The sequence below is a fragment of the Tachypleus tridentatus genome, chromosome 2, assembly GCF_004210375.1.
Source record: "Tachypleus tridentatus isolate NWPU-2018 chromosome 2, ASM421037v1, whole genome shotgun sequence".
Classification (NCBI taxonomy): domain Eukaryota; kingdom Metazoa; phylum Arthropoda; class Merostomata; order Xiphosura; family Limulidae; genus Tachypleus; species Tachypleus tridentatus.
This window is the reverse complement of record NC_134826.1, coordinates 38,776,752-38,920,930: the sequence shown is the minus strand read 5'-3', so window position 1 is coordinate 38,920,930 and position 144,179 is coordinate 38,776,752. Positions and strand designations below refer to the sequence as shown.

The 144,179-nt window shown below is 32.7% G+C and overlaps 3 protein-coding genes and 1 long non-coding RNA gene across 6 annotated transcripts; 3 read left to right on the top strand and 1 right to left on the bottom strand.

Annotated features, from left to right (window-relative positions):
- Positions 1-32,340: 32,340 nt before the first annotated feature.
- On the top strand, positions 32,341-42,616 carry LOC143241185 (transcription elongation factor 1 homolog). Of its 2 annotated transcripts, none has more exons than XM_076484754.1 (4): positions 32,341-32,613; positions 34,580-34,739; positions 38,220-38,290; positions 40,155-42,616. In XM_076484754.1, exons 2-4 carry the CDS (start codon positions 34,624-34,626, stop codon positions 40,217-40,219), a joined length of 252 nt encoding a protein of 83 aa, XP_076340869.1. In that variant the 5' UTR covers positions 32,341-32,613; positions 34,580-34,623; the 3' UTR covers positions 40,220-42,616. The 2 variants fall into 2 exon arrangements, with proteins under 2 accessions (XP_076340869.1, XP_076340870.1); XM_076484755.1 differs by having other exon boundaries at positions 32,445-32,816.
- A 5,006-nt stretch (positions 42,617-47,622) lies between these two features.
- On the bottom strand, positions 47,623-98,381 carry Plap (phospholipase A2 activator protein). The gene is made up of 10 exons (XM_076484753.1): positions 98,136-98,381; positions 80,941-81,134; positions 75,781-76,002; positions 75,211-75,514; positions 71,015-71,178; positions 63,902-64,059; positions 61,125-61,341; positions 60,087-60,218; positions 53,540-53,809; positions 47,623-48,671 (listed from the first exon to the last, which is right to left on the bottom strand). Exons 1-10 carry the CDS (start codon positions 98,276-98,278, stop codon positions 48,106-48,108), a joined length of 2,370 nt encoding a protein of 789 aa, XP_076340868.1. The 5' UTR covers positions 98,279-98,381; the 3' UTR covers positions 47,623-48,105.
- LOC143241211 (uncharacterized) lies at positions 60,096-70,858 on the top strand. The gene is made up of 2 exons (XR_013022228.1): positions 60,096-60,226; positions 69,768-70,858. It is a non-coding gene; the product is annotated as an uncharacterized LOC143241211 (long non-coding RNA).
- Positions 98,382-99,913: 1,532 nt separating the features above from the next.
- Positions 99,914-143,573, top strand: LOC143241142 (uncharacterized). 2 transcript variants are annotated; one of them, XM_076484752.1, is made up of 8 exons: positions 99,914-100,092; positions 103,638-104,067; positions 116,321-116,463; positions 118,523-118,825; positions 127,240-127,324; positions 139,049-139,113; positions 139,508-139,786; positions 141,349-143,573. In XM_076484752.1, exons 2-8 carry the CDS (start codon positions 103,662-103,664, stop codon positions 141,514-141,516), a joined length of 1,449 nt encoding a protein of 482 aa, XP_076340867.1. In that variant the 5' UTR covers positions 99,914-100,092; positions 103,638-103,661; the 3' UTR covers positions 141,517-143,573. The 2 variants fall into 2 exon arrangements, with proteins under 2 accessions (XP_076340867.1, XP_076340866.1); XM_076484751.1 differs by having other exon boundaries at positions 99,962-100,096.
- Positions 143,574-144,179: the final 606 nt, after the last annotated feature.

The window sequence follows — 144,179 nt, the reverse complement described above, 5'->3', positions numbered from 1 at the left end:
ACTTTGCCATACCGGGCCTACTTTATTTGAACTTGAGCTTTTACCATTTTCATACAAGAGACAAATATTGAACAAAAAAACAAAACAAAACAAACTTTTGTAAACTAAACTGGCTTATGACTAGATAATTCTTAGAGAATATACAGGGTGGCCCATAAGTCCCTACCCGTCCATATATTTTTTGTATCCAGTGTTTCTGTGTGCTGTCCCTCATTTTCGCTGCATAATATTATGCGACGCCATGTATTCAAGTGTAAATGGGCTTACATCGGCCATATTTCTCTGAAACAAAAGAAACAAATTTATGATACATGCGTAATTGAATATAACATATTAACATACGGATGGGTAGGGACTTACGGACCACCCTGTAGTTGTTACGCCTATTTTTGCAGCACGTAGAGCAAAATATTTGTATAGCCATTTAATAAATACTTGTTTGATCCAAAGCAACATTCAATTTCCAATATTTACTAGTTTGGTTTTTCTTTTCTAAGTTTTACAGTTGGTTCTCTTATCAATAACACAGACGTGTATTAGATGAGCCACGATACTTTGTTTTAATTGCGTGTGTTTGTCGATTTAAGTGCAGTTAACAGGAGCCGCGTGAAATTGAATTTGAAGAGAGGATGTTGTTTCAGAACACGCTAGATCTGAACGAGAACTGTGATCCTTAACATCGCTTAAATAAACATATACTTCGTTTTCCCTGTTAACAAAGTCTTGTGCATGTCTCAACGTTTTAAAGGTGACACTTCAATGATAAACTTCGTTTCAGTATATTAACATGTGTACAGTTGTAGTCAGACTAAGTTTCCTAGTTCCAGTATTATCTCAATAAGCCATTAATGTAACGTTTCTGTTTTGTTTGTTCTTATTGTTTTTTTATGCAAATTTCTTTCTGAATCTTTATATTTGTTACTTATTAGAATCAATGAATGAATTAAAATCATGTTATATTTATATCTCAGTACTATTATAATGTGCCCTTCTTTTGTTGCTTAACGAAATTTCCCCGATTAAATAGTTACAATTTGAACACTGATCGAAATATTACTTAATCTAAGATCCAGAGTTCAATTCCACACCATAGACAGAACGCGGATAGCTTTGTGGTAAAACTAAAAAGAAAAAACAAATTTTTTTTTAGTTGTCAGCAACGTAATTTTTTATGAAACAGTATATGTTAGCATAATACAGCTTGCAGTCTTAGTGTTATAAATGTTGTTGAATGATTCTTCCAATTACATATATAATTAATCACTTTTGATGTAAACTTGGTTTACAGTCAGGGTGTGCAAAATGAAATTATGATATAAAAAATAGAACATCTAGTTTAACTACTAACCCCCCTCGACGACTTGGCGATAAATATGAGGTTTTACCCCGCTAAAATTCTAAATTTGACCTCTGCGTTTGACACAGAGCATGTGGCTCATCATAGAGATTTTCAGTTAAATAAGTTCCTTTGTTTTTTGGAATTAAGCACAAAACTACACAATGGGCTATCTGTGCTCTGCCCATCAAGGGTATCAAAACCCGGTTTTTCGTGGTGTGAGGCGGCAGAAATACCATCGTGCCACTGAGGGCTTCAATTAAACAAATGAATGTTGTTAACTGTGCTATTGCAAATCGAAACACGATCACATGTAGGAACATTAAAAAGCATTCCCTACCACTGCAGTCTCTTTTACCTAGCACTAGCTTACCCTTAAATAACATTCAATGGATTTCTGCACATAAATTCTGATGTATTTTACTTCATTGATCATGTTGGGTTGATTTAGTGCTCATAAATCAAAAGGATAAATTGGATCGCTTCTTCTCATATCACTGAAACAGTAGATACACCTTAGCTCTGTTTACATAACTTAACCTAATCGACCGGAAGTTTAACATGACTATTCAAGTGTGTGTATGTGTTGTTGTTTTCGCTTTTATTACGAGGAAAGCTTTTAAAATACGGTTTGAAAATTACGAGAAATGAACTTAATGCATGGCCGTCAAAGATGTGATAACAGATTTTCCATTATTCATTTCACAAAATATAACACCTAATTTTTTCTGATTAACTTTTTTGTTTTATAAGACTGGGAAAATGGAATATTATTAATAGGCAATTTTAACAGGCATAATCATTTTATGTATTTTCTGTTCGTATCTAAATTAAGCTCACTCAAGAACAAATTCTGCACGAGAATCAGTTGACATAAAACTGCTAAGTAACCACCAAAGATAGCCACGTCACCCGCTGCATTTATTTTATTCTCTTTGGAAAAGGTAAAAAAAATAGTCTCACTATTTAAAATCAGTTTACGAAGTTCTGATTGGAGTAATTTATGATGAAAAAACTCCTGCATACTCTAGAAAAAGGTTTTATTTTCCACTCAGCGTTTTGCTTTTACAAATGAATCATGATATATTAAGATCTTAGATCTTTGGTTGTTTTTCTGCCTCTAGTTAAATTAAGTTTTCAAATAAGTTTTCAATTATTTTCAATAAATATTTTACCTTTGGTTATTTTATGCTCACTGTCACTTTTTACGTCAATATTAAAATTATTTTCACAACAATTTCAGGCTGCACTACTACATTCTAGCCAATAGACGTCGATGCTATTATGAATTTTTGTTTTATTTTAATGTGAACTGTATGTTCCGAGTGACCTGTTCCATACTTTCCATTGATCTACAAAACAAACTTAAAAGTGTGTAGTCTGTTAGTCATTGTGAGTCTAATAGCATAAATAACAGGTCATTCCTGAAGAAGATATAAAAACGAAACGTTGAGTAAAATAATCATAACTTCTTCTGGAGTTTATGGTCATTTCTTTCAACATACAAAAAAGTCTCACTATATAGAGACTGGAAGTTTTAAAGACATTTTGGGTACCTTATTTTTATATTTTTCAATATTTCATTTTTTCTGTTTGTTTTTTGAGTTTTGCACAAAGCTGCACGAGGGCTATTTATGCCAGCTGTCCCTAATTTATCAGTGATATAGACTAGAGGGAAGGCAGCTAGTCATAACCACTCACCGCCAACTGTGGGATTACTCTTTTACCAACGAATATTGGAATTGACCATAAAATTATAACGCTTCCACGGCTGAAATGGTGAGCATGTTTGGTGGAACGGGGATTTGAACCCACAACTCTCAGGTTGCGAGTCGAGCGCCCTAGCCACCAGACCATATCGTGCCCAATTTTTTTCTTATGAGACGTTACCAATTTATCTAAAAGAAATTTAATGTTTTTTTTTAAATAGGTACTAGAACAGTATCATAGTATCAGAGAAAAAATTTAAATGCTAATTGAACGCGTAAAAAAACAGAAAATTGACAGATTGAGGAGAGCGTTTTTGTGGCAACGAAAAGCAAACCATGAACTTTCGGATCTAGCACTTTAATTCTTGAGGGACGTCTAGCCCTAATGGCAATCGTATTGTGGAAAGCAGGTTGAAAATTGAAATGTCTAAAGAACTTGTATAAAAAAATGAGTAAAGATAGGGTATATTTATCATTCCTTTGGAGCACACTCAAGAACACCTGAACACTTCATGGTAAGACGAGTTCGGGAAGATGAAACTTTTCGTTACGGACAGCTAAACAGGCAGGCACGATCTACTTCATTGTATGCATGTATACAAACAGATATATTCAGGCATACTATTACGATACTTCACTCTAACTCAAATCTTCAATCTCAAAATGGCGAAGTTTTCTGCTCCGGTACTTTCCCATAAAAAACTTCTTCATATGTAAATACGTTTGTTGTTTTTTTTTGTATGATTATGTCTTAAGTCGTTTCCATGCTGTAGAATACGTCGTTTTATACGTGTATACATACACACACATGCTATCTATGATTTATTTTTCATCTTTAATAATTTCATCAAAGTGCTTCCATTTTCGTCCTTTCAAACCCTATAGCTTCAGAGGTTTACATTTAGTTTAAGCTAGACTCTTCAGGTTTGTTTTTTTTATTTTGTCTCTTCTTTCACAATACAAAGAATAATAAAAGTTATAGTAGCTTTATGATATCTTTTTCCTACTTTATTTAGAAAACAGTGAATGATATCCTGCATCTAAAGTATGGTAAATATGAAATTAAAATAATGCAAATGAAAATCGTTAATTAATTTTTAAATGCTTTTTCATGAGTTTATTAAATAATATACTCCTGTCAGCTAAAACAGAGATCTTAGAACTGTTTGTATTTAGTTATCAGAAAGAAAAATATTCAACACATAATAGATATTTTTAACAAACCTTTAATAGTAAATTCTACAATTTTTCTAACAAAATGTGATATTTCACATTCTCTGTAAAATATTCTAGTTTACGACAAATTATTTATGATGTGAACTGTTTGGTATGGATATGAAAACAAAAATATCAATGATTCCTAAGGCTATCCTCCATCAAAATATCTATATTGTATATAAAATTTTATTTATGCAACAAGTGCCCAGTATCCAGTTTATTAAATTGAAAATTCCGACATTATTCAGAAACTTTTAATTTGTATTGACGCAAACCACTTCCAGGAGAGCAGGGTGTTATCTAGTGATTAACAGGCCCGACATGGTTAGGTGATTAAAGACTCTTGACTCATAGTCAGTGGATCATGTATTCGAATCCCCGTCACACCAGGCATGCTCGAGCTTTCAGTCGTCGGGGTGCTCTAATGTTACGGTCAATCTCACTAGTTGTTGATAAAAGAGTAACCCAAAAATTGGCGATGGATGATGATGATTAACTGCCTTCCCTTTAGTTTTACACTGCTAAATTAGGGACGGCTAGCGCAGATAGCCCTCGTATTGCTTTGCGTGAAATTCAAACAAACCAAGTACGATTCAGCGCGCACAGTAGATTTAAACATATTACAGTAACTGCAAACACGTAACACTCTAAATATCAAGTACTTTCATAAGTCGTCGCTCAAGTGCACTTGCAAAATGACGTGCTTATAAAGTGTATTTTAGCCTCATGAGCTCTATACTTCCATCTATCTATCTATTTAAGCTTCATTCTTCTCTCGTGGGATGTAGCTTTCCGCCAGATCTATCCAGTATATTTTTTATTCTTAGCATACCGTATCCACCTGATTCCTGCTCCGGTCACTATCATCCCTCTATCTTCTCTTTTGTCTCCTATTAGGTATTTTTCCTATCCTCACCTACTATTCCATTGTTCTTAATGTCTACCTATTATCGGAATCTCTTGCCACATGCTCATCGCATTTACGTTTAATTCTTAGAATGAACCTTACTCCGTTTGCTGTTTTTGTTAATCTGCCATTTCTACATCTGTCTCGTGATGTTACATGAAGTACTTTTCCTTTCATAGCTCTTTGTGTGGTTTCTATCTTTTTTCTTAGTGCTGATGTTTGGCTGCGAATGTTAAGGTTAGCACACAATAATCCATGGTCTTTTTCTTCAATGTAATAGGAGCATTTTGACCTTGTCTGTATACGTTACAGGCCTTGTTGTCTGTGTTCTTACCGTAATCTCTTCCATTGTTATGTTTTCCATTTTGAAGGTTTGTCATTAATATTTGTACTTTGACAGTTTCTCTATTTCTTCATTCTGAGTGTTAATGGTATCTATGTTGTGATAATTGATCATGTATTTGGATTCTCCCTTTTTTATTTCTATCCTTGATTTCTTACTACTGGCATTGAAACGGTGTAATAGGATTGTGTATTGAATTTGTAAAGAGAGCTACATCATCTGGAAACCTTAGACCTGTTGACGTCTCACCATCTATTTTTACACCCTCAATCTCTGACTAAGTTTGTTTGAATATTTTTTGCAAAGTTCTTACAAACAGTTTTGGAGATATTAGAGCACCCTGTTTCACCCATATTAAAGCACCCTGTTTCACCCTCTCTCTTCTTTATCTTTGATGATACTTCTTCATCAAGATTTTTTTCTGTTGCGTCTGTATATACCTCTTTTAAGATTTGGATATACGTTAGATTGACACCTATTGTAGCTAAAACATTTAATATTGTGCTGTGTTCTACAGAGTCAGATACGTTTCATAATCTATAAATCCTATACATGAAGATAAGTTATATTTATTAGATTTTTCTGTTACTTGCTTAGTTGCATGTAAATGGTCTGTTGTTGAATTTTTTTCCTAAAGCCTCCTTGTTCTCTTGATTGGTGTTTGTCCAAAATTCTTTCTAATATTTTTTGTAGCACTCTTGTGAATATATTATATAAGTGAGATAACAGACTTATGTGGTGGTAATTCTTTATGTATTCCTTCTTATATAAAATTATACTCTTGGTCTCATTCCATTTCTTTGATATATTTTAACTCCAATAATTATATAACTATATAATTATATAACTGGTGATCACTTCGTTTCCTGAAGACTTACTACTCTTCATCTTACTTAACACATTCTCCATTTCTGAGACTAAAATAATAGGTACTCCTGTTTCATCTGTTTGTTGTTCTTCTTTCGTCTTTAATAGAGCAGGTATATAAATCTAATCTGCACATATTTCAACTATTTTTTGTTCTTTTTTGTTCTATCATTTGTAGTGATTCCTTCTTTGATTTTTATTATATTTTCCTCTTTGCAATGTCTGTATTGATGCTCTTAGGTTCTCTACCAGCTCTTAACAGCTTCTCAATTTTTTCTGTCCTTTTTTCTTGCTGTGTTTCTTCTTTTATATCTTGCTATCTTTGTTAACTCAACATATTCAATTTTTCTTGTACTGTTTTCCTCTCTCTTGTCATCCATTTTCTTTATAAGCTTAAATTCCCCATCTTTGTTTAAAGTTTGTTTTAAGAAACTTGTTGAAAATTTTCTCTTTCGTCGATCTGGCTCTCCTAAAGTGAATAAGTAATTAGTTTGTAGCTTAAACACTAAAAATTGGGTTTCGGTACCTTCCGTTGGCAGAGCACAGATAGTCCATTGTGTAGCTTAACATCAGCTACACCATTTTAAATTTTCGTGTGTGCTTATGTATTGGTTTTTATAAATGACTTCATTTTGCCAGTTAACCAGCTTTCTCACCTACTTTATTTGCTACTGGACCTCGTGTCCAGAGTTTGAAGTTTGTTATGTTATGGGATTTGAAGTTTAATTTGTGGAACCTGACAGGACTTGGTTGTTAGGGGCACTCGATTCGAAATCTGTGGATAGCGAGTTCTAAACCTGTAGGAACACTACAAAGTTCTGGTCAAACCCATTTTTAGTTGGTAAAATATTAGCCAAAACGTTGGATGTAGATGTTATTGAATTTTCTCTAGTCTATCACTTCTAAATTATGGATGGCTAGAGCCGAGTGCCCACGTGTAGTTTTGCGAGAACTTCAAAATTAAACAAACAGTTTCACTTGTAAATGAACATGGTAATATTAAAAGTAGAGTACTTTTATTCAAGGTATTTATTGCACAAGATAAGGTACGAATTAAGTTAATTTCTTACTTATTATTTTGTATCTTCATAAAATTCTTTGTACAGTCCTCTTACTGTACACTCAAAATTAACATTTGTCGTAGCAGTTTATTTCGGATGTCGGACTCCACTAAATTTACACTGTCGGAGCTATTCAATGTATTTTCGTTTTTAAGGAAGTTTTGTGGATAGTTTTCTTATCTGTCGTAACGATATTATTTTGTTTAACAAGCATTGACTTCATTGCCTGTCTAAATGTTCCTTAAAGTTTTGATCTATTTAAACTATATTTTAAGAATAATGAACAACTCATAATACTTATTGCACAATATTTTGTATAATTATGAGATAGTAATATTAAATAATCATTTTGATGTATCCAAATTTATTGGGAACAATTTTCGAATAGACTTGTCTGCGACAAGATAAGGTAATAGGTTAAACCTTTGACAGTATTTAAAGCTAATAACTATGTTTGTTCCGTAAGTGAGGTAAACCAATGTTTCATTAACAGTTATAATGTTTAGCATATCCACTTTATTATTTTTATTTTTCATTATTATATCTTCAGTACAAGAACTTTCCGATTGAAAGACTGTAGAGATTATTTTCCATTGGTAGCTGCTTAGTATATGGAATTTGTACTAACCTAAATCTCCTAATCTAGCCAAATCTCGTGAGATATTATTAGGTTTACGACCAAACATATCGTTAGAAGCGAAGGTACCCAACTGTTGAAACTAGGAAAAGTATATTTAACTAGATATACTCATCAGCGTGATGATTTTTGTTTCATGCAGGTAGCTTGCTCTGTTCGGAAGTTCATATTAAATGAAATATATAAATGTGTGTGTTTTTTTTTAGAAAAAACAACAACTAAAAACTTTGTTTATTACTCTATTTAAGTTCAAGCTCTCCAGTGATAAATAGGAACAAAGTCAAATGACGGATAGCGCTGGTGTGACGTTTGAAAAGATATTTTTTTGAAAATATAATAATTTTTAGCCTGCAGTGAAAACAGAATAACTCTCAGAATGTCTATTCATAGACATTCTTAAACCATCACTTAATAACGTTCATTTTGCTTCTGGTATTAAGGTAATATGCCACGGATATGCTTAACATGTTCTTTGGTTCCAAATACGAATATTTTAGATGTAAACATCACAAATGAGTGCAAGCAGTACGGGGAAGGACTCGAAAGATAATATCAATAACAACAATGAAGTAGAATGCCCTTAAATCATACGGACTAAGTGCGTTTAACTCACAATGTGCAGGTCGCGAGATTGAAACCCATTGTCGAAGTAGCTCGTTTTTTTCAGCAATGAGAAAATGATAATGTAATAGGAGCTCCCACTGTTCTTTATTAAATAATAGGCCAAGGGTTAATGATTGATGTTGTTTGCTAACTGTCTTCTATCTAGGTTTCCACTTCCAAATTATTGACTGTTAGCGCAGATGGCTCTCGAACAGCCGTACTCGAAAATTCAACAAATTCGTCTTTCTTAAACCACGTAATTGAAGTGACTTACAAGACATACTTATATAGACTCCGTAGCTTCAATGTAAAATCGACATTCATTTTTATTTGTAGTTTTTTAAATAGAATATCTTAGTTTTCAGACTTTAATTCTGCCTCAACTGAACTTATAGATGTTTTTAATACATAACGAAACGATTGCCTCCTGCAAAAAAAAATGAAATTAATTTTGTTAGATACTTTTACAAACACTGTTTTATAAGTTTTAATTTAGCCAAGACAGCTGTCTGTCATCTCAACATTAAAAAAAAAAAACTGAGAGCATCGTATGTATTTTATAAACAAGTTTTATATTTTATCGTACGTGTTTTTTAGTAAGTAATGGACTTATGAATTTTATTCATCCACATTTCTATGTGGACATCCTTTATTGATGATAAGTTTATGAAATTTGTACAAAAAAGTAAATTATACATATACATTAACTTTTGATATTCAACTGTCGTAAGGACCTTATTTTACATATTTTTTTAATCAGAGTGTTTCAGGATTCAAAAATGGCTAATATATACATTTATGTATAAACGAAACAAATCCGGATTCATAAAGGTATCTAACTTTTAAACTCAGGTAATTAGTTGATGGATCATAAGGATAGTATTTTTACCATATCTTGAAAAACGAAACGTTATTTTTTACCACTATTCTTTTCGAGTATAACGTAAAGCTTCAGTAGCTTAAAAATACAAAAAAAATGAGCGTGTCATTTTCAGCTGTATTTAACTGTTTTTATGTATAAAAAAAGTCCTGAAAATTCCTAATGACTTTGCTTAATGTCCCACAACTGAAACTGTTCTTATTCTTACATGATATTTGTCTTCGATTCTTGTCTCTGTTCCACATCATTAACTGATTGTTTTGTTCCAGTCAGACCTAAACTATTCTTTCTGTCTTCCTATATCTTCTGACAACTTAGATTTTGGTAGTTTATAATAAGAGGTCTAAGACTAAAAATGATTTCAACTATGTACTATTTATGAGCATAAATCAAGGAAGAAAAGGAAAGGATAAGTAGCTAAAGGACATAATAGACGAATGTAAGTTCATTCAGTTTTTACAATAATGCTTTTTTCTTTTAACACTGTGTATGGACAGTTTAGTGACTTAAACTTTCTTACTCATAACTGTATTGTTTTTGTGGGTTTTTATGACTTATCTTTTCAAAGTTTCATCAGTGTTACCACAACACAAAGGCGACTTCTTGGGAGTATTGTTAACCATGTGCGTAGTTATGTAAATAGTTTTTCGCTAGATGTAAGTTTCTTTTGTTTTTGTTCTCTGCTGGGACATCGGTAGTTCTTCGGGTTTACAACGTTAAAATCAGGGATTCGATTCTCTTCGGTGGACACAGCAGATAGCACGATGTGGCTTTGCTAGAAGAAAACACACATACTTTTTTTTTGCTTTTGAATTTTGCGCAAAACTAAAAGAGGGCTGTATACGCTAGCTGTCCCTAATTTAACACTGAAAGACTAGAGGAAAAGCATCTAGTCATCACCACTCACCGCCAGTTCTTGGGCTACTCTTTTACCAACACATAATGGGGCTGATAGTCACGTTATAAACCTTCTACAGCTGAAAGCATGTTTGGTGTGACGGAGATTCGAACTCGCGACCCTCAGATTGCAAGTCGAGTGCCCTAACCAGATCGTAAGTGTTGAACGGCGTGTTATGAAAATATTAGGCAACATCAACCTCAGTTTCTTTTGATAATGGTGTCTAAAAATCAGTTGTTTTTTCTCAAAGACAAAAACACTACAATGTTCTGAGTGATAAACAAGCAGACTCTGTTAACCACGTGACCACGTAATTCCTACATTGTACACCATCCTAGGTTTGGTTCTTGTGTGCTACAATGGTATGTAATTACATATGTATTAAGTAAAATAATATATATATATATATACATAATTGTACGTATCATCCCTTAGTAAAGTTTCTTTTGTACATAAAAATGTTTTCTGTGTGTTTCGAAAATGCATTTATACTGGTATCGTATTGAAAATGAAATAACATTTTTATTCTACACTGTAGCTTTAATCACTGTGTATCGTGTGATTATATTACCACTTTTATACAACCTCTATTTGTTGATTGTTTGTTTTTTTTAATTTCGCACAAAGCTACTCGAGGGCTATCTGTGCTAGTCGTCTCTGATTTTGCAGTGTAAGACTAGAAGACCAGAGGAAAGGCAGCTAGTCATCACCACCCACCGCCAACTCTTGAGCTACTCTTTTACCAACGAATAGTGGGATTGACCCTCACATTATAACGCCCCCTCGGCTGAAAGGTTGAGCATGTTTGGCACAACGGGAATGCAAACCTGTGACCTTTAGATTACGAGTCGCACGCCTTAACACGCTTGGCCATGCCGGGCCAAAATAACTATTGAATTTACATGTTTCAAAACTCAGTGTTCAAATTTTCGACTAAAAACGTGTGAAGTTTGGAAGTTACATTTTCTGGAAGTGAAACAATTAAGAAACGTCGTCCTCATTTGAAATCATTATAAAAACCTCTTCTGAATGCGCTTAATATATTGTTATATCTATGTAATTTACTTCTAATTCTTGGTTAATTAAATTCGTTTTAGACATTTTCCTGGTTTCAGAACCTCTGCGAGTTATAAATTTCATACTGTATCTACTAGGCTATCAAAGGATTGTCGTTCAAACAAACATTTGAAATTGCTTTAAGCGTTTGAATTTTTACATAATGATTTTAAATTAGTGGTTCTCAAGGTGTGGTCTCAAACCACTGATCATGGCCAGATGGTCTGGGCGTTCGACGCGCAGTTTGAGGATCGCGAGTTCGAACTGTTGTCACACCAATCATGCTCGTCTTTTCAGCTGTGGGGACGTTATAAGTCAAGGTTAATCCCTCTATTTTTTGGTAAAAGAGTAGCCTAAGAGTTGGCAGTGGGTGGTGATGACTACCCGCCTTCCCTCTAGTCTTACATTGCTATATTAGGGAAAACTAGTGCAGATAGCCTTCGTGTAGCTTTGCGCGAAATTCCAAACAAGCAAACATTCGAACCACCGAGAGATCGCAAAAGTCTTCAAGGTGGTCCGCAGACTGGTCCACTAGTCACATCCAAAGTAGCTCTAAGCTTCTCATTAATTCTGATCTTTGTTGTTGTTGTTGTTTTTTTTTGCGGTGGCAAACGAAAGCAGGTGGGATAGAACCGTGTGTTCTGTAGCTTTTTTTTCTACGCTGAAGTGTTCCACAGACAAAAAGTTTGAAAACCTGTGTTTTAGATAGAAATGCTCTAAGGTGTTGCATACTTGTTGTTCCTTGGCCACAATCGGATTTAAAAACTCTCTAAAGTTTCTACATTTTCCATTGTTCAAATATGTTTGCAATAAGTACTCAGAACTTGAAACGCTTAAATAATGTTCAAATCAAATATAACATAATATTATTACTCAGAAGCACGTGGAAAAAAGTATTCATGGTTTCAAACATAATGTTATACATTTGCTTATAAACTTATTCCGCTGATTTTAACTTCTAATCTCTGAGAAGTCAAAATAAATTATACTTCAACTTGCTTTAAAATTTCAGATCACCTTCTAGAAATGTTTTTAATAACTCACTCATGTAACAGAAGTCTGCGATGGTTTTCATTGTGTTGAAAGTTTTAAATGTTCTACTGCAATTCTTGTAATCCAAAAATGACATCTATTTTCTCCATCACGTACAATTTTTTAACAAAACGTCATACGTATTTTTATATAATTGAATAATTTTCATTGAAATCGAGCCGCATTTTCTGATGCTTAAAAATACTGACAACCACTCGCTATAGATTTCTCAAGACCAATCATGACGTGAGGGTCTTATTGATGTCCTAGAACCCAAATATAAAAAAAAGCATGATAATAAATATTCGTTGTGGTAAATTAATTAATAATTTAATTTAAGTAAGAGTTTTTTTTCTTCCTGATTTGTAAAAAATATTTAGGTATCAAACTAAAAAAGCTTATGAAACCATGGAATAAACTCAAAAATATTAGGTATTGAAATAATAATAATCTATCTTATAAACCTTAAAATAATGACGATTACAAAGATGAATCTGTTGTTAAACAGTGAATACCGAAAATCTATATATCCTGGTGAAACTAGTAAACAAATCAAAGAAAAAAGTTTAATACAACGGTAAATGAAAACACAAGAACTGAACCATAAAATAAATAAGGAAAACATAAAGATATCTGGTAAAATTAAGAACGTAATAAAAAAATAATTAATACACATATGTATAAATATATATTCCCATTATGTTTTTATGAACGCCCTCTATGTGCATGACTTTGTTTTTTTTTAACAATATAAAAGCCAACCTACATTGTAATATTTTTTCTTTTTTACGAACTGAGGAATCTTTGCTGAGAAAGTAAAACGTCTTGGTTTAGGATTTCTTTCAACTTACTCGAAAAAGCTAAATTTTTTGTTTCTCTAAAAAGTTTAGTGAAATTCTTGGGTTTCCTCGTCAAATATAATGTATTTAAAATTCCGAAATATTCCAACAACCTGAAAGATGATCCTACGAAGTATCTGCACTGACATTTCAGAACAATATATATACTTTGTTGTTGTTTTCAACGCTCACATCACTGAAGAAACTTGAATATTAAAACTAATATTCCTATCTACAGTTTGAATATATTTGACAATAGACTGTGACCAAAGTTAAATCTCGTATTAAAACTTGAATATTAAAACTGAAATATGTATCAATGGTTTGGAAATACGTGACACTAGTCTTTGACCAGTATTAAAGCTCTTATCAAAAGTATAATACAAGTAAAATGTGTTGTTAATTTTGTCAACATAACAATAACAAATCACTTTGATAGCTGTAGGAGAACTTAGTTTTATTTGGTTTTTCGTGCGGACTGTGTTTATTATTTTTCCTGTCAATTAATTTTCGAGAGACAACATAAGAGTATCATAATTTAGATTGATTTCTGCCTGTTTAGACTTTCTTTATAATTCTTCGTCATAAAAGTTTCGTAAGCGTTAAGAATAAACTATAAAAACCTGTAAAACCTGAGTGCAAGTTTAAGCAATTGTAATTCTTGGAATTGTTAGCGATTACACCTTGTGTATGTTTTATTTCTGTTGGGGTAAAGTTTCTTGGATTGTTTATGAATAAAAATAGAATGTCAAAACTAGCAAGTAAATGTTTACCAGAATTATTAATTTTCTAATTTTTTCGTAGAAAGGAAAAGGAATATTTAACTGTACACTCGTTAGAAATTAGTGAATTTATAATAGGAAGAAAGAATTTAACCAACTTACAAGTATAGAAACTGATGCTGGATAAAATAGATCTTAAAGGAATGTTGTTTTCGTGAATTTTAGGTAACTACTACATAAGACCTGAGTGAGAGCCTGAGTGGTAAATATCTTCAAAAACATTTCCTGAGATGTAATTTTGGTGTTTGTAGCTTCTTAAGATTCGTTGTTGATGGTGTTGTTGTTTGTTTGTTTTTGCTTTTTGCAAAGAGCTTTAACAGGTCAACGTTAAGAGCTTTGAATTTTGTTTCATCACTGATTATGGACTGCATTTTGTTGAGATTATCCAAACTTGTATTATATTGCTTGTTTCGCGCTCAAAGATTTGGTTTACGGACAGAAACTTTAAATTGTTATTGCTTTCTGACCGCAACGACAAGCGCTTGAACAAAACCAAACTTAGCTGCACTCTCCTCAGAAAAGAAAAATCTCTGAGTGGGTCAATAGTAAGTTTATACACTTACATTGTTAAAATCCTGGGTTCGATTAATTGAAATTAAAATAATGTGTCCCCCAAAGACACAGTAGTACATCTACGGAATTACATCGATAGAAACCGTGCTCGATACCCATGGTAAGCAGAGCATAGATAGCTTATTGTGTAGCTTTGTATTTAATTTCAAAACAATTGACAGAATGCAGACAATCTATTATGTAACTTTGCACTAAAACAAATAAACGGAAAGAAATTTTAAAAAATAACGATTGCGAAAAACTAGAAAACAATGTTACCTCACACGCAGAGGGCAAAATTTTCAAATTGTGCATTTGAAATATGTTTACCAAATACCTAAAGATGAAACAAGCGACTTAAGTTATTAGATTTAACAAAGAAAAAAGTTTTATTTCATTGTTTCTTTTGCAAATTCTATTTGTACTATGGACTTTTTCAATCACAAATCAACTTTTCATAATTTTATTATTTAAAGCCTTTAACTATTCCTTGTGGATTTATTAACTATCAAATACACTGGTAAATATCAGAAACAGAAACAATATATTCTGTACATTTAACAATTCCTTGTAAATTTTGTTAATTATAAATTATATTGGTAAATGTCACAAATAAAAACAATATATATTGCAGATTTAACAATTCTTTGTATATTTTATTAATTGTAAACTAAATTAGTAATAGTAAATGTTAGAAACAAAAACAATATATTCTGCAGGTGTAACGATTCTTCGTATATCTCACAAATTATCAAATAAACTGGAAAATGTTAGAAAGAAAAACAATATATTTTAAAGAATTAACGATTCTTTGTAGATTTTATTAAATATAAACTACATTGCTAAATGTCAGAAACAAAAGCAATATATTCTGTAGATTTAAGAGTTCTTTGTATATTTTATTATTATAAACTACATTGGTAAATTTCAAAAACAAAAACAATATATTCTGTAGATTTAACAATACTTAGTATATTTCATTAATTATAAACTATATTGGTAAATGTTAGAAACAAAATCAATATATTCTGCAGATATAAAGATTCTTGGTAGATTATATTCATTATAAACTACCTTGATAAATATCAGAAACAAAAACAATATATTCTGCAGATTTAACGATTCTTTGTATATTTTCTTAATTATAAAATACATTGGTAAAAATCAGAAAAAAAATTATATTCTGTACATTTAACAATTCCTGGTAAATTTTATTAATTATAAACTACATTGGTAAATGTCAGAAACAAAAAAAAAAATATATTTCGCAGATTTAACGAGTCTTTGCAGATTTTATTATTTATAAAGTACATTGAAAAATATCAGAAAAAAAATATTCTTTAGATTTAGCGATTCTTTGTATATTTATTTAATTATAAACTACATTAGTAAATGTCAGAAACAAAGAGAATATATTCTATACATTTAACAATTTCTGGTGAATTTTATTAATTATAAACTACATTGGTGAAGGTTAGAAACACAAACGATATATTCTACAGGCGTAACAATTCTTTGTAGATCTAATAAATTATCAAATACATTTGCAAATGATAGAAACAAAAACAATATATTTTGCAGATTTAACGATTATCTGTAGATTTTATTAATTATAAACTGAATTGATAAATATTAGAAACAAAAAAATATAGTCTGTAGATATAACAATTTTTTTAGATTTTATTAACTTTAAACTAAACTGGTAAATGTAAAAAACAAAAACAATAGATTAAGTAGATTTAAAAATTATTTGTATATTTTATTAATTAAAAACTACATTGGTGAATGTCAGAAACAAAAGCAATATATTCTGTAGATTTAACAATTCTTTGTATACTTTACTAATTATAAACTACATTGGTAAATGTTAGAAGCAAAAACAATATATTCTACAGATTTCACGATTCTTTGTATATTTTATTAATTATAAACTACATTAATAAATATCACAAAAAAACAATATACTCTGGAGATTTAACAAATCTTTGTATATTTATTTAATTATAAACTACATTAGTAAATGTCAGAAACAAAGAGAATACATTCGGTACATATAACAATTCCTTGCAAATTTTATTAATTATAAACTACTTTGGTAAATGTCACAAACAAAAATAATATATTCTGAAGATTTAACAATTCTTTGTAGATTTTATTAATTATAAAATGCAATGGTGAAGGTCAGAAACAAAAACAATATATTCTGAAAATTTAACGATTCATTGTAGATTTTATTAATTATAAAATACTTTGGTAAATAACAAAAAAAATATTCTGTTGAGTTAACAATTTTTTGATGATTTTATTAATTATAAATTTCTTTGTTAAATGTCAGAAAAAAATATTATGTGGATTTAACAATTCTTTCTAGATTTTATTAATTATAAACTACATTGGTAAATGTCAGCAACAAAAACAATACATTCTGCAAATTTAACAATTCTTTGTATATATTATTAATTATAAACTACATTGGTAAATGTCAGAAACAAAAACAATATATTCTGTAGATTTAATAATTCTTTGTAGATTTTATTAATTATAAGATACATTGGTAAGTGTGAGAAACAAAAACAATATATTCTGCAGATGTAACTATTCTTTGTAGATCTCATTAATTATCAAACCCAATTACAAATGTTAGAAACAAAAACAATATCTTTTGCAGATTTAACAATTCTTTGTATATTTTATTAATTATAAAATACACTGGCATATATCAGAAACAAAATCGATATATTATGCACATTTAACGATTCTTTTTAGATCTCATTAATTATCAAATACATTGGTAAATGTCAGAAATAAAAACAATATATTCTGTAGATTTAACAGTTCTTTGTAGATGTTATTTATTATAAACTACATTGGTATATGTCAGAAACAAGAACAATATATCTAGTAGATTTAACAATTCTTTGTAGATGTTATTTATTATAAACTACATTGGTATATGCCAGAAACAAGAACAATATATCAAATAGATTTAACAATTCTTTGTATATTTTTTAATTATAAATTATATTGGTAGACATCAGAAACACAAACAATATATTCTGTGGATTTAACAATTTTTTGTAGATTTTATTAACTATAAAATACGTTGGTTTGGTTTTGGAATTTGCACAAAGCTACTCGAGGGCTATCTGTGCTAGCCGTCCCTAATTTAGCAGTGTAAGACTAGAGGGAAGGGAGCTAGTCATCACCACCCACCGCCAACTCTTGGGCTACTCTTTTACCAACGAATAGTGGGATTGACCGTCACATTATACGCCCCAACGGCTGGGAGGGCGAGCATGTTTAGCGCGACGCGGGCGCGAACTCGCGACCCTCGGATTACGAGTCGTACGCCTTACGCGCTTGGCGATGCCAGGCCCAAATACGTTGGTAAATATCAGAAACAAAAACAATACATTCTGCAGATTTAACGATTCTTTGTATATTTTATTAATTATAAAATACACTGACATATGACAAAAACAAAAACGATGCATTCTGCACATTTAACGATACTTTTTAGATCTCATTAATAATCATATACATTGGTAAATATCAGAAACAAAAACAATATATTGTGTAGTTTTGACAATTCTTTGTAGATTTTATTAATTATAAAATACAATTGTCAAGGTCAGAAACAAAAACAATATATTCTGTAGATTTAACGATTCTTTGTAGATTTTATTAATTATAAACTACATTGTTAAATGTCAGAAACAAAAACATAAATATTCTGTAGATTTAACAATTTTGTCAGAAATATCAGAAACAAAAACAATATATTCTGCAGATGTAACCATTCTTTGTATATCTCATTAATTATCAAACCCAATTACAAATGTTAGAAAAAAAACAATATATTTTGCAGATTTAACAATTCTTTGTATATTTTATTAATTATAAAATACATTGGTAAATGTCAAAAAGAAAATGTATATATTCTGTAGATTTAACGATTCTTTGTAGATTTTATTAATTATAAAATACACTGGCATATGTCAGAAACAAAAACGATATATTATGCAAATTTAACGATTCTTTTTAGATCTCATTAATTATCAAATACATTGGTAAATGTTGGAAACAAAAACAGTATATTTTGCAGATTTAACGATTCTTTGTATATTTTATTAATTATAAAATACATTGGTAAATGTCAGAAACAAAAACGATATATTCTGCAGTTTTAACAATTTTTTGTATATTTTATTAATTATAAAATACATTGGTAAATGTCAGAAAGAAAAAGAATATATTCTGTAGATTTAACGATTCTTTGTAGGTTTTATTAATTATAAACTACATTGGTAAATATCAGAAACAAAAACAATATATTCTGCATATTTAACGATACTTTGTAGGTCTCATTAATTATCTAATGCAATTGTAAATGTTAGAAACAAAAACAGTATATTTTGCAGATTTACCGATTCTTTGTAGATTTTATTAATTATAAACTACATTGATAAACATCAGAAACAAAAACAATATAGTCTGTTGATATAACGATTTTGTGTAGGTTTTATTATTTTTAAACAACATTGGTAAATGTCAGAAGCAAAAACAATATTCTGCATATTTCAGGAAGGAGATGATCTAAAAGATCGCCTCTGGTTTTGAATTATTTGCAGTGGAAGTTTGGATGTCAGAGGATAATGATGCAATTAACGGCTAGTAATAGTCAAACTGTACCGTAATATTTTTCAAAGTTCGCAGTTTACGATATTAAAACCTATTTTTGGGAAGCATATAGCCCTGTAATTATACTTACTGTGTAAATGACAAAAGTCTTCGCTTTCATCAGATTAGATTAGACGCAATTTGCTCTCAAACTTGTACTACAGGGGAAGTTGCTTGTACGGCTCAATGAGACGTAATTCGCTTTCAGTATTATAAATGATATTTAGCGAAATTAATTCTTCGATAACTGATTTTAGCTGGACTTTCAGTAACATGAGGAAGAACTCAGATAAACAACATCACTATGAAAACATAGTTCTAAATCATTTTCAAACCATTATCGTGTGTGTGTTTTGTGTTTTTCTTATAACAAAGCCACATCGGGGTATCTGCTCAGCCCACCGAGGGGAATCGAACCCCTGATTTTAGCGTTGTAAATCCGGAGACATACCGCTGGACTAGCGTGAGCCAAAACCATTAACAATAAAATAAAATATACTGAAGAAAATATCAACTGAATCATTTAAATGTTTGTGAAAATTTTCTAAAGTGACCAAAACTCTGAACTTATTAACCAACTTGACGAACCTTGAATAAATCGACTCGAAATAATAAACTCGCTACTAATTCTCCCATAATCTGAGTTAAGTATTATGTATTGGAGACTTTCTAATTTAACCTGTTCTTCATCTAGATCTTGAAATGTATTATCTTAAAACTTATCTCAGTATTAATTTTTTTCCATTAATATGGATCAATTACTCTATCCTTACCCTATTAGTAAGCACTCTCTTTGATGGCCCGACATGGCCAAGCGCGTTAAGGGCGTGCGACTCCTAATCTGAGGGTCGCGGGTTCGCATCCCTGTCGCACTAAACATGCTCGCCCTTTCAGCCGTTATAATGTTACGGTCAATCCCAGTATTTATTGGTAAAAGAGTAGCCCACGAGTTGGCGGTGGGTGGTGATGACTAGCTGCCTTCCCTCTAGTCTTACACTGCTAAATTAGGGACGGCTAGCACAGATAGCCCTCGAGTAGCTTTGTTCAAAATTCAAAACAAACAAACAACTCTCTTTGATTTAGCCATGACTTTGTTTAAATATACATTATCAAGACAGAATTAATTCAACAGATTTTTGTTTATGTTTTCTCCTCTATTTTACTTATTATTTTAGCCATATACTGCGTTCCTGCTAAATTATGCAAACAAAATAGTGCCAACTACGAAAAGAGATAATTGTAAAATATTTGTAATAACTGTTTTAAATGAGAAGGGTAAATATGATGGTTTAACTAAGTATTATTTGTTAACTGCGCATTAAGGTTTACAGTATGTCAGCTCTGGATAAACTGTTATCACGGAGTTAAAATTCTTTTTAAAATTTAGGAAAATAGAACTCACGGTAGCTCTAAACTAATCCCGAAAAAAAGACAAAAGCAGTTACATTGTCATGATTTAAAACAAGAAGGAAGGCTCAATAGTCGCAACACTTTAACAATAAATTAGAGAAAATTAATCTTAAACCTTTTCTCCTCCCTTCTCTTTTTTTAGCTGTGTTTTTTTACGTCAGCAGTGGAGTGCGCATATACTCGATTCGATTTTATTACTCATCAAGACTTCTACCAACTTCACCAGGTGGTTAAGGCACTCGATTCGTAATCCAAGGATCGCGGGTTCGAATCTCCCTCACACCAAACATACTCGCCCTTTCAGCCGTGGGGGCATTATAATATGACGGTTAATCTCACTATTCATTGGTAAAGGAGTATACCAAGACTTGGCGGTGGGTAGTAAAATCTAGCTGCCTTCCCTCTTGTATATAAGTAGTATGGTTAATCTGGTGTTAATAAATCACAAATCTAATTATTATGTGTCGTGAATGAAATAATACTGGCAAAATTAGGATTCACCAACTTAAATAGTTCACTCTAAAAGAGTTGTCGTTTAAGCAACTGATGATATAAATAGAATCTGGACAGCTATTATGTCTGTCATATTTCAGCTGAACTGATGAGCCTTGGTATTGACCGGAAAGTCTGATCGATATCGGATGTGGCAAATATAGTATGGTTAACATATTATTAAATTCTGCTTCTTTCAATCGTATGTACAGGGTGGCCCGTAAGTACCTACCCATTCATATATCTTATGTATCCAGTGTATCTGTGTGGTATCACCGGTATTCTTGCGCTCATGTACCCACGTGCTTGTCACAATACGCTCTTCAAGTGTAAATGGGCTTACATTGGCCATATTTCTCTGAAAGAAAAAAGAAACAAATTTATAATTCATGCGTAATTGAATATAACATGATAACATATGGATGGGTAGGGACTTACGGGCCACCCCTTATATTCATGTTAAACAATAGTTAAATTTTGAATGAAATAAACATTTTACCCCTTAATACCATTTCTTTACAAATATAACTGTTTCAATTTATGGTGGAGAGTTTTGACTGTGTAACCTGTGAAAACAAGCAACACTCTAAGATACACGAGATGAGCACCTATAGAAGTTTGTGTTACTGGTGACCGAGAAGGAAAAAACGTGGATCTTAAACTAGCTTATAAAAGAACTTTCGAACACTTTTTTTTTTTTCACATTGAAATTTTATATAAAACATTACACTACATTTTTAGGAATAGTTCATTAGTTGTCGCAGCTATATTAAGCCAAAACTGAATAACTGTAACAAATGTAAAAAAAAAAACATTAATATGTTTCTGTGAATTGAAATAACACAAAACAAGCGTAAGCGAAACAAATTTCCATTGAATTATTAATGTCACAAAAATACAACAACTAAACAATAATGTTAACCATACTACTAAACTTGGAGTGTAATTAACGCTGTGTATAGTAACTTACTTTATACAGTTTATTGTATTTTAAATATCTTACATTGTTGTATTTCATTACTTTCTTTTGGATAATTTACAAGGGCAGTCTGCACTATTTAAAATTTACCGTTCCTTGATGGTTCCGCAGTAAATATATGGGCTTTTGGCGCTAAAATCTGTGTTTCATTTTTCTGCGATGAACAGAACTCAGATAATACACTGTGTATCGTTCAACTAGAAAATATAATAATAACAAGTTTAACTCACTCTTTAATTACGTTATTAATTCATACATAGACCTGAACCGGAATGTGCGTGTCATAAGTGAAAATAAAGACCCGAGATGCACAACAACAGACTAGTATTAAAAATTGCTCACTAACCGGAGACACAACAGACTGTTTCTATTTTTAATTTCGCGTTAAACTACAAAGGGCTATCTGCAATAGTTGAATAATAACCAATATTTAAAGAAATTGGAATTTGCTTACAATTTACGATTTTTCTCTCAGTGTTAGACAAGGATTATTTACGCATAGCCACTCCCTAATTTTGAGATGATAAACTAGAAAGCAAGCAACTTATTAACAGTACCCATGGTCAGCCTTTGGGCTACTCTTTTTTTGACCAAAAATGTGGAACAGCATTTTGTATCGATAGGACGTAATCCGTGAACCTTTGGGCATTTAAACCAACAGCACACTCTGGGTCACCAGTATAATAGAAGAAACTAGAGGACAAACAAAACACAAAACAGTTTTATAGCTGTTTAGAAAATTATCATAAAAGTCAAGAGTTGAGAGGTTCTGATATCAACTGGATGTTTACATAAAACTACATATATACGCTTCTCTCCACTTCGTAATGTTATTATTTAAGCATTAACTTTGAGAGTTTATCACATTAGACAAACAACTGTTACACAGTACAAATATTCCATTGTGTAGCTTTGTGATGAGCAAAAGAAAAGAATGTTTTAGGTAATTTTCATATTGAATGTTAAAATGACCAAAGTAAATAATTCAGCTTTCTTGAAGACGCTAAAGCCCCCCAGTGGCTCAGCGGTATGTCTGCGGACTTACATACTAAAATCCGGGTTTCGATACCCGTGGTGGGCAGCAGCACATATAGCCCATTGTGTAGCTTTGTGCTTAATTCAAAAACAAAAAAACATCAAGACGCTAAATATTTCTCCAATTAGGCTTGACGATGCTTTATTGTATCACAACGCACTGATTTATTACAAACTGACATGGAGATTAGATTTTAATGAGATAGAGTATTTGAATGGTCTTTTTCAGAGGGAATAAAACATATTACACTGTCAGTACGCTATTTTATAATTAAATTTTAAAAACTAATATTAAAATTAGATTTATGTCGATTTATTAAAATGTGATTGACCGTGACATTATAACGTCCCCACGGCTGAAATAGCGAGCATGTTTGGTGCGTCGGGGATTTAAATCCGCGACCCTCAGATTACTAGTTGAACGCCTTAACCCACTTGGCCATGCCAGACCCAAGAATGATGTAAAACTAAATTCAAGAATGGTTTTACCCATTCGCAAAAGGTTTTGTGATATTGTATAGTTTATAGTGATCTAGGTTCACTTAATTTTATTTTCGTAATATTAATATTTAAACTAAAATATTATTCACAATAACAACTGTTTTATGATGTATTGATTTTTTGGTTTACTTGAACTTCCACTTTGATCATTCAGCAACTAGTGACATCTATTGACGATACCTAATATTGGATTAGTGAAAAATATTAGAGTAAAAGATATATATAAATTTAATGACAAATATGATAATAATATTAAGTGTTACGTTTTTAATTTTAAAAATGGCTTAATTTCCCACAGTTATGTATTTAAAATACTTAATTTTGATATTATAATAGTCTTGCAGTGGGTCAGCAGTAAGTTTAGGAATGTATATCAGGGTTCGATTCTCTGAGACCAACAGAGCTCATATATCCTGGTGTGTGGCCTAAAGCTAAAATAGACTTCAGTATTTTCGGTTGGCAGAATGCATACAACCCATTGTGAAGCTTTGCTTTTAATAACAGTCAACTTTTATGCATGCAATCCGTTTATGTAAATATATGTTTAATCACCTTTATATTTTGATGGGTATAAGTGATAGTTTTGTTCAGTGAATGTAGTGTTAAAACCAACATTCTAAAGTAAAAGCTGTTTTATCAGTAAGCCAACTTATTATTTCATATCTACTTTTGAAATAGATTAGTTATCTTTAAAATATTTTTGGATAAAAACATGTGTTTTCTATCCGACTCTATCTGCGGAAATAAAAGCAAAAACGAAAATAAAAGCAAAATTAGTTTCATTCATACACTGTCTTAAGCCAAGTCAGAAGTTAAGCTACACAATGCTTATCAAAAGTAGCAAAACCAGATTTCAAGAGTTTAGAGTCCGCAGACTGTGCCACTGGTTGGAAGGAATTTGAACTAATCTTTATTAGTTATCAAGAAATAACAGTTTAATGAATAATGAATCAAACTTTACTTACAAATTCAAATACATTTGAAACACTTTATAATTTCTAACAAACCCTAATCTGAGAACTAAGTGCTAATAATTAAAGTTTACTTAGCTCAACTTTTTTAACTCTAAAAATCAACTTTGACATTCTGTTATGTCTCATACCTTATATATTACAAGTTAATATTTTAACTTCTGAAAACGTTCCAATCTGTAGAAATAACTCTTCCTTCATCTCCATTTATCATACAAAAAATTCTGATTTTGAGAATACTCACACGCGTAAGAGATCATTCGAGAGAAAGCATAATTTTCAATCTGTCACAACATTAGAAAACACACGCTAATTAGTTCATCTCTCGACTGTTTCCTCATCTTGCGTGGTCGAGTTCATTGTACACTTGAAAGTCAATGAATCATTGATGTTCTTTCTCCAATGCTGGATTCTAAATGCGTGTTAGGCAATTTGATGGGTGAAGTGGTGTGAGTTTTCTTTCTAGAAATTGTATAGATGGCAGTTGGTGGGAGCTTAGTGTGGTAATAGTGATGTGATACTAATATTTGCACTCCGTGTTATCTTCCTCTATTCTCCTACTTAACTATTCTGTCTCACATGCATAGGTAAAAAAAAAAATTTCTGACTCTGAATTCACTAAAATGTATTGTTACTTTTCTCTTACTCTCCAAGTTATATAATACGTATCATGAAAAAATACATGAAAAAAAAATCATTAAATAACAACTGTTTCGCTTATGAGTCGCCTTCAGTTTAACATATGTCTTTTTTTATGGATTGCAACTGAACTTAAGCTTTCTCCACCACTAATACCTCTTTGAACCCAAGGTAGGTTTCAAAGTTACAACTTTTCCAGCTTTGCTGACCTGGTAGTTGAGTTGTACATGATATTAACTTTAAAATTAAGAGAACTTGTATACATCCACCTGAGATCCACATTACCTTCTTGTCTACCCCCCAGAACATGTATACATCTACCTGAGATCCACATTACCTTCTTGTCTACCCCCCAGAACATGTATACATCTACCTGAGATCCACATTACCTTCTTGTCTACCCCCAGAACATGTATACATTCACTTGAGATCCACATTACCTTCTTGTCTACCCCCCGGAACATGTATACATTCACTTGAGATCCACATTATCTTCTTGTCTACCCACCTTACCCTCTGTTTTCTTTATGCTGTATATTTCTTTTCACAATTTCCTATTCTTTTCTACGCTATAATGTAATTGCCCTGATTAAACTTTTAGCCCTTCTTTTCTCCACAATATTACATAAATACGCAAAATATAGCTTTTTTTACGTAATTACTCTGTTTTCCACAATCGAAAGCATTATTTCAAGTTTGTTTGTTTCTCATCTCGACTGGTCTTTAACAACAAACAGATAATCCATCTTCCTTTCAGTTAACCCTCAAAACATAGTTTCTAATCTCTATCCTAAACTGTAAATTCAAATAGCATATTTTCAACTTTCAACACTTTTGGAAAGCTAAAGATGTAACTTCATTAAAATACAACAAATATTAATTAATGTTAATTATCATCGAGAGTCCACTTTTCTAATTACGTGCTAAAAATTACTTGAATTTTTTTTCTGGTCAAATTTTATTGTGCAACTATAACTTTTATTGCTGAAAATTCTAAACATTATATAATAACCGTTTAAAAAAGGGAGGTTTGGTTCACACTCTACAGCACTGCTAACTATGATTAACATAATATGGATCACATATTCCAACTGTGCAAAGCTTCTTGGACATACAATGCTCAGGCTATTTCCTGATGGATAGCGTTCTCTCCTCTAAACAGTTAAGTAATTGTATAATTTGATTACTAGAGTCAAACTTGCATATTGTTTTTTTAGGAATTTAAATAAAATGCATGCAACACTCAATATATGTTAATTAGGTTACGTAAAACTCCAAACTCTGAGACCAGAACACGTTCAATAGACTCAATGTACCTTCAAAATAAATTATAAATAGTAAACAAGTACTCATTAAAACTTACCCTATTGTGAACCAAAATGCCATCAAACAGCACAGATGTGTTTTAATTAACATACTGATAGACCAGTTTGTTAGAATCACTTGCCCAGCCATCAGGAAGTGTCATTATAAAAGATTGATTCTTTGATCGATTGTTGAAAACATCTATCATTGGAGTATGTTAAAAATGACAAAGTAATATTATAACTCCCACAAGTAGGAGTTGTAACTACGAACTATGTAAAAAGTAATTATAAAGATTGTAAAGCGCAAGAGGAACTTCAGACTCTGTACCAACTAATTTTGATTCTTTGCACAGTGGTCAATTTTCGATTGTACCATGAGAAAAACATTGCAAAAGTATATTGTGCTAGCCAAAAACTAGTCAAAACCCTTTACCTTACGTTCAAAACAGAAAAGCACAACTTTGGTGGTGGTTAGGATCCAACTGTTGACAATGAGTAATTGGACACGTATGGTATAACCTTCCAATCTTTGCACTGCTAGTAGTGGGTTTTAAACATTGTGAAAACCATATGAACCATTTGGCCCTGATTTTATTGCTGGGACAGTAAAATTTGATTAAAGGTAATGTAATGGTGTGTAAAATTCTCACATAAAAATGAACAGAGACGTTTAAACTTTTATATAAGCCCGTAGTATTCAAAAAGTACCTTAATGGTTTTGGCAACCACGTACACCCCACGCTGTTGTATTTTTAAAATTATAAACAAGAGCTACTCGAGAAAATAATATGACGAATCACTGCATTCATATTTTAAAAAGTTGGTTTAAGAGCATGACAGACGTTATTCATCTTTGTTGACTAGATGAGTCTACGTGGTCAATCTAATAAACCATCTCTGGTATGAACTTGATGTCCCACTCACTGCCATAATATTCCGGTAACATCTCCGAACCCTTTCAAACCATATCCTACAATTCAATAACTCACAACCATTCGAATCACACTTTGTTATATTTCAGTCTACAACATGCTATAACAGTTAAATGTTGTTCAACTAAGTACTAGACGATAATTTTAATGAAGTGACTAGTCAGTGTAATACAATCCTCCATTTTATATTAAGCCTCAGTCTTAACCTATTAAATTTTTTCATGGAGAAACAAACAAAGATATTCACGTTTCCAAACAAATCAGTCGTGAACACTAATATAAACTGATCTTATGTCTTTAATTTTGCCTCATGCTTTCATTTTAACATAATCAGACATATTTATCCGATCAAACCATACAACTGGTTAAATACCTACATAATCCAATAATAAGTCATTTGTATTTTAATTATCCACTTACAAGACTTTCTTCATATTCGTTTAAAACAGTGGTTCCCAACCGGGGATGCGAGATAACATTTCAGTTTTTTTTTGTTCATATTAAGGGTACTGTCCTATATATTCAAAAATAACGTTCGATTTTTATTTCTTATTTTTCTTGTTACAGACGTAGTTTTTTACCTTGTTACAATAAACTATCGTTTCTACCGTCACCGGCGCAGACCGAAATCTTCTATGTAAAATATTTTCTCAACCCAAACGAGCCGTTTTTGCATATATATTTCTCTACAAGTGGGTTTTCTCGACATCACTGATTATGGTTTGCTATATATTCTCACAAACAATATATTTTGCATACTGAAACTACTAAGGAGGTGACGGGAACTGTTACTTTAACTTTGTTTTAGTCTTAACTTTGAAGGTAAATTATTATCTGTGAGGATTGTCATTTCTAGCTAAAGTCCTCTTTTGTATATTAGACTTTTTTCTATGATGAAAAATTTCCATGACTTCCATCTCATTGGCCAAGCATAACCAGGTGGTTAGAACCGCTGATCCGAATCCTCGTCACACCAAACATGCTCGCTCTTTCAGACGTGGGGGGTGTTATACAGTCACGGTCAATCCCACTATTCGTTGGTAAAAGAGTAACCCAAGAGTCGGCGGTGAGTAGTGATGACCAGCTGTATTTCCTCTAGCCTTGCACTGCTAAATTAAGGACGGCTAGCGCAAATAGCCCTCGTGTAGCTTCGCACAAAATTAAAAAAATAAACAAAGTAATTGAACAGTTACAACTTTGCTTCAATCTAGACATCAGCTAATATCCTGATCAATTGCAATTTATCTGAGTTTACATTTAATTTGAATTTTTACTATTCAAGAGCAAATTCTTGTCTTTTAGGACATCTGGTGCCATGCCATTCTTTTGTGTGCTTAAGTACATTCTAATTGCCATGGAAACATATACACTGTTCAATGACGTCGACGAGTAACCTGTACTATCAAAAATATGTTAGTGACCGTTTAGCAGAAATATAGCTTTGTTTAAGCCTGTAAACAAGAATATTATTCAATATGTTTATTTTGCAGGACACTGCCGTCACGGAAGGTAAAAAAAGTGGATAACATATGACAACAATCAGTGATGTCGAGAAACCCACTTGTTGAGAAATTTATATGCATATAAACATATGACAACAGTTTTGACAGCTCTTGGCTAGTGATATGACAACAATACATGTATTTCATTGACATTAAAGTTGTTGAAAATGGTTCTGTTATATAGTTTACCAAACTCAACTTGTGAATACTGTGAAGTTGGTTGCAATAAAAAAGTTTTAAAAAGCACAAAAATTTAAGAATGGAGAGCTACAGACTTTAAGACAATTGAACAATTCTAATACAGTCATACTTTAATGTTCTATGTACTTTCATCGTGAAACGAAAGATGAAGTGTGCCTCAATTTGATGATTGAATTTATTTCTTAGATGGCATATAAAGTTTTATCGTATAAATATGTCTCGAAAAATAATCTTATTTATTTTTTGTCGTGTTCATCAGGGTAAATATAAACAAATATTTGAATTGTCTAGTGAGATCAATATATTACAATAATCAGTTTTCTTCCTCTTGAAAAGGCAGGCCGCATACCTCTTTACTTCAACAAATATAAACAAAAGGCAGATGCAAATATACTTTAATAGACATTTTGTACAACAGCATGTTAAAAGCGTATCCTGATTTTTAAAAGGGCTAATATTAGGTCGCAGAATAAATTATCAGTTTATTTATTGAATTTGTTTGTTTTGGAATTTCGCACAAAGCTACACGAGAGCTATCTGCGCTAGCTGTCCCTAATTTATCAGTGTAAGACTATAGGGAAGGCAGTTAGTCATCATCACCCACCGCCAACTCTTGGGCTACTCTTTTTCCAACGAATAGTGGGATTGACCATCACTTTATAACGCCCCCACAGCTGAAAAAGTGAGCATGTTTGGTGCGAGGGGGATTCGAACCTACGATTTTCAGATTAAAAGTCGAACGCCTTAATTCACCTGACCATGCCAGGCCTAGTTATTAAGAGTTTTAAGTACACTGAAGTACAGCCCGAACTAATCAAAAGTGAAAAACGTACATCATTTACAGCGTTAATTTATCTCTTTATCGACTATACTCAGTATGAGGCGCATATAATAAAGGCTTAACTAATATTAGGCTTCTAACAAATGGACTTATAGATTAGAATTATTTTGTATTATATAATTCAAGAAATTTTGTAGTTAAAGTACTGTTGCAATAAATATATTGATCTGTCCCTATATGTTTTGCAGGTCTTTGCTAGTTTGAGCATATCTTTTTTTCGTTTCTTTATAGTTAAGCACATAGTTATACTATAGTTTGTTTGTTTGTTTGTTTGTTTTGGAATTTCGCACAAAGCTACTCGAGGGCTATCTGTGCTAGCCGTCCCTAATTTAGCAGTGTAAGACTAGAGGGAAGGCAACTAGTCATCACCACCCACCGCCAACTCTTGGGCTACTCTTTTACCAACGAATAGTGGGATTGACCGTGACATTATACACCCCCACGGCTGGGAGGGCGAGCATGTTTAGCGCGACGCGGGCGCGAACTCGCGACCCTCGGATTACGAGTCGCACGCCTTACGCGCTCGGCCATGCCAGGCCCATAACAATGGACAATTTATGTTCTGCCCACCACGTGTATCGAAACCTGGTTTCTAGAGTTGTAAGTGCGCAAACATACCGCTGTGCCACAGGGGGTGGCATACTATTTTCATCAATATTCATAGTGAATTTCATATTTCGTTTTATGAAAAGCACTTAATATGTGTGTTTGCTATATTTTTTAAAGATACTTTATATTAATGATTGTGTATATTTTGTAAATGGTTGTTCTAATACGTGTTCTTGTACTGGTGATATTATATAGTTTTGTTTTATTTTGATTATTGTTAAAGGTTTTTATTGTGACGTGGTACTGTGTATTAACATTTTATTTTGTATTTCCATATAACTTCTGTTTGTTTTGGAATTTCGCACGAAGATACTCGAGGGCTATCTGTGCTAGCCGTCCCTAATTTAGCAGTGTAAGACTAGAGGGAAGGCAGGTAGTCGTCACCACCCACCGCCAACTCTTGGGCTACTTTTTTACCAACGAATAGTGGGATGGACTGTCACATTATACGCCTCCACGGCTGGGAAGGCGAGCATGTTTAGCGCGACTCGGGCGCGAACCCGCGACCCTCGGATTACGAGTCGCACGCCTTACGCGCTTGGCCATGCCAGGCCACCATATAACGTCTATATTATGTTTTTCGTAATTTTGGTCTGATCACTTAAAGATAAATATTCCATTATCTGGTTAGTTTGTTTGTTTGAAGGTAAGCACAAAGCAACACAGTATGTTATCTGTGCTCTGTCCACCAAGAGTATCAAAGTCCGGATTATAGTGTTAGAAATCCAAAGACATACCACTACGCCACTTGAGAGGCATAGTCCATTAGAAGGACCTTTCGGTATCCGTAAAGCTAGCGTACACGCTATGTCTGTGTTCTGTTGATCTATAAATATTGTTCACTTGTATTTTACATTGTGTCCAACTTGTTTCTTTCACGGCGGAATGTCTACAGACTCGCACTGCTATAAACCGGGTTTCGATACTCGTGGTAAGCAGAGCGCAGATAGCCCATTGTGTTGCTTTGTGTTTATTTCCGAATAAACAATAACCAATCCAGTGTGAAAAATGATTGTCAGCTACTGATCTACATTTTCATATGCTTACAATATGTCTAAATAGCTACAAGACACACGTTTCAGTCACAATAACTGCTAGTGATACAAAATATTAAAAAAGCTTTCAAATTTTATCTGGATCACTTTTAGCAGTAGAAGAATAGTGACATGTGAAATAGGGGAAGTTCGAAGTTTTCTGAAATTTATTGAAGGCAACATTGCCTTTAATTTTGTTTCTTTCATACAGTTTTATAAAGAGAACTGTAAAAATATATTGTACTGTTGTTTAATCATTTAACGAATAAAACAGTTTTCATGAAGTTTATACTAGGCAGATTAATTTTTTCTTGTATGCCAAGTTTATTGCCTCCTCTCCCACAGTGTTGGACAGATTGTGTAACTTTGTGCTTACTTGCAACAAACACATAATGTCAACTTTATTTGAATAAATAAGAATGAAGAAAACTTTCTTCATGTGGCAGTTGAAAACGTACCTCTGCAGGTCCCACTAGCTATTTCATTTGACCTTCACTGTGAACTGTCAGGGTTACGGTTGTATTTCTTTTTATTCGCAGAATTCCTATGTTTCGAAATTTGTGTCTTAAACTGTGCGAATTTTATGCCTTTCAGAACTTTGAAATAACATGTAATACATGACACGATTCCCCTTTGATCTCTGCTCCCTCTGGTGTATTGAAAACGGCGCGAGAACTCGTAAATTTGTATTGCTAGGTTGTATGATTTATTAAATCTTTACAGAGACCTGAAATCGAAGGTTTACTTTATCGTTCTCAAGGTAAAACAGTATATTTTATACCACCAAGTCTGATTATATGTTAAGTAAATTACTTTATGTCTGATAATTTATTGACCCTGGCTTAAGGCTTAAGCAAAGTTTGAGTTAAGCCTACCCTTATTTGAATACAAGGGTGTTGATGTTATTTTTTGAAAGTAGCGTCTTGAAAATGAAAGTTGAATTTGAAAACTGAAGAGACTTGGGTAACTTTTTTAAATAAATTAAAGCTAATTACTAGACAATAAAACTTAATTCACGACAACAGAAGAATGTTGTCCATTTTAATTTAACCTCCTACTTGTACGTAATTATACCACTACTACTATAAGTACAAATATCTATTTGACATGATAACTTTGACAATCTAACCCTACAACAGTCATATTCATTATTTTCTTAATAAAGTTACATCTTTGACGGGAAGGGAGAATATATTGTACAGCAAAAAAGGGTTTAGTATTTAAAAAAACTTGAGTACTTTAGAATGATTGCATCAATGATTGTAAGATCGTACCAGTTTAGAAAATATTCTTCCTTACTGTAATTGTAAAATCTGTAACTTGTAACAAACAATATAGTAAGAAAACAAAACTGTTAGGTCATATTCATTGTTCTGATAAAATCGGTCTGTGCACTTATCAAGTATATGTGATAGATGAAATAAAAGAGATGAGCAAAGCCTGAAAAATACAACCGTGCTTTCTGATCCAAACATAAGTGAAAGGGTGGAAATTGAAAAACAAAATTAAGAAGTGAATTTATTGAAGTTTACATTATCTATGGGATTGATAAAAGAAAGGCCTCTGATCTTTAATGATGTATTCTAATGATAATAGGGTGTGAGAACCATAATTTTTAAAAGCTGGAAAAGACAAGGTTCTAGTTAAGACAGTTTTATTTTTCTAACGATGATTAACATATGAGCTGCCATAAGATGTAATATAGGCTGGAGCAAGAACTTATAAAAAGGAATAATATTTTGAATAATAAAGAATGGGTTTTAAATATTTTATTTAGGTGTGGGCATGCAGGGACTGCCTTAAATGGCTAGATGGTGTATTGTTGTCCGTAATGTTATGAAACATGACACTTAAGATGATGTTGGAAGTTTGGTAATGGACAAGAATAAACATTGGTTGATGCATCAACTTTTGCATTTTGTGAAGTATTAATGCTACAAATTATTGGGACTAATCTATAACTATGTGTTCTGCCACGTGTTGCTGCATTAATTTGTGGCTTCATCCTGATGAATAAAAATGCCTGTTTCCACTGTAATAAACCAACTAACACATTATTTGAAAAACATAGTAGTGAATGGTTGGATTGCCTTTATGCTGATTGGACTGTTATTCCATTAAGAATGTATAAAGTGCTGATGGGTTACATCTTTTAAATTACTCCAAACACTTAAGATATATTGAAAACAGCTCTTAAAGAAATGGTTCAGACTACTCAACACTTTATAACCACTGATTTTAAGTTGAGGTGTCATGAACTGTTAAGATTTAAAGCCATCTCTACCAAGTTTTCATTTATTGGCCTTAAGTTTAGTGACCAGACACATTTATATTAAATCATAAAATGCCCAATTTCCATAGAGAAGACATTGTTTTATGATAGCACTGTATGTAGTTCCTTTGAAACATGTATGACTACAACACTATTTGTTATAACTACTACCCAAATTTGTATTTGTAAACAAATAACTAAACCTCCAGTTGGTTTCCACTAAAGCACAAGTCAAATACTTATTAATGTAATAATACTTACAGCTCTGTCTTCAATAAAAAGTATAAATTTGCATATAACAGAAAGATACTATTCACATAATTAAACATTTTAGAATTGCATTTATGTTCTTGTCAAAAAGATGCTGTTTTGATTTACTTCTAGCTGGACTACCAACACATAAAATATGTTTACAAAATTAGGCTCATGCATGTTTCAATTTTATTTTTTTCAGTGAAGAAACTTTTAAGTGGTATTTGGTATTGAACTGTACACAAGATGGGGAGGAGAAAAAGTAAAAGGAAACCTCCTCCAAAAAGAAAAGCCATTGAGGCTTTGGAGACACAATTCACTTGTCCATTTTGTAATCATGAAAAGTCCTGTGATGTAAAAATGTGAGTAATCATATTTTACTGAGTGGTACATATCTTGTATACAAAAAATATGGCACTATAAGTTATAATTTAAATATCAAAGGCTGCCAAGCTAATGCAAATAACTAGGCCTAGAAATTTTTATAAAAATTAACTACAAGTATTTTTTCACATTCCTTTGAAATAATAAAGGTTTCGTGGGTAGCGGCTTATGGGAAATACAAAATAGACCTGCAATAATATTTTTATACACCTGATTTCTGACCTACAATGAATAAATAAAGAATGGGAAGACATCTGTAGTTAACTTGATTTTTATTTGTGTAAATAAATTTAGTGCAGTCAGTGTAGAGTTGTGGTTATTTGTATTTAAACCTATTATTGTCAGAACGTATTCAGAAGTACTTGTCCTTCCAAAACAACTATTTTTCTTTAACTTATGAAATTTGGTCACAGATTTAGGTTGTTCTAAATCAGTATACTAATCATACGGTCTGTGTGTTTGTGTATATAAAATAGCCAAATGTCAGTCATGCTCTTTATATCCTGAATGGTAGAAAAAAATATATACATCAGGATACTTCTTTTCTATGGTGCATTACAGGAAAATTGTTTATTCTTTGCAATTGCTTAAATTTCATGGTAACACTAGCATTGATTAATCAGTTTTTGTGCTTAATAATTAATCTTAAAAAACTTAACAAAATTTTTTCCTTTTTGTGAGGAAATTTCACAAAAGAAGGGAATTCTTATATTCCATCAGTCTACATCTGTGCTAAATGGTCAAGTTGGTAAAAAAACTTCCTTTAAAAATAGGAACATAAATTATAAAATGTATAAATAGTTGAGAACATGTATGTGTGTATATTTGTTTGGTTTACACATACATGAATATATTTCATGTCCATATTTTATACATGCATGATTTTATTGTACTATGTCAAATAAATTGATTTGATAAATATCTCCCCTTTGTCACTTCCAATAGAAGTTAAAAGTGTCAAAATGTGCTCACTTCCATAATGGCCTTTTCTTGCACTAGAGGAAATCAAGTACAAAAAACATCCCTGCAACAGCTTAGCAAACCCGAGCACTTTATTGCACTGCTGTGAAGCCCAGATATTTTTCCCAACAATGCATTGCTGTCAGTCTTCTTTGCTTAAATTCGAACATGATACAATTTTCCTTACTAAAATAACATATGGAATGATGAAAGACAGTTGTAAACAGCTATTATCCAAGGAATTGCATTGACTGCACAGTTTTTATTTATTCATCACTGTTTTTAGGAAATTTACTGTAGAGTTTGTTGTTTTTTTTCAGTAGGCTAATAATTTTCATGATAGAAAGATAAATATATATACAGTTTGAACAATTCTTAAAGAAATAAAGAATAGAACTTACAATGTACTTAAGGACTCGTTATTTGGTTCATGGATAACCACAGATTCCATTGGAACCCATAAAAGAAGTATATGTAAAACTATATAATCATTTTTAACAATATCTAGTGAGTAGTATCTAAGCACTGGTAATGTATGATTTTGTAGAGAAATATAACATATGAAATTATTCATTATGACATTTTGATGATTAATAATTCTCAAGTAGCAGGACAGTATAGTTAAAATAAATATATTAATGTTTTTAAAGAATTATAATAAAACAAGAAGGAATCCTCAAAAGCAGCAACTGTAATTATATCTTAAATCAGTTGATAGATAGATCTAGGAGCTAATGGTTTGTACTTGAAAAAAAAAAATTAGTTATTCTATGAACTGTTATGCTGTGGCTAAAAATAGATTAATAAGAAAATTGTACAGTAAGTAATGTGATTATGATGCTCAAATTAAACTAACCAAGTTAATATACTAAAAAAAAATCCAACAATTTGAGTTTAGTCTATTTATTAAATGAATTTCTATTTTTTGTAAGTATACAATAAAGATATATGTAAAGATTATCTTCACCCTTTACTCAAAAACATTTACTTTTAAGTTCTGTTTTTCACATAAGTTATGTAAAATGTTATTTCGTGATATATTAATTATGCTGCTAGTGACTCTCTTGCAAGACTAGCCCTGTAGTTAGGTATTTAAGTTTGTGTTAGGTAATGACTATAAATATAGGATCTAATATAGCCAGTTCTAAATTTCTTTTAATAAAGAAAATTTTATGTTAGTTGTTGTTTAACTAATGACAAGAAGCAGCTAGTCTTTACTACTTGTCAAATTTTTTGAAACTTGTATTTAATTTTAATTATATGAAGATGTTTTTTTTTAACTGGTAGCCTTTGTGAGGTAGTGTTAAAATCTCTAGGCCTTTAGTTTGGTGAACTTTTAGGAGGTGTTTTAGTAAATTCTCCTGTGTTTTAACATGCTCCTTGTGTATTTTCTTCCATTATTATTGGGTCTATTGTTAACCTTGAGAGACATGGCTTTCACTCGTAATTCACTTATTAAGTCCATAGAAGTAAACTATAACTAATGCATTAATCTAGTACCCTTCTTTGTTCCACAAGTTTAATGAGTGAACTGTTCATATCCTTACATCTTATGAATTCAGTGGGTGAAAGTCTTAAAAGGTATTTCCTGGAGTTAGTATTGATAGAAAAATCTTTATTTTTGGTGAAGAATTATTAACCATTCATTCTACCCCTTAGGAATTCTACATTGCCTACAACGAATCAGGGCTACAATATATTTAATGCTACAATACACTTCTTTAATATCATTATTAATTGCATTAAATATTTGTTTGAATCCTGCTTCTGGATTCTTCTAACAAAAGTTTAAAAATCCTTTAGACATGCACAAGTTTTGCCCAAAACTACAAAGAAGTACTTTAAAACCTTGTAAAAGAAAAAGAAAGATACATGAAGTAGATTATATCTCAAAATTAAAATTTCATTAATATGATTTTACCCAACTAACTGCATGTATTAAATAGCAATATAAAGCACAAGAATAAATTTTTTTGCTAAAATTTTTCAATACCTTTCCCATAAGCATTTTTTCAAAGCTCAAAAGATGTTTCCCATGATTGTTATACTTTATTCTTGTTGATTGTAGCCTAGAAAGAATAATTATAGTCTATAGATCTGACATAAAGAATAGCTTTGCTTTCTGTATTATGTAAATTTTTGATTTTTCAAAACAGGAAAGCATAATCAAAATTAATGTTATGAATACAGTATGGTGTAAAAAGAAATTGTGTGTGTGCATATATAACAATACATCTAGCTACTTTGAAAATGAAAGTTATAAAACTAGTTCTTTAAATTTAATGTATACTTCTAAAGGCAAACATTCTTATTGGAACTCTGGTTGGTTAATAAGAAAAACACATCACTTCCTTAATTGATTAATTACATATACATTTGATTATTTATTAATTTTTGTTTAGGATTTCTCTTACCTGAACAAATTTTATATTATTGAAATTAATTAGTCTGTTAGTTTTTTAACAAAATAACTTGAGTAATCCTTTGTCTGCTTGTAGGGATAGACAAAGGAATACTGGACAAATAACATGCAGAGTTTGTATGGAAGACTTCCAAACGTCGATAAACTGTATCCTTTGTTTTTGTACCTTGTAAGAGTCATATGGTAATGTCTACTGCTACATCCCTTGTTGCACATTGGTACTAAAGTTTGTTTAAAAGTGTAAAAGTCATTTTTGAATTTTCAAAGTGGCCCAAAAATAATTGGACTCAAAAAAAAGAAAAAAAAAGAAAGTGTAAACATATTCCTAGTAGATATACATTCAGATAAGACTAAACATAATGGTAAATGAAATTGAAATGTGAGGAAATAAAATAATTTCTTCATGTGAGAACTGTTTCGGTCATTAAAGAATATTCCTGCATTTATTAAAAAACAAAAGACATTTATAATATGTTAGAGTTCTAATATTTTAGGTCTACACTGCTGGCCTGAATTTTAACTTTTAAGAACACAAATAAATTTGGGACTGCTACATAATTGTTTCATATACTAAATGTTCATAAATATCTATAATTGTCCTATTTATATGTATAAATGTTCAATGACATTTTTCAAGTATCACACTCATATTAATTATATCTAACTGGTATTTATTTTCCCTTTTTTACAAAACTTGGTTTGGATGGAATCTAGTTTTGTATACAGGTAGTTGGATCAGCAAAATACAGTCCCCCCCACTGTTGATGGCTACCATATTCTAAAAGTATTTTGTAATTGCAAATGTTTTAAATGCTGAAAACTGGAGAAATATTTGAAGCCTATAGGTTTAACATATGTGTTAATCATAGAAACATTATGAGGAATATTCAGTTTACAGGATTTATTTTTCATTCATACTTTCGACGAGCAACAAATTGGGCACGTTATTTCTAACCACACTAACAGCAGCACTGCACTTCAGAAGTTGCATGATGTGAGTATAGCTGACCATTCCACATGCTAATGCCAGATACAGCATCAAACTAGTGGAAGTAACAGTCTCACTACTTCCATTTCATGATAGTTAAACTGGGTATACCATGCAGCTGAAATGAGTCTTGCAAAACTAGTATAGTATTAGTACATGAAAGTTTTTATTATTCACAGTTATAGTAACCTTTACTCAGAACCTTGAAGTATTAATAATTAAAATGCATGTATCACGAATGGGTTGATGCTCAACAGTAAGAATTTGTACAACTTCCTTCAGAAGTATGTGACAGCAAAGTTTTCTAATGCTTATTAAGCTTTATTAGCAAGACTGCTACAGTACACAAGTTTTTAGTTTGCTGTTAATTTTGAGCCCTGCTCATTATATAATAAAAGTTTTATTAAGATTCATCTTATTATTTACAACTGTAGTTAATAACAAATATTGTTTGTATACAAGTAAAACAGTAATAAATTTCCTATTTAAGCTGAAGAAAAGCATTTTCCTTAAGAAGATTGAAAATATTATCAACTTTGGTACTAAAACTGCTTAACATAAGTTGTATAGCATCTCAACAGATACTATAAAAGATGCATGTCAAATGTATATGGTGTTACTTTTAGGCTGAATGTGCAGTGTAGTATTTTGATTATAACTTGTTGCCCACATAAATTTCAATGCACCATATTTTCACCTCTGCAAGTCTATACAAAGTACCATTACCAGAGGTACCATAACTGCTTATGACTGCTGGAAATCTTTTCAGGCTATAAGGGTCATATCTATTGATTCAGTCTACAACGAATCTATTTTAACTTGTCACCAGATTTCTTTCCATGAAAATCAATGTTTATTTTGGGTGACAGAATCTCTTTTCAATTTCAATTCATTCTTTCCCCTCAGATGGAAAGGTCTGAACTAAACACAACATAAAACTGCACTAAGAATGCAGTGTTTTAATAGAAGTTTTATCTAGTTTTCATTTCTAGTTATTTTTGTTAACCTTAGACTTTTGCACAGATTTATCTGAACCAATTGATGTTTACAGTGATTGGATTGATGCCTGTGAAAATGCCAATCAGTAAAGAAAATGGGTAACAGTGTTAAGCAAAACTATGACCAAACAGCATTCTAACATAACTGTTCTTTTGTATCAACTATTCTTCTTAAAAAGTTTTCAAAAAAACATACTATATTTGTGAAGTTGTATGTAATCTTTCATTTCTTGGCATAATGGATATACATTTATAAATATTTCCAATATTAATTATGGTAAAACATGCAACTAGGAAGTTCACTATTCATAATAGTTTTATAACTTTTATTATCATCAACTTTGTGATGCAGAGGTTACTCATTTTGTTTAGTAAATTTCATGTGCAGATCGAAAATTATTTCAAATGCGTGTTTGTATGGCAAAGGGTGAAAGAAAAATTACTGTTCATCAGATGTTTTTTTTTGTACATATAAAGAGAACATACACATAATTGAAGATAAAGTTAATAATGTTTATTTATACATTGTCCTGCAACTGTTAAATATATATTGAGGTAAATATGTCTGAGCCTTGCTATTACTTTCCAATGTCATTTATATTTATGAAGAAGAAATTCTTAAATACTGAAAGCTTTAGTCTTAATTCAAATGTTTATTAAGTATGTATATGGAGTGGCCTTAAAAATGATAGGTCTGTAAAATATAAATGAAAAATGTATGTCCTGAAAGCAGTCTCTCAACTACTTTATTTTCAAATTAAATTTTCTATGTCTACATTGAAAAAATCACAAGAATCAATAGAATTTTATTTTTCAGATGTACCTTTCCGTAATAAAACTTTCAATCAATATAACGTAAAAATAATGAACAAATTAATTCAAAAAAATTGAAGTTTTACTTACTCGCTAAAACTAGTCAGAGCAAGAGGATTTAACTTAACAAAACGTAAGTTGAAACAGTTGTTGATTTTTGCCTGCACACATACAGGTAAAACGTGAACAAATATTTTTAAGGGAAAATTCTTGTTTTGTATTTGTAAATGGTACCATGAACAGTGATTATTGGTTACACTTTGCTTTCCTTATCAGGATATAAAGGTTATTGTACAGCAAGAAATACTAATAATGTAGTGCTACAGACAGTTAAATCAGTATTTCTGTATTTGCTTCTTACCTGAAAATAATAGATTTAATAAAGTTTTAAGTGTTATATTACACATTTGTTGCTGTTCTTATCCTAGGTTAAGTAGCACGACAGTAAATAAAGAAAAATCGGTATATCTTGTCCAGTTCTTTCATTTGGTTTTTATGATTTTAATAATAAACTTCTGCAGATAGGGTGACTAATTATTTTGCTAAAATTTATTTAGCCAACCCTTTATTGTAGATAGCTATCATATATCCCATCCATTTTTAAATTAGAACAGTTCTTGTCAAAAAAATTTTTTTTCAGTATTGTACATCTTCAAACAAAATAAAATAATTAAATCATGATAGACTAATTGGAAAATGTGAATAATCAAAGACATTGGCACCAATATATTTAAACAAGTGTTGCTTAATGTTGTAATCATTGTGGAATCATTTAAACAAATACCTTTTTGAGCCCATTCCTCTTTGATTTTAATTATTCTCCTATGTGCAAAAATTAATTATCTGTCTTTCTTGCATGTGTTTTTAGTAAGTATATTGGAATTAATGGTAATCTGTATCAATTTTTCATACAATTTCAATCAACTTCATATGAGCATTAAAATAATGGAGGACAGTAGTAAATTAAACATTATTGACTGTTTATGTAATTAGACTGAGTTGCTGAAAAGAAGGCCCAAGATCTAAATAGTGCTGTTCCATTGAGCATACAGTACTTTGTCATTGTAACAAGAGTAGTCAATTCTGTGTAGTTAACACATTTGATGCCACAAGTCTCACTGGTAGATCACAATTGACTTGACATACTAGTGTGTTACATAATACAAGTGACTTCAATGAGCTGAACATAGTATAGTTAGAGACATGGGTTAAATAATAAAAAACAATGTTTGTGGTTGGAACTAGGGTAGGAATTAATAATGCTTGTGGCACCAAATGTGTTAAGAATGGTCATGTTCACAGTAAGTGTTGTTGAGTGAATGTAATTACCTTGGGTAAGGTTCTCTTACATCTTGAGGTTTTTCAGTTATCTATTTAAGTGGATTTGTTACATGGTGCCATCCAGTGTGCAATTTTTCTTTGTTACACAATGTGCTTTTAATATTCAGCACAAACAGAAGACACTTACAAACCACAGCAAATAGGAATTTAAAAAAAAATTGGTAATTTTTAGCATGTTTCACTTTCAAAAAGAAAAAGTGTACTTCATATTTCCTTAATTTTTTGTAAGAGGAATTTAGTATTCCCATTTCAACAGCCTGTAAAAAGGATATATAGAATATATGTATCTATTATAATTATGTTTGTGCTGATAATAAAATGTTATCCTTTGAATTAATGTGAGGTTTTATCTTATATGATGGAACTTCCAAACAATTTTATCAAGTGCTAATGTAAAAGATAAGATAGGAGTACTATAATGCATTATTATCACATTAAGCATAAGGTGGAAATGAGGTCCACCTTTACCAGTTAGCATAATGAAACTTTTACACAGGAGTTATAAAATAGATTCATTTGCCCTGATCTTTTAAGAACATGGCCTTGCATCAGAAAACAAAATCTACTAAAAGTGACCTGACAATTATTCATCAAAACTGATCTTGCAAACAAAATAAGAAATTAACTTACATTTTATTAATAATTACAAGGTCTCATTTAGGAAGTGTATGAACTAATAGTTTCATATTTCTTAAGCTGTCAAAATAACAACTGGAGACAATTGTACGTTTTGAGTTTGCATTTTTCCATAAAGGGCTACATCTTTAATAGCCCTCCATGTACATATGTATATGTAGACACAGTTACATACACAAAATTTATGTGTATCTACATATGTGTGTTTGAATAACTTCAAAGAAGCAATGTAGAAAAAATTTGTACGTGTTTTTTTACCATATACCTACTGAGAAACTCTGCTTGTTCTTTGGTTCTTTTAAGTGGAAGTTACCCCAAGATATGTAGTATAAAGATGTAAATATATTTCCATTATAAAGTTGTACAATAAATTCAATTCAGCTTTTCTGTTTTTAAAAGCAGGTCATTTGATGAACTAGTGTAATTAGTTTAGACTTTGACTAAATGAAAATATTTGTAAGTGGACAGACTTAAAAATAGTTAATCTTTCATTATCAAGTTTTCTGGTTATGGACTTAGCCTTTGCAATAATGCAATAAAAATAATACTTAACATCACAAGAGGTGCAAGAAATAGAAACTGCACAACGTATCAAGAAAACTATCACTATAATAGTTCATTGAAATTAATATATTTTGTTACATAGATGTAAAACAGTTTGGAGTAGTAATCTTATATGGCATATTTTTTTTCATAACCCGTTCCTTACAAGTGATATTTAGTACTTCTAAACATTTTTGAAATTTTGCTTAAATATCAGAGCTGCGAAATTGATAAATATAACTTAAGGAAAAAAATTTTCTTCATCAGTAATTACTGCTTTAATGAAACATTTAGACCAAAATTTGAAAATCTGTTTCTATAAAGGAATTAAAAGAAACATGTTTTTATGAAAAGTAATATCATTGGCATGCCAGTTTAATCTTAATACAATGTGCAAAATCTGACATGCAACAATCAGCTTTTGGTTGAGATGGCATCAACTTAATTACATTATTCTCAAAGTGAACTTCAATTTCTTAGTAAGTAGATCCATTACACTTGATTATCTTAAATTTTTTATAGGTTTGTATAGTGTAGAATTTCATGTTATATCTTGAACAATGAATTAAAAAGAGCTGTTGAATTGCTTGATACATTTTGTTTTTGGTAAATATTATAAATGCACGTTACATTGTATTTCAGGCCCAGCATGGCCAGGTGGTTAGGGAGCTTGACTCGCAATCTGAAGGTTGCGGGTTTGAATCCCCAATGCTCCAAACATGCTTGCCCTTTCAGTCATGGGGATATTATAATGTGATGGTGAATCCCACTATTAATTGGTGAAAGAGTAGCCAAAGAGTTGGATGGGGATGACTAGCTGCCATCTCTCTAGTCTTACACTGCTAAATTAGGGACAGCTAGTGCAAATAGCCCTGTGTAGGTTTGTGCAAAATTCAAAAACAAAGATGTATACATTGTATTTAATCTTTAAAAAACAATTTTCTAATGATTTGAATGTGGATGGTCTGAAAAACTACTACAAAATTTCATATTTTTAAAAGAAATTTTATAAAATATTACTAATTTACTATATGGAAAAAAATTATTAATATACCACGATCTTTACGAAACTAATAAATATTTACTCAATTGACATAATAAGATTGCACAAACAAAATTTCCAGTTTGATCTAATGGATAAATGAATCTTTGAAAAATTAGAGTAAAAACTTTTCTTAAACATATGAGAATCATACTTTATAGAATGGGTAAAATAAGTTGGCCTGTTTATCAATAACAAAGGTTTCACTACTGTCTTCTCAAAAGGTTTCAAACAAATCATACTTCTGATATTTCATTGGAGATTTTAAGATTGTTCTTGCACAGTTTTGAATGCATATCTATAATTAAAATTTAACTTACAACTACCTTTTTTTGTACTGTTACTAACTGCATGTATTTTACAACTTTATTCTTTGGTCTAAATGCAATTAATCTTGCATCAGTTTGTTTGGTAATATTTATGTTAAAAAAATGTACAAGTTTGTATGTTAAGTATGTTTGTATCAGATTTCTTCACATTAATTGTTTTCTGATGTTGCAGTGCTCTTTGATTTTATAGTTTAAGTGTGTACCAGAAGGTGGATTGGCAGAAACATCAACATTCTGTGAAAATTATAATGACTAACTTGTGTGAATATAACTAGAGTGAAATTAATTTTTATATCAGGAATGGACTTATATTTGCAAAATACATTACCATAGAAAAACTGTGCAAGACTACTGCTACAACTTAAATTTGATCCATAGATTTCTCAAGTACTTGAAACTAGACTAAGGTTCCAACACCATGAAAAGGTAGGATTGAGCTTTCCTTGTTTGTTATTAAGCATAAAGCTACACAATGGGCAATCTGTGCTTTGCCCACCATGTGTATCAAAACCTGATTTTTAGTGTTATAAACCTTCACACTTATTGCTGATTTGTAAGAGGAATATTTCTTGAGACTTAAAATATTATATATATTGACTGTTTGCACATGAACAATGATAAAAACTGTCAAAGGGTAATAGGGTTCTAATAAACCTTTTAACATAATATGCAAGTTCAGTTTTAGCTGTCTACCTAAACAGTTTTTAGGCACCTTAGTATTACTGTTTCCCTTAATTCTAAATATGTTTTCTGGTTTCATGTCAGCAAGAGATAAAACACCAAAGAAGCATGGTTATACATAGCAGTCTAGCATACAGTGTTTTCTATTTCTCACTCCCCATAGTCAGCCTAAATCACCATATTGTATTACCTATTTTTAATAAACAGTACAAAAATTTAATTGGAAGTTAGTTTTTCACCTTTCTTATTTACTAACCTACATTCACTGCTGGCATCATACCCACATCCTTCAAAATATTTTCTAAGAGGTTTGAACAAAGTTTAATTTACTGTACTGTAAACTGCAACAAAATACACTTTATTTACACAATCTGTAATTCAGTGTTACCTTAACACTACAATATGTACCTTACATGAAAATATTACAATTTCTCACTTGTTTATGGCTTGTCACATGCAGATATAACACGAGAAAACAGAATAACTTGAAGGCACATAAATATATAAATTTTGACCATTAATTCAAATATGGTACAATCATAATCCACAACATGCATTTACCATAAAAGTGTTTCACTAATAAAAATCAACACAATGGTCAAAGTAAATTCTCCTTTCCACACAAATTTGGCCAATAGGAATTTGAAATTGGAAAGTCACTGTAATAACTTTTTTACACTTCCCACAATAAGTTGATTTATAATTATCAGTCCTGAATTCTTCACTATTAATGTCTTTTCCTCCTTTGATTTTTTACACACACTTTGCTTTTATGTGTGTGTGATAGACCCTAATCCTTGGCATTGCATAAAAGCTGATTTAAATTTTGAAAAAGAGCTGCATGTTAAAAGAGAAACTTTTTCAGCAAAAGAATTGTAACTGAGGAGAATTTGGCTTTGCAGCACTGCTTACTGCACAGATGCATTAACTAATTAGGCTAATTTTACAATTCAGTGAGGCACTATAATAAATTATTCTAACTGGATTACTTAATATATATCTAATAGGACCATCCCAGAAGCTAGCTGTTTTTGTTTCCATTAAAACTGGCAAGATTAAACCTTACCCTTCTTAAGAATAAAGTTGACAGAAAATAAACTAAAGACCAAATGTTAGTTCATTATTTTATACAAACAAATATCTTGCTATGAAAGTAGTAAGTGCATGATAATTATATGCTTGGACACAACTGTGCAACTTTTCAAAGCTTGAATTTTGGCATAACTAAAATTGAATGAAACAGTGTATCTGTCTGTGCATTTAGTGCCCCATCTAAATACCTGAAAGGTTCAGGACAGTAATGTTAAAACTTGCTAGCTTCAATGATTTTGATTCACTACTTGTGACCACTAAATAATGCCATCAATTTAAATGGTTTAACCCTTCATACACAGGTGGGTATTTTTCTGGTTTCAAATGCACACCTGTTTTGAAATTTAACAAACTTCAATAAATATAATGATTCTATTAAAAAAAAACATTTCATAAAAAATATTTTAACATTATTTCGTCATATCTAAGGACCCTTTCCTATGACTAACATACTTTACAGCTCTTAATTGTTCTCCCCATAATAAAACATGGTAACAAATATATAAACACATCGTCCTTCCTCAAAGTTTTGCTTCTCAGGTGATTTTTTCATTTCTTTATTAGATTTTCTAGTACATCTTGTCATTTAAACCATTTTACTAACCCCCACAGTACACAAACAGAAGATCTAGTGTGGCTGTGCTTTGGGAAACATCTATTAACAAAGTTTAAATACCATTAGGTAGAAATTATAAACTACTAATATAAATGTAGAGTGAATACAGTTATGTAAGATGTAACTTATAGTTTCTTGGAAAATAACTGAATGTAATAGAAAGTTTACAAAATTTAGGAACAAACTACAGATCTATACTTTTTTTTATAGTGTCTTTAAATCATCTGTTCACTTGCAAAACGTTTTTATGTTATAATGAAATTTCCTTGGTTTTCAAACAACTAGAATTACAACTAGAAATAAGGTATGCCTTATTGGGTTTAGAGAATGCAATAAAATATAATTCAAATTCTTGTATATATATAAAATTATAATTTGTTTAAAAAATATAAGAATACAATTTTTTTGAAAAGGAAGTTCCTTTATTAGATGCCAATTTATTTTGATCAATAATACTGTTTGCAAAAACATTGCTGTCTTAAATGTCACCAATAAATCTGGAAGTTTTTTAAATTTAAAAATGAAATTCTATTACTATTAGCAAAATAAAAAAAGGGGAAGTGAATATTCAATGAGTTAAAACTGATTATATACATATATATATAAGGGTACTCTGATTAACAAACTGAAATTTTAACTTGTTTTTCAAGTGTCCCACAACACAGATTATGCTGGGTTTTTTTTAATCAAAACTGGTAATATTTAGGAAGTTTGTTCTGGAAAGGGTTAAATAATTCCCTTTGATACATATTTTGGTTTAGTTAACAAATATGAAAAAATGTTCAAAAAATTAAATTAAAAGTATTTTTACACCTATCACACCAATGAAAGGCTAAATGAGACATACATGTAATACAATATGCCAAAAAAGTTAAGTAATTTTTCACTTTAAAACTGCAATCAAAGTTTCTGCACAGTTTTCTATCTTCTCTGGTTCTTTGATTTTTCTAAATTTTTCTATAAGCGAAAGTAAATCTAATGATTTAGCAAATTCAATAACATCTGAGTCTCCCCAAATAAGAGTTCCTATAGTTACCAAAAGTCGAAACCGTGCCTCATTATCAGGAAAGGTCGGTAGCAGAGCAGCTGCTCCAGACAAACACTGGCATTTTGCCTGTAGGTCATGTTGTTTGTGGAATGCAACAGAATAATTAAGAAGAAGGGTTGCACGTGCTATTTGGATATTTTTGGTCTGACTATTTACATAGCTCAAAACCTCAGTCAATATACGATCTCGCTCATGTAGGATAATATTTTCTCCTGGCTTGTGGCAAAAAAGGTTACACAGGGTACGAAGGGCTAGGAATTGGTTTGGAACAGGTTCATCTTCTTGTACAAAGTTGAGCAAGTGTTTGCACATTTGAACTCCAGCTGTTTCTGAAACACGTTGATTCACAGGGTAATTCCTAACTGCTAAGCGAAGGATGTCTAGTGCTGGAAATACATATTCTGAAAGAAAGTGAAGTAAAATGTTATACCTATTCTACATAGAAAAAACTTCACAATTTATAACACAACAAACTAAATTTTATTGAACTATAAAAATTCACTTTGCAACCTAATTTTTTTGACTGATATGAAATGCAAATGCTAAGTAAATGACTTGTAAGAGAAAAAAAAGGTTTTATTGGAAAACTACAAAAATTAATTCAACAATCGTTACACAGTACAAGATATTCTGTAGAATATAAATAACAGTGAGCACTTACTGTGAATACTTTCAATTATTGTTTAGTTGCTTCGTCTTTCAACAAAGCTAAAATTAACATTTTTTAACTGCATACAAGCATTGAAATCAACAAGTTCCGCTTAGCAACTGAAAGCTTCAAATGTTAATTCCCATGTTATTTTAGTCAAGGAGCATTATGTTGTATAATTTATTGGAATCAACAAAAACATTATGTAATCGTGAGTTCTTTTAAACCATGAGAATTAGAGAAAAAGAATGCTGAAATCAGCTTAAAATCATGCACTTTCACTAAAGTAATATCCCTTATTTTCAGCTCAGAAGAATTAATTTTGACATGTCTTGAATGATGAACATTTAGTTGCCTAAATTTCACCATTTTTATATTCTCAAAAACAAAGCAAAAAATATTATACAAAACTGTTAAAATACCTGTCTGGTGAGAAAAAAATCAAAATTACAGACTTCCCTGGAACATTAATTTCAAAGAATATTTATGAAATCCATGGCACTGTAGAAATAATGTATTATTTCATGTAACAGGCTAGCTCAATCTGATAACTATTGAATTATTTGGCTTACAGAATCAAAGTTACTTTTTGGGAGCCACCTTGACAAAGTATGAGAAATATTTTAATGCACTTAAAGCTTAGAAGGTCGGTGAAATTACAATAGTTATAAGGCATTGTACTGTTAATTAAATAAAAATTCAGTTAAGTACTAAAAGCAACTACATAAATCATAAAAAAAACTGGAAGTAAACAAATTACCAGACCCACAGGTTAAGGAATAAATTTGTTTTTTTTTACTTAGTTGTAATAGTAGCTAAAAATATAAACTTAGGAGCTTTTATATTATTGAAATGACCAACACACTTTACAGTTGTTCTGCCTGCTCTAAAACAAGTGTCTTATTAGTTTTAAAAAGTTATCAGTGAGATAAACACACAAATTGAAAGAATATTAACATAATGCAGTATTTTCCTTTACTTAGAGTAGTCAAAAACAGTTCAAACAAAATTAAAAACATGGAAACTGGTACAAGCTTGAAGCTGTTTAGGAAACAGTTTTAAATTTCTGTTACAATCTGCAGGTTTTAGAAAAAAAAGGTGGTAATTTAGATTTATTTCATTTATTGTTATGGTTAAAGATCTAACAAAGGGGCTGAGCCTGTAGAAGTAGAGAAATAACAGATAAAGTTTTACTGAAAGAAACTATATTCATTTAGGAAGCTCTAGAGGTCAGACAAATGAAATTTAAAACCTTAGATAAGAAAGATGTACTTTTAAATCTTAACATCAGAGTCACACCTTTCACACGACTTGTCAGTGTGGTGGAGGGCTGTGACTGTTAAATATATGTTTAGTAAAAATACTTTAAAAAAACTGTGTTTTTTCTGCACAAAGGACTAATAATGGGTACTTAAAGCTTGCCACATCCAATCAACAGGATTAAAACACAAACACTGAAGCTTAAAACAGATTTTTCACACCCAAATAAACTTACTACGTACATTAGTAGAAAGTACAGTAAATGCCTTTTGAGAGGAATGCACATAATTTCCTAGACTTTGTTAACTTTAAATTATAGAAAGATGTTAGTTGGTCTACTTTTGACATTTTTGGAGAACCATAACTTTACATAAACTGAGTCTGTAATCTCAGTAATTAAATTTGTTTGTCACTAAGCGCAAGGTTACGTAATGAACTATCTGTTCCGTGTCATGGGTATAAAAATACAGGTTTCAGCTTTACCACATTAAAAAGTTGCCTTGCAGCAAAAGATCATATTTAAGCATCATGTAATTAATAAGAATAAATAGCTTTTTATTAATGTTGTGTCATGTAAGAAATAAAAATTAATGATACTGCTTGTAAAATTATTAACCCTTTTGCAACAGGTCAGGGTACAAAGGCCCTATCTTCCCATTTGTTGACTTGAATTCAAAATTTTATTGAATTACTATTTTATAAATTTATGTTAGTAAGTCTGGAATCACACTGTACATTATAATTCAAACTTTAATATCATATACGAATTAATTTCTTTATTTAACAGTAATGATTAAAAGAACACCTAAATATAGATTTTAGTGAGTCACATGGTATGTTGAATACAGCAGCACTATTTAAAATTAGGTATTTGTGATGTCAAAATATTACGTATACTTTCATACAAATTGGGAACTCAAATTACTAATACTGACAACCTAGATTATAAAATAAGAACCTCACATCTTTATTTTGCTGAAATATGGCTTATGTACCGAATCAAACACTGTGGCACCATTCCACTCTATCTCAGAATGGCTGTTATGAGTATTAACACTGTTATTGATAAGTGTTAATAGCCATTCTGAAATACATTTTTATTTCAAGTGGGTTTCTCATCAAGAATCTGTTCCACTCTTTCCATTTGTTTGAAAAAGTCAGTTATATACACTTACCACAGTATATGACATGTGAATAATGAATCAACAGCTTTGAATGTACCCAGAATGTTTTTTTCAGTGAAACAAGCTAACTCATCCTTTCAATCCAAGTTTTCAAGGAGGTAGAGGTTGTGTCTTTAGTCTGCTCAAAGTTTCATTTTTTTTTTATCTAAATGAAACTCAGCTTCATAAATGATAGTGGAATTCTATGGTATTAGTGTAGTTATTTTTGATTTTTTGGTTATTCAACTGTATAACTAAGCCTTTTACATTTTTCATATTGAGAATATTAAAGTTTTCAAGGGTTCAGCAATCTATGTCCAGCAACAACAAGTACAAAGATTATAGTGAGAAGGGATGGTTATTGGCTTTACTTCTTTGTTTTATTGTTCTTTAAGGAAAATAACTTTAATTTATTCTAAATACTGGTAATACATATACATAATGTATAATAATTGAAATGTTACTGTTTATTACAAAATATTAGTCCACTAAAACACAGCCAAAACAGAGAAGATTAAAGGTCAGATTTATATTACTGGATACATGACCTGAGTGCACATGCTCTTCATCAATGCAAGTTATGTAGGGCAAGGTAGGCATTACTGGAAGGTCAACATAATAAACATATGTGTTCATACATAGGATCATGAGACTTAAGCTACTTAGGCTAAACATTTGTATTTTTCATATTATAAGATGTAGTCATTCTAGCACACAAAAAAAAGCATAATTTCTATTTCTTTTTTCTTTTATGATGGTTATGATGTTGGTTAAGTGACAGATCCCCCACACTGTTAAAGTATAGAAAATAACAAAATATAGTCTTACTGAAAACAAATTTTTAAAGTATATTTAGAAGGTTAGAGATTTTGTAGATGAAAAATAATTTTAATGAAAACATCAAATCACTTTGCACTCAAACTAATAAAAATATTTCATTGAAAAATCTAATTTTTCATATACAAATTGCTTGTAGTCTTTACTAAAAGTCTACCACATTTTGTGAAGATACACATGCTGTTATAATGCAACTACTTAAACATGTGCAAATATACAAATGAACAAATGTTGCAAAACTTTTGAATGTTAACATCTATGTTTAAAGTATTATTTTGGGCAGAAAATGAATGTTAAAACTAGATGTAAGCCTAATAATTGTCATCTAGGCAATCTACACACATAAGACCAAGAAATTTCTCTGTGGTCTTTAAACCAAATTTGGTATTATGATATATTTGACCACAGGGTAATTATGACCCATCTCTATACCCACATAAAAACATGCTTGTTTAGCTAATGGCTCCACAGTCTTGGACCAATTTGTATTACTAAACGTTTTAATACTGAGTTTGTCTTAGAAACTTGAGTCATTTCATTGAAAATGACAAACATTTATATTACACAAGAATAATGGCAGGGCTACATCTGAAATTCTCTTGCTTTTCATGTGTTCAAGAGGCAAATCACAAAGAAATCTCTTAGAAAGGAGAAAGAAGTTCTACTGTGGCCTGGCAAGTAACACTTGGAAACTGCAACTGTAGCAATGATGAGTAAAAGTAATAAAATAGCACAGTTTCTATAATTTGAAATGCAGTGTATGTAAAAAAAAAGTATTTAAAAAGTAAATTGTGTGTGTAATAAATTTGCAAAAACAAAAAATTCGTAATTTAAGTTATTAATTCAAATCCTACATTCAATTATATCCCTGGACACAGAAAGGGTGCCTCAGCTTGGTAGCATATAAATTAAAACGCACTAATATTGCTTGCCCTTGGTGCTAAGTTGTCATGTCATGATCACAAATGCTAGAGTATGTTTCATTTTTAGGCCTGGCACAGTATACACATTTATAAAAGCTTATTAATGAAGAACAGGGAAAAAAAAAGGCACTTACTGTTAAGTAATCCCTATCTTAACATTATTTGTGAAATTAGTTAACAAATAATAATGTTTAGAAACTAAAACCTTCTTTAAAATTGGTATTTTTCAAATAAAAAAATTATTCACTTCATCATCTGAAGTAGTATATATTTGTCACTTCTCACTTGAAAAAAAACAACTCATCCTGTGAAGTTTGACTAACATATTTAAATCTTACTGTGTAGCTTCCTGTGACATGTTGTGATATTGCACAGAAATGAGTCTTCAGCTTTGTAAATCTACTGTGCTCCTAACTTCAGACTTGAATTTCACTTACCTTGGGGCCAGTGAATAATTTTCTCCAGTGATGCCATTTGTTGATCTGTTGGATTTTCTTCTGAATCAACAAGGTTAAGTACACTTTCTATCTCACTAGCTGTTACTTGTTGGCTTAAGGGAATTTTCTCATTAAACTCTACCAATTTCTTCCTTATACCATCAATGTTGGCTGTATCAAATCGAAGATAAATTGACTGGGGAAAATAGGCCTTCAGAACAGTTCCAGTAGTATTCCCAGAAGGTCCACTTCCATTAACTGAATTTCCACCTGAAACATTAAAATACTTAAGTTAAAACTCTACCCATAATAATATGTGTAAGTAATACTGAAACACTACCAAAAATAATAGTTCAAATCTTGATATCATGTTACTGACTGAAATATTTAGCTAAATATATATACAACCCAGCAAAGATTTATGTAAAACTACACATTATTGCAGGGTAAAATCAATGAAAAGTTGTGAAATAAGTGTAAAATTAGAAACTAAAATCATACACTGATAACTAGAGTGATTCATATCTGCAGCTATAGTTTCAGGTCACAACTTCTAAAGCTCTTACTCCTAATCTCTTTTCCATGTACTGAGGCACTGATGGATATTTTAAGTGCCTCAGATGAGAATGCATAAAAAGCAAAAATAAACATTAAATGTCAATCTTCAATCATTTTGCATAATATATAGAAGTTGCTCAATGATGTTTAAGTACAAGACTGCAGTGGCTTGATATCACATGTTCAGTATGTGACAAAAAAACACTTGTGTATTATAAATGATTGAATCGCATTTGCTTTATTATTGATTTATTTTTTGTTGCTAGGAAAGTTGGTTGGTTGGTTTGGTGTTTCATGGTGCAAAGCAATTAGGCTATCTGCACTAAACATCTGGTAAAAAGTTAAAATAAAATAAAATTATTAAAATTCATAAAAGGAAATTAAGGTAAATCAAAACAAAGTTTTGAATTAAAAACACAAATAGCATTAAACCCAATTTTTATATCTAGTCTACAGTGGTAAGAGAAAAACTACAGTTCAACACATAGTAAAGGACTTTTTGTAGCAAAATTCCAATTATCATAAGTTACCAGGATGACTAACAGGTAAGTTAAAAATCGGTGTTAGTCACCTGAAGTTGGCCTTTCCAGTCCTGGTTCCAAGTTGATATTATGGCCATTTTCAGAAAGTAAAGTTTTAAAAGACTTGTAGCAAAATTTTAATTATAGCTCGCCAGGATGACAAACAGGTAGTTCAAACATCAAGGTTAGACATCTGCATCAGCACTTCCCAGAGGGGATAATATGCATTAAAGTCCCCCAGGATTATAAAGGGAAACAGCAACTGTTCAATGAGAGCATTAAGGGCTGATGTGATCATGGATCTCTCCAGGCAACAGGTACAGAGAACAAACAGTGATGGTACTACCCATGGAAACACAGACGGCTATGGCCTCCAAGGGTGTGTTGAGTCGCAAAGACAGGGTGGGAACATGCTGATCAACCAACAGTGCCACCCCTCCCTGCACTCATCCATCACACAGCTTGTCATTTCTGTACAAAGAAATCTGCCAAAGGGTGACTGTATCAGCAGGTTTCAAAAATGTTTCCTGTAAGGAAAGACATACAGGATGATAGGAAGCAATTAGTGCCTTGATGTCATCCAGATTAGAATGTAAACCTCGACAGTTCCATTGTATCAAGGTGGTCATTTTTATTTATGTGTAGACGAATTAGGTGGAGTTGGTTGGTTAATTCAGTGTTTTATGGCACAAAGCAGCTAGGCTATCTGTGCCAAAAGTCTGGTAAAAAGGTAAAAGTAAATTCAGTAAAATTCATAAAAGGAAATTAAGATAAAACAAAACAAAGTTAAAAAATAAATAAATACTTAAATAGCATAAAACCAATGCTTACATTGAGTCTAGAACGTCAAGAGAATGCTCTTGTACATTTTACTCGTAGCTGCTTGATGTGTAATGTAAAGGTTAGGTTACAGTCAAAGATAAACCCAAAGAACTTAGTCTCACAGACCATAGGCAACACAACTTCACTGATACAGAGTTCAGGATCAGGGTGAATACCCCATTGGCAGCAAAAGTGCATGTAAACAGTTTTAGAGAGAGAGAGAAGGTAAAGCCATTTGCTGTGGTCTACTTCAGTAAACAATTGGAGATTCTGTAGCTGCTGCTCCATATACCTCATGCTCGACGACTGACATGAGATGTGAAAGTCGTCAACATAGACCCCATTTGCAGCAGTGAGAGGGAGTTGTTCAGTGATGGCATTAATTTTTATACTGAAAAGTATGACACTCAAAACACAGCCCTGAGGGACTTCAAGTTCCTGTTGAAAAGAATGGAAAAGTGTCGAACCCACACGAACTCGGAATCTCCTGTCCATTAAAACTTTAATGGCCACGTAACCCATATATATGGAGGTCTCACAAAATGCCATACCTCCATGTTGTATCATAAGCCTTCTCAACATCAAAGAATATTGATACAAGATGTCCTTTGAGAAAGGCTTCTCTGATTGACGTTTTAAGTCGAATCAGGTGGAGCACCGTCGTTGGAATGCATATTGGGTGGGCAAGAGGAGGTTGTTTGATTCAAGGAACCAAACAAAATGAGCATTAACCATCCTCTCTAAGGTCTTACAGAAACAGCTCAAAGCAATTGGACAGTAGTTTGAAGGAACTTGGGATCCTTCCCAGGCTTGGAGAAAGGCAGGACAATAGCCAGGTGCCAGGAATCAGGAAAACATTCTCCTGCCACATCCGGTTAAAAACAACCAGAAGGATAGCATGGAGAAGCAAGAGATAGATGGCACAGTATCTTAGAGACTGCCAGACTGATGAAGGGCCAGTTTGAGTTCCACCAATGTAAAGGGATGATTGCAGTCATAGAGACAATCAGCTTGAAAGGAAAGAGGTGATTACTCTGCCCGAGTCTTGATGGCTAAGAAGGTGGAAGAAGAGGTAGAAATGTTGGATACCCAGCAAAAGCTTTCACCCAGAGTATCAGTAATGCTCTGGGTATCAGTTACTTTCTGGCCATCACAGAGCAAGATTGAGTGGGGGACAGAATGATATTGCCCACTGACCTTTCAAATCTTGTCCCAAATGACTTTGGAACTGGTGGTAGAGGATATGCTAGTTGTGAACTTAATCCAAGATTCCTTCTGGCTTTGAAGTCTTACCCATCGAGCATATGCACGGGCCAGCTGGAAAGTGATGCGGTTTGATTGAGTATGGAATATCTACGGAAAGTATCCCAGGCTCGTTTTTGAGCCTTCCATGCCATTTGGCAGGCAGGATTCCACCATGGACGAGGATATAGTGGAAACATGTCTAGGTTTTAGGAATACATTGAGCAGCTGCTTGTATAATACAGTCAGTTACTGCTGCTACACAGTTGTCTATTGATGGATTACAGACAATGGCAGAATCAAATTCTGCAAGAGCAGTGAAAGAGAGCCAGTTTGCGTGATCCAGCTTCCACAGGGGACACGCGAGTTGGGTAGCATTGACCACGGCCAGTTGCTCTCAAGATTATAGGAAAATCATCACTGCCTTGTGGATTATTGTCAACCCTCCATGAAAAATGTTAAAATAATGAAGGGGAGTAAATTGAGAGATCAATAGCAATAAAGGATGACTAGGCACATGGAAATAAGTAGAAAAACCAGTATTAAAAAAAAGAGTAAGATTGTGATCATAGAGCACATGCTCTACAGAGCAACCCCTCCTATCAATATCAGCACTTCCCAAGAGGGGATGATGTACATTAAAGTCCCCCAGGATGAAAAAGAATGAGAGCATCAAGGTCTGGTTGATCATGTCTCTTCAGGTGACAGAGAGAGACAACAAACAGTGATGGTATGAGCCAAGGAAACACAGATGCCTATGGCCTTCAAGAGTGTGCTGAGTGGCAAAGACAAGGTGGGCACATGATGATCAGCCAACAGTGCCACCCCTCCATGCACTCGTCCATCACACAGCCTGTGATTTCTGTTCAAAGAAATCTGCCAAAGGGTGATTGTATCAGCAGGTTTCAAAAATGTTTCCTGTGAGGATACAGTTCCATTGTATCAGGGTGACCATTTTTATTTATGTGTTGGCAAATTGGGTGAAGAACCCTTCCGTTTATGACCACGTCTTTTTACCTTATTCAAGGGAGGTCTATTGACCTCCATGGATCCTGCCCTGGGTTGATTGGGCAGGTCTTTGCTGTTGGAAGGGGATTCCAGAAACTGAGGATGTGAACAAATGATTGTTTTGCATCTTGGGGTGAGAGAGGAAGATGGATCCAAGGAAATGCCTGTACCTGGAACCAAAGGATGTGGATTTTGGGGTTTGGTGGAATGTATATCAGGGACAGAGGTAGATATCAAAGTTGACTCATCAACTTTTTTAACCTGAAAGTCAAAAAACTTTTCAGTGGTTTGGAGAACGATTCTTTAGGAGGCACAGAGAGATCTGTCTGCACTCCCACAGTAGCTGTGGAATGAAGTGCAGCAGCATACATCCGAGATGAGGTGGGGGACAGCAATTTTCGAGCCTCAGGATAGGTAATGTCATGAATGATTTTCAAATGCTGCACCTCTTTTTCTTCCAACCATTTAGGGCAAGAACAAAAGTGGAATGGGTGAGAGCCATTGCAATTGGTGCAATGAGGGTCCATTTCACACTCATGAGCATCATGGTCCTTGCCACTGCGACAAGCACATGTCAAAAACCCATGACATGACAATGGTTGGTGTGACTGAACCATTGACACTGGAAATATCGGAGAGGGTTTGGAATGTATGGCCGTACTCTGCAATTAAGATAACCTGCCTTGACGGTGGCAGGCAGATGTGGTGACGTAAATGTCAGAATGAGGACATTGGTCGGCACCATAATTCCATCTTTACGAGTGAAGATACGCCTCACTGCAGAAACTTCTTGGGTGGAGAAACCAGTGAGAATCTCCGACTCTGGGATGTTCTTCAAATCCCTCTCAACAATAACTCCTCATGATGAATTCAAAGTAGCATGAGGTGTAACCTCTATAGGTATATCCCCAATTGCCTTTGAATGCAACAAGAGTTCACTGTGTTGAGATGTGATGTGGATGTTTCCACCAATAAGTCACCAGATCAAAGCTTTTTTACTGACTTTGGAAAACCAACAAGTCCCTCTAATACTTTCTTAATGAAAAGGGAGATATTTGCCCTAAAGGTTTGTCTGAAAGAGAATGTAGTGTAATAAATTGAGGTACAGATATTGAAGATCTTCAAGACGTTGTCATTTATCCATGGATTGTTTTTTCACTATTTTATTTAAATTTTTATTTGGATGACCCACAATAAAAAAAAGAATTTTTGGTGCCCACTGACGTCACCCACCATGGAACTTCACGAGTGGAGGCACTACAATGCCAAACAAGAACACTGCAGCAATGCCAGGGTTTCATGAGCCCTATACCCAAACACCACAATGCCTGTTGAGAACATCCAACACTGGTGCTTGGTTGACCCTAGCCCAAGTGAACCAGCCAATTTACCCTAGGGAGGTTGCCCCTCCACAGGAATTCAAGGCCAAAGTTGTGCATTAGGGGTGAACCCCTCAACCACCAGAATCATCTCCTCCCCTTCATGAGTCACCATGCACAACAAACATGTGGGTGAATGTTTAAATCCCAGAGGAAGTAAACTGAAAGAGATCCCCTCACCATACACAAGAATCTACATCAAGGGGCTGTTAGGAAAGAATCTTTCACACATCTAGAAGGAGAAAATGTTTGTTCTTTCTTCATTATAATGGCATTATACTCCTTAGTACTGTCATACCCATTTTAGCATTGTCATTCACCACACTTCATGTGTTGAACTGTACATAGTCCTCACTGAACTTCCCTGACTCAAGATCATAATCCAGAATTTTGAAGCATCTGAAGAAAATCTTCAACTGAAATGTTCTTGGTATTCAGTTCGATACACTAGAGATTCGACAATGTCTTCTTCCTGTGAACACATATGAATAGAAAAAATCCCAAACCACAATGTTCCTCATTGAGATACCATAGACATCTTGGAAATTTTTACAACAGCAGAATTCATCTTGTTATACTTAAGATATTGTAGGAAGACCTTGTGTTTGGGAAACCACAAACATTTAATTTGAACCAAATATACTACACTGATAATTGATTCTAATTACCAATTAGTTACTTTTTTTTTTTATAGCTATCATTACTAGACATTAATCACTAATTAATTAACATCTTTTGTTTTGGTTGCTACCATATTCAAGGAAATACTGAATAAGACTGTTAATAAGGAACAAGAATCTAATACTGGCTCCTGACACAGCATGTAGTCCTTTCCAGAATTACTCCAATGATGACAGCAAGTTAGTGGCCAATGTGCAGGATATGAGTTAATTACTGATTATTACCTAGAAATACTAATAATAAAAAAATTATTAATTAGGCCTTGAAAGTTCTACAGGTAACAATTTTAATGGTATCATTTGAAACTTCAGATGTTTTGTGTTAATTCAAACTAACCTGAAATACTTTCTTTCTTCTCATATGACTGCTCTTTCACAGTAGGGATGTATCGACCTCCACCTGTAAAAGGATCGCTTCCTTCAACTCTTCCATCTGATCCATTTGATTTGGGAACATATCTGGAAGACCCTGATAAGGTAAAATTTTTGAAAAATCAGTATTTAAGTACCTGTACATTTTCAAATTTCATCGTTTTAAAATAAATTTCACATTAAAAATGTATTTCACTTTACCTACTTTCACAAATTCCATTAATAGATTTATATATTACATGTATAAATTATTTTACTTTTCTCCAAGGAACTATTTATTTTATTGAAAGTTATATCATATATATACACAATCACCCACCAGAAATACCAACCTTGTATAAAAATAAAATATGTAAAGGTCAAGAGTTGGGGTCTTCTGAGGTCCTGAGGTAAAGCTCTATGAGCAAAATTTATTTTTATTGTTTTGAGTACATCCAGATTGCATCTCTTGAATTGTCTCTTAAGTAATTACAACATAAAGTAAAATGGTCCTTACTCAAATTACACAAAAAATATTTAGTTGTCAATTTTAGTCTCTCACGCTAACGGGCCTAAAGCTAAAAAGCCTGTCCTAATATTTTCAACATAAGCTTCCTACTAGACTGCCAATATATGTAGATCTGGATTAGATTTATCATATAATTTTATAAGAAAACCTATATGCCTGAAGTGTATTTACTTTACTGCATTGCCTGAAGCCCAGTGAAATTCAAGCATAATCACAATACCAATGTACGGGTATGAAAAAGTAGTGATAACTGGATTATCCATACACACACTAAAATGTAGATGTTAGCAATGTTTCAAAACAGTAGTACTTTAAAATTCTGGGTTTGAGCAATAACACACAATTTCATTCTATACAACATTCACTTGTTCCACTTAAACACTTTAATATTAGCAAAGCCATGTGGATTGTAAAAAGGATAAATGTTAACATTTGCTTATAGAATAATGCCTGTTACATTATTTTACTCTGAAACAAGAGCAGAAATATACCAACCTGTGAAAGGATCAAATACTTGAGAGTTTGTTTCTCCAAGAATTACACCTTTAGTGTTAGTAATTATGAAGTTGGATATTTGATCAAGATAATACTGGCTTAACTCGTGTTTATGAATGAATTTCTGAGCTGCTAACCATGGATCTTCAGTCACATTGTATGGTAACTTAAGAGTTTTTCCCTCTTCAATGTCAACCGAGAACACATAGTCATACTCCTGGAAAATAGTTTCAATGATAACTTTCAGTTTTTAAATATTATTTCAAAAAGTCTAATAATCACCATTATCAAACACTTGCAAAAATATAATTCTCTTAGAGATAATAATCCAATAAATTTAGAACAACTGCAATCTAATATCAAAAAAAATTTATGGAAATCTTTCCTTTTGATCGGCCAAGTAAAATAATCTTGTCAAGTTATTTAACAATGAAAGTTTAGTATGGGAACTTACAACTAACCTAAACCTCTTAAACTGGATGCAACTTCTAAAATATTATTGGTAAACAGCCAAAATACTGCTTACATTCAGGCACCTACATAATGATTCAATGTATTCTAATTAGTACAGATTTTAGTTTTCCTGTTTATGTTTAGTTGTTTGTAACATTAATTATTTTTAGTCAGTTTGCTACATAGAAATGGCTCCAATAAATTATATCAGAACTAAAAAAAAAGTATGGTTATATCTAGTTATATTGCTTTTAGTCACAAGTTACTAATAATTAATAATAATAATTAAGAATTAGCTTCAGCTCTAAACCCCCTGAGTATTAATCTTACAGCTAGCTTGAACTGACACTTTTGATTAAGCCTATAAACACAGTACCATGAACAGTACACTAGATGTTAGGCCTAAAAGAAATCAGAACACGGATAAAATATCAAGCATACATTGATATTTAAAGGAGTGCAATGATTTATTTCATTAGCATATGCAAAGATAAGTATTTGAATGATGTACACTTCCATTGACAAGTTAATCATAAACAATGGGTTTGAGCAATGGCACACAATTTCATTCTATATAATATTCACCTGTTCCATTTAAAAACTTTAGGATAAGCAAAGCCATATGGATTGTAAAAAGGAAAAATGCTAACATTTGCTTATAGAATAATACATGTTACATATTTATGGTTACATTCTAGGAGTTTCTAACATCTGCCCTTCTGCTTCAATTTATAAAGTCCAATCCTAGCACATCTGTCAATGTGCATTCCACACAATGCGATGCTTTGCCTAATTTCAAACCAATAAACACATGACAGCAACATGTCAGCAGTAACCCAGTGCTATATTTATATACATGTTATTTGGTTATAATATTTTATACTGCATCCAAATGTAAATAACAGGGCTGCAGTTTTACTAAAAGGAAACAGATCATGACTGCTATCAACAAGGCAACAAAACTAAAACCCAGCCAAAGCATCAACAATCTAGTTTATAATTGCACAAAATGAGCAAACTAATCTAAAGTAATCATTTTTCAAAAACAAGAATATTTATTTTACTTTCCACTGACATCTCCAGGAACTTTTCCAAGATTATATAAACACATAACTTAGTTAAAAGAAACTTCAACTAAAATTACTGCTTTATACCACAGGTTATACAACTTTTAAATCAGTGTAAAACAAAGCACTGAAATTTGGTATTATGTGTACAATTTATCTTTCTTTTTTAAATTTGAAGAAGTTGAGTTTTCTTAGTATAATTGTGTCACATAAAAAATACAATTTACAATTTGACACTCAAAATGCATCTCAGAACAGCTGGTATGGGTATTGACAATTTTATTGATAAGCAGAGAACAATATTTTGATGCTCTAAGTCATCTTCGGTTTTTAATAAATGATAAATAAATAATAAATATTACACTCAAATTACACAAATACATATTTAGTGTTCAATTTTAGTCTCCCACACTAACAGGCCTAAAGCTAAAAGCCTGTCTTAATGTTTTCAACACAAGTTTCCTTCTAGACTGCCAACATATGTAGATCTGGATTAGATTTATTGTATAATTTTATAAGAAAACCTACATACCTGAAGTGTATTTACTGATATTACCTGAAGCCCAGTGAAATTCAAGCATAATCACAATACCAATGTATGGGTATGAAAAAGCAGTGATAACTGGATTATCTATACACACACTTAAATGTAGATGTTAGTGATGTTTCAAAACAGTAGTACTTTAAAATTGAGTTATTCTCTCTCTTTGCTTGACCAACTAAAGAAGATCCACAATATAGGTACATTTTGAGTCTTCTACAATTTTTAAACTGAGCTTTTGACATTAATAAATAAAATAAAAATACATTTGTTTAGAACTATTACAGGCTTAAATAATCACATTTCCAAATAAACTTTACTCCACAGTTTTATTATAATAGTAATTTATATTTATATAGCAGGGAATTCTCATATTCTGCATTAAGAAAAACTATATTTGAGGAGAACAAACTTTTTGTTTAACTTTCAAGACTTTTAACAATTTATTCTGTTGAGAGCAGCAAAAGCTGGGTCAGGTGTATTCCATGAAAGCCTCTAACTATATCTCCAACACTGCAGAATATGTCCTGAATAAGAAAAGCTTAATAAAAACCTAATTTGTTTATTTGTGGAAAGAGTAATAGTTGTATGAACAATGGATTAACTTTTAATTTTGGAGGGGAAGTGTAACAAAGAAATTAATAAATGAACTACCACCTGTTACAAATAAAATCTCAAAAACGGCATGTTAAGCAATATGTATAAAAATGACAAACCTCCCCTTCAAATAAAGTTTTCCCTGATGTTGATGGAGTACTACCACTTGCTCCAACAACATCACCAATCTTAATCCATTTTCCTTCTGCTGTGCTCCACTGATGGGCTGAAACTGCTGTGCCATCTCGAACCATTTTTGTTTGTCCATCTCGGGTACCTTGATTTAGGAAAAAGATATTTGTTTGACAAATTTCAAGAGCTTTTTTGCCCCTCATATTATACAAAAGGGGCCCATTAGTTATTTCAACAGATTTTTCCTAACTGTACATGCAGTAAGATAGTACTGAGTCCCTGACAAGGTCCATAATAACATACAAGACTCATAAGAAACTGTCTTAACAATATACCATCAGTATTAAAATTAATACCAATATTTACTGCAAAGATCTTCCATATACTTTACAAGTATAAGTGATTTCACCTAATATGTTTGGTTGGTTATTTATACTGAGCAATTTAAGAAGCTAGATAATAAGTTACTCATACGATCCAAAATGTGGAGATTTTTAGTAGTTGAAAAGTGTAAAAAGAGGTTGGTAACATAAGGGTTAAACACTAAAGAAATATGCAACGAATCACAAAAACTTGTTTATTTTCAGTAATTATGATGAAAATTATTCAATACCTGTCCCCATTCATGAAATAGTATAATTTTAACAATATTGTTCTCAAAATACAGGGCTAAAACATTCTAAGCTACACTTATACTTCAAGACTGAGATAAGCAAGTACACCATAAACAAATAATATGACAATTATTTTCAACTTTTCCTCTTTAGCTAAGTCATTCTTTTGAAGAAATACAAGTTTTCTAAAACTACTACATGAAGAATTATTATAATACTATTTGAAATAAGTAAGCTAACCTAAAGAAGCTCAAAGTGCAAGAAACCAAACTCAGATTTATGGAGCAAATTCACTGAACCTGAAAAACAGAGATCATCCAGTCTGGGATTATGAACCCAAAACCTAACTCCTCAACACAAGAGGCATGGTAGCATCTCCAGCAGGCACAAAAGAGTGATTGTTCTACATCTCAGGGCCAAAGAAGGTGAGCACCAGTATATAATAGAAGCACTGGCCAAAGTCACTGGAAAGAATGGTGGAAACAGAGAAAGATGTAGATATTGACTCATCAACTCACTTATCCATAAAGGGGCAAAAGGTTATTCACATGATTTGAGAACAATTCTGTTGGAGGCACAGAAAGATGTGTCTGCACTCTCACTGTAGCAATGGAACATAGTGCTGCAGCATATGTCCAAGATAGAGTTGGGGAGAATAACTTCCGAGCCTTGGGATAAGAAATGTTGTCAATCATTTTCAAATGCTGTTTCTTTTCTTCTTCTACTTATTTAGGTCAAGAATAAAAGTAAGAGAGGTGAGAGCCACTACAATTAACACAGCAAGTATCCAGTTCACATTTACAGTCATCATGGTTTTTGCCACCATAACAAGCACACGTCAAAGAACCATGATGCCTTCAAATGATCAAACCACCGACAATGAAAACATCTAAGAGGGTTGATAATGTATGGCCATATTGTACAGTTCAAATAACCCACCATGACAGCAATGTATAGATGTGGTGATGTAAACATCAAAATTAAAACACTGCAACATAACTCCATCCTTGTGAGTGAAGATATGCCTCACTGCAGAAACCCCTTGGGTTGAGAAACCAGTAAGAATCTCTAGCTTGGGAATATTCTTCAAATCCCTTTCAACAATAGTTCCTTTTGATAAATTCAATGTAGCAATGGTATATAACCTCAATGGGTACATCCTCAATGGTCTTCAAAACAGTCAGTGTCTTCTCTTATTTAGCTAGGATGAAAAGTATCTTTTAGCCCGAGATGAAGGAGAAGATTCAAGTGTAAAAAATTACTGAAAAATTGTTCAAATTACTAACTGCTCACTTATTAACCACAAGAAGTAATGTGAATAACAGATAAAGGAATAACCTTCACATTTAAGCAGACAAAACAGTTACTAACAAATGGTCAGAATAAGTGGAAGTCGAGTAAAATACTGAACAGAAAGATAACTGTTAAGGAATCTCAATCACTGGACTGCCAAGAAAATAATCAAAATATAATGGCCTAACTAATGAAAAGAACAAGACAATGCTAACAGAATAACTAATGAAAAAACAAACACAAAGAAGCAAAACAACATGATAAACCATGATTCTTAAAACACACATTGATAACTGGTCTAATTTTATTTATTATTCATGAAAGTCCATCTATTATTAAAAAATTATATGGAAGGGTTTAATTCCTCATGCATATGTATATGGAAAAGTATGTATCAGTAAAAGGAAAATATTGATCATCTAATTGTGGATCACTAAAACAACATTGATTTCCTATTATTAAAATATTGATTTATTTAACCATCAAATTACCTTCGTATTTATACTGTTCACTACTGATGGGATTTCCACAATTAGTAATTTTATGTTTTTGCCTGTTATAACCCACAATATAAATAATCATCAACAAACTTGGATGAGATCACTCATTTTCTATGGAAAATACACAAGAAACTTAGCAGTAATTAGTGGAGTGAATTGCCATTATTAAAGCCCTGTAAATGACATAATCATGAACCTATAAACAATTTGTTGTATCAATAATATAGAAAAATTTTGTTTATGAAGCCAATCATTTGGACTCCTTTGCTAACTTTGGGATTAATTTTACAATTTAATTACTGGAATCACAGTGGTGATAAAATGTGTTAGAGAGCTTTTACCCTTATTTGGAACCCACCTATCTCTGATTATCAGTAAACCAAACAATCCAATCTTCTGACAATACCACTACTAATATTACCTTGGTTAGCAACTATGAATCAAAATGTTTATTAATATATTATACATGCTTACACTTAAAATTTAAAAAATTACAAAGGCTGTACAATGTACAAGAGTAAACACAAGAATTTAATAGTCTAAGCTCTTTCAAGCTTGTACATATGAGATCTTTTTTCATTAAATATGGCACTTCAAAATACATAAAGAATATTGAAGTCACCTTAAGCACAAGTGATAAAAGAATGCATTAAGGTTAACTTTCCTTACTTGAAAATGTATTTCCAACAGATATTTTCCTCTTACACAGAAAGCTATCTTCTATATGCTTCTGACTTAGAGGCTTGCATTCCACTTGCTTTTAAGCAACTCCCACTAACATTCATGAGATTTTTCATGATTTGTGCAACTATAATGATGTTATTATGAATTAAAAATCCTCACTAACTGTCCTAATACAACAAGACAACATTGCCCATCATGAAAGCATACAAAATGGCAAAGAATACTAAGTTGCACTGGAAGGGAAGTGGAAGGGTGAGAAGTGAAGAGGCATCTATCAGAAATACATTTTTAGGTAAGGAAAATGTTAGCTTCTTAGATGGCAAACACCTCTTTACAAAAAAAGCTAGAATCCTATGTTTATGCAGTAAAAGGACCAGTGCAAAATGTACCTAGAAGAATTCCCTTCAGGAAGTTCTGAATGAAACCAGTGCAGTGTAACTTCCAGTGTCAGGGACCCCACAAGGACACATTCTTCAGCAACTACATCTCATTTCTTCCAGTGTACACTATTCAACCAGAACATAATACAACAGAATGATCTAATTGGGTGGTAATAATGGTATCATGCCCAACAGTTCATCAGAATTTTGAGCACATAGATAAGTGGAGTGAATTTTTCTCTTGGATCCATTTGCCATATGTACAATTGTCATTCAGAAACACTCCCCAACAATAGAATGCAATATGGGTAGATATTATGGAACATATGGTAATATTTGATTATTCCAACCAACCACAAAAATACTAAAATAGAGGAAGGTACAGGGGAAACCACTGATGTCAGAGAGTCCTGAGAGATATCTCTCTGGGCATGAAAGACCAGTGGAGGAGCTGCATGTGTGTGTGTGTGTGTGTGTGTGTGTGTGTGTGTGTGACCCAAAGGGATAGGCAGTCCCCATGAATCCATGGTCATCAAACACTAAACTCTGCATGCAGAATAAGATAGGTGCAAATTTTGTTGACTATATGTTCCATAGTTACAACAAGTTATAATGGTGAAGCATATGATTACAGTGTGGACACAAGTACAAAAATGAGAACTGATGACAGCCTCTGCCCAAGAAGAAATCAAATCAGGAATACTTTCAAACTTCAGAGTAAAGAAAGAGGCAAGGCAAAGAGCTTGTAAGTGGGAAGAAAAAGTTTAACTTGAAATAGGAGAGCATTCTTTCCCAAATATTCCCATTAACAAAGAGGTGAGTGAGCAGGGAATAGTAAAAGTGGAATGATCACAGTGGAAAGGTGAATAGAATATGAATCATTTGTAAAATTCTCTGAAGCTACAGCAGAGAGCCTTGGACTTGAAATGCAGAGAGGAAAGGTTAAAATGTGTAGTAAAAAGAATAATGAAAAGACAAAAGTATTGGGTAATTGAGGTGAAACTAATGCCAACAGTCCATCCCTTCCATACAGGCAGGGGCATTCCCAAACATGAAATAATAAAGCTTTTATTTCTTTCACTGAGGCCTATAAGCTTGGATTATGTGTGAAAACCCTGGCTATTCCATCACTATGAATAAGGGTTAGGAATAAAGATAAATTTTAGTTCAGAGAAAGTAAGGTCTATTAATTCAAGAAAGTTTACACTTTCCTCTTCAACAGGAAGAGAGGATCTCAAAGGTTAACCAAATGAGGGTACAAACAAATTCTTTCTCATCATTCACCCAACTAATGAGGTGATGGAATGTCTGAAGGGGCTGGAACTGAAAGTCTTGACAGCATAAGGGAACTCCCACAACCCTAATCAGAATGGCTGCCATATTAATTCCAGGGAAAGTGCCTCCATGAGCCATAAGTGGTGCACAACCTGTACAAGAAAATTAAACACTCACACAAGCAGAAGATACATGAACTAGTGTTCATAGTTTCATTAGAAAAAAAAAGAAAGTTCTCTAAACATCACAATTCCCTTTAAATTGATAAAGAATAAAGATATCAGACATGTTCAGTGCCAAGGAATAGAACAAGGATCATGAGAGCAAAAGCATGGAAGTAGCTAATGCACAGGGAGGTTGTGTCACTCCCTACTGGTGAAGGGCTTTTACTGCATAATATCATTATACAGTAGTGCAGATCACAAGAAATCTCATGAATTCAGGTGGGAGTTGCCTAAAGACTAGTGAAATGCAAATTTCCAAGACAGATGCACAGGGAAAGCAACTTTCTCAGTGAAAAGAAATATATCATTTCAGATACTTATGTTACAAAGTTATTAATTAAAATGATATGAGAACAATTTTTTATGACAGTGAGAAGTTTCTCAAAAAATAAACTATTTTAAGTTGCACTGTTTCACATGTCATAAAACTAGAAATTACCAAACTATCAGTAAACATTAATGAAGTTAATAAAAATCCTTTTTTACTTTTAATTGAAGACTTTCTATTTTTGACAAAAAGAACACTTATACAAATGGTCGGAGCAGTAAGATGAAACAATACAAGTTATTTTAGAACTTTAAAACCACAAATACATATGAACCATATCAATATTTAAAAAAACTTTCTGCCACTAAGCAATTTTTTTCCCTGCAATACCTGCCTCTTACTTACATTTGTTTTGAACCTGATGAATCCCCAACAAAATACAGGGTCATTATAAAGTCCTTGTGCAGTTTTGAATTTTCATAACTTCAGTTCTATACATGATAAAATCAACCTGTAAAAAACATTGAGAAGTGTGATGCATTTATTTTATCATGATTTAGCAATAACTTGGTTATTATTTTTATTTTATTAATTTGTTCATTATTTTATTTGCAGAAACAGGACTAACTCATATCATCAATAGAAGAGAAAGTGAACTGTGTCTTGTGGTTTGGAAAGTTAAAATCTGTTATTGCAGTCCAAAAAATATTTAGAACCAATTTCAATAGAGATGCATCACACAGGAATTCCATAGCTAACTAGATTAATAAGTTCAAAGAAACAGGTTCTGTCAATGATAAGCCACAAACTGGAAGGCCAAGTATAAGTGACAAAAATGTAGCAGCTGTAGAACAATCCTTTATTCAAAGTCCATGGAAATCACTAAAACAGGCATCTTTGGAGCTAGGTATTCCAGACTGAACAGTGTGTAGAATTCTCAGAACTTCACATGAAAGTTTACAAAATTCAAGTCCACCAAATGTTGCTAGAAGAGGATTATCATGCACTACTCACTTTGTCATCATGTTTATGAAAAATATTTTGGTAATGCCTCAATTTTGGACCATTTAATATTTTCCAACAAATCAACATTTCACATCAATGGTAAAGTCAACATGCACAACTGACACATATGGGGCACTGAATTTGAGGAACATGAAAGAGATTCTCCTAAGATCTGGTGTTGGACTAATGTCTGGTGTGCAATAGGAAAGGACTGCATAACTGGGTCATTATATTTTGAAAATCAGGTTGTTAATGGTAAGAGTTACTTAGAAATGTTGCAAAATTACTTTATTACTGAACTTACACAATGAGGACTGATAGCAGATACAGTGATCAGCAAGATGGTGCACCTTGTCACTTTACTCTCAGAGATAGGCAGTTTTGGAATAAAAATCTCCCTAACAGATGGATTTGAAAAAGTAGACAACTCTCCTGGTCACCACAGTCACCAAATTTGAGCCCATTGAATTTCATTTTATGGGAACAAGTAAAGACTAGTGTTTATTCAACAAAACCTCACTCTCTAGATGACCTGCAGAATAGGATAACCAATGTAATTTGGGATATTACTGAAATTCAACTGTAACTATTTGTAGAACTTCAGAATCTCATCATGATTTGTACATGTAATGATAGTGGATATGTTGAATATTGGACTCTCAAGAATAAATGTATGTAAAAATATAATAAATTATTTCATTAATCGTTTTTACAGGTTGATTTTATCATGTATAGAACTGAATTTATGAAACTTTAAAACTGAAAAAGGACTTCATAATGACCCTGTATTACCCAATTCATATCACCAAAGATTTGTAGTATTAAATATCACATGAAATTTGAATACATATATTTACCTGGTTCGAAAAGAACTTCTTTTCCTGGCAACTCATTAATTTTAAGGTCACCAATTTCTCCTTCTGGCAGTGTAGCTTTTGATAATTCTTCTTCAAAAGCTTTTAGTTCTTTCATCGAGGCCTGTAAGCTTGGATTCTGTGTGAAAACCCTAGCTATTCCATCACTGAGTTAAAAAAAAGATAAGATTAATGTGTCTTTTAATCTTGTATTTACACATTGTTAAACATAAACATCAATAGCATATCTTATTTGTACAAAGTTTCAGAACAATATAATTATAATAGTAAACTGAACAGGAACATACATGTTAACAGAAATTTGGCACCTTGAATTATAAATAAGACGTATAATATTGAGTCTCTCTATCATTATGTATATTCATTAGCCACATGTGCTCCTCTGCACAGTGTTGACTAAAGTACAAAAAGTTCACAACTTTGAAAGTGAAAATAATTGTACCTTTTGGTCCAAATCAGATAAATTAACCATCATATAGCATGAACAAAAAGAAGTTGTATCATTTGGATTTTTTAAACTACTCTCTTATTTTTAAACTACTATACTGCATTAGCACAATCACACATGTACACACACAGACATCTGTTTATGTCAGACAAAACCATTATCAGAGTAGTTAAAGCCTATATATTTACTATTAGATAGATAAATTGTTCAATACAGTGGAACCTTGGTTCTCAAACTTAATCCATTCCAGAAGGTTGTTCAAAAACCAAATCAATTTTTCCCACAAGAAATACTGTAAATTAATTTAAAATGTTACAGACCTCCAAACATTATGCATTATGAAGCATTTTAAGTAAAAATATTGCTTATTTATACCTGCATAATATTTACATGCATAAAGTCAACCACAAAAACTATACACACAATAAACAAACAATAAATGAAAATTTAACTGCACTTTATCTGTGCTGGGGAGAGCTGATAATGTAAGTGAAAGGTGGTGAGGAATGTGGAGAGTAGGAGGGTTATTATTGTTTGGAAGGGAAGTCACCTTCCTTAAAAATGTCAGGTAACTATCCCTCTGAGGTTCTTTCTCTTTTCTGTCTCTTTGCACTGCTACAACCTGCTTGAGACTCACTGGACCTATTTCTCACTAAAAACTTGTCTAATGAGGTTTGTTTCTGCCTGGCACCCTCCCCATGCCTCACCACACTATGTATGCCACTTCTCTTCCTAAATTTTTCAAACCACCCCCTACTAGCCTTAAAGGCATCACTTGTATCAGCACTTGTTCCAGGGGTGTTTTTCAGGAGGTCAGCATGCAACTGCTTTGCTTTCTCACAAATGATGGTCACAGAAATGCTATCACCAGCTAACTGTTTTTCGTTTACCCAAATCAACAACAGTTTTCCTACCTCTTCCATTGTTTGTGATCTGCTATGAAACTGCTATAAAATATTACTTGTATCTGCAATACAACAGTACTAATAATACTCTGTTCTATGTGTACTTCAAATCCATTTTGTTTCAACAGAATTGTTCACAGTTAATACTAAAGCATGTGTTAGTGTGAGAAACTTTTTCGTGAATACTATTCTTAGTTTCTTCTCATCCAATTTTTACAAATTCAGCCATTAATTTTTATAATTTTTATAGAACAGCCCTGACTCATTTCTATTTCTGATCAGAAACTGTTGTTTCTACATTTAGACCAACAGCTTAGCCTTTACCTGAATGTCACAAGCTTTAAATAATGGCAAACAAAGGAAATTTACTAAAACTGGGCAAAACTTTTACTACAAAACATTCTGTAATCCATTTCATACTTGAGTAAAAATAAAAAAAAAAGACAGAGAGGTTTTAACAGTGTATAAAAAAAGAAACAAAGCAAGAATAAATTATTTCCCATATAACCAAACTTTACAAGCTTTCTTCACTTTGCAAGTAGCTTGTTTCTGCATCATTAAAATACGATTACTAAATATAGCTAATCATTGTGAAAATCCATACCTACTATGAGGACGTTCATTCAGAAATAAAGGTGAAAATAAGAGTTGATTCTATTACAAGTCAAAAATCTATTTAAATTTGATAATTTTCACACTGCACATTTCATTCTGATGTGAAAAATGAAGATAAATCCAACATTAATTTCTATGATATACATATGACTTCAGTCTGTAAATAATTTTGGTTACACACTGGAGGACCATAATGATTTTTAATACTAATAAACCATTTTACAAAAGTTCAACTTTTATGCTGTAACTTTGCTAAATTACTGAGAACATCAAAGTGCGATACAAGGTGACAGGAACACCTGCCCCTGCAAAAAAACATTAATACAGCATTACAAATGTTATACCCATGTTCAACAATCACACTAAAAGTACTAAATGAAAAGTTTCATAATTTTGAAAACTGCTGTTAAAGCAACTGTGATGTTATGACAGTAGATCTTTTGAATAAGTGGTTTGCTGTTATAGTATATCAGAGTTACAATGATATCAAAACAGTGTTACTGTAATACACTTCATTTATGTGTGTTTGGTTTGGGCATGCATAAATAATAAACTTTTTTTTTTAATTTTATTATAAAGTAAACCAGTGTCACACATATGCTGCACACACTAAATCAATGCTGGTAAAAGCTAATGAACAAAGTCTTGAAAATAACTAAGTATATAAACTCTAGTAGTATGAAATAAATCTTGTATAATTGATATTCCAAAAGAGGACAAGATCATTCTACTTGGCGACTTCAAGGGCAGAGGGGAGTGTGAAAAGGAACCTAGGAGTGACACCAATGAAAAGAAAGTAGTAATGAAAGCCCTGAGTAAATATGCTGTACATCTCATCACAAGCACTACATTTACAAAATTACCTGAGACACTTTCATTCTAGCACTGACATATCTTTGATTATTCAATTAAATCATCAATAGAACCTGTAATCAAAAAGGCATCAGTATAACTTAGGCCATGCAAGGAACTGATGACTGCTAAACAGATTGCTGTCTTGTTAGATCTGTCCTGAACATTTGGCTTACTCCAAAACATAAGAAACATCAAAAAGGCATGCAAGAAACTTTCAACATCAAGTCTCTTCAGGACCTGATGACCTTTCCTACAACTGAAAGCAATATTGAAAATTTCTGAAAGGAGTTCAAAACTGCTGTCCACACCACCTATGCTGAAGTCCATTGGCTATTCCACCAATTACCACCAAAACTGGTTTTATGAAAAACTATGGGTAAGTAGGGCTTGAACCTTGACAAAATGAGAAGAGCTTATTCCACCTCACCAAAGCAAAAGGAAGAAATATAGCATCATCTTAGAGCCAAAGATTAAAGGAGAGTTTATGAAATCAAAACCAGTAGTGGCAAATGAAAACAAAGGGCATGCAAAACCATGCTAATAACCACAATATACACAATTACTTCCAAGCAATAAAAATCATTTGTGGCTAAACCTCTCACAGCCTTATTCTCTTGCAATCAGAGAATGGCTTAATGCTTCTGAAAGGTAATAAAATCATCCAAACTACATTCTGAGAGCACTTTGAGACATTCCTGAATTGTGACTTGACAATGACAGATGCCCTAATCAAGACCATCTTCAAACACCATGAAGAAAGAGATCCTTTGCCACCCTTCCTATCCTGGAAGAAATTTTGTGTCATTAAGAAAGCCAAAAACAACATGGGAAATGGCAGAAAGGAACCAGTGATGAAATTATGCAGTCATTTTCTTCAACCTGTAACAAAGAGAAGATTTTGGAGGACATGAGAAATTCCATCTCTGTTGCTAGTTTCAAGAAAGAGAAACATTATTTTGGAGAAATTACTGAAGTATTGCTCTTCTCTCTATCACTAGGAAAACCCTTGCCTGTATGCTCCTGAATTATCTTTTCCATGTGACTCAAGACCATCCTGTGACACAAATGATATCTTTATGGTCAATCAGATGCAAGAAAAATGTTAGGAATAATATGAAGATCTGTACTTGACTTTCACAGGCAATATTAGACTTAGTGTCAAGCAAAGTTGTGTCACTGTTCCAGGCCTATTCTTCATTCGTCTGTCATCCTGATTTTATTCCTCTTGCCTATTAGTTCCAATTTTCCCTGTTGCATAAATAAATCTACAACCAACAATTTCTTTATGTCAAAGGCTTTATTTAAAAAAAAAAATTAAACTATCAAACTAAATTACAATTAAACACTTTCTTTACCTGGTGCCAACCACAAAGTCTCCATTCGAAAGACAAGTCACAGACCATGCAGATTGAGCAGGTATGGCTAACGTTTGCACACATTCTCCATTAGACCACACACGTACTGTTCTGTCCTCTCCACAAGAAACAAATCCATCAGCATCTGGCAGCACAGAAATACTATAGACATAATTACTATGACCATAGTACACTTTCAGACATTCTCCTGTTATTCGCCAATGTCTTATGGTAGCATCATTGGAGCATGATAAAAATTCTAAAGGGGAAAATGCTGCTAATCCTCGCACACAGTCTTCATGTCCTTTAAAAACAAAATATTTTCATTGATAAAATAAAAAGAGAGCAGGCAAATAGAATAAAATCCTTTATAAATAAAAAAGATTATAATACATTGTACAGCTGTATTAAATTATTCTAGAAAATATAAGTATACTTTACCAAACGTTTATAGCTGTAACAAAATTGCAGTGAGATTTTAGAGATATAATAATTCATTATTACTCTGGTAGAATCATATTCCACTTTTAGATAATATGAAACTGTTTTATTACAAAAACATCATCCTACCACTAAAAACTTTTTCACATTTTCCAGCTCTCCACATGCGTACAGTTTTGTCTGCAGAACCAGTCAAAATCAGACCTTGCTCAGGAAGAACCTGGACAGCCCAAACTGCTGCCTGATGTCCCTCTAAGGTCATCATACACTTCTGGCCCAGCCAAACTCTTGCAGTTTTATCCCATGAGCCACTTACTATAGTACCAAACTTTCCAGCAGCCAAAGCACAAACTGTAGTTTCATGATATGGAAGAAAATAAAATCCTTTTTAGATGCAATCATTTATGTATCCCTTTTATATTCTGTGCACAACAGAAAACATTCTAACCAATGTCTACTACATAAATATTTTAGAAAAATTAAAAATACAACCAAAAAAATTTGTCAAGGAAACTTCAATCCATAATATATAAAACCTAAAACTATAACTCAGCTAGCTAGACCCTGAATAAGACTCAAGAGAAATATTTCTTCAATGGCTGGCTAGGTTGGCCTTAGACTATGCATCATGAAAAGAAAAAAACTTTCAATAATACACTCCAATTTACCTATTGTTTTTATGAACTATTCAAAATTTAGTAATGCAGTTCAATGCTCATCAACTTTTCACATAGGTGGCCTTTGTTAATTTCCAAACTTATTTTTAATTTTCTGATAAATGCTTTTTGAACCAGATGGCTCTATTTCCACTTTCAGCAATTGAAGGTGTTGCTTCTGGTCAAACTTGCACAGTTTCATAACCTGTTGTTGTCTTTAGCATTCTGCTATTCCTTCCACAAAGATCACTGACAGCCTCTTTCTTCGCATGCTCTGAGTTATTTGGTCCTTTCTCAATTAACCACCCTGGCAGCTGTTCAATTTCAAATGGTTAGAAATTATTAAAAGATCTACATGATCAGGTAGAAAACATGTTGCCAAGAGTATCTTTTTTAACACCTTTAGATACTTTGTCACTAGTGTATATTTATGTTCATATTAATTGTCACTGATCTTTACAAGCAAATGGTAAACTGTTTAAACTATCTAAAAGAAACAAAAAATTTGGGTAAACCCCAACTTCATAATTTACTAACCAAAGTACTATTAGATTAGCCACAGATGCCAGAAATCTGGTACTTCAAAACAGCTAGTGAGTTTTGAAAGTGGTAAGTTGAAACTCCAGTGGGCAAAGATCATATTCTGAACAAAGTTCTTAAAATACATTTTTCTTAATACGTTTCATTCAAAACTACACCTCAGCAATTCAATCCCTCAATCAACAAAACTGATTACCTATGAGCAACAATTACAATGATCAGTGTCACATACACTATTCAATTATGTGAAACTGCTTTAAAATTAATTAATTAAATTTAACATTAAATCAGTCACAGTACAAATAATCAACTTATCAAAATTACTGTTTTCAATTGTTGCAGTTAGTTACCCATGTCACTGCCACTAATTTTGAATTACTGGCTAGAGAGAAGGCATTTCTTACTTTTTTTTCTTTCCTTCTACATACCATGGTTTGAGAAACTACCAACTGATTAACTGAAGTGCTGATTAATCAATTAGCAAATGCCACTAATCATTTACATCTGTAAAATTATATTAAAATTAATAATTTTCTAATTATTAATTTTATTTGAATACAGCTTATTTTTTAAGATAAAATTATATTGAAAATGCCCTTTATTAATTTTAATTGAAAAAGCATTCAAAATAATTAAGACCCAAATTCTTGAAGACAACTTATCAGTACCATGAGAAAAAGTTGTAATTTTCCTACAAAATAGGTACTTACCTCATCATATAAGATCTATTCCCATTCAGTGCTGTGCTCTAACTGTAAAGATAAGCACCTATCACAAATACATTTTCAGTGCAGGAAAACTATAATTTTCAACACGAGACAGACTCTTGCTCACAAAATTATCTAGAACACACTGAAATACAGGAGGGACTGATGTAAGGAAAAACCAGAGTTACCCCCAAAAACATCCAAAAGATACCTGTATCGTAAGAGAAAAATGGGGGGCATCAAACCTCCTGTAAACGAGGTATACTCTTTGCCCTTGTGTATATGGGAAACAAAAGGGCAAAAAACAGGAAGTGTAATATGGCTTAGGTTCAACAGACCATACATGGCAGGTGCACAGCATCCAATCCCTCCTATACAGGGAACTGATATCACACAAGGGTAGAATGAGGACCATGCCAGCTTCACCTCTGAACAAGAGATTAGAGATTAAGATCCACATTAATTCTGGGATATTTCTACTATTGCAAGGACTTAAGTGGATTGGTTCACTCTAATACAAAGCTTCTCTATGAGAAATCAACATCCTGTGAGAGTATGATGAGGACATCCAGTCTGTACATGCAACACCAGTGGAGGCGACATCTTTTTTTGTTTTGTTTTACATCAGCAGAACCTCACTGCTGTACTCTCAACTGAATGGTTCTAGTCATCTATATGCAACCAACCCAGGAGGAAGTCTCCATGGTCCACCACCCCAGCAGCTTGGAACTAGAAAGTGGCATGGACTTTCATACTCCACTTTAAAAAAAGAAATAATGCATTGAGGAGTCTGGAGGACTGTCGTCACAAGAGAAAGTGCAATTGGTGACCAAGAAACCCTATTTTGAAAGGCAAGCCATACCAAGTTCATCACTCATGGCATGACAGGGATGCACATGTATCCCTGTCCACTTCATCCATGTTGTCCATGGGTGGTATGGTCCAGGATGGACAAACTTGTGAAGCAAATATCACAGTTATCTACAAGCAATCTTGTGGAACAGCCTATCTTTACAATGACCAAGCAGAACAGTGGATAAGAGCACATGGTCAACATGGTGTACAACACAGATTTAATAGCTAAAGAATACCTGGTCAGGCACCACTCACCACAGAGCATTATCCACAAGATGAATGCAAAGCAAAAGCCCATGTAAGAAAAGAAATAATCAAGAACTACTCATACAGTTTTCATACCACATCAAAATGTGAAGTATAGCCACAAACAGTAAGTGACACCCCAAGAATACAGAAACTGTGATGTGGTGGAGATAATGGGAGATATGTCAGTATGGTGGACAACATGCCCAAATGCAGAATCTCCTTCAAGGACAACCCAGAGAAAAGCAAGGGAAAATATGAAGAGGTGGATGGGAAATGTAGGAAAATAAAAAATAAAGATGGGAAGGTATCATGAGGAATAAACCAGTGAATGAAACAATAAATCCAACTCAGAGGGGTAAACGGAGAAAGAGGGTTGCCTGGGAATAAATAGCCAGGAATGGAAACTACTGAAGGAAACTGTGCAGACAATATAACAACCAGTAGCATGTACTAGACATAAAACTCCATACAGATCATGATGAGGGTAAAGGAGTAAAAAAGGAAATTAGGCAAAAAGTAGAGAAATTCATGAGTAGTTGAAGGCAAGGAAGAAACTGGAGACAGGAGAGGATATGGATTGTGATACAGTATGCAAAGAACAATATAGCAAATATATGAGATTGATGGCATCTGCAGCTCATGAGGGCATGGAATACCCTTGAAGAGAAAGGGGAAATAAGGAACACAAAGAAAGAGGAGAAAACAGAGGTAAAGTAACAGAATGGAGTACAACATGAACATCCATTCCAAGACCACAGGAATGCAGCTACAGCCCAATGCATCCAGAAAGAGAATAAAAGAAATGAAGGGAAGGGAAAATGTTATGGTAATGAAGAATAAATGGAATGAGGGGGAGGAAATGACACTTAAAATGAGAACCAGACTTTGCCACCAATGACCAGACAGTAGTCAAGCATGAAGATAAAGAACAGAAAAGTAAGGATGTAGAATTGATGACATCAATTAAAGAAGGGGAAAGGTAGGGATGATTAACAGAAAATGGAGCAAAAGAAGACCATGGATGAGCAGCCCAGAAACGAACAGTTCAATGGATCAAGAACAATGTGTTAAGAAGGAGGGAGCTGAATATACAAAGTAAAAAAAGAGGAGAATAAATGAAAGATAATACAATTGATCAAATTCCAGTGAAGGCAGCCACACCCCAAATTTGATGTTGAGGAACAGGAAACCAAATTAACTGGAAATAGAAAGAGGTAAATGTACCAAATTGTAGGACAAACCATCAAATACCAAGGCAGTAAAATTAAAGAAAGAATGTACCACTCTGTCATGGAAACTACTACAGGTTAGAAAAACTATCCATCAGAAGTCTGAAGGCACCCTGTATGTAACATGGCAAGAAACTGACCTGTCCATCGTGGGCTCAAAAGATCCAAATGGTAAAACATAGGGATCAAAATATGAGCCACAATTGTTAAGTGGTCAGATTTAAACATGACCAATAGACCTCAGGGATATGAAACAAGGATGATTCCAAGGCCAGCAACAAGCTGTAGGATGGTGATATGAAGACAGCATACAACCTCAGACTAACAGGCTAAAGCCAGACTGTGGTCAACACATGCACCCCAGCCCTGATAGGACCACCCACAAATAGAATCTAATTGCAAAGTAGGGAGCATGATTTCCAAAGACGTATGAACTTGGACCTGACACCGAAAGAAGTTATCAATACAGTAGTAAAGAAGAGTATTGGGAGAATCAAAATGATTCCAAGCAAGATTCTATCAGCCATGGAGAACCCACCCATTAAAGAGATCTCAGAGAAGCTCAACCAAGGGGTAGGAGAGGAGTTCCCCCAAGTGATAAAAGCTCTGGAGGAGAAAGGAAGGAAGCAAACAGTGTACCAAACAGCCCACACCAGAAAATAAAGTGAAGATGAGAAGGATATGCCTGACTTGAAATGGTGACTAAGAATGCTTAAACAATGAAGGACTGGGAAATATGATCAAAGGACTTCACCTGGCTGAAAAAAAAGCTTATCCAAGTACTAAGTACAAGATTATCACTGATGAACAAAAACACCTGATGAGCTTTCACCAGACCCAAACCCATCAGGCAGCCACAAAAACTGATATTTGTTGCCCTAAATCATCGGAAAAAACAATGAACTATGCCAGAGTGGGAAGAAGGAAGAGAAAGAACAGAAAAGGGAAGGTTCAGTAGACAAAAGACAGAACTCTTAATTTGTCGATATAAATTTTCTATTGCCAGTGCTCACTTTTAAAAAAATGAAAGTTAAAGAATGATTACATTCTAACCTGTGCCACTGTGTCCTAGTAATTTGTAAATAGGTTCTGGAGAGTCCAAACTAAAACAATAAATAGAACAGTCATTGCTTCCAACAAGGATGAACCCAAAAGGATGTTGATCACTGGGTGGAAGAGTGCAGATGCAGGATACAAAGTTAGTTGGTCCAGACATGCAGTGTGCCTCAGTGAACCCTGGATCATTTCTGCAATGGCAAAAAATAAAATACAACTATATTAAATAGAAACAAACCAAAGTATCTATACTAATAACACTATGTAGCACACTATGTATTTCTTAACTACTTATGTTGTAAAAGTACAGAAAATGGCCATTATTCCCTTCAAACTTTGCTTTTGTGACCTGAAAAATGAAATTTGGAAATTAATCTATTTTCTGTGTAAAAATAGGCAAAATTGCACATTTTCATTTACGTAAGGTCTGAATAAAACAACACATGAATCAAGATTTACATGTATTTATACTAAAGTTATACAAAAATGTTTAGAAGCAAGTAGTTTTTCAAAATTGGCAACTGTAATGTAAATCACTTTCATGTATCAGCCCCCAAAAATAGTCTCCTATCATGTTTTTGCTACACGCTCCTTGGTAGCAGCATTAAAAGTTTGGAAGGATCTACCATGCAGAAGTAGCAATTGTTTGAGTGGTCAGTGGGTTCATACTAAATTCTTGGAATAGCAAACTTCATGGCTCTCTTTTCCCTTCTGTACTATCCTGCAAAAGAGCAAAATAAAATTGTTATTATGAAGAATAAATTTATTTCATCCACAACCAATGTGTAAGAGGTTCATGCAAAATGTTTAATATATGATATTTTTTTTGAATTTCCAGTAGTATAGAAAAAATACTACTGTATAAAAAAGTAATATAATTTTTAAATTTTAAAAAGGTCTAAATTTTGTATAAAATCTTACTATTCAAACAAGCAAAAATTGTCCATCTTACCTTTAGAGTTTTTTTTTTTGCAGTGCTCGCAGGTAAAATGATGTGCCCAGGGTTTGTCTTGATCCCAGACAGACATGCCAAAATATGCCTTGTAGGATTCATACATCACAGAGTACTTTTTTGATCATGTTGATAAATTGGCCACATACATAACAGAATGCATCTGGAGAATGTTTGCTACCTGCTGATGCCATCTCTGATTAAATCAGATAGGTCTGTGTGTTCACTTAGGCAGCTGGAACTAAACTGTAGTGGTGAGCACCTGTATGTATGTATGTATGTATGTATGTATGTATGTATGTATGTATGTGTATATTTATTATTATGGAGAGTTCTTGAAAATTTTGCAAGTTCTACAATATTTCTAGAAAATTCTCTAAGTTTGAGAAAATTCTCTATCAGCTACTCAGCACTAAATCTACCTATAATGTTCTGGAAAATGGGTAAATTTGGTAATTTCATTACCCAGGTCACAAAAGCAAAGTTTGAAGAGAAAAACAGTGTAATAAACATTACATTATGATACAGTTTAGATAAAAAAACTGAGAATGTCTCCTTTTGAAATGTTTCATTACAGTACTAGCTTACACGCTTTTTATTCACATACACTATCCAATCAAAATTCATGGGACACAGGTATATATGAATAAAACATGTATTCCAACAACTTCATAGCATGTTTGCCTGCCTTTTACTTTAATGACTGCTTCAAAACATCATGGAAGACCATCCACTAATTTCTGGTAGAAAGGTGGTGATATTGTGATCCACTCCTCCTTTAAAGCATTAGTAAGCTCCATGGCTGAAGAGGACCATCTTGGCTTTGCTCTAATTCTGCATTTCAGTTCATCCCACAGGTGTCCTATCAAAACAAGGTTGGACTCTGTCCTAGCCACTGCAACATTATGATGTTATTCTCTTCAAACCACATATTCAAACTCCTTGTTTTATAACATGGAGCATTACATGTTGGAAGGTGTAAGCACTAGTACCATAAAATTGCCACAATGTACAGCACACATAATTGTTGTGAATATCATTGTATGACTCAGTATTTATAGATCTATGCATTGTAGTCAGTGGACCCAGTCCGTATCATGAGAAACACCCTGAGATCATAATACCACTACCTTCAAATTTCAATGTTGGGGAAACACACTTAAGAAATAACCATTCTCTGAGTATCCTCCACACCCAAACATCCATCAGAGTGGAAATGGGTGTTGCATGACTTGTGGCTCCTCAGACCAATTTCCATTGATCCACAGTCCAGATTCAATGTACATTGCCCCACACCAATTAACAGCGTGCATTTGTTTTCTCAACAATGGCTTGTGGGCTACAGCTCTTCCACGAAATTTCATGGCATGCAGCTCTTGACATGTCATGGAAACACTTATAGAGACTGATAGCAAGATAAGGTAACCAGCCTTCTCAAGGTACATCAACTCCTATAAGTTATTATTTTATACCTACCTGTTTGTTTTATAGGCTCATTATCACCTGTGAACTTCCATTTCTTCAGCACTTTGTCAATTGTTGACTTGGGAATATTTAATTGTTGTACAATAGCATGTACAGATATTCTCCCCAAACGGCATCCAACTATGATTCCCTCTGAAACTGTTAGCTCTTTCCATGTACTCATTATTCAGCATACAAATTCAAAATAACTACATTCCTAATCACCTTCACAAGCAAAATTATTTGCATATTTCATCATAACACCTATTTTCCGGCAATCAGAGATGTCTCCAATTACTTTTGGTAAGATATTCTATTTCCAAAATAGATTTTTTTTTTTTATACATACATATAGATGGATAGCTTTTAACTTCCAATCAAGTTGCATGCTTTGACCAAAGCTAAAATATAACCCAGTAATAAGCAGAGTTAATTATCTTGTTCTACCTTGTGGAGAATAGAATGTTTCATCAAGATTAACAGATATTTTCAAAGTTACAGTCTCAAACCCCTGTTTCTATCAATGACTCTGATCCTTTTAAAAACAGGTAGTTTTGTGATTTTACACTTTCAGATAGCCTTATTTAATAAATAATAGATATGCTTATTTTTCAGATTGCAAATGAATTACTTTAAAAATATTAATTCTAGAAACAAGTTGGATGGAAATTTAGGTGCAATTCCAAATGATTAGGTTGTGTGAACTGGATAGAATGTCTACAGGAAAATGGAGAAAATAAATTATTCGCAAGGTACCTTTATTAGGTAATTCACAATACCTTCAGATATTTTAGACATTAAATGAAAAACACTTTAACTTTATGATTTAATATGGTACATGTAGTATTACAAGATATATTTTAATGTTGTAATTTAAAATATTAGCTACAGGAAGCTGTGTGTTTTATCAACAACATTCAGATTAAAAGGTTTAACAAAACAAACTTAATTTTTTTTAAGGATATGACTTAAGTGTTCCAGTACTTTTGAAAATGAACTATAAATACAAGATAACTATGAAAATAGACAGTGATTTCAATATAGAGAATAAACAAGTCAACTGTCACTTCATAGGAGTAAGATGATTTGCTTTACATAAAAAAATTTATAGAAATATACAGTGTTAAGGTTTGCAAAAATAAAGGAGAAACTTTATTATGATTACATAAATTATTTACATGACATGAATTTACAAAATTAACCAACAAACAAAGTACACTGGCATCAAAAGTTAGATATTATTTTGGTAAAAATAAAAGAGCTTTAACTAATTTTCAACTTTTGAAAATGATGTCTGTGAGTACAGAATGGAGCTAAGTGTTACTTGAAATGATGAAATTATTAAAACTTGTCAGGGCAAATGAAAAAAAGTTACAAGACAAAAACTATATAAGAAATTAAAAGATATCCAGGAAGAAGAGAGTGGAAAAACAAAATATAAAATACAAAAAAATAAATTCATAGAATATTGAAAGATAATCAAAATGAGCATGAATTTAAGAGTTAAAAAGAGACCTGCAATTAAAAAGAGACCTGCAATTAAAAAGAGTTAAATTCAAAAATAAACCTGACAAAGAAAAATTCAATGAAGCTGTTAAGGACAAACAGAGGGATTACAACAACAAATATAAAGAAATTCTGAAGAACAAAGAAATACAGAAAGGTTATGACAATAACATTGAAGATGTACAATAACACATAAAGTAAAGAAAGTGATAAAAAACCTACAACCAGAGTACTTTCAAAAGGTCCACCTTTCAAAAGTGCTCAGGTTATAGGGTTTTTATAACTTTGAATCAAGACTTTCTTGAACCTACATGTTTTTATGACATCATGAATAAAGTAGAAAAAAATTAAGGTAGAAAAGAATACAGATGACAGAATAAAATACAGTGAAACCCCTCTAATGCAGCCACCTTCTAGACTGAGACAAACTGGCCTGATTAGAAGGGTTTCACTGTATATAATTAGGGATTATGTAAACAAAAAAAAGGGACTGTGATTGAATGACTGCTTTCAAGGGGTGACCACTTAGAGGGGTTCCACTGTATATGGAAAACAAATTATTAAATGTTATACTTCTTTTTGTTTTGGTTCAAGAGTTCAAGTATAGAGTGCAATTTGGTCTACACCTATTACTACTGCTGCTGTGTCATATGTTACCAAAGCTTTGTTAACTATAGGACATATATAATGTCTAGAAAGTCCAAAAGAAACAGAGACCAGCCAAATCAAAGAAACAATGCAGAGTTAACAAGATATTAAGAAACCATGAATCAGTTACATTCATCATTACAGTTAGAGCCACCAATGGATTCACCTTAACTGACCAGAAAGAATACATATGTAAAAACAGCTGGTATGGGTAGAGAAAGCTCTATGTAGAGCCATACCAGCCATTTTTACATATATTTTTCTCTACAAGTGGGTTTTATCATCATCACGGATGACCAGAAAGAACTCCCTCAGTGTCAGGATAAGGGTGGACAGTGACAAAACACCAATCAATTACAATGCACTACACATTTCATGTAGCACTGTCATATCAGGTTCATGCAAGAGGTGTATGCTGTCATGTTCACAAAGAATATACCATGATTTTTTACACACATCATGAATATACTACAATAAAAATGGCCAAGATAATAGCATCCCTTCCTGCACACATAAGTGATGCAGCAGATATTATAAATTACATCTTTTATGACTCATTTCCAGAGATCCTCTCAACATGTGACTGTGTTCCAATTACCCATTTTAGCATACACTGTTCTAAGTGTTTTTATAGGTTAATAATTTTTTTGTTTTTCAGCCAGGAATGTAGTAGTGCATTTAAATAAAACCATTACACTATTCTGTGCATGCCTGGAGATTTTGTAGCTGCATTTCTTCTATTTCAATTCTTTTCCATACAAAGTAAGTTTATAATGTCCAAGCAAACTTCTACATGTAGAAGTCAATTAGAAAACATATTTCACATTACACTCAAGAGTTTAAAAGAAAAAGCTTCAATTTCCTCCTGACAGTAGTCACACCAATTATCTAAAGCCTAAATAGAATTAATAAGAAATAGTTTAGAATTTAAATCTCATGCTTAAAACCAACATAAAGAGCTAATTTTAAGCTTTTAACTCTCAATGGTTAGCTTAAAACTGGCTCGCTGTCAATATTTTACTGATACTTACTTCAGCACTCAGTCAAATTTACCAACCTTGTGTAGAGTTGGGGTAGAGAAATTAACAGACAAAACAGTTTTCCTAAAAATTTCAAAGGCAATTGAAATGTATTTGGAAGGTTTTAGAGATTGCCTAGATGAAATCTGAGATTTTTGAAATTAGAAAAGGGGAAAATCACTTTGCACAAAGAATATTCAAAACATATACTCTACACATTCATAGATAAATCTTTTTTTCATTTTATTAAAAACACGCCCTCCTATCACAGCTGACTCCCTTTGTGTTGTTGAACTCATTCTTCCCTTCACAGCAATGCCAGAAGTAGGGAAAACGGGTGGAAAGTATAGATGAAAGTACCCATCTATAAGAAATATATTTTTAGTTTCGGAAAATATTAACTTTCAATACAATTTCTTACTACCTTTCACAGTTACAGCTAAAAACCGACAGTGAGCAAGTGGAGGAACTGGCAGTGTACAATTACCTCAATAAGCACCCTTCAAAAGTATCTAAAGTGCACCCATAAAGTGTGTCACCTGTAAGAAACAATACCAATGATGGATAGCAACAAACAAAACAAATACACTCTTCACCTATGTGCAGCAACTGATATTGTGTTGCTGTCAAAAGGAGTAAGAAGTTATCCATTCCAAATTCACAATGAAGAATAATGTGTGTAGAGTGGTTGGGATGTGTCAGACTATGATCAGGATGTCAATTCCACTCCAGACCAATGGCACTGGAAGAAGCTCAACCAGACCCTGGCAGAAGGAGGGTCCTCAACCATTCACAGGTTTAGAAAGCACAAAAGGAGAGGAGCTTCTGTTTCAAAAACTTAAACTAATGTGTGTAAATACAACACAACCTTGAACAATAAATCCCAAAAATGCACATCCAGACAACATCAGGAAAGTAGAAAGTCATCATTAAAACTCAATTCCAGTCCAACTGACATCAAGTATGTAACATCCAGTCCAGTGTGAGAGGAAGTTGTCAGCCAACTCGCATGGGATGTTTTAATGTTGCAGTAGTAGGAGGAATGCAAAATAAAAAGAAAACTCCAGTTCAGACCAGAAGCATCTATAATAAAACCTCAGATCCATGGCAAGAGGACAGTAACACCTACTACACCAATAGAATGCTACTGCCCAACTCTTGACTAAGTGGAATTATGCACACTCAAGAAGATCCCTCCATGATCTATCATCCCAGCAGCTAAAAGATGCAAAGTGGTAAGGAGTCCTGTACTCCACTGGAAGAAGTGGGAAAGAAATGTACTGGAGAGTCCAGAGAAACACAACATTAGAGAAAGTACAATGGCTGACCATGAAACTCTACTGTGAAAAAGCAGATCATTCCAAATTCTGACAATATAAGGAATGCTATGGATAGACTGAAAATTTCTATACTTTACTCATGCCAGTCCATCAGTGTACTTATGATACAAAAATAATTAAGGAAGAACCTGCAAGTGGTCTCGTAGAACACCCCATCTCAACAGTGATCATGATAGACCTTATATCTCATGATGTGGATTTTAGTTATCATTATACCTGAACAGGCACCACTCACATTGAGGGGAAATTCATAACATATTAAGTAAACTCTTGAAAAAATTATTAATTAAAAGTAACTTACCCATCCAACATGTATAGAATGGATACAGGGGGAAAGCAATATCCAGTTGAACAGAATTCACCAGATAGGAAAGCAGTGGAACAATGTGCAATGAGTGGTCCACATGATAGCCTAGATAATCTACTCTAAAGAATGATAGAAATGAACAACAAAAGACATTGGGAGGTGACAAATCAGATGGAATGATATATAAAACAATTGGCAAAATTCAGGAGAAAAAAAGAGAAACATACAATATGGAATACCTGACAAACCCAAACAGTAACAAGAGAAATGGATGAATTCCAACAGATAAAAAAACAGGAGTGAGAGCCACAAAATGGCAATGTACATGACAATGAACAATGTAAAGCACAGATTGGACACAGGAGATATCAAAATGGGAGTGAATACAGGATACAGAAGGAAGGAAAATAACAGAAGAAAACACACATGGCAAAAACAGAAAGTAAAAAAAAGGAAAAATGAAAGAGCCACACTCTAGCCTGCAATTGTTGAAAAGAACAAACACTTATCAAATAACCAAGTGAAAACATATCTGAGAATAGGAGTGGGAGAATCCATGCCAAACAGACTAACAATGGGATATTCTCTACTTATGTTGATATACAGACAGGGATGAGGAAGGGACAGTATAAGACAACAGGGATGCTACATCTGTGAATAGTCCCAAACCTCTTACAAAGGAGCCAATCAAATGCTGCACATGATAAAGAATCTGGCAATGGAAGGATGAAGCACCCCTGAATGAGGTTGCTGAAGGAGGAGCCAAGAGAAAGATAGGTGGTAATAGAGGTTGTTTCTGGTGAAGGGACAGAAACCACAGTTGAGCCAACTATAAAGGAGACACAAGAAAGACCTAACATGGATGGGATTGGATGAGAGAAATTACTCAGAATATAAGACTGATGCTAGGGTTTGCATACAGGAAAGTTCTTCCAATCTTGGCTGAACACATCCATGACCAAAGCCAAAGGATGTGGATCTGAAGAACAAGCAAAAGAAAGCTAGACAATTGAAAGTCAAGGCAAATGCATCTAGTTAGAAAGTATCCTACTGAAAGCATAGCCACTAAAACACCTGGAGGTTGGAAAACCACTCTGTGAATAGAATCTTCTTGGGATGTGATTCAGGGCACTGGTAAGTGACAAGCCAGCAAATGAATTTAATGGCTGTAAGCCCACAAAAAGGATTTTTGAGAGTGCAGAAACATCAGTACTAGCAACAAGTAACCCCATGACTGATAATCTAAGGAATAACTGTTTAGTTGACAAATCATAATTGTCTTGCCCTGCAGAGATGAATAAAACAAAACATCATCCCAAAAGGAAAACAAAGAGAGCAAAAGGTCAATATAGAAAACTTAACTCTTCCTGAGACCAATGGCCTAAAATTTCCCATGCAATGCAGCATGCTGCACCCCATCCTGAAAATGAGATATCTTTAAAGATGTGGCCATATGGGCAAGAAGGAATTGGTAGCCTACTGTCATGTTGCCCTTGTTTAACCAACTAAGAAAGTCAGATTGAAAGGAAGCAAGAAGGGATATCTACAAATCTAGAGGTAGGTAGGTAGGTAAGTATTCAATGTTTATTGGCACAAAGCTACAAGGCTATCTGTGCCACACAAGATGTGGTACGGTATAGGTATAGAGCAATTTAGGTAAAAAGTAAAATACATAAAATTAGGAATTGCCAGGAAAACTGAAGCAAGAAGTGCACCCTTGCTGACAGTCATCTGAAGTTGGCCTTTCCAGTCCTGGGTTCAGTTCAAAAGAAAAATAAAAACTAAAATGTGTAAAATTAAGACTAGCCAGGAAGACTGAAGCAACAAAATTGAAATTGCAGTTGGTCACCCGAAGTTGGCCTTTCCAGCCCTGGGTTCAAGTCAAAATAAAAATTGAAATGTGTAAAAGAAATTGTGTTAAAACATTCAAATGTGTATATTTAAATTAAGTGTAAAAGACCAATGGCTCTTAAAAATGTAAAAACATGAGTAAGATGGGCAGTATCACCGATAACATGGGCCAAAGTAAAGGGTAAACCTGCCTTACAAATATCTTTAAAATGATTACAACCTAGAACAACGACATGATAATAAAATGTGGATAATTGTGATCTGAGTGCCACATAGACCACACATTGGTGCAGCAGTTCCAGATAAAAAGAAGTGATGGGTTAAAAAACTGTGTCCAATGCATAACCTTGCCAAAACAACCTCCTCTCTTTGATCCTAACAGAAGCAAGAAGGGCAAAGTCCAAGAGGAGGTTTGATTTGAAAAAGCTTGTTATTGTGTTGCTCATTCCAGGTTGCCTGCCATCTGGTGTACAGTCTGGATTTGAAAACTGGATCATAATCCATGTATGGAATTGGTACTGGGATGATAGATTTAGAACAGACAGACTTTGCTGCTCAGTCGGCTAGCTCATTCCCACAAATATCAATATCCAAAAAAATTGGACAGAGACAGATGAGACAGAAAAATGGGCCAGTTTGTTTACGATATTGATGAGAAGAGGGTGGTGACTAACATGGAATGATTCCAGAGCCAATAGACAGCTTAGTGAGTCCATATATATTGTACAATTTGTATATTGCATTATTTCAATATGTTTTCAGGCAAGAGAAATGGTATACAATTTGGCAGTGGAAACAGAAACTGTAGGGGGGAGTCTGTGTGCCACAATCAAAGTGTCACAAACCATGGCTGAGCCCACTGAGTCACCTAATTTGGAACCATCTCAGTATATAGAAATGGATGGATCACATGAAAGATGTTCAGCAAAGGAAGAGCAATATTTCCAATCGGGTGTATCTGCTTTCCTCAGATGACTTAAAGATAGGTTACAATTGGGGACAGTAATTTGCCATGGTGGAATAGGCTGATTTGAAGAAACTGCAATGTTATTCAAGGATAAATCCAAATCTTCTAATTGTGCCTGGGTTTAGAGATTAAAAGGAACAATGGTAGATTTTCTGCTATTAAAAAGTATGGTCCATTGTGGTTGGAAAACAACTCCAGGTAGAATGCTGAGGTAAGGACCAAAGTTTGGAAGCATACGTTAGAGACAGTTGCAAACAATGAATATATAGAGGGAGATTCATAAGATTCCATATACAGGCTTTGCACGGGAGAAGTACGAAAAGCTCCAATGCAAAGCCGAAGCCCTGGTGATGGACAGGATCCAACATTTTTAGTGCTGTGGTTTTGGAAGAACCATAAACCACAGATCCATAGTCGAGTTTGGATTGAACGAGGGCACGATAAATTTTGAGCATGGAGTATCAATTTGCTCCCCAAGAAGTAAAAGAGAGGGCACGGAGAATTTCAATACTTTTAGACATTTGATACGAAGTTGTTTGATGTGCAATATAAAATTTAATTTACAATCAAATATAAGCCCTAAGAACTTTGCCTCAGGGATGACAGGAAGTACAACATCATCAAAACGGAGTTTGGATCTGGGTGGATTCCCCGTTTGTGGCAGAAATGTATACAAAATGTTTTAGGGAGAGAAAGTTTAAAACCATTTGCCATGGTCCACTTCAGTATCTGATTGATTGCAGTTTGAAGCTGCCATTCAATAAACCTCATGTTTGATGAATGATGAGATGTGAAAGTCATCAATGAAAAGACTGTTTGCAATTGTGGGGGGTAGCTGTTCACTGATGGTATTAATCTTTATAATGAAAAGTGTGATACTCAGAATACAGCCCTGAGGGACTCCAAGTTCCTGTGGGAAAAAATGAGAAAGTGTTGAGCCCACACGGTCTTAAAATTAGCACTTCATTAAGAATTGCTGGATGAAAAGGGGTAAGTTTCCACGCAATCCATAGAATGAAGGTCTCGTAAGATGCCATATCTCCATGATGTATCGTAAGCTTTCTCTAAATAAAAAAAAAAAGACAGTAACAAGATGTTGTCACCATAAAAAGGCTTCTCTGATTGATGTTTCAAGACAAATTAAGTGGTCTATCGTAGAGTGTTGTCTTCAAAACCCACACTGAGTAGGTTGTTAGAGTCAAGAAACCAAACAAGGTAGGCACTGATCATCCTCTCTAAGATCTTACTGAGACAACTTGTCCAAGCAATGGGATGGTAATTTGAAGGAATCATTGGATCCTTCCAGGGTTTCAGAAACGGGAGAACGATAGCTTGTCACCAAGCATCTGGATAGACATTTTCCTGCCATATCTGATTAAAGACAACTAGGAGAATAGTAAGAGAGTTCTGGGAGAGGTGGTGTAACATCTAATAATGTATATCATCAGGTCCGACTGATGTATTGCCAAACCGATGAATAGCAAGTTTGAATTCCATTAGTGTAAGAGTGCAAAAGTAGTCATAGGAATGCTCAGTTGAAAAGAAAAGAGACAGATGCTCCACCTGTGTTATAATAGCTAAAAAGGAAGGGGAGAAGTTTGAATAGCTAGATACATAAGAGAAGTCCCCAAGAGTACTGGTAATGATCTGTGCATCTTCAACTTCAAGGCCATCAGATATTAAGATAGAAAGGGGAGCAGAAGTATATCTTCCACTCACCCTCCGGATCTTATCCCATATAACTTTTGTGCTGGTGGTTGAAGAAATGCTGAAGGTGTATTTAATCCAAGATTCCTTCTGGCTTTGACATCTAACTTGCCAAGCATGTTCACAGGCTTGCTGAAATGCAATGAGGTTTGAGGGCGTGGGGTATCTTCGAAATTTATCCCAAGCATACTTCTGAGTTTTCCATGTTATAGAACAAGCAGAATTCCACCAAGGGTGGAGATGCCATAGGGAACATGTCGAGGATGCATCGAGTAGCAGCTTGTATAATACTGTTGGTTACTGCTGCTATACAATCATCTATGAATGATTTACATAAGATGGCAGGATCAAGTTCCGAGAGAGTAGTGAAAGAAGGCCAGTTGGCCTGGACCAACTTCCACCGAGGTATATGGGTCGGGTGGTCCTGATCACGGCCACTCTCTCATAAGATCATGGGAAAATTATCACTACCTAGCAGATTAATGTTAACCTCCCAGGAAAAGTGAGTGAGTAGCAAAGAGGAACACAGAAAGATCTATAGCTGTAAATGACTGACTAGGTGCATGAAAATGTGTAAAAGCCAGTATTGAATAGAGCAAGGATGTGGTTCAGGAGCATATGCTCTATGGTGCATCCTCTCATATCAATACGGGAGCCATCCCAGAGGGGATTATACCCATTGATATCTCCCAAGATTAAAAAGTGGTAGGCAGTTGCTCAATGAGAGTATCGAGGTCTGATTGATTATAATGCATTTCAGGTGTTAGGTATAGAAAGCAAATATTGATGGTACGACCCAAGGAGACACAGGATGGCTACAACCTCCAAAGGTGTGATCAACGACAGAACCCGGTGGGCACATGCTGATCAACCAGTAATGCAACTCCCCCATGTCCCCGTCCTATACATAACCTGTTGTTCTGGTATAATGAATAGTGGCAGATAGTAACTGTATCTGTAGGCTGTAGAAATGTTTCCTGCAAAGAAAGACACATGGGATGATAAAAGTCAATCAGATCTTTAATGTCAGTCACATTTGATTGTAAACCTTGACAGTTCCATTGAATTAGTGTGGCCATGTGCAATTATTTCAGAGGAGAAGATGATAGAGAGTCCTTCTGCTTACTACCGTGTTTTTTTCTTTATTGGATTTATTCTTCATTTCTTTATTCTCTATAGATCCTGCTCTGATTCGAATGGTCGGGTCTGAATTTATCAGTACATGTACTAATGATTGAGGGTGTGGACAAGTTGTTTAATTTTTGGGGTATCAAGAGAGAGAGACCCCATGAAAACATCTTGACTTGAAGAAGGTGAAATTTGGCAATGACTGGAAGGTGTGGTCAGGACAGAGATGGAAGGAGACACTGATTCATGAACTGTGTTGATTTTGGGATGTGTTTCATTAAGATTTGCTGGTGAAGATTGTGTAGGGGATTGGGTAAGGTCTGTTTGAACTCCTACTGTAGTAGTAGAATGAGTTACAGCAGCATAAGTTCTGGTCAGAATAAGTAATAATAATTTGAGCCTCTGTGCAAGTTAGATTGTTAACTGTCTTGAAATGTGTTTCTTTTTCTTCTACCCATTTAGGGCAAGAGGTAAAATAAGAAAGATGCTTACCATTACAGTTTATACAATGTGGTTTGAGTTGGCATTTGGTGGCATTATGGTCTTTACCACCACAACGGGCACAGGTCAAGGAACCACGGCAAGATAGTTTTGAATGGCCAAATTGTTGACAATGGAAACATCATACAGAAACTGGAATATAAGGTCGCACCTTACAATTCAGATAACCTGCTTTTATTGTGGTGGGAGGACATGGTCCAGTAAATGTTAGTATTAGAACATTTGTTGGTTCCAGAATTCTATCTTTTCAAGTGAAGATTCGGCATACTGCTGTGACACCTTGGCTGGCGAGACCTGTGAGGTTCTCCGATTTGGGGACAATCCTTAAATCTCTTTCAACTATAACTCCTCTGGAATTATACAAAGTGGAATGAGGAGTAACTTCAATAGGTATGTCCTCCAAGGCCTTTAATGTCAAGAGGAGTTTTGAATGCTATGATGAAGATGTTTCCACTAAGATGTCATCCAAACATAGCTTTTTTACCGATTTAGGGGAGCCAGCAAGCCCTTCTGAATAAAAAATGGGGACATCTGCCCTAGAGGTTTGTCACTTAAGGAATGCAAAATTAGGAATGACAGGACAGATTCAGGTGGTAAGTTAGGCTGTACAGATTCATTAATGTGTGGTCATTTTCCAGCAGTCCGGTTTTTCTCAATGGTTTCAAGTTGTGTTATTTTTTGTTTTAGGAGTATCCATAATAAATAGAAAACTTTTCGGTGCCCACTGACCCCACCCACCATGGAGCTCTACAAGGGGACACACTACAGTGCCTTAAGGGTACTGCAGCAATGCCAGGGTTTCGTGAGCACCATACCCAAACACTAGTGTTACACACAATGTCCACAACACCCATTGTGGATGTTCTATGCTGGTGCTCAGTTGACCCTGGCCCAAATGGACTAGCCGATTGATCCTGGGAGGGCCACCCCAATACTGCCCCGTTTACAGGAATTCAAAGCCAAAGTGGTGTGTTGGAGTTGGACCCCTCAACCACCAGGATTCTCTCTTCCCCTTCACAGATTACCATGCACAGCAAATGCGCAGGTGGATGTTTAGATCCCAAAGGAGGTAAACAGTAAGAACAGAACCTTCTCTGGGAGGTCCCCTCACCACATACAGTAATTCACATCAAGGGGCAAATCTAGAAAGTCCCTGATAAATTGCAAATTAACTTGTAGCAGCCACCACAAGGAATGCATATGGATATGGCTCAGAGGAATAGGTGCCTCCAGTGATTTCCAGGTCCCAAAAAGAGACTAACACAGGGAGAGAAAAGACTGATAGTGCCCTCTGAACTGAACTCTCCATGGATCACAGACAAAGAGAAATCTATACTCAACTGAAAGATATGTTGAAAAACACCCTCAGATGAACAAGATATTGAGTGGGGTAGATAATGGAGTTCTCCCAAAAATGTCATGAAACTCAAGCAATAGGAATGTGAAGATAAATGTTGGATAGGTTGAAACTGAAACTAGTCATCTAAAGCCCTGGAAAATAAAAAGACTCATCTGAGAGGCAGTCAGTATTCCATGATGAACCAAGACATGTTTAGGAAGCAATTCAGATAGAAGAGATCATAAATTCAGGAAAAGAATCCTGAAAGCATGGGAGAAACCTTTCCAATGATACCCTTGATGAGAAGGGTTTGCAAACAATTCAGCATAGACCTCAATATCAGATGAAGAGGAGAAATAAAAAACAAACTAGGTGCTACAGTTAATAAGGAAGAGGATAGATCAAAACTCAACATACCTGTACTGTTGAGACTAAAAATGTTACTGAGATTTAGTTGCTTAAACAGACTGAGAACATACCTGCACTGCAAATGAATGGGAGAAGCTAAGTCCAAATAATCCTGATTGAAGCCCTTAAGTAATGTCAGAATTGCTTGTAGATTGAAAGATCCCTCATACCACATGAAAGAAGTCATCCCCAAAGAGAACTACAGCAAACACTCCCTCTGCTAATAATACCACACTTGTAGCCTTTGAACTCCAGTATCATCAATAACTAATGCAGTTGTAATAGCAAACTGTGAATTCATAAATATATTGACCAATTGCTGTAACTGCATGAGAAATAGAATTCACAAAGAAATTCAACTTTATATTGGATTATAAATATTTTGAAATGCAAAAATCAGCAACTGAATATTTTTGAATTACACAAAAGAAAAAAACTGTCTGAAATCAAGCACGAGACCTTAACATTGTCTTCCCAAGTCAAAGAGCAAAGATTGGGGTCAAATGCATAGAGGAAATCAGCTGCAATAGGAGGAATTTTTGCACTCCTGTTGATGGAGTTATTGCATGCCAATTTGCATGCTTAAATGCAGCTGAACAACATCATATACCTATCAAATTGTGGTAGTTCGAAGCTAGTCTTGAGCAAACATTTGTACACTTGAAAGTAGTCAGACCAAGGTACGTAACAATGTTGGAAATTGTCATTATTAAGTACAATTTTGGTCTTTTCTCAGAAAAGATAATGACTTTCTGATAAAGGATTACAAAAAGGCTACTAGAAAGATACAAGATATGAAAAAAGGACTATTTTGTAAAAACAAATAAATACATAAGCTTGTATCACTTGATTCTCCACTTACAACTTGTAAAGCAGTGGGATCCATTACTGTCTTAACTGAATGTAATGGGGAAGTAACACTGACTATAATTCCAAAGTTACAGAGTGTTTCTTCAAGAAATGTCACAAACTTTTATTTAACAGTACAAGTTTGCTGTACAAAAAAAAAAATTAGATGTGTTACTAAAGCTTTAGAACAAAAGATATACTAGTGAAATACTGAAGTCAGTAAAGTTGAGGTGGCAACAAGCCTTATGAAAGGTGATGTTCAGGTGAAGAACAAAAATATTTATGTCTATGTTTCTTTTGCATCTGCATAGCCTCTAGAATCTCCAAAAATCATACCTACAATTTTTTTCATTATCACTGTATATTGTATCTAATATTTAATTTACCCTTAACACAAAATTTCATGAGATCAACAATGTAGAGTTACACAAAATTTTGAAGATACTCTTCAACCAGACTGGAAAAAAGTAAAACAGACAAGTATGAAAATAGGAGGAGCACATCTGAAAGGAAGATAACAATGGCTGGGTATGGATACAAGCCACCCAATTCTTAACATCAATCTAATATTTTCCATGGAAGAAATTACATGTTGGATATGTGAACCACATGCTACTATATTTTGTAAGTTTTCAAACAGCAGACATTTGCCAATAAATTTTAAATTATACAATTAAAGGACAACAAAGGATTTTTTGAGCAATCTAGGCTATTACATCCATTAAATTAAGCTGCAACCTTTAAAATCAAGAGAATAACTTTACCAATGTTATGAAACAAAAAAGATCTAGACGTTCTGGATAAGCAGTTTCTTAATGCATTCAAATTCAAGTGTTGTGTTGTTAATAATAATAATGGTAAGCCAAATACGATTTCAGGTTATACCAACTGAAACATTGAATACAAGTCGTAAGAGTTTATTATTTCATCGTGTAATCACATTAAGAACACTGTTTAGTTTTGGGCTTCTTCCCTCAGAAAGGACATCGAGTTGTTTTAAATTACTCCCTTTACGATTAATAAGTTAAATAAAACATAGTTTTGAACTTGACATTTCTGTGTAACTACTTCTTCCTCTAAGTTTTCTTTTACACTTTTATTATGTTCCTAAGAAGTTCTGTCGTTCCATGTTTAATTTTATCCATTTCCATTACTAATACGTTAACCGTAACACTTTCATAGTTCCAACTATACCGTTTTACTTACTCATTCGGTGTCCAAAGTCTTGTAGTACGATCTCTAGATCCTGTAACAACTGAACCCTCTGGGTAATAGCTTGCAGCAACTGCACGAACATCCGAAGAATGCCCAACCAATGAAAATCTTAATTTAAAATGTAGTTTATCCATAACATCAACTTTTCACACTTCCAACTAACCTGCAAGAACCAAACTTCTGATTGATTGATTTAATTTGCTCAAGACCCTAGATGTACGCAAGCGTCATCTGGCTAAAATATAGTTGAAATAAGTAATGATTTAATAATTTTAATAGTCATAAAGATTTTCCAAAACATTTTGTTCTAAAATAAATAAATAAAATCGACATTATTATTTTCCTTTAATTGCAAAAATTGTTAAAAGCATGTGTTTCAAATTTTAAGATTGAATGATCCGTAATTTTCGCCTCACACATGTGAAATGCATCATACATCATACGCGTAAGACGTGCGACTCGTAATCCGAGGGTCGCGGGTTCGCGCCCGCGTCGCGCTAAACATGCTCGCCCTCCCAGCCGTGGGGGCGTATAATGTGACGGTCAATCCCACTGTTCGTTGGTAAAAGAGTAGCCCAAGAGTTGGCGGTGGGTGGGGATCACTAGCTGCCTTCCCTCTAGTCTTACTCTGCTAAATTAGGGACGATTAGCACAGATAGCCCTCGAGTAACTTTGTGCGAAATACCAAAACAAACAAAGCCTTCAGACTTACCACTACATCAATGTGGAATGTATGAACAGTGTATAAATAATACTTTTAATTTAATTACTTTTTAATTTCGGAAAGTGTTATTTTCTCAAAACAAAGCTGAAGGTTATCTTGTTCTTGAAAGAATGGTATTCACAGTTCAACTCACTGACAACTGTGTCTGAGTGTTCAATTTTCTCTTTGTCCAAATGTTAAAACAATGCAAGTGCAGGACACTCAAGAGTTAGTACAGCCATTGCATCACCTGTCTCTAATCCCATCCTTCTGAAGCAGTACATTGCTTGAAACATTCGAGAAAGTGGCTGAGACCTCTTTTGTCATCTACTTAAAACCCACTTCATAGTTATATAGTGGTGTGGAATAGGGAACTTGCTATTCAATTTTCTGATACCATGCTTCTGAGAGTTTTTTTTATATATATATATGAGGATGATGCACATGGTACTACACTTTGTCATTACTTCCCTTTGAGTCCGAGGGTCACGGGTTCAAATCACCGTCGCACCAAACATGCTCGCCATTTCAGTCGTGGGGATGTTATAATGTGACGGTAAATCCCTCTACTCGTTGGTAAAAGAGTAGCCCAAGAGTTGGCGGTGGGTGGGGATCACTAGCTGCCTTCTCTCTAGTCTTACACTGCAAAATTATGGACGGAAAGCGCAGATAGCCCTCGAGTAGCTTTGCGCGAAATTCAAAACAAACAAAACATGTAATTCATTACAGTTTGAACAGTTGTAAAAACACCACTTAATATGGATTTGATTCTCTCCAATAGTTTTAGACAAGAGTCAAAACATACTAATATCTAGCCGTTGGCGCATGAAACTTTTGCACTGGGATGAAAGGATCAGAGCAAGTTTACAATCGTTCGACATCTAATTAGAAACATTGCGAGAATATATCTAACTTAAAGTGATATTCTAAACTAGTTATGAAAAGTTGAAACCTGTAACTATATATTTATCATGGGTTCAAGTTATGTTTTATAAATGTATTTATTCCATCAGATGTAAAAACTTCTTTGTTTAGCCACCTATTAAACGACTCTAGAAACACTTAGTTTTTATTTTAATAACGTTATTTGTTTGTATTTTGATTTCAAAATTATAAAAGAGCAATATACCTTTTAAAGTTGGTATTATATTTTCAAGTTACTTTTCATATACGTAATATGCTTTTTAAAGGAAGAACTAGTAAGTAAGTTCAACCGGCGGTAACTGTTGGCTTAGTAAATTCAACGTAGGTACATAAATTTAATTTAATACTAACTTTGTATCATTATTTTTTAGGTTGAGGTAATAGTAACAGACGTTATTTCCATTAGACCTAAAAATTAGTAATATTTTATACTTTTTCGTGTATTACTGATAGCAAACGTCTGAAATATTATGAATTGACTTCGATTTTTAGTGTTAGTAGTTAAGCCTCAAGCCATATTGTGGTTAGAAGTATAAATAACGAAGTAAATGGTATTAGTAATAGAGTATAAGGCTAACAGTAAGGAAAAATTGAATTTTAAGAAAATAAAGTTTATAAATCAACCTTTCACGTGACAACCATAATCAACATAAAAGAAAGTTACATTGTAATGGATTGTATTTATATATAAATATATTTGCCTTAATTATGATATGGTTAAGGTAAATTTAGAAAGTTTAAAGAACGTCTTGCCTTACAAATCTTATAACGTGTATATGAGGGAAATAGTGTAGATTTGGTGTATTAGCATTTTCAGAAAGCATTTGACAAAGTGCCACATGAAAGGCTTTTAAAAAATATCTGTTTATGTGAAAGATAAATTAGCAAGTTGAATAGAAGAGTGACTGGATGGAAGAAGGCAGAGGGTTGTTAAAAAGGGAGCTCAGTCAGACTGTATAAATGTCATGAGTGGGGATAATAACCTTAACAATTTTATGAAAGAAAGGAATCTTGGTGTAATAGTTGATCAGTATTTGAAGCAATTAAACCAGGTTATAATTTCATTATAAAAGTCACTTATTAGACCAGATTTGGAATATTGTGTTCAGTCTTAGTTTACTAACCATAGGAAAGACATTGAATTGTTGGAAAGAGTTACTAGAATGGTGCTGAGGATGGAAGGGTTCTCATATGAGGAAAAGCTTAAATTTCTTAAATTGTTTTCTCTTGTAAAAAGAAGTGTTTAAGATGGTAAATGGAATTGATAGCAATGATGTATCATCCTTTTTTCATATTTAACAGTGAGAATAGTAGGATTAGGAGACACAAGTATAAATTTTGGCAGGGTAAGACTTCAGCTAAAAGTTTCATTTTTCCAACAGGGTGATTGACCTTTGGAATGAGTTGCCTTCAGTTGTAGAGGCAGTAAATTTAAGCCAGTTTTTAAAAAAGCTTGATAAATATATGAATGAGGAGGGCTAGCTTTGAGATTTTTTATTTTATTAATTATTTGAATTTGAGGATTGAACAGCTGAGATGGACCAATAAGTCTCATATTGTTTCAAAATGTTATATTAAGTTTAACCACGTTTCAGTAATTCCACTTGTATCAGTTTCCATTTCAACTAAAGCATTGTTTTAAGCACTTATTTTGTTCTCGATAATACAGAAGTATAATAATAGCAACTGCATTTATTTTTTAATGTGTTTATTTTTAAATTTGAAATACTTACCTGCAAAAAACTTATTTAACTTGATAAAGTTTTAAAAAATCATATTTCCAAATTTACCTTTTTACTAATTTCATATTATTCCAAACTTTCCTTATGTCTATCCAAATTATAAACTATTTTTAAAGAATATATTCAGATTCTCTGAATGTTCCATTACCTTATTTGCTTAAGTAAAAGTCATATTTAACATATACTTCATCCTTATCCTGGAAATATTACACAGTTCCAACCAGCCCACTTGTTGCTCTAAATATATAGTTGGTACTCTGTCAATTAAGACTCATTTCCTTTTGATTATTTTATTCTATCATCTGGGCAAAGGCCATACATTTATTTTTATCCTTATACCTCCAAAGTAGTTTTTAATACTATTTGCTTTAAGTTACTCTTTTGTACCTATATTCTAACATTATTCTCTCTACATGCACTACAGAAGGAGAGTGTAGTGTCTCTTGGAACTATCAACTAAACTGTTAACATGCTTCTTAATATCCTGTATTTTAGCACTTGAGTAGGAAATCCTGTATAATCCCCATCACAATTAACAGTATTAATAGTTGTAGAGATTTTTTTTTTCAACTGTTCAAAATCTCTTATCATCTTATTCCTTTTTGCAAGCAGCCAAAGGCTGAAATCTGCAAAGGTCAAGTACTTTAAAACTAACTACAACTGCCTATTTTACCTAAACTGTTTTACTATAATGTATTCTTGTTCTCACCCTCCCCAGTGTAATCTCTGTCTTAACTTTATCCATTTCCATTATGATTTCTGCTCCTAATCAGCCATTTTTTCCTTCTTGTAGCAAAGTTTTCATTCTTTAATGTATCCTTAAATAAACAAGCTGCACATGTCTGGTAAACTGTATCTTTCTGACTCTCCTGAAACTTGTAGTTAAACCTACAATTCTTAAACATAACTCAGTGTTAGCACCTGTCCCACCATACTTTTCTCCTTAACTGTCTTAAATTTTTAGAAACTGCTTGAGGTGTGACATAATAAATTGATGAAAAACTTGCTTCATCCTGGTTAAAGAATAAGTTTGTTAAATGGATTGAAGATTGGCTGAATTGAAAGAAGTAAAATTTTTAATGGAGTTTAATCACATAAGTGGTGTGCCGTGAAGACCAGGGTTTGCCAAATGGCAGGCACTACCTTGTTATGTGCTTAAAAAACATTTGCTATTTCATAATTTTGGATTACATTTTTATTGAAGAAGGTTTGTATGTTCTTTTATACTGTAATATTTGCAGAATAATGAAATGTTCATGGAAAGCATTTGTATAGAATTTGAGATTCATATCAATATTGTAATGGAGGTACAAATTAATGCAAGAAAGATTTTGACTTTATTGTTTGACTACCAGTTGATAAATTGGTGTTATGTAAGTAGCTTTTGGTTGCCAAAACATTTTTATCTGGCATAAAAGAATATGTGATTGGCTTACTGCAAAGTACTGTAAACATTAAATTGCACAAATAAAACAGTAGGTGTATATTTTATTTATATCTAATAAACATAAACTGTAGAGATTGAAAACTGAATTATAATTTTTTTTAGGATTAGCTATTATCATGACTTTCAGGAATTTTTGTTTTATATGAAAATTTGAGGTATTTCATAAATTGTAACCATAGCTGGGATTCTTGCTGTTTATCACCTCAGTTAATGATATTTATAAGGGCTGAGTGTGAAAATTTTTAAGTCTGTTGTTTAATTTCATTCAGTTAAAGAACATATCGTGTCATTAATGGATGTAAAAGCAGAATGTTAAATTAACTCACAACATACAAAACAAACTGTTGATACCAGAATATTTAATATTAAATAAGAATGTTTAGTGCAAAAACAAATAGGTCATATGTATGTGTACACGGAACAAAATTTAAGATTGTGTTTGATGTTTGTTTATCCTAACTTAGCACAATCTTCCCTATAGCTATGTCTGACTTATCCTCAAGAAAACAAGCTGTGTATGTGTAATATACTGTACTTCTCTGAATCCTGTGAAACTTACAATTAAATCCATAATATTTTATCAGTAACACTTATTTAATGTGTCTAAGTGGTATAAGAATATTTTATTTTCATTCATTATAACAAATGTTTTATTTACTTCATCCAACCTAACGTAGGTTTACGTGAATAAAGAAGTAAGTATGCATGGGATTGGAGGTGTTTCTAGGTCTGGTCGTGTGAGAAAGAAATCTGCTAAACTGATAGAAATGGAAGTATGGGATGCACCTGATCAAGAAGGAAGACCTCATAGAAAGTCTAAATCATCAGATGAGTCAGAACAAGAAACTGAGAAAAAAGTAGCTCCTATAAAGCTACCGATAAAAGTTCCTAGTAGAAAGCCACAGTTATCTAGTTCTCCTACAAAACAGATATATTTTAATTCTGAAAAGGGGAGAATTGAGACAGGACATATTGAAAAGAATCTTGATTCTAATAATTCCTCTTTGAAAATGGAGAAGAAATCTGGTATTTTCCCTGCTACAACAGATGAGTTAGATAGATCCATAGTTACAACGATGTCAAGTTCAAGCTCTTCATCTGAATCAGGTAATTAAAACTTCTATCCATGTATTACATTGTCCTGATTAACCTGAACATTTTTTAGAAATACTGTTGATTTCTTTGGTTCTTAGGCCAATTGTATTCTAACTTCTTTCCAACTGAAGCATTACAATGGATTTTTTTGTCTAATTCTGTTTGTAGTTTAAAAGCTTCAAGAAGAATAAGTATTGGCCACTTCCAAAAATTGTTTTAAAAAACTTGAAATAGTATGATGATTTTAAGTTCTACCAAATGTAGATTTTGTTAACAATTTATCAAAATGTAAAATCTCGAATCTAGTTATTTTCATTAAAAATTCTGAAAAGCATAATGTAACAACAATGTAGTTGTATGAAAAAGAACATTTGTTATACAAACTGATTTCTACATCACTCTTGAGGATTTACTCTAGTAGAAGTTTTAAAATATCCATAGTAAGGAATTGTGAAGTTTTCCAACTGTAATTTATAGCTATTTATTGTATTTGGAATAACAATTTTTGTTCCATTATTCAGGAAAATTAAATAGACTATTTTTGCCTTGTACATAAATAAAATAATTAACAACTCTTAACAGCACTTTGTTAACACTATTGGAGTGAATCTGTGTTAATTATAGATTTTACTTAATCCACAAAGATGCAGAAAAGCATCTTATCAATGGTGTTTTACTAAAACTAGGACTGATCAGCTTTTAGAAATTATTTAGTAATGTCAGTGTTATACACAGTTAACATGAAAGTTATTTGTCAAAGATCAAAATTTTAGAAGTATGTTAGTGCATCTTCCTCAGATCAGATGTCGAGTTGGTAGACAGTTCCTTGGTTTGTGTGATTTCACTTTATTGGTTAGGTAATGTAAGAGAACTGGTAACAATTTTAATCTGTTGATGCTTCTAGAACAAAAAAAACAGTCTAAACAATTACAGAATAGTTGGAATGAAGAAAGCAGCCTTTAAAAAAATGTTTTTTTAAACACATACTTTCTAAAACTTATTATTTTTTAACATTAATACGTATGTAGTTTTACAGATTATGTGAAAATAATTATTTCCATGTAACAATAGTTCAGATTAACTAAGTTAACATACAAATAGTAATGTTTCATGTACAGTGCCAATGCTTAACAACTAAGTGCCATTCACACATATAGTGATACATAGGATATTGATATATCAGAGCCTTACATTAAGTTCATGTATACTTAGATGTTAAGTAAACAAACAGTCATTTGTTACAGTAATATTTGTAAAGTTTTTTTAAATTTTATTCCAAACAATTTTGTACTGTGTTAGGTGTTTCACAAGCGTTTACTACAGTGTTGGAATATGTAAGTGTTGTATCTGAAACTGTGCAGTTACTTCATAACCAACTAAAGGAAATGAATAACCATAATTAACTTTATTTATTAAGCAAGTGCATATTTAGTTAAGGTAAAAATGTGATTTTCTAATTTATTTTTTTGCAAAGCTTGTTTTTTTTATATGTATATACATTTTGTTTTTTAATTTTCAAGTGTACTTGGATCAATCAAATGTTTTTCATGTTACACTACTTACAAAAATTATTGTTACTGTGAACTGTTAGTCATTGCTACATCTGCATGTTAGAAATGTAGTACTGGTTTTTGTATGTATTTTATCATAATTCCTTGAATTATGCTTTCATAATATCACCACTTATAGGACAAGTATAAAACTATTTATATTTATATTAAATTTATATTTAGTTTTATATATCTGTATGTGTGTGTGTGTGTGTGATTTACTTTTAGTTATTTTCTGTGTATCAGAGCAAGTTTTATTTAAAAATACTTCTTTTAACTTGTTTTCATATATATTTTATGCTTCACTGCTATGTTACACATTGTAGGGGCCCAGAAATATTTTTATAATACAAAACTGAACTCATGAAGAACATCTAGTGTTTTTACAATGAATTATGGTTTTTATTTTACTGCTCATCTGCTATAATAGTTTTATCTTCTACAATATCTTGTGAAAGTCTTGTGTAATTTAGTTTGTAACACGAGGTCTTTTGTTCTTGAACTCTTGGGGCCAGTCATCACCTAATATGTAATTTTTTATATCATGTACACATGAGATGTGGCAAAATTTATTTAAACTTTTTCATTTTGTGCATCAGTGAACATATTTATGATATCAGGGCTAAAAATTAGTGGGAGCCAGTGGCTCCCAAAAATGTTGCTCTGTTTGTAAAAATTGTCTGTTGTGTAACCTCTGTGGCTCCTTAGAATTAAGACTCATTAAAAGTTTGACTCAACATAAATTAACTTAAGCATTTCTTAACTAAACAGAACTTATGACAAACCATAATTAATGATCACTTGTTAGTCATGCATACAGTCCACAAACATTGTCACTATGAATGCCTGTGTATTAAAAGTAAATGCACTTTCATTGATAAGAATGTTACCACTTTATGATTATAATGTACCGGGTGGCTCGTAAGTCCCTACCAATCCATATATCTTTTGTATCCAGTGTATCTGTGTGCTGTCCCTCATTCTCGCTGCATAATATTATGCAACATCATGTTCTGTGAGCAGGGTTATTGTTTCAAATGCCACGGTAACAGTTGCCTTCAACTCATCATTAGTAATATTGAATATAACATAATAACATATGGATGGGTAGGGACTTACGAGCCACCCTGTATAAAGATGACAACTGTTTTTTGATTTATATACATAATACCAAGCATACATCATGTATTTGGAAGATGTATTTTTGTTGGTTTTTGTAAACAGTTTCCTAGCTAAGTAAAAAGTGGAAACTTTTATGATGTTTGGAGAATAAACCTTATTGCATGTAAATTAGTTGTAAATGTATGCATGTTAGGGCAAATACTTTTGAATCCAATTTTGTAAGAGTACAATAGTCAAAATTAAGAAAAATGTAATATTACTGTTTAACCATTTGTGTCACAATCAGAAATTGCAAACTGTCAATTATCATAGCTCATAATCTGTCCAATTCTGTTTATGTAAAGTTGACTATGTCACTGTTTAGTATTGTTGACAGTTTAACATTAAAAATTTACTGTTATGACTATAGAGAATGTACTTTGAAACTTCATTAACTCTGAAATGGTTGAAGTTATCAATAAATATGTCATGAAAAAAATTTTCTTTTTTTCTTTTTTATTTGAATGAGTGAGAAATAAAACTGAGGACTGCTTTTGTGGTTAGTACATGATCACACATAATGTTGTACGACAGTTATGAGAGACAAATTGTTGAAATTCAGCCATGAGTTTAAAGGCTGTTGCTATCACTTTACACATTTTGACTAAATCACTTTCTGAAACTAAGTATTTCAAATAAAATGACAGCCTTTGAAAGTTTTCACTTGTGAAAGAGAGGAATCTTCAAGCTGATTGCCAAAAGATTTTTTTAAAACATTGACCTTATTAAAAATGCTTATAATTTTTTTCTTTTTTGTGTACGTGATCAAGATTTCAGCCTTAAAAAAGAAATAGCAGCTTTAAATGCATTATGATAAAAAAAATCCACATCACATTAATTAATTTAAAATTTATCACCTCCTGGCTAAATGCTCACATTTTCATTGAATGTATTTCAAATCTAAGTTCTTACACTGTGACACTTTTCACATGTATCTAAAATGATGAAATATTAACCTTTATTAGCAGTAAAGTTGTATACACTCCCCTGTTTGTCATAGGTGCAACAAATGGTTGCATCATTTGTTTGCCATTGTTATTTTTATTTTTATCAATGTGCTTCTTTTTAAAAAAAAAAAAAAGCAAAAATGTCTGTTTTCATTCAGAAGTAGTCTACATTTGTCGAGCTGCAGCAGTCTTTAAGGTGACTTCTTTTAATTATACACACTTATTAATAATAGGACTGTCAAATAATAAAATATTCCATAGCTATCCAACTAGTAAGTTATTTTGTAAGCATCTCTATATGCATGTTTACCACTTTTAACTAAGGGCCTCTCTGACAGTGTCATGCACAATTCAAACAGTTGACAAATTCCTTACTATTGGAGAGTAATGGAACATTCCATGTTTACGGTTTCTCTAATGTTGTGCATTCTTCAGCAACCTCCTCAAACAGTGAGCTAATACACAGCGTAATACTAACAAAGAGACTTGTGGCATATCAACCTGAGAACTTTGTGGAAAATGTCTATGTAGATCTCTGGCAAGCACACAGTGTGTATTAGCTCTGTGTATAGGGTGCTGTTATATACTGTTTGCTAATCTACAGTCTGTAAAGAAATGGGTGTGCTTTATGATCTGCAGAGCATTGTTTTTAAATCTTTGTTTTATCCAGTATGTCTGTCAACTTGTTTAAATAAGTAAAAAACAGGCAGATATTACATTAACTGATGATAATTTATTCTATTGTAAATAGAGTGGTTAAGGTGGTGTAGTTTTTCATTTCTCTGTAATCACTTTTTCATTAAAAAGAAATTTGCCAAGTTCTACTGATTCAGATTATCACCCAATTATGCTATCATCTGCATGATTCAGATTGCCAAATCAGTTACTGCTAAAACACTGTGCAATATAAAATAGTACCTCTAAATGAACAAAGAATAATGATTTAAAAATATGAATAATAATGCAATTTTCATTATGTTTTCTCTCATACATTTTTCCACATCGATTTCATTACTTAATTTCACCACTCATTATATGAAAGGCCAGCCATGGGCTATTATCATCCCTGGGTTTAAGGAGGAACTACTCATCATTTATGGCCTCTTTTACCTACTACTGTCAGAAGAATTAAGAAGGTTTACAGTACCAATGTGAGATTTTGTTATGTAGCTGAGAGGGTCACTGATCAATTTTTGGTCATGCTCCACCCACCTACAATAAGGGACACCCATTACAAAGTACATATTATAGGATTGGCCTATAAAACTTCTTGTAGGCCCCTAAAAATACCTGTTTTTGAAGCCTGGCTGGCTCTCTACAAGGTAAAAGATAAGCATGATTTCTCTGTTTCTTTTTACATACAAGCACCTGGGCATTGTGACAACATATTTTATGTTTGTAAGATTCCATTTTGTTTTTTACTTTTAAGTGTGGGATATCTGCAAATGGAATAAACTTATTAACTCTGAAATTATGATTTATTCTGAGTATAGTTTTATGTCATAGATTGCTAAAAAATATTGATTTCTCAATTATTATTTTCTCATTGTTGAAAATTATCTAATGCGTTTTTTACATCTTGTTATCATTATCCTAGCTGATTTCACCTGAAATTTTGTATTTTTTTGCTTCTAGTTTTTACCATTGCCTGTTGTAGTCTGTTAAAATAATAGTTCTGTTTTTTTTTGCATTCTTTTGGCTAATTTGGAAATCTTGGAAACCAATTTTGATCTTTTTTTGAAAATATTTATTTCTTTATACCTGCAATTCATAATTTCAGTTTATTTTGTAACAATGACTGTTGTGATCATTGTGTAAATTTTGAAGGTAAAAAGTGATTAATTAAATTGTAAAGTTCTTCTCAATAAAAATGTTTGATAATTATATTGAGGATATAAAGATTTTGCATGTGAAATTTGGCAATTTTCTGATGCATAAACATGTTTTAATCATGAAATCAAAATTACTTTGCATTTTTAATAGCCAACATGCAAAAAGATAAAAGGCATTAAGAAAACATGAATTCAAAAATCTTATAAAAACCTAATAAAACAAAAAGATTATATTTTGCATAATAAAGTCCTGCAAAAGTTTGTGAAGATATGCTTAATAATTTAAGAGTAATATCATGAAACCTATATATAACAAGCACAAAGTGGTTACAAAGATGGTTCAAGGGACAGAGTTTTGCTGAAAGGGTTTTAATTAATTAGCTGTTTTATCACTGTTGTATCTATGTTTGGGTTCTACTTGATTTGATTGACCTTGGAACCACTATAAAAATTGGGAAAAAGATATAAATTATATTTTACTTTCATTATAGATTGACTATAGTGGTCATAACAAGAAATCACAAATGTTTAGTTTAAATACCTTAAACTGCATAAAATTATACATCTTACATATATTTATTATTTTGATTTTATTGATTGCCTCTAAGTGTGGATTCCTGTACATAGTGAGGGGACCTCCAAGGGGAGGTTCTGTTCTTTCAGTTACCTCCTCTGGGATCTAAACATCAACCCACATGTTTGTTGTGCATGATGACCCATGAAGGGGAGGAGAGGATCCTAGTGGTTGAGGGGTCCATCCCTAACACAGCACTTTGGCCTTGAATTCCTGTAGACGGGTGGCCTTGGGATAGTCCACATCTTGGCTATGATCAACCAAGTACCAATGTTGGATGTTTTCAACAGGTGTTTTGGACATTGTATCTGATGCTGGTGTTTGGGTATAGTGCTCATGAAACCCTGGCATTGGTGCAGTGTTTTTCTTTGGCACTGTAATGCATCCCCTTGTTGGACTTGATGGTGGATTGGGTCAGTGGTCACCAAAATATACCTTTTTGGATTATGGATCCTTCAAATAAAAACTGAAATAGTGAAAAACAGTTCATAGGTAAATGACCATGTCTTGAACATTCTAAGCAACAATCTTCAACATATGTAACACCTGTTGTGCCTCATTTTCTTCTACTACATTCTCTTTCAGATACACCCTTAGAGTTAATGTCTCCCCTTTTTCATTCAGAAGGGACCAGAGGGGCTTGCTGGTGACATATTGGTGGAAACATTACATCTCAACACTTTGAACTCCTCTTACATTCAGAGGCAATTGGGGATATACCTATTGAGGTCACATCTCATGCTACTTTGAATTCATCATAAGGAGTTATTGTTGAGAGGGATTTTAAGAACATCCCCGAGTCAGAGATTCTTGCTGGTTTCTCCACCCAAGGAGCTTTTGCAGTGAGGTGTATCTCCACTCGTAAAGATGGAATTACAATGCCAACCAATGTCCTCATTCTGACAGTTACATCATCACGTCCACTTGCCACCATTAAGGCAGGTTTTCTTAATTGCAGAGTATGGCCATACATTCAAAACCTTCTCAGATGTTTCCAGTGTCCACAGTTTGGTCACTTGAAGATGTCATGTTGTGGTTCCTTGACATGTGCTCGTTGTGGTGGCAAGGACCATGATGCCTATGAGTGTGAAATGGACCCTCATTGCATCAACTGCAGTGGCTCTCACCCATCCTACCTTTGTTCTTGCCTTAAATAATTGGAAGAAAAAGAGGTGCAGCATTTGAAAAGGATTCAAAACATTACTTATCCTGAGGCTTGAAAGTTGCTGTCCACAACTTCATCTCAGATGTATGCTGCTGCACTTCATTCTACTACTACAGTGGAAGTGCAGACAGATATCTTTGTGCCTCCAAAAGAATCATTCTCAAACCAAATGAAAAGTGTTTTGACCTCCATGGTTAAAAAAGTTGATGAATTAACTTTAACACCCATCTCTGTCCCATGCATACATTCCAACAAATTCCAAGATACACTTCCTTTGGTTCCAATTATGGGCATTTCTTCAGGTACATCTTTTTCTCCTGCCTCAAAATGCAAAACATCATTCGTTTATGTCTTCAGTTGCTGGAATTCTCTTCCATCAACAAAGACCTGCTCAATTGACCCAGGGCAGAATCCATGGAGGTCGACAGACCTCCCTTGTATAAAGACAATAAAGAAAAAAAGATGTCATAAACAGAAGTGTTCTCCACTTTGCCTACATATAAATAAAGATGGCAACCTTGATACAATGGAACTGTTGAGGTTTATGTTCTAATCTGGATGACATCAAAACACTGATTATTTCCTACCATCCTGTATGTCTTTCCTTACAGGAAACATTTCTGAAATCTGCAGATAGTTACCTTTCGGAGGTTTTCTTTGCACAGAAATGACAGGTTGTGTGATGAACAAGGGCATGGAGGGGTGGCACTGTTGGTTGATCAGCATGTGCCCATGCTTGGAGGCTGCAGCCATCTGCATTTCCTTGGGTCATACCATCACTGTTTGTTCTCTGTACCTGTCACCTGGAGAGACCTATAGTCAACCAGACCTTGATGCCCTTGTTGAACAGTTGCTGTCTCCCTTTTTAATCCTGGGAGACTTTAATGGACATCATTCCCACTGGGGAAGTGTTGATATTGATGGGAGAGGTAGCTCCATAGAGTGTATGCACTCTGATCACAAACTTTCTCTTTTCAATACCAGTTCTTACACTTATTTCTTGCACCTAGTCAGTCCTTTACTGCTATACATCTCTTAATTTTCTTCCCTTCACTATTCTCCCACTTTTCATGGAGGGTTGACAGTAATCCACAAGGTAGTGATGATTTTCCTGTAATTTTGAGAAAGACTGGCTGTGGTCTATGCCACCCGACCAGTGTGCCCCGGTGATAGCTGGATCAAGCAAACTGGCCCTCTTTCACTGCTCTCACAAAACTTAATCCTGCCATCATCTGTAAGCCATCAGTAGATGACTGTATGGCAGCAGTAAGTAACTGTATTATACAGGTAGCTTCTCAGTGTAGTCCTAAAACCTCTAAGTGTTTTCCATGATATCCTCATCCATGGTGGAATCCTACCTGCCACAGGGCTGGTAGGCTCAAAAATGGGTCTGAGATACTTTTCCTAGGTATCCCACACTCTTGCATTGCTTTCCAGCAGGCCCATGCATGTGCTCAGTGGGTAAGTTGTCAAAGCCAGGAGGAATCTTGAATTAAGTTCATAACCAGTTCCAAAGTCATATGGGAAAAGATTCAAAAGATCAGTGGGCAGTATAATTCTGTTCCCCTCTTGATCTTGCTTTCTGAGGACCAGGAAGTAGCTGATACCTGGAGCATTGCCTTTTACTCTAGGTATAAGCTTTTGCCAGGTATCTAGCACTTCTGCTTCTCCCTCCACCTTCTTAGCTATCAATACTCTGGCAGAATGATCACCTCTTTCCTTTCGAGCTGATTGTCTCTATGACTATAATTGTCCCTTTAGACTGGTGGAACTGAAACTGGCCCCTCATTGTTCTGGCAGTGGATCTGTTGGACCAGATGATGTACACTATGACATGCTGCACCACCTATCTCCTGCTTCTCTTGATATTCCTCTCATTGCTTTTAACTGGATCTGGCAGGAGAATGTTTTTCCTGATGCTTGGTGCCAGGCTATTATCTTACTTTTCTCTAGGCCTGGGAAAGATCCCAAGATTCCTTCAAACTACCATCTAGTTGCTTTGACAAGCTGTTTCTGTAAGACCTTAGAGAGGATGGTTAATGCTCATCTTGTTTGGTTCCTCGAGTCAAACAACCTCCTCTCGCCCACCCAGTGTGGGTTCCGACAACAGCACTTCACCATGGACCACCTAATTACACTTGAAACGTCAATCAGAGAAGCCTTTCTCAAATGACAACATCTTATATCAATATTCTTTGACATTGAGATGGCTAATGACACAACATGAAGGTATGGCATTTTGCGAGACCTGCATATATATGGGTTAAGTGACCATTTACCCATTTTCATTAAAAAAAATTTTAAGGGCAGGAGATTCCAAGTTCGTGTGGGTTCGACAGTTTTCTACAGGACCTTGGGGTCCATCAGGGCTGTGTTCTGAGTGTCACATTTTTCAGTATAAAGATTAATGCCATCACTGAACTCCCTTTCACTGTTGCAAACATGCTCTATATCAACGACTTTCACATCTCGTGTCAATCGTCGAGCATGAGGTATGTTGAGCAGTAGTTACAGAATCCCCTCAATTGTTTACTGAAGTGGACCACAGCAAATGGCTTTACTTTCTCTCTCTCTAAAACTGTTTACATGCACTTTTGCTGCCAATGGGGTATTCACCCTGATCCTGAACTCTGTATCGGTGAAGTTGTGTTGCCTGTGGTCCCTTAGACCAAGTTCATGGGGCTTATCTTTGACCGTAAGCTGACCTTTATACCACACTTATAGCAGCTACAAGTCAAGTGCACAAGAGCACTGAACATCCTCCGTGTCCTTTCTACCAACAGTTGGGGAGCGGATCGATGTTCCATGTTAAAGATATATCGCACTCTTATTTGATCGAAACTTGACTTATGGATCACTGGTCTATGGCTCTGCCAGACCATCAGCCTTAAAGATGCTGGACCCCATTCATCATCAAGGACTTCGACTCTGCACTGGGGCTTTCTGCACCTCCTCAGTTCAGAGCTTATACATCTCATGAACTTTCTCTGCACCTTCACCGTTTGCAACTATCTTTACTATATTCTTCAAAAATTCATTCCTTACCAAAGCATCCCACCTGGGGATGTATTTTCCTTCCTTGGTGGGCCATACTTTTTCAGAACAGACGATCTGCCATTGCTCTTTTTGGCCTTCACCTCCAGGCACAATTGGAATAATTGGGTCTGTCCTTGGATAACATTGCAGAATCCACTGGTCAGCCCATCCCACCATGGCTTATTACAGTCCCCAAATGTGACCTTTCTTTAAGTTATCTAGAAAGGCAGATACTCCCAATTTGAAGTACCATCTTTTCTTTACTGAACTTCTTTCAAACAATCTTTCCATTCCAATTTATATGGATGGTTCGAAATCAGGTGACTCTGTGGGCTCTGCCATGGTTTGTTGCAGTTCGGTGGTTGCACACAGACTCCCCTCTACAGCTTCTGTGTTCACTGCTGAACTGTATGCCATTTCTCTTGCTCTGGATCATATTGACGCTAAGCAGTACTCCAACTGCACTATTTATACTGTCTCGCTTAGTTCTCTACTGGTCCTGGAATCACTTCATGTTGGCTCACACCCTGTTCTCGCTGATATTCAAAATTAACTGGCCCATTTCTCATTAACATCTACTTCTATCCAGTTTTTCTGGATACCAGGCCACGATGGTATTCACAGGAACAAGCTTGCAGACACGGCAGCTAAATCTATCTGCTCTGGTACTACCACCACTGTGCCTGTTCCATACATGGACTATGGACTGTATTTAAGGCTTGGCTCCATGCCAGCTGGCAGTCAACTTTGAGTGAGCAACGTGACAATAAACTTTTCTAAATAAAACCCTATATTGGACTTTTGCCATCTAGCTTCCATAAAGTTTGGAAGGAGGAAGTTGTTTTAACTAGACAACACATTGGTCACAGTTTTTTAACTCATCGTTTTCTTTTATCTGAAACTGATGCACCAATGTGTAGCTTGTGTAACACTCAAATCACCGTGAGCCACATTTTACTTTCTTGCCATTGTTATGACTCTCAATGACTGCACTATTTTAAACATGTTCTGTCCAAAGGTTTGTCCATAACATTAGACAGTGTTATTGGTGATGGTCCACCTTGATAAAGTTTTTAGTTTTTTAATGGCCATTAATCTTTTTAATGTCATGTAAGTGTTTGATATTTATTCATTACACCTTTTTAATTGTGGTTCCCTTTTAAGAGTCACAATCTCTAGTTCGATTTGAAATTGGAAAATGGCCATGACATTAAATAACTTGACACCAGGACTGGAAAGGCCAACTTCAGGTGACTGACGGTGGTTCTTGTACTTACCTGTTAGTCTTCCTGGTGGGTTATGATCATTACCATTATGCTACAGAAAGTCCTTTACAACTTCTATTACTGTAGTTTCTCTCTTAGCATTGTAGACTAGGTGTCAACATTGGTTTTATGCTTTTTCTGTTTTTCAATGCTGGTTTGTTTTACCTTCATTTCCTTTAATGAATTTTACTACATTTACTTTATTTTTGCCATTTTACCAGACATTTGGCACAGATAGCCTAGCTGCTTTGTGCCATAAAACACTAAATCAACCAATCAACCAAAACAATAAAATATACCTTCTCTTCATATTGGTGGGATATAGGTAGAAATGTGACCATATGAAATTGCAAGTGTGTGTTTGTGTAGAAATAGTTTAGAAGCAGATTCTAACAGTAGAGTGCCTGCACTGTACTTTTAACTTGAGGTTCTCACCAGAACAAGAACTGTTTAAGGTTAAGAAAGTGAAAGTGGTACATTGGAGATAGTAATAGAAAATCTATTTTTGGTGAAACCAAAGAGAACTAGCTAAACCCTATTGTTAAGAGTTAACTATATCTTTAAATTTAATTCTGACATATTAATAATAAGAATGTATAAAGGTTTTTGCAATTTCTGATCCAATTTTTATTATGTTAACATCTGAAAGAAGATGAAAAGAAAGTTTTCAAGAATTTATTCATGTTATTGAGGATGTAGATTTCATGCTATTGCTAAATCACACAAATGTTTCAGATGAAATGAGTGAAGAGGAACCTCCTCCTATAAATGATTTTAGACAAATGGATCAAAGATTTTTACCACCAAAAAAGAAAATAAAAAAAGATGTGATATGGTTAAAACGCATTGTGCCTTTTGAACCTAAAAAAATTACACTGGTAAGTTTGCATTTTCTAGTCTTGAGCCTGTCAAAGAAAAATGAAGTGAGAGGTTTAAGGAATTTGTAGAAAGTCTGTCAAATATTGTATTTTTTAAATGTTTTCATAAAATCTTTCATCACTTGTAATATTAAATAAGTACTAATCAGATAGCATTTGTATTATTGTAGTGACAACACAAATTCTGAATTGGAGGCATGGTCTAGTGTAAGGATAATTCCTTCTATTTTTTATTATCAAAGTCATATGATTTTTAGATTATATATACATTCAGACATTTTTTCCCTCTTCCTTTTTTTAAGAGAATGCTTTGAGTAGTAGAACAGTTTTTGTTGTAATATATAAAGAAATTGAATCAATTCTTGATGAAGATAAGCCCACTTGAAATAAAAATGTTTTCTGCTTATCAATAAAAGTGTTAATATCTGTACCAGCCATTCTGAGATTCTGATTCATTTTTTTTGTAACTGCTGTTATATATATATATTTTAGAAATACATCACTATTGTTTTTTAATTTCTGAATATACAATACACAATTCTGCATTAATGCAACATCTAGTGAAATTAGATGAATGTAAAGTTACTAATATATAATACCAAGCCAATTTAAGTGCATGCCTCCACACAGTTTACCTATTATTCTTGGCTCTTCAGAGCTGGTGTGCACATTTTGATCACCAAAGGGTTTTAGATTACTGGTCTATGTAAGAGATTTTTTTTTACATCAGTATTCTTAAACACATGTCTGTTCATCTAGCTTTGAATCACTTGTTTTTCTGCCATTCACTGTCAGGTTCTTGTCCAATCTAACATTTTTACCATGTAGCTTTTGTTGATCACCCATGGGACATAAGGTTCCATTCCCTGTGTTTTTATGCTATGAATTGTCTTTATTGGACCCACGCACATCAAATTCTTTTGATGACATGTTATGGGTCCTCTCACTCTCTTGGTCAGTCATCTTTCCTGTACAGATCTTGTTTTTCCTAAGCGTGGTCTCTATCTGCATGTGGGTATGCCCCTTATTGATGTATTTGCCCTCTCAATCCCATTTACTTTAATTTTGGTCCTTAGTTCAACATTTTCCAACCTTGGCTGTCAATGCTTTCAGCCAGGATTAATCTCTTCTGTTCCTTTTTTTACCTTCCCATTCATTTACCTCTTCAGGTATCTCCTTAATCCATGCTACATGCATGATCCTTCTTGTTGCTTCTTTCTAGGCTGCTGGACTTTAGTTCCATCAGTTCCTTCAACTGCAGGCATTTCATATTGTACACCAGATGTTGCAAAGGTTAACACTGTAATTATTTTAAGCCTCTCATAGTCAACCTGTCCATCATGGATAACTCCTGTTAATTCACTTACCAAATTGTTAATCTTTTTAACACTGCACTGGTCTAATAGCTTTTGTTTTCTAGCTGCATAATAATCATACTTGTAAAAATAATTAAATAATAGCACTCATTAATGTAGTCATTCAATGTTTTCATTCAGTTCAGAAGTAATGGTGGTTAATTTTGTTACACTAATCTTGTAATAAGTAAAAACAATTACTTGTCAGTGTGTGTAAATAGTTAAAAATTGCAAACAATTTGTTTGGTAAGGACAGTTACACTGTCTTAAAATTTAGTACAAGTGTTTATTTATGTGTATGAATTTTGTGTGAAATCTGTTATAAAATTTTCACTAATTTTTGTACTGAAGTACTACAAAGTTGCCAATAATGTGTATGAATAATAGCAGAAGTAAATGTGTATTAGTATTTATGTGTTGTTTGAAAGTACATATAAGTGTAAAAAAAAGTATTTTTCATGCTGAAAATACATTGAATGTACAAAAACTGTAGAATAATTAGATATTGAAATTTACAGTCTGAGTAGAACTCAAACCACATAAATGGTAAAATATTTGTTTTTAGTGGCATTGAAGAAAATGAAAGTGATCAAGCTTTTGGACAAGTAATGATCCTTAGATAACAAAGAAAACCATTGAAATATATGATACTCTAGTTTTGGTATTATATATTTAAATAGGTGTGTATTGTTTTAATTTTGTAGGGTACTGGATCATCATCTTTGAGAAAAAAGAAAAAGAAGAAGATGAAAAAAAAACTGGAAAAAGGAGTGAAGGAGAAATTTAAACAAAAGAAGAATAATAAAAAAACATCTGTGTCATCCAAGTCATTGGTGGGCTCACTTGTTACATCAGATCAGTCAAGTTCTACATTCAATTCAGAAACGCCATTTAACCCCTTAAGCTTCAAACGTGAGTTCACAATGAACAAGTCAAAATCTACTATCTGTACAGTCCCTAAATCAAAGAAAAATTTTAGGTTACCAAATGGAAAGAAAATTAAAGATGTAAGTATATATGCATATATATATTTAGTAATGGTTTGTTTTTTGTAAGCATCAGGCATTCCAAGTTTTCATCCTTGTCTCAACTAGTTGTTTACAAGGTTTTGCAATACCTATAAAATATATTTTTCTTTTGAACAAATATTGTATACAATAATATACAAGTTTCTTCCCCTTCCCAACTTTTGTAGAAGATTCCATTATTTCTCAAACTTATTTCCAAATAAAAAAATGTTTTTTCCCCTCGTTTAAGTAAAAATAAATGTGAAAATCAGAGTAAATTGAATGGTAAAGTTTGAAATACTTAGGATTTTTTTATACAATTCTGAATATGTAAAAAAATACATAAAGTTGGCTTAATGAAAGCTTAAACATTTTAAATAATCTCAATGCTGGTTTTTCCATGGTCAAAGGTCACATCACCATACATGTAGACTTACATTCAAATTTTCAGTGAATTATTATTTTATGAACGTGTCAATACATTTGGTGTCAAATTCTAAACTATAATTCAAGTTTTATTAATATATTTTAGTTAATTTCATAGTTTAAAAGTAAATGTAAAATACAATCCTAATTATCGAATTTTGTGTGTCACTTGCAATGTTTAGTGCAGCTTTTGTTCAAATTAGACTTTTGTGGTGTCCAGATACAGTCTATAGTTTCTAACAAATTAGAATCTCAAATTACTGATGTTGACAGCTAGCATCTAAAATAAAACCTTTTTTGCTGATATATTACTATATTTAGCAAATCAAACAATGTGCTCCCATCCACTTTTTCTGTTTTCGGAAATATTTCCTTTTTTATGCTTGCTTCACTCTTACATAAATTTACAACCAACCAAGAACTCAGAATTTCCTTACATATTTTTCTTGAAGGTAGAAAGTTCTGAAGATTATTTCTTGTTGTTTTGGATATCAGTAGGTAGGGATGAGTGAAAATGTTGTTTTAAAAAAAAATTTTTGTATGCAAGAACAATTTATTTAGTAAGTTTGATAAATTACAGTGAAATTCTATGATATCGATAGAGTAATTTATAATTTTTTTATTACTTTAAAATGCTCGTTTGAAACCTAAAAAAGTTTTCATTTTCCATCCTCCACACTTGAAATTTGCAAGGCTTAGAATAGAAAACAAGATATGGCATGCTAGTTATATGGCAAATTAGTACAAATTTCCTTGCAATTGTAAGTAGTAGAGATCATTGTTTTCCATATTCCTTTATTTACCATTCTATGTCTTAAGAAGAAAAATTACTAAAATTTAATAATTTATTGATAACTAATGATAACAGTCCTACTTGTGTATTATAACTCAAATGCGATTTTTACAAAATATTAGACGACTAACAACACCAAGACAGGTTACTTTGTAAGGGCCAGTTTTAAATTATTGGATATGGTAACATGAATGTATGTGCACCACTTCATCGTAACTTCTGTAATGTTAGTCAGATGCAGCTGAAAGGTAAATCAATGAAATCAAAATAATAAATATATATAGATATATAATTTTATGAGGTTTAAGCTGTTTAGACTAAACATCTGTAGTTTCTTGTTATAATCATTGTTGTTATTCTAGAATAAAAAATGCATAAATTTACCTTTTTCCTCATTTATAAGGTTGATCAAATCAAGAAGAACCCATACAGATATACAATTGTGAAAAACTGATAAGTTGTAAAGTTTTTTCTTGAGAAAAATGTGTGATAATAACATGAAGGATAATGAAGATTTTACATGTGAAATTTGACAATTTTCTGATTCATAAACATATTTTTAATTTTAAAATCAAAATTACTCTGCATGTAGGACAATAAGCATTTGAAGAAAATGCACAATCAAATCATTACATGAAAAAAATCTTATTTCTTATATTTCATATGTGAAAGCTTTAAAATGTTTATTGGTAAACTGCAAAATTGTGTGAAGAAACACATAATGTAATTACTCTTTCAGTACAGGCTCAGTTCCTCAGACTAATCTCAACTATTTTGTTGTTGTTGTAGTAGTTTTCATGTTACAACATAAATTAGTAAGAATGTGTTAATAGAATTTGCCAGATTATCAATAAACATTACAAGGCTTTCGCATGCAAAATATGTTGTTGTTTTTTACGTTTTAAGGTTCATTAAGCAGTGTTTTTTTCATGTCTTATTTCTTTTAGTCTGTTACCTATCCAATATGCAAAGTAATTTTAATTTTAAGATTAAAATATATATTTATTCATCAGAAAATTTTCAAAATTTTACAGTCAAAATCTTTTAAAATATCCAGATGTTATAAATGTTTCTTAAGAAAATCTATATTTTATCTGTTATTTTCACTAATAAATCTTTGTACAGGTTCAAACAATTTGATCTATTTCAAAAGCACTGGCAATAAATATAAATTATGCTTTTTGTCTTGTAAAATTACCATAGATTATGACACAAAACACAGGTGTTTAAACTAAATGGCATAAATCACATAACATTATACATTTATATATATATTCATTATTTTTATTATACATGAGTTACAATGATGCAGCACATGTACACCCATACTACTGTGTCAGAAAATATAAAACTGACCTTTAGTTTTTAAAGTCTTTACAAAATGACCTCTCTTTTGTGTTTTCGATTGACTAGTGTTTTGTAAATACATTCACATTTCAATTATTAATAAATATCTATGTATATATGTTATTAATATGTATAAATAAGTTCTTAAACTTATTTTTTTAAACATAGAACCCTAAATAAAGAAGTATAACAAAGAATTATCTCTTCTAGTTATTACCTTTGTATTTGTTTGCTGCTTATGAAAGGTTGCTAAACCTTATTGAATTTCACACGTAGAAGATCATATTTTTTTTAGATTTTACACATACAATTGAAGTAGCCAAAAAATCATAAATTACTATATTGATACCACAAATTTCCACTATAATTTAGCAAGCTTAGTAAATAAGCTGTATTTGGATCTGAAAAAAAATGTGAAATAATAAGTATATTAAAGATTCAACTTAAAGTTTTGTATCAAAAGAATGAAATGACATCATAATGCTTGAAAATGACTGAGAAAGCCACAAGGTAACATTCTGTGCTTTCAATTAAGTTATTAAATGCCATAGACATAATTAAATTTATATAAGGTATCATTGTCATAAATGGAAAGAAGTGAGCAGGATTGCTGTTTTTCAGTACATGAACAATATTTCAGCAAATAGGAAAATAGGAGGTTTTTATTTTATATTTTAACTGTTGGTATTGGTAATATAAGCTCCTAATTTGTGCAAAACTATAGATTTTGTATTTTGATATCACAAATATCTAATTTGACCCAGCGTTACATTCAACATACACCTGACACACGCAGAAATCAATGTTTAGACTGTTTTTTAATATTTACTTTTAAATTCAGAAATACAGTAACGTATAATATTCAAATTTTAATTATAATCTACAGTTTGATATCAAATTTACTGACATAAATTCATAAAATAATAGTTTCAATAAAAGTTTGTATGAGAATCAACAAACATGAAGAGATGACCTTGGAGAGGGTTGAAAGTCAGAGTATAAAAACTGGAGCCAAGCATAAAAGGGTTACAAGGTTTGTCTCTGGGAATGCACTTATAGTGAGAAAGTTAAACTACAAAAACCTCAATGTTTTTGTGAATTACAATCTTTCCTTGAGTAATGTAATTAGATTGAATGTTATTATTTATCCTGACATGTTGCTTTATTTATATTACTGAACAGAGAAGACATTTTTAGCAATAATATTTCCAAACAAATAGGCATGTTGCTTAAGGTAATAAAACCCATAGCAAAAAAAAGCATTTAAATATTGATATATTAATTTTTATTTTATCAGTTACTTAACTAATTTATCAGTATGTTATATTTAGCACTGTAGAAACTAAATTAATTTTTGTTACATTGAAAAAGTAGTTTTCATTGCATTGTGTCATGGTTATTTACTCTTTCATTGAATTTGTTTTTAGAAATAATACAGTAAAACGTATCTAAGGCAGAATTCCACATGACCAAGTAAAATTTCCAGCCTAGACAGTGAACATGCTTTTCCTTAATTATATATAATTTTTGAGCAGAATGCTGTATGTGCTTGGCTCAAGGGAAGTAAGGTGTTTGTGAATAAAGTTATTGTACTGTTAATGCTATATTTATTAGAATAAGAACAAAAGTAAACATTGAAATTATACACAAGTACACAAAATCTTAATCAAATTTATTTCAAGAAAGTGTCCAATTTTAACTGTTTTGCTGTTTTTTTAATGGGCTTTTTCATGTGGTTAAAAGAGAATGCCAATTCTACAGCCTTTTCATAAAGTTCGCTTTACCCCTCAATTTTTGCATACAATTTGATAGCGTTAATGTAACGTAACACTTGCGATGAAATAGGAATTTCTATTTCCTCACTGTCTTTTCCATTTTGTTCATCTTCTAAATTTCTCACACTATTACATCTTGCAATTGTATTATATATTTTAAATAAATTTCACCAGTTTCTCCATGCAGATGAGAAAACCCACTTATAGAGAAAATTATATATGTAAAATGCTCCTCCACATATTGCTTTCTCTACCCATACCAGCTGTTTTTTAGATATGTAATCATCATTTTCTGTTATAACATTCTTGTCAACATTCACAAAACTTTCTGCATTCACAGAAATCACCTGCATCAGTCTTCTCAATCACAGTTTGGATTTCATAAGAATTGCCATAGCAAACAACTTCTCCACAATCTCTGCCATTATCAAGAATAATTCCACAGTTTTAAAAGCACTTTATTACACATTCATTTTTTACACATTTGATTGAATGACTTAAAAATGCAATTGCATCTAACACATCAATTTTCATGGTCATTTCAGATTCTCTTTTACAGTCATCCATGTTTTCAATAATATGCTGAAGCATCAGTTTTCTGTATAATTCCATTATCTTGTGGCTATAGAACTGATGTTGTACATGGAGGTAGAAAGACTTAAAGAACATTTGAAAGTTGAACTTTTGGGTGACAAGTTGCATTGTCTAAAAAGTAGAATATTCCTATTTTCTTGTTCCATTCGTTTGCTTAATTTGTTCAAAAATTCCTCCAATATAGCACTTGTCATCCATGCTTTATTATTTGTTTTCCATTCTGCAGAAAGTTGATTCTCCTTAAATTTTTGAAACAGTGTGGATATTCACTTTTACATATTACCCACAGTTTCTGTAATTTTCCATCAGCAAATGCGACCAAAAGTACAGTCAGTCGTTCTTTCGGATAGTGACCTCCGGAATAATGACGGAAGAAAAAAAATATTTAACTAATACTTATTATAACAAAATGTCCGAGAATTTATTAATATTTAATTAAAAACATTTCTTCTGGCTTACTCAGGTTTTAATCCTACTTGTTGATAGATGAAGTAGGTTCTGCCATATATTGTATATGTATATTGTTTCATAATTTTGAACACAGAGTGGTCCCATTTTGGGTCCTTTGGTTGGGTACAGTTTGTTCCACATCTTCCCCCTAATTCTGAGGGCAAGTGGAAGTTAACTTGTCCTGAGAATGAGTGTTCATAAATCCAGACTGGATATGTTCTTTTTTCTTAGCTTGATTAAGTTATACATGACTGTCATCAGAGCCTGGGGTGTTACCTTTTGGACTTCTTCAGGTGGTGGGAGAGGTTTGTACAATCCACTGTTGCTTACCTTCTCAGAATTTTTGTGGCACAGAATGCATCACCCTGTGGTAAAGGTTCTTGTCTACTTCTAAGTATAAATATATATATACACACACACACACACACACACATATATACATATATATACACACAGATTACAATCCAATTGCACAAACCAACTATGTGGGATATTAGGGACCAAGATCATGTAATTCCAATCCAAATTAGTGGAACCTCAGCTACCTGTTTGTGGCCTAGCCAGAAGTGATAACAAGTTATGTAAATTCCCACTTGTAGTATATGAATTAAGTTCTGGGTAAAGAGCATACCTGTTATGGATATAGTGTGGTTCTTCCACTAGGGTGCTAATATTCTATTGGCACACTCGTGATCTATGCACTTCAACCTCATCAATGTGGGATTCTAGCTGTAAGTGAGAAGTGGTAAATATGTTTTAGAAATTTACATTTTCTTAAATCAGAAATGTATTTCCACTAATAATTACCCCCTTTAACACTCTCTCATCCTTCCTCTTCCACTGAAAGCTAGAGTTAGAGACTGGGATTGGGTCAGTTTAATAAAAGTGATAACATTATTTGAATTAGCTGCTTGTATACTGTACCAAGATAGAGGACACATTGATGTAAGCTGACTGTCACAAGACAAATATTGCCCAGGGCAGTTAAGTTGGTTATAAAAAGTAAGAGCAAGTGAATGAAAATCAGACCCAATGCTCAGATAACCAAAGAAAGGAATCCTGGCAGTCCGGGAGTAGCTGTGTGAATAGAGATAAGTATTATTACCAATAATCCTGGCAGTCCGGGAGTAGCTGTGTGAATAGAGATAAGTATTATTACCAATAATCCTGGCAGTCCGGGAGTAGCTGTGTGAATAGAGATAAGTATTATTACCAATAATCCTGGCAGTCCGGGAGTAGCTGTGTGAATAGAGATAAGTATTATTACCAATAATCCTGGCAGTCCGAGTAGCTGTGTGAATAGAGATAAGTATTATTACAAATAATCCTGGCAGTCCGGGTGTAGCTGTGTGAATGGAGATAAGTATTATTACCAATAATCCTGGCAGTCCGGGAGTAGCTGTGTGAATGGAGATAAGTATTATTACCAATAATCCTGGCAGTCCGGGAGTAGCTGTGTGAATGGAGATAAGTATTATTACCAATAATCATGGCAGTCCGGGAGTAGCTGTGTGAATAGAGATAAGTATTATTACCAATAATCCTGGCAGTCTGGGAGTAGCTGTGTGAATAGAGATAAGTATTATTACAAATAATCCTGGCAGTCCGGGTGTAGCTGTGTGAATAGAGATAAGTATTATTACAAATAATCCTGGCAGTCCGGTGTAGCTGTGTGAATGGAGATAAGTATTACCACCAATAATCCTGGCAGTCCGGGAGTAGCTGTGTGAATGGAGATAAGTATTATTACCAATAATCCTGGCAGTCCGGTGTAGCTGTGTGAATGGAGATAAGTATTATTACCAATAATCCTGGCAGTCCGGGAGTAGCTGTGTGAATAGAGATAAGTATTATTACCAATAATCCTGGCAGTCCGGGAGTAGCTGTGTGAATAGAGATAAGTATTATTACCAATAATCCTGGCAGTCTGGGAGTAGCTGTGTGAATAGAGATAAGTATTATTACCAATAATCCTGGCAGTCCGGGTGTAGCTGTGTGAATGGAGATAAGTATTATTACCAATAATCCTGGCAGTCCGGGAGTAGCTGTGTGAATAGAGATAAGTATTATTACCAATAATCCTGGCAGTCTGGGAGTAGCTGTGTGAATAGAGATAAGTATTATTACCAATAATCCTGGCAGTCCGGGTGTAGCTGTGTGAATGGAGATAAGTATTATTACCAATAATCCTGGCAGTCCGGGTGTAGCTGTGTGAATGGAGATAAGTATTATTACCAATAATCCTGGCAGTCCGGGTGTAGCTGTGTGAATGGAGATAAGTATTATTACCAATAGCATTTTCGATTTAAGAAAATTGTAACTATCATCTGCACTTCACCTGCTGTGTTTTTCAAGCAATTAAAGAATTTGATTTTTTAGTGTTTTACTATATAATGGCATATTAACTTTTTTTTTCTTTCACAAACAAAGAAGTAGACTGTAGTTAAAACTTGAATTTGCTCATTATAAGAGTGTTTCTTACACTTCATTGACATTAAAGATACTGACATGAATCTAACATACACCTAGATTTGTTTCTAATCAGAAGTTAGTGTAGTTTATTTAATGCTCATATTTCTCTTCATATTATTTTCATACAAAACATTCATATTTTTTTACATTACAAGAACCTTTAAACTGTTTAGTTTGAAATCTGTTATTAGTCACATTAGAACCTAATGAGCAAACACATGAAGCAAAAGAATAAAAAACATAGCATGAACATTCTAACATTGACCATGAAGGATATCTTAACAAAATGTATGTAAGTAATGAATGTTTTATCAGGAAGTTTAATAAGAAATTAGCAGTTTTAAAAAAATTCATATTTTAAATAATAGTTATTTTCATAATGCCTCTATGGTTTTATCTTCTCAAAATGTACAATATAAAATATATTTATATTTAATATATATTGGAAATTGTGTCTGTTTTTTGTGATGTTATTGAATATTGTAATATTTTTATTCACTTTTGTAAACAAGATAAAAGAATTAGATATTATTATTGAAATTTTTTATATTTTATAGCAAAGTAAGGTTAGACCAATGAGTGCTTACATGCTGTGGTGTCGTGAAAATAGGAAGAGAATTGTAAGAGAAAATCCACAACTTGGTAAGATGATTTCACATTTAATTTTGCTGAACTGTAAGTGTTTAGGTTTTAAGAAATATTAATAACTGAAAGAATGGAATAATTAAAAGATGTACAGAGAAATATGATATAATTAATGGATAAAAATAATAAATTCATACATTCATTGAAATAGATAAGTAATTTAATGACATTTTGACCAGATATATTGTTTGATAAACTTATTGTCAGTATTTTAAGTATATGGATTGAAAAATTTCTGCAGTAGGTGTCTGTGGTTTGTTGGCATTAACTTTGAACAATAAACAGACACAATTCACTTGATTTAAAATATTTTTAAAACAAGTCAAACTTGTAATATAAAATATAAATAGGGCAACATTGTGCAATAAAGCTTATTTAAAAATATAGGCAAAACTGTTTATACAATAAAATTAAAAAAATTATTCTGCATGTTTTGGGAGCATTTGCTACCATCATTAGGAGAAAAATACCTACAAGAATGGTGAGATTCACTGTAATTGACCATAGTGACATGAATACTGCACTTATGAAATCATTTATTTCTCTCCAAAATTCAGCACTATTGCCAGTTAACCCTTCATCTGTATTTAACAATGATTACTTAATTTACAACACATGATTTCAATAGATATCTCTGATATTAAACTCACTTACTGTGTTGAGTGACTTGTATCTGCAATGTGTTTGGCTAGCCTGCCCCGCTAGTACAGCAGTAAGTCTGGGGACTTACAGCGCTAAAATCAGCAGTTCGATTCTCCTCGATGGGCTCAGCAGATAGCCCCATGTGGCTTTGCTATAACACAAACACGTGTTTGGCTAGTGGAAAGTGTCATCTTTTTATTAAATACATTATCTTTGTTTATGCAGTGTTAGGTAAGGTTTAAAAATGAAGTGGACAAATATTGAAAGGAACAAGGTTTTTTTTGTTCAGATCACAAAGTTATGCACTGATCAAAATGTTATTTCTATTAAGTTATGCAGTGTTAATGTTGAATCTCTTTTAAGGGGAATATAAGAATCATCACCTAACTTATCCACACTAGAAATATAATTAGATTTTGTTATCATCACAATACACCCTCCTTTATCAGCTTGTGTAAGAACAGTATTATTGTGACTTTATATAGACCATTATGCACTTTTTTTTGTCAAATTACTGTTCATTTTAACACTGTCTTGGCATTCATTTTTGATAATAGTTTTTATTTTACTTTCATTAATTTGTGCAATATTAGATTGGATATCTATTACCACATCTATAATGAGTATAATCTGTGGTGTTACAACAAAATTTTAGCCTAAATTAATACATTAATTTGCATATGTGTAATTCTAATTGATTTTTTAATTCTACTCCAACAGTAATTTTCATATGAAAGACTGCCGAAATCTTCATCAAAATTTAGGATCTTTCCTAATATGCTGGACGTGACTTCCAGAAACAATGGTTTCTTATTGGATATTTTACTTCTCTTTTTCCTTATCTTGATTTTTAGTAGTTTTAATTGAGTTTTTCTTGGGAAGTACATTATGTGTCTTCCTTTTTGATTACACATGACTTTGATGAGTTTTGGTATTACCAAATAGTTTCTACAGTTAATGAAAAATTTCAGGTGGCTCAACTTCCTTCCCTATCATAGTAGATGTTTCACTGAAATCCCCATTGAAATATTCATATTCAAGACCTTCTCTAATATACTGCAGATGACTTCTATAAACAGTAGTTTATTTGGAGATTTCACTTCTTTTTCTCCTTTATCTTGATCTGTAATAGTTTTATTTTAGTTTTTTAGGAGGCATGTAAGGGAGGCCAAGCTAAATATAATGTGAAGTACTGCATACAAAAATTATGTACATAATAATAATAAAAACAAAAAATATTTTTTTACACCAGTTGAACATACTGCAGAAACAGGTCACTCAATACAATAGATGAAACAATTTTAAATTAACCCAATATATTAAATTAGTTTAATATCAGAGAATCTATTGAAATTATGTGTTGTATATTAGATAATCATTTGTTAAATAGAGATGAAGTGTTGACTGGCAGTTGTATAGTATGCATGTCACCCTGGTTAATTACAGTGAGTCTGACCATTTTTGTATAAAAACCCAATATTCATGTAGTTTTACTCCTGGTGATGATAGCAGAATCTACTGAAATGCAAAAGGTCATTTTAAGTTTTTTTTTTAAATAAAGCCACACATATTTACAAAAATTCTTTATAGGATGTCACAGTTGTATATAAAACTAAATAATTTAATTTTCTTGTCAAAAGTTCATTCAGGCCTATTCAGTTACTTGAGAATCCAATTAACAAAAACTATATTACTCTACTTTGTTTTTTACTGTACAGTCCATGGGTTACCATAGTTATATCTCAGATTTTAAATAATTGTCTGCTTTTCTTCAGTACCACACTGATGGATTCAAATGCTTTAGAACATTCTTTGATAAGACAGTTTATTCTCCTTACCTCTATTGAACTGTGAAGCTCACTTTACATTATCACTCATTATTGTTAATTACTTTATAACTTTTTTCATTACTGAACTTTACTTGCTTTCACTTGGTTGCCTACATATATACATTGTTCACTGAGGCCTTGAACGTTCTGTAAACTATGCGAGTTATGCTGTGATGTAACAATACTCACTTAAGGTAATGAGAAAAATACCAAAGATTCAAGTAATGTGGCAGCAAAAATACTACAACAATTGAACCACACATACAGCATACAACTCTTATCAAGTTATGCAACCAAACTTCTCATAACTATCATCTTTAAAATAATTACCTTCAAGTCTTTTGTTATGAAAAGTAAATAATCATTAAGTTACAGAATGAACTGAAAAATAAAACCTACACAAAATAACTTTGTATGTTGAACACCTACCAATCAACAAATTATTATACAACTAATGATAGCACTTAATGTGTGAAGGTAATGAACAATAACATATTAGCTGATGAATAAAGTACAGGTAGTTCTCGATTTGCATGAGATAATTTTATGCATTTTTTGGGTTAATGTGATCGATGAAATAACACCTTTTCTTGATTTATGCACTTGCGAATTTGGATTCACATTATTTTCAAGTGATTTGTGTATTGTGACAGTACAAATAGAAGCATTTACTCACTGTGCGCTTGAAGGTTATTATGATAACATCAGCAATAATGCGACAGACACGATAGTTGAAGTGACGTTACAATGACAGTAATGTTACAATTATCTGTGCAGCAGCAAGATGGTCATGGGGTCTGTTTGGTCATACAATGAAGTCATTAAAATCAATTTATCATGCTTCACACTGAAGATGTTTTCTGTAGGTATGTTATATTGACTATGTGAGCATAGGAGGCACTTAGGTAGTATATTAAGGTTTGACTAGTGGAATTCCCACTTGGATTGCATCCATCGTGTATACTCTATAGGAAGTATTGTTTAATTTATGTGACCAATTCCTGGGATGTACCTATTGAGTAAACTGAGATTTACCTGTAATGAGACAACTAATGAGATAACTTAATGTTGGGTACTTCCAGAAAAACTTGTTCTTAACATGTTAAGTAGAACCTACAAATAACAAGAGGTTTGAGCAGAAAATATATTGCAGAATTAAAGAGTTTACGTAATATCAATTGGTGTATACTGTACATAATTATTAATAAATAAAATGACAATGAATTCTAGAGAACCTTCCAGAATGTTTTATTTGTTTGATTGGACAACACAATGATACCATTTCATCTCCACAATACTCAAGGGGACAAGGTAGAGTCTCTTTTGCCTCATTTTGTTAACAATGTATGTAAAAGACAGCTAACAAGCCTGAAAACATTTTATTCAGCTTTCAAGGCCATTAGGTGAAACCTAACTTAATGTTTGTGGAACAGAAAGCTATTGTTGATCTGAATATTAATAAAGACAGTTAAAAACATGATGAGTTTGTATTTACATTTGAGTACCAGATAAACATAAGTCAAAAATTACTGTCCAGCTATTTTTCGATAATTTGTCTGTGCCCTAGCTTTACAACCTCCTAAAGTTAGTGCCAGCCTTTGAAATCACTTGGTTGAAAAATTAGGCCAATGGCATTACAATCAAGGTAGAGAAGACTTGTCACTGTTGGCTTCCTTGGTGCACCATTTTGTGCAAGGAAAAGCTGTCAGTATGTTTATGTGACAACAAGTTTTGGTTTTTTTTGACAATTTTTATTTGTCAGGTAACATGAATATGAGTAAGTCAGTAAACAACTATGGTTTTTATGGTTGTTTATGGATGTTCAGCTAAGTTGGACAGAAAACAGCACATGGCCTGGACAAAGTTTGAATCAAGAACTAGTAATAAATGGAGCTAACAAAAAACTGCCACATATGCAGTGAACACTTTTTGGAATCAGACTTTGAAAATAAACTACAATTTTTATGGGATTTGGAGAAAAAAAATGGTGCTGAACAAAGGTGCAAGAGCCCTGCATGCGTGCCTGAAGTTTGAGGGAGATTCATAAAGCATAGTGAGCAGCAGCCTGGCTCAAGATGGCAGCACCTCACACTCTTGTTTACACACTAATAACAGCAATAATAATCGTGTTGTTTAGTTGTTCAAAAACGAGGCGTACAGGGTAAGTATAAGTTTTATCTGACATTATAAATGTAATATAGAATTGTCAGCAGTCATTCAAGTTTTGCAAACATATCAATAGATCTGCTAAAACAAAAAATGTTTAAGAAATGTCAGTTTCAGTTGTAATTTACCAAAAAAAAAAAAAGGTATGAACAAACAATTGTCTGTTTTATTTATTTATTTTTCATGTTTATAATTCCTTTTTTGAAATTTTATTTGGGATGTCAATGTGCAACATAAAAAATGCTAAATCTATAACATTGAATGCCGAAATGTGATCCCACTTGTTTATGCTTTTCCAGTTCATCTAGATATAGATCTATCACTTGAAAAAACAAATGTCAACTAAACTTTACACATATATTTACTATGTTATTGCCCATGTAACCATGCTGATGGCTGTAAATTTCGTGCCATTTTAATGACATTAACAGTGTAAACTAATCTTTAAGGACATTACAGCATATAACATTTGAAACAATTCCAGTGAGAAAAATCAGATAACTGCCAATCCTCATCCATTTTAACCAACATGTCAACATTAGACACGTTATCATCTGCAACACATACAGTATGATTGACACATTACATCATTCTTCCTCTCCACCTCTTGTTACCATTTTTATTACCCTGTGTGATGTAGGTTTGCCCATACAGCCTGCCATGTGGCACTTCCACAAGATTTTTTCGTAAAGCTTAGCAACAATGACCATATATGACTTGGAACCACATTACCTTGAGTATTTTGTGACTTTTTAATTGTATTATTTTTATTATGGTACAATATACACATTCAAGCATGAAAAATACCCTGTTATCTGTGGTACTTTAAGATTTCTAATAAGATTTGGTACTTTGTTGTATTGAAAGAGCAGTTCAATGTAATTAAAATGTATGGTCATCTTCAGGACACTACCATTTATATTAAAACTATTAAAGACCTGACAAGCTAGTAACATACCCACCTTTGTCAGAATACACTCATACATTTCAGCACTTCTGATTCAACAAATAAAGTTCTCATACTCCCAACTACTAGAAGTTTATAGTCTTTCAAAAACACACAAACCCAATTTTTTTGTAAGGTAAGTTTGTTTTTTTTCTGAAAAACATTTACATGAACTTTTGACCCAGTTATCTATCAACTTAAATAGTACTCAAGATTTTAATATAATCTCAGACATTATCAAGTAGACCTACAGTTAGACAATATTCATTTAATTTTGGTATATTTACATTGTATCTGCCCATTGAAGAAGCAAAAACAACAATCATCAAACAAAAGAAAATCTGGATACCATAGAACTATGATTATTGATTGATTTAATGGACATTGATGTTCATTTTAATTTTTAATGGTTATTTATATTTTGAAACTAATATTTACTAATAAATCCAAGGTGTTGTCTGGGTAATAAGAATTTAGTAGCTGTTTTTGTGTATTCCTTGATGAAAGAAACCTTGTTTCACTGAAACAAAACTAATATTTGTCCTGAAGTCCATTACCACTGTTTCAGATGACATATTTGTTACTTGGAACCACAAGATGGAATGCTTCATTGATTTACATTGGAAAAAAATCTAACTTAATAATGTTGTGCTTCCAGCCATACCATCTTCCATCTATAAGGAAAGGACTGGTTATGAGAAAACTGTATGATAAACAGAACATGATCAAATGTAAAAATATAGTATGCTTCCTGAGTACATGCATAACATTTTTAGTAAGTGGAAGAAAAGAAGGAATGGAAGAAGGAAAAAATGATGAAGAAACATGCTCAACAAACAAGAAAAACAGAACTTTAGGGTACAAGAATTCTTAAATAGTACTCATGTATACAATATCAATGAACTAACTAAGAAGTTATGCAAATTATAAAAAAGTCCATTTTTTTTTATTTAGAACCATACAGAAACCAAGCATGACCTTAAAATAAACTGTTACCATATCTGCTTTCATGTACAATACATATTGTTAAGAAAATCAGTGTTTTGTTAGCTTCTCAAATATGAAAGAGCAACGTTTAACAAAGACTATCATATAGTAACTAGAATGCACAGAATTTAAAGTAATCTGCAGTGTAGAAACTGGGCAACTTTTCAATGAATGTATCTAAACCATAAACAAAGGGGGAAATTGGGGGGATGCAGCAACTGAAACTGTATCTTCAGTTATGATGCACCAAAGGTTGTTTGCACAATAAGGCATAATATTTACCAATTTTGTGTATTGGAAAATTAAGACAGCTTACTTTAGAAGAGTATATATCAACTAGCATAACTGGAAACCAAAACTGGCAATTCATAAATGAAATATAAAATTTTTCTTTCCCAAGAAAGTGCTACATACTAATTCTGAATCCATTATATGTAATTGAGAATTATGCAACACATTGGTGACTTGGGATAAAATGATTACTTACACAACTGTTATTCTGAGGAAAAGTTGACCTCTTCCTTGAATATAATTGATATCTTCATTCTGTTTTAAAAAGGCTTTTTCCTAAACATTTCCAAACCTAGATTTTCACTAATACTTTTACTAATTTTCCACAGGAGTCTTTCCAGCTTTTCTATTCAGGTCCTGCCTAGCTTTGTATTATACCGATGTGGATGATAGTGTGTCACACCCATAATGCCACACCTGGTATGGTCTTAGGAACATGTTTCTTGATAGGCTTTTGTATAGCAGAAAAAGTGCTGAAACTTAAAAGCTGTTTATTCCTTTTATTAGTACAGTATACCCTCACCTATTTGCGGTTCCCCATTCGCGGGTTAGGCTCTTAACCCTATCGCATTGTATGCCGGTATTCCAGGCTAGCGTCATAACGTCATAAAAACGAATGCTCGGTAAACCGGGTTTTTGTAGGTCATAGAGACTGAAAGCGCTTTTCGAGGGTATGTCTGTATTTACTCTCTCAAGCAGTTTTATCGATTGACGTCTTTATCGAACAATTATTACTGAATTGTACTGTACTGTATTATTATTACCTGAACTGTGCGTACTGTATTTATCTGTCTAAGTTTGCCTTTAAATTTGTTCCACTTTCTGTCAATTCTAATACATGTGTTGTACGCATAGAAAATGACTTTACGGTACAGTAATACAGTATGGGTAACTATACTATGTACGTTTCTTTTTGATTAAAATATTGTTGCAGTACAAAATTAAAATGTGTTTACATTATCATTACTACATTAGTGAAATACATGACTGCATGCAATATTACTACATTATTACTGTATTAATGAGTAAGAGTGTCTTTAGAAAGTGTCTGGGAAGCATTTAGTATCGTATATAATCTCATACATAGAAGTTTTAAAACTGCATCCAATATTCGCGGTTTTTCACTATTCGCGGGGGTTATGTTCTTTACCCCCAGCGAATAGCGAGGGAATACTGTATTAACCATCTCTGCCTGGACATAATTTACTGCACATATCAAGCTTTTAGGGGCTTACATTCAAAATGTTATTAAAATAATTTTAGATATACCAATTATTATAACACATAATTGTAGCTAATGGCCCATATTTTGATAGTATATCAGTTTTAAGTTCTTAATTTTATGAGGCAATATTTTAAAAAATCCTGAATTTTCCCTAGTGCGAGAAAGTTGACACATTTTTAGTAGGCATCACATCTTCTCTATTTGATTTGTCATCTGTAATAAATATTAAATTTACTGTAAATTATTCATTATAAAATTGTCATTGCTCAGACAAACCACAATTTTTATAGCTTGTAATTTTATTTCATCACAGAGCCATCGAATGAAAAATCAGACCACTCTTGTCACATTCTCCTTTTCAGGATTTGTTAATATTTTTACCTTACATTTTATTCTATATTACATATAACCAATAGAAAAAATATCATGAATTGTCCCTTTCTTAACCTCAGCTGAATTTCCATTACATAATATTTAAAGATTACTTACTCAGTTTGTCAAATCGTAAGGAACTTTCCCAAATAGGCTTTACTTATACTATGTAAATGTTCTTTCTCTTGTGAAAAAATAATTTGTTTAGAAAAATATAAGCCATTAATGAACAATTGTAATGAAAGATGCTTTTTAAATTGGGCTAATTTTTTTATTTTTTTTTTGATAATGTTACGTGCCAGAAGCTTTATATTAATAGGGATTATCACAGGCAAGATGTACTCTTGTGCATGGTTTACTTTTTAGAACACAACTGTCTTAAATGGACTGGTATCGCATTCATTAACCCTTTTGCAGTGGGTTTGGTATAATATACATGAGTTCATCTACACATTTGCACATGTTAAGTATTTGCACTATAATTTTTGATACAACTTATGTATCTTCACAAAATTTGGTAGACTTTTAGTAAAGGTTAAAATATTTTGTGCAGAAAACCAGATTTTTAATAAAATACTTTTACTAAAGATTTGTTTGTGTAAACATCAAGTCTGTTTTTTTTTTTACTAGTCTTCCCTAAGATCTTAAATTTTATTTGTATAATATCTGAAACTTTCTAAATACATTTCAAACATTTGTTTTCAGTAAGACTATATTTTATGTTATTTTCTGTAATCTGTGTGGGGACTGTCACTTGACCAGCCTTCGTAACCATCTTAAAAAATTAGGAAATAAATAAAAATTATGATTTTTTTTTTTATGCTAGAATGAATGACTGCATTTTATAACAAAAATACAGATGTTTAGTCTAAGTAGTGTAAGCCTCATAATGCTATACATTTATTATTTTGTTTATTGTTTTTACCTTCTGGTTATTATCTAGCTGACATTACATAACTTCCATTGACATGGTGTAAGTGCACTTGGGTTATATATCTAATAATTTAAAACTGACTTTTAGTCTTCCTTTTCATGGCTGTGTTTCAATTGACTAGTATTTTGAAATATACAGTCACATTTCAATTGTTATACATTATATATGCATATAGATTATTACTATTTAGAAATAAGTTATTGAACTTATTTTTCTTAAAATATAGAACAGTAAAGAAACAAGTAAAGCAAACAGTTTTCTCTTGTTATGACCTTTGAACTAAATTGCTGCTGGACATAGATTGTTAAGCCTTTTAATATTTTGCACATGGAGGACATCAAACAATTATTTATTTTTTTTAGGTTTTTATATATACAGTTGAATAGCCAAAAAAATCATAAATAACTTTGCTGATACCAAAAGAATTTTACTATAATTTATTAAGCATAGTGACTGAAATGTATTTAGATTTAAAAAAAATATGAAACTTTCAGGAGATTATGGACACAGTATATCTTGAAATGTTGGTTTGGAAAAATGTAGTAGCCTTTTCACAGATTAAAATGGTTGAGAAAACAACTATGGGGACATTCTAAGCAGTTGATCAGTTATTTGCATGCCATATATTGAAGTATGTGTATATAAGGAACCTGCTTTCAAAAATGGAAAGTGGTAAACTGGGCAACTGTGATTGATTCATTACGTAAGCCAAATCTCAGCAAAATAAAAAGACACGAGGTTCTTATTTTGTATTCTAGCTTGTCAATACTAGCAAACTGAGTTCCTAATTTGTACAAAACTATAGACTTAGTAATTTGAGATCACAAACATCTAATTTTAAACAGTGTTACATTCAACATATCATGTGAGTCACTGAAATCTATATTTAGATGTGTTCTTTTTATATTTACTTTAAATTAAGAAATTAACTCATATATAATATTAAAATTTTAATTATTATTTGCAATTTGATTTCAGATTTATTGACCTAAATTCATAAAATATTAGTTCAGTAAAATTTTTAATGCAAGTCAACAAACAAGATGACATGGCCTTTTTACCCATGACCTGTTGTGAAAGGGTTAAACAAATGTTATTCTAATGATAATATAAAGAAACTTAGATTCTCTGAAGCTCACAGTTAACTTATACTTGAATTACATTTACTTTACCAGTTGGGATGAAAAATAAACAGAACATAAAAAACTATCTTTATTCTATACTTAAACACAATATCAAGTTGTGTATACAAGAAAAAAATATTTCACTTTTACTGAATTATTAACTCACTCAAAATTCACCTCAGAGCTTGGTAAGAGACTTTGAAAGGACTAGTTAATTTGTTATTATTAGAGAAATTTGATAGCTGAATATAGAACTTTACTTACAGGACTGGGGCCTGTAAACTTTACACGGAAAGTACGACCATCATTCTCAAGGCATTTATGTTTCTTATGTGAATATGTTTTGACTTAACAGACAGCTCTGCTACAATATAATAGAAACAAAAGATAGGATATATTTATATGAGTGTGTGTGTATACATGAGAGGTCAGAAAATGAGTGTTAGATATACATGACTCTTTAAGTTTAATGTGAATGTTATGAATTAGATTATTTGAATATAGTAAAAGTGTTCAATTTATTTATTTTTAGAAGTGATAGGTTATCACAGGTTTATATAACTGCTTCCATTTCATGTTGTATAGTTCAGTTGTGAATTTACACTTGTATTATTTCATTATGTTTTTTAGAACCTGAGTCTTTCTTGTTTTAATTGTGTATTATTCCATCAAAATATCTTGCATGTGTAAAGTTCTAGGCCTCTGTCAAGCTATAAGTACACATTCAAAATGTTGGTCAAGTGAAGTTAGATAAGTAGGTACAGAATGTATGATTGTTGGTTTAGCTACAAAGAGCATATAGTATCAGTTTTTAAGGTAAATCATCACAAACTTATTATAATGACTACTATGATATATATGACTGCATTTTAATATAATAATTAGATTATTGTTATAAATCTTGAAAGTTAAGAAACTAACCATACTAAACATTATGTACTTCAGTAATCTTGAACTGCTGTTTGTATCTGTTACTGTAATATTTGTAAAACTAATTGCCTAGGACATCCAATAGCCTTAATATATCACTAAGTTAGTTGATGTATAAAAACGTTTACAATCATTGGTTAATACACATTTAAAATAATACTTATTGTATTTATTCTCTTAAAAGCATTCAGTCAATTCTTGTATCACACTGATACAGATTTTAAAATGTTTATGTAGAGTTTAATATTAGTATTCTGTATTTGTATATCTTATAGATTTTCATTTGATCAGCAAAAAAATGGGTTCAGTGTGGCAGTCTCTGTCAGCCAAAGAAAAGATGGTAGGACTTTGTTATTAAACCATTAACTTTGTGATTCAATTTTTAACATGTATAACCTACTTAGTTTTAAGCTACTTTTTGGTCCAAAACTATTGAAAGCCATTCTTTATATTTCTCTTTTATAATAATGTTTTTACCAGTTTTTTCTTTTCTTTATAGTAAGTGATGAGAGAGTGTTGATGATTTTACTGAAGAATTTTGTTAATGAAAACTACTTCTCAAACCTAAAACCTACAAAGCACTAATTAATACCCAACTAATGAAATGTAGCTAGTATTGGATTTTCTTAGACCATTGTCAGAAATTCTGCAATCTGTTTTGAAATATGATCATATCATCATCATGTACTCCTGCCTCAGAATTTTAAGTATTTTGTTCCTTCATGAACTGTTAGGCATGGAAGAAGAAAGCAAACCAATATGCCAAACTACAAAGGATAACTGGAGGTGCATCATTTATTATGTCAGAGAAGTGTGGACCTTCTGCAGGACAGTTTCCCAGTTCTGGTAGTGAATCCAGCAAGAGTAACCTCTCTAGTATTGCCAGCAATATCAGTTCCATTTATGATCCCAAAACAAAACTTCCAAGGACAACACCACTTGATGTTGCTGCCTATTTGAAGCTTTTGGGAGATTCCCTTAGTATTATTGGTCAGAGATTAACTGAACATGAAGTAAGGATACTTGTTTTTCATAATCTTTATTGTGACTTCTTCCATTTTTTCAACTTGTTTCTGAAGTTTGCTTAGTCAGTGTTTTGTTTCTTTTAGCACTGGGTGTCAAAGCATCTTATAATAATTTCATGGATGAGCTTAACTTATTAAACTGTGGTTTTAGTTTATTAACATTTTTCGACTTGAGATTAGATAAGATTGCTATATGTTAGTGAAGATACAGATGTTCACAGAGAACTAGATCAACTGGTTTAAAACATACTTTAGCTGATTATTAGTTTTATAATGTCAAAGACTCATAACAATACCTATTATTACTAAACTGAGACCACAGTTTGGTGATTATATCTCTTCGGTGAATTTGATTTTGTAACCTTGAAGTTTTTCTTTCTAAAGTTAAAAGTCTTCTGTGGTATTTGAATCTGTTGTTTGAACCTTTCTTCTCTATCTAGTCCATTCCACAAACAAAAGACAGTCTTGTGGAATCCATAACTCAAATAGGTTTATCCATAGAAGCTCATCCAACCATGTAGGAAAACAGCATTAACTTGTATACTTGTATATAAGCATGTATGTGTGCTATAATCCAAGGAAGTTTCAATTCAAAATGAATATATGTAAGGAAATTTGAGTTATCCTTTGTATATGTGTGTGCTCAAATTAATGAAATATTCAAATAAAACACTATTTTCAGTAAACATAATTTTTTAAAACTGTTATACAGAAACAATCTTTATCACTGCAGATTACTTATGAATGTTTATAGAGTAGAGGTTGAAAACCATGACTTTAATTAATTTTGTATTTCATTTTTAATAATGAACAGATCTGGTACAAAAAAATGGACTTAAATTTTTCATTTATAGTTAATTTACACATATACATGTGATTGGATCATTTTTGTAAGTTATTTTTTTCCTTAAGGAAATTATTAAACTAACAAACCATGAAAGAGAATTATCACTAAATTGAAATGACTAGTTAAACTGTTGTTACTTCAGTGCTGAAAACTAGTTTATGATAAGAGTAGTCATCTTTACTTGGTAAAGTTTTTCCTTACAGAAAGTCCAGTCTAAACTTGTGATAATGTCATATCTTATACGACAGCTCCCCATGTTATGTATTTCATTTCAAATGTCATCATTTTTTGTCAAAATTCATAGGTTTTATCTGTTATTTGTGGTAAAGCTAATGTAATGCAACATGTTTTTTTTAATTGTAGATTGACTATTCTTAAACTTAAAATACACAGATTTAGTGAACTTTGTATATGTACACTTATCTATTTGAAATGCTGTAATACAGAATATGTTCTCATAGTATAACTTACTTCATTGTAAATTTGTATTATTTTTGTATCTTTTATGTACAGTGAGATAACAGTTTTAATTTCAAGTGTGTATATGTATGAATTGAGGGAGTTGTATAGCTTATGCTCTGTAGTTGCTGTATTATTCAATTAGCAGAAAGTAAAGCTATTGTCCTCTCAATTAATTTTTTTGTAGCAGTAATAATTATGTAATGAAATTATTTGACTGGTTTTATTCTTTTTTTCATTTCAGGGCCAAATAGCTGTGTCAGGAACACTCTCAGTATTGTTGGACTCCACACTTTGTGCTCTTGGACCATTGATGTGTCTTACGAGCCAAGTTCCTGAGTTAAATGGATGTGAGCAGACCTCTCTGGCACAAATCTTAGATAACATAGCTTATGTGATGCCTGGATTATAAATCAGTTTGAACAAATACTAAGCACTGAACAATCTGAATCTGATGAAAGTTCAAGGAAAAATTCACCTACTAAATAGATTTAAAAAATGTATTGCATCTACCCTTGTTACAAGTTTTCAAAATAATGCAAGTTTCTATTTTATTGGTGGTTGCAGCCATTGGCTATGTGAAAAATATTTTATATTTTTCCGAAATGAAGCATTTGGTTAATATTTTGATCATTGACTATAAAGAGATTTTAAAAATGAAAACACATAACCTTTAGAGTCTATTGAGTCCAAAAGTGTTTCCAGCAACAGAAATCAAACTACACACTGGGGACACACTCCTCATAAAAATTTTTATATTCTCTAACATATCATGATGTCATGAACACACTTTACTGCCATACACCTGAGCTCCTACAATTGGCTAATGAGTAAGTGTTAACACAAATGTGAGATTAGAAGAATCTAGGCCATGCAGTCATGGTAGTTAATGTTGAATCCTTGGTGGTGAAAGACAGAATAATTAGAAAAATGTTTAATAATGTTTATCAACTCAGTAATTTTGTAGGACTAAAACTGCAGCCTGTTTTGTGGACACAATTGCATCACCTATCTAAATAATAGTAAAAAACAAAACAAAATTAACTTGTTACATCTACACATTAAAAAGAACTTTGGAGTTGAAGTTAAATTTTATTAAAAAAAAAGTCAAGTTTCAGTTTTGGTTTAATTTTGGTGCACTGTAAACAAAAAGATTAGCATTTCCTGAATACATTTTTAGACTATAAAAAAACACTTATAGTGTTTTATGAGGAAAATTATAATAGTGTTGAAGAAAATAGCACTTGAATATGATTGTAGTTTTATTGATTTTATTTGCAACTATATAAGGCAGTATGTCTTCCAGTTCAGTGGAGATTTCCTTATAAAGATTGGAACAAGGTGATGAAAGCTTGGTTTGGTGATATTCTACTACAACAAAAGATGTGAAAAAATAGTCCTGATTTTTTTTTTTAAACTTGTGCTTCATTTATGATATTGCAATATAATAGAAGCATGAGTTAGGTAGATTTAGCTAAATCATTCTACACTCAGCTGTATTTTTGTTTTGATAACACTGTTATGTTAGGCAGAGAGTAATTATTAATAGGCCTTTTCAGATAGAATGTAAAGAGAAAAATTATTTAAAAAAGAAAAAACCATGGGTTTAAAACTTGTGCATCATTATTAAAACCATTTATCAATTAAAAAAAACGTTAGCCTGGCTATAATTTTGATATGGTTAAAATGTTTTGAATTGTGTGTCACTGATCAGAAATACACTGAAAGTGCATGTATTATTTTATAAATCAAAGGAAAGATGACTTTCTTACAGTTTTATAAGATACAAATTATAAGATATGCTTAAAAAATGTAAAAAGAAAAATTGGTAAGCAAAATCTGTAGCAAAGGTAAACAATGAAATATTTTAAAATATGTAAAGTTATACATATGTCACATATAAAAATAAAAAAAAATTATTTGTGGAAGTGACATAATCTGTAGAAAGTTCAAGCCCTCAATGGCACAGTAGTATGTCTGCAGACTTACAGTACTAGAATCTGGGTTTCAATACCCATGGTAAGCTGAGCACAGATACCCTATTGTGTTGCTTTGTGCTTGACTTTAAAAAAACAGGAGGTTCAAGCTAGTTCATCCAGTGCTTTATTTCTTCAATGCAATAAAACAAACCATATGACAGGTGTGTCAAACTAATACACCAGAACTTTTGCTATTTAATTAATAGTTACATGTTATCTCGCTAACTAGCCATCAGGTGGTTATCCCTGCCACTCATTAAATATTTTATAAGCAATTCCCACCATTAGTAAACATGGATTAAAGAATTGTATCATAAAGATGAGAATTGTACAAATAATTTGTATATAAAATAACATTTAAATTCTAAGTGAGCATTCCATTATGTTGAGGAAATTGCTTTTCCACATATACTTGTTAGTTTGTTTGTGTCACTTTTTATGTTTGGCTGTAAAAAGCAGTGTAATTCAATAAAACATTATCATAATTTAAGTTGTTTGTGTATTTTCTTATTCTTGTGTTTTTTGAGTTTTGGGTATCATGCTTTGACCAAAATACAACTAGGCTTTTTTTTTTTAAGTAAAAATAACATGCTTAACTGTTGTTAAAAAGGCATGGTCTACACTACATCAACCAGTTTCTCAAAGTGATCAGTATGTTGGTTTATTAGGATAATGGAATTACTTTGCAAAATTAACACTGATTAAGGAAAGCCACACCATGATAAATATATATAACTGAATAAAATATTTTGACCCAACAGTGCTATCCTACATCATCATACTGAAGGACCAAAACTTGGGACAGATGATCCAAATTGCTTATCTGGATGTTTGTGAAAAAAAGACAACAAAGACTTAAGATATAATTTTACATACAGCAGTTATGTTAAAACAACACTTTTTTTCACTGTTTATTGAAATATATTAAAAAATATATAAATTATTTTGCAAAATTTATGGTACTGTTTTTATTATTCTACAAGGACATTAAATTTTGCATTTACAGTACTGGGTACAAGTTGGTTTGAATATGTTAATACAAGATGTAAAAAATAATCATTCGTGTATTTTGGAATTTGCTGGTAAATTTACATTT

What these genes read in the sequence shown, in the direction of transcription:
- Plap (XM_076484753.1), bottom strand. Translation starts at nt 98,278, where the DNA reads ATGGATAAACTACATTTTAAATTAAGATTTTCATTGGTTGGGCATTCT. An exon ending in ACTAGGACACAGTGGCACAG is followed by an intron (nt 76,003 to 80,940) that starts GTTAGAATGTAA and finishes ATGAAACTACAG; the next exon opens with TTTGTGCTTTGGCTGCTGGA. An exon ending in ATGTGAAAAAGTTTTTAGTG is followed by an intron (nt 75,515 to 75,780) that starts GTAGGATGATGT and finishes TTGTTTTTAAAG; the next exon opens with GACATGAAGACTGTGTGCGA.
- LOC143241185 (XM_076484754.1), top strand. Translation starts at nt 34,624, where the DNA reads ATGGGGAGGAGAAAAAGTAAAAGGAAACCTCCTCCAAAAAGAAAAGCC. An exon ending in AAGTCCTGTGATGTAAAAAT is followed by an intron (nt 34,740 to 38,219) that starts GTGAGTAATCAT and finishes GTCTGCTTGTAG; the next exon opens with GGATAGACAAAGGAATACTG. An exon ending in CTTCCAAACGTCGATAAACT is followed by an intron (nt 38,291 to 40,154) that starts GTATCCTTTGTT and finishes ACTTTTGCACAG; the next exon opens with ATTTATCTGAACCAATTGAT.
- LOC143241142 (XM_076484752.1), top strand. Translation starts at nt 103,662, where the DNA reads ATGCATGGGATTGGAGGTGTTTCTAGGTCTGGTCGTGTGAGAAAGAAA. An exon ending in AACCTAAAAAAATTACACTG is followed by an intron (nt 116,464 to 118,522) that starts GTAAGTTTGCAT and finishes TTAATTTTGTAG; the next exon opens with GGTACTGGATCATCATCTTT. An exon ending in AAGAGAAAATCCACAACTTG is followed by an intron (nt 127,325 to 139,048) that starts GTAAGATGATTT and finishes TATATCTTATAG; the next exon opens with ATTTTCATTTGATCAGCAAA.